At 44.0% G+C, this 127,300-nt stretch overlaps 1 protein-coding gene across 3 annotated transcripts; it reads left to right on the forward strand.

The window, feature by feature from the left end:
* The first annotated feature begins 26,014 nt into the window (after positions 1-26,014).
* LOC147444061 (putative 3,4-dihydroxy-2-butanone kinase) lies at positions 26,015-121,426 on the forward strand. Of its 3 annotated transcripts, none has more exons than XM_086526796.1 (22): positions 26,015-26,313; positions 26,534-26,607; positions 39,722-39,785; positions 39,884-39,996; positions 40,108-40,155; positions 40,232-40,303; positions 40,374-40,463; positions 40,557-40,730; positions 40,884-40,967; positions 41,051-41,106; positions 85,938-86,068; positions 86,251-86,343; positions 86,431-86,492; positions 108,282-108,425; positions 108,509-108,552; positions 108,651-108,734; positions 118,727-118,800; positions 118,903-119,015; positions 119,098-119,193; positions 120,716-120,822; positions 120,905-120,998; positions 121,085-121,426. In XM_086526796.1, exons 1-22 carry the CDS (start codon positions 26,289-26,291, stop codon positions 121,268-121,270), a joined length of 2,028 nt encoding a protein of 675 aa, XP_086382922.1. In that variant the 5' UTR covers positions 26,015-26,288; the 3' UTR covers positions 121,271-121,426. The 3 variants fall into 3 exon arrangements, 2 of the variants coding, with proteins under 2 accessions (XP_086382922.1, XP_086382921.1); XR_015190012.1 differs by adding an exon at positions 41,388-41,519 and having other exon boundaries at positions 26,018-26,313; positions 120,716-120,998; positions 121,085-121,221; XM_086526795.1 differs by adding an exon at positions 41,388-41,519 and having other exon boundaries at positions 26,018-26,313; positions 120,716-121,226.
* Positions 121,427-127,300: the final 5,874 nt, after the last annotated feature.

Raw genomic sequence — 127,300 nt, forward strand, 5'->3', positions numbered from 1 at the left:
CTCTACCCATCTCTCATTCTCTCTATCTCTCCCTATCTCTCTCTATCTCCCACTCCTTCAATCTCTCTCTCTCTCTCTCTCTCTCTCTCTCTCTCTCTCTCTCTCTCTCTCTCTCTCTCTCTCTCTCTCTCTACATGATGCATCAATAGACTCCCAAGCAAATACAGTTTATCTACATCGCCAATGTATTATAAGTTGGGAAGAATGGGGTGGGTCATGGTTGATACATTACACCATCCATACTTTCCCCAACTAGAGGCAAGGAGGGGTAGTGTGTACAATTCAAAAAGGATTCGAAGAATTTGTATCAATTGTGAAAGTTGACAAGCACAAATGTTATGTATGGTAAAAATTATGACACCAAAAAGACCACCCATTTTTGTAGCAGATCGCTACATTCCTCATCATGATTCCCCCTTTTATGCTTGCATGGATAGAGATCGATCATTTTTTTATTTCGAGAAGGACATTGCATATTCCAAAAGGCAAGGGTCATGTAATTATCTTTGGGGATATGAATGTTCACACAAAAACATTGCAACATCATACTCAACAATTTGATATGACATACATTTCAAGGGAGTTGGAGGAAGTTCACTTGGCAAACCACTATGGAAAGTTACTTTTACACATGTGCAATAGCACAGGTAAGATCATTTCCAATGGTGTATCTTTGTGGAGTGGAACCGATGGATTTAAATGTAGAAAACACAATGGGGATAGTGTGATTGACTATACGCTACTCTCTGAAGCCATCATGTATCGCATAAAGAGTTTTACACTTGGCCAATGGACCTCAGAATCAGACCATCGGACCTTATGTATTGACCTTACATGTGGAGAAACAACTAAGCATGATAATCTCAGCCAAGGGGAAGAGAAGTTATCTCTTTGTATGGATTTCAAATGGGCACCAATGTATATTGAAATGGTTGAGTAGGAGTTATGGATGACAAAGCTTCAATATAATGCACCATTGGAAACTATATGGGAAGCTTTCAAGAAAATTATTTGTTCTGACGCCAAAGAATGCTTTCCATAAAGCATGTCCATGGAAGATAGATCACAAAAAAGATGGTTTGATAAAGGATGTCAAGATGCTCAAAAGTCCTAATTAATAAAGCTAGATGCAAGTTGCATCATGCAACTATGGACAAAGACAAATATCAAAGTCATTTGCATACATACAAGGCATTGATTCAAAAGAAGAGAACAACATGGGAAGTCAAGCATCAATTTTTTCATGTCCAAGAAAAGTTATGTGCATGTGGAAGATTTTGGAGAAACTTGAGGGGCAAGCAGGTTGAGAATTTTTGTAACTTGAGTCTTATGGATATGTACACACATTGTAGGGAATATATGAGCAACCAAATGCTGGAAAGATGTTGTTTTATGCTTCACTTCCATGTATGCCCTCTTCTTTTACTACTGAGGATATGTGCGACGAGCTCAAACAGTTGGACACTTGCAAAGCGGGCAATCTTCAAGGTATCAAGCTGAAAATGAATAAATGCTTTGGAGATTTTACACATGAATGGATGTGTGATATGTCCAGCCTTGTGATTGAAGCACTAATTGGCTCAAGCCTTTGCATAAAGAAGAGAATGTAATAATGTAAATAACTACCCGACTATAATGATTGGGTCTCTGATGGCAAAGTTGTTTGAGTGCATACTGGAGATTAATTTAAGTGATTGAGCTTATGAGAATGGCAAGTGTGTAAAAGGACAAGTGGGTTTTCATTGACACCATAGCACCATCAATCATCTTGTCACTCTTTGTGTTCTCATGGACGAAAGTCGAATGAAATGCAAGCGATTGTAGTGTTGCTTTGTGGAATTTAAGAAAGCCTTTTATATGATTCCATGTAGTAATTTTTGGAGAAGCATGGAAGTGAGTTTGTACTTGCGGTTTCTCGAATCTATGAGAAGGTGATATGTCAATTGTGCATGGGAAGAGGAATTTCAGAAAATTTTGCAAGCACTATTGGGGTTAAACAAGGATGTCCATTGTCAAAAAAGATTATGCTTGTGAAAAACAACGATAAGGAGAAGCCATGCATTGTGCAGAGCAATGAGACACTTAAAGTTGTTGAGAGCTTTATAAGTACCTTGGCCTTAAGGTTCCAGCCAATCACAAGTGGCATGAATGTGCTATGCATCATTTGGAAGCCAAGGACAGAGCATACTACGCATTTGAGAACATGTGTAATGTGGGAAATATCAAATGTTGGGTTCTCAAGAAGTACACATTGGTGACATGGATTCTTCTTTATGGAGTTGAAGTGTGGGGTGAGAGCATCTTAAATTCTACTTGAAAAGAGTTTAAGAATGTCCAAAAGCGTTTTCTTACAAACTTTCTCCAAGTTAAAACACAAATTCCATTTATGCACTTATTTCTTAAGTCAGATACTCGTTCAATTGAATTTATAGGCATGGAAAGGGTTGTGGAGTACATGATAAAGATGTGTCAAATCCCCTCACCTCGACGTCCGATTATTGCATAGGAAGCAAGAAAAAAGTTGAAAAGAAAAAGCAAGATCTTGAGTAGGGGATGGATGCAAAACATAAAGAAGGGGTTTGGGAGATGGGATGCATTACACTTGCTACATGATGCCTCAATACACTCCCGAGTGAATGAAGCTTTTCTACATTGTCAATGTATTATGGATTGGGAGGAATATGGTGGGTCACGCTTCATACATTACACCACTCATATTGCCCCCAACTACATAACCATGTTCTTTGTAGAAAGACGGAACCTTTCTCACCCTTATATGCTTGAGCCTATCCCCTTGTCATCGATATGTACTATCGCAACCATTTGGATTAGCTCTCACTCCCTTTGATGTGAGACATGGTGTTGGGGCAATAGACAAGAGTCAAATTATTGTTGCACATTATGCTCACCCCAAGTTTAAGAGTTTGAGTACCACACATTACTAGAATGCTCAGCTTTTGGTCACATCCAAACTTGCTTCCCTCACATTTTTAGCCATGACTTAAACCTGCACACTTTTCTCTCCCAGTCACAGTGTGGGCTCTCCATTGCAACTCTCATCACCACTATTTTGGACCATCAAGAATCACTCTTCAAGCACACACATACTACATCGCATGTAACTTTGGTTCCATAGGTCATATTTGACCTCCGAGGACAATAATAAAATATCTCTCTCTCTCTCTCTCTCTCTCTCTCTCTCTCTCTCTCTCTCTCCTCTTAGCACCCACCTCTCCTTGTGCTTGAAGGAGAGAGAGAGAGAGAGAGAGAGAGAGAGAGAGATTTCATTATCATCCTCAGCTACAAGATGAAAGTTACATGTGATATAGTATGTCTGTAGATAACGAGTGATTCTTGATGCTCCATGATGAGAGTCACAATAGAGAGCCCACACTATGGCTGGGAGATGAAAGTGTGTAGGTCTAAGCCATGGCTAAAAATGTGAGGGAAGTTGAGCACTCTAGTAGTGTGTGGTACTCAGACTCTTGAACTTGCATTCAACATAATGTGCACAATCGATTTGACTCTTCTCTATTGCCCAAACCCCTTTCTTGCATCAAAGGGAGTGGGAGCTAATCTGTATGGCTGCAATAGTGCATATCACTGACAAGGGGATAGGCTCAAGCATATAAGGGTGAGTACAGTTTCCTCTTTCAATGAAGAACATGGTGTAATTGGAAGCAATATGGGTGGTGTAATGTATAAAGCATGCATGACCCACTGGATTCCCCGCAAGCCGTAGTACATTAGAGTTTTATAAAAACTTCATTCACTTGGGAGTCTATTGAGGCATCATGTAGCAAGTGTAATGCATCCCATCTCCCAAACCACACTTCTTTATCCATGGTCAAGATCTTGCATTTACGTGTCATTTGAACTTTTTTGCTTGCTTCCCATGCAATGGCAATTGTAGGAAGCCAATGTGAGCGGTTTTGATGCATCTTTATCATGTACTCCACAACTCTTTCCATGGCCATAACCTTGATTGGCAATTGTAGGAAGCCAATGTGAGCGGTTTTGATGCATCTTTATCATGTACTCCACAACTCTTTCCATGGCCATAACGTTGATTAGAATCGATCTCGACTCAAGAAGTAGTAGCATATATGGTGTTTGTGTCATAACTTTGAGAAAGTTTGTAAGAAAACGCTTTTCCAAGGACATTCTCAAACTCTTTCCAAGTAGATTTTGAGATGCTCCTATCCCACACTTCAACTCATAAAGAAGAACCGATGTCATCAATGTGTCAAAAAGGTACTTCTTGCGAACCTAACATTTGATATTTCCAGCATTACACACGTTTTCAAATACACAAAATGCTCTCTTCTGGCTTCCAAATGACGCATAGCACATTCATGCCACTTGTGATTGGCTAGAGTCTCAAGGCCAAGGTACTTTAAACTCTCAAATTTTTAAAAGTGTCTCATTGTTGTACACGATTCTCTTTATGTTTGGTTTTCACAAGCATAACCTTTGATTTGGATTCATTCCCAATCAACCCACTATGCAAGCAAAAGTTCTCGAGGACAACCATAAGCTTTTTTGCATCCTCTAAAGTGTGTACTAGAAGCACTACATCATCCACATACAACAGAAGCATGATTACCGTATTGCAAATAGTGACCTCTTCAATGCCTTCTTCTTGCATAAAATCAAGTATCATTTGTTCCAATTAATTGATGCATAGACCCAAGAGAGTCAGTGATGATAATGGACATCCTTGTTTAACCCCAATAGTGCTTGCAATTTTTTTTGAAATTCCTCTTCCCATGCGCAATTGACACATCACCTTTTCATAGATTTGAGAAAACGCAAGCACAAACTTAGCTGGCACTTGGAGTTCTTCCATCCTTCTCCACAAATTGTTACATGGAATCATAACAAAGGCTTTCTTAAAGTCCACAAAGCAACAATACATCGCTTTCGTTTCAATCGACTTTCCTCTATGAGAACACAAAGAGTGACAAATTGATCAATGGTGTTATGGCATCGACAAAAATATATTTGTCCTTTTGACTTTGCCATAAGAGAACTGTACGCTTTGTTGTACTTGTCAAAGCTGGGAACTTGCTTGTGCACTATGTGTGAGCCTCGAAAGGCTGCAAACACACAACTAGAAGATCATAGCAAGCTCAAAGGGGCAGGGGTGTGTCACTCACTGCTCAATGCTTCCATCGTGAAGGATCTTGTGCTGCGAAGAAGAAGAAGCCGTCGTTGATGTCGCGCTCAACCGCCTCGCCGCCGCCCATGCCGCTGCATGCTCTCTCTCTCTCTCTCTCTCTCTCTCTCTCTCTCTCTCTCTCTCTCTCTCTCTCTCTCAAGCATACACACACACACACACACACACACACCCCTGTGAGCACACGAAGGAGAAGAAGATAAAGATGGAGCAAGAGCAATTCTTAGCTTACACCTCCAAGAATGAGGATTTTTAGGTCAAATGGACCTTTTATAAGAGTTTAACCCATTCACACATGGGTACCCACAACGGCCAGTCCTTGCAAAACTATTGTCAAAATAAGATAAGTGGTGCGCCTCTCATTGGCGATCACCTATTGGACCGACAAGCCCGGTTCATGACTCAATCAAATACATAATATGCGTTCGTCTAGGTGATAGGATGTCTGTGAGGGTTAATATGCCCCACTTCCTGATGTAGATTCCGTCCTCGGAAGCTATTGAGATGAAGCCCGTTCATCGCGAGATGGAAGAGCATCCGAGATTGAATGTCCTTACCCTTCTTCAATCACTACAAAATCAACCAAAATTAGCACAATAACTGCATTATCATATACAATCAAAAAGCGTATGCAGTTATCGGCACACAAATTGATTGGTAACAGAATATTAAACAATTTGCCAGCAGTAAACATTAAACTGTAATATAATCAAACGCATAAACAATTGTAAAGGTCAAAAAACTAAATAAGTCCGGAGTCACTAATTTAACGATCGAAAGGCACTATAGGTCAATTGTTAATAGCATGTGCAAGCTTCTCAATTTTCTCTGGTTAATTAAGATGTTTAATCGCGAGAGCGAAGTATTTCATTTTCGAGGGCTGACTAGAGACTATACCTAGAAGACCTTGTAGTTAAGCTACGATAAAAGGAATTGCTCATGAAATCATCGACTGACTTGTTCCCTTTTCTTTGACCCCCCAAAGTCCTTTCACATTGATTCAATTTTGATATGTGTGCTTATTTTGTATGCCTGGGGTTTTTTTCTTTTCAAGAAAAAACGCCCACACTGGGAACCTCTAGGGCTCTAGTACCATAAGCGATACATGTGAGTGAAGTACCAAGTGAAGCTGGAATTTCTCTTCTAGCTTAAGATTTTACATTGTGGCACTTTTGATTTTTTTGTTTGTTCGTTTTTAGCATTTTAATTTTGTAACTTTGGGGGGTCATATAACACTGTTACCCTCCCTATGCTCATCACACTAGTAAATTCCCTTTATAATACTTAAGCTAAAGATCAATAGGGACTAAGCCCACAAGAAAGCCCTAGTACATTTCACACTATGCTGCCTAAATTGGATTAAGAGCCTAAAGAAACCATTGATTATTAGAAAGGCATTCCCCATGATATTAAAAGAAGATCTCTAACTCCTAACAACTTGTTCAAACTAGCTTAGTCAGACTGCTTGATTCTTTAACCTAAACAAGGGATTATGACAGAAATTTATATAGAATCTAATGTTTAATCTAAGCAAATATGCGGAATATTATGCTACCGATCACATTCAAAGCAGCCAAACATGGATGCAAAAACAAAGACAAGGGGTAATGCTAATGGTCAAGAAACACATGTTTGTGTTGATAATTGCGCTTGATTTGAAGGGTGAACAAGAGAAAGATTCCATGAAGTTTCAACTCCTAAAAACAGCAACACGTTCCTGTACACACTAGAAAACACGAGGAATACCTCTAGGGGGCACATCAGTGGAAGGAGGCACCAACCTTTATTGAACACAATCAAACAACATAAGAAGCCCTAACCTAATTATTTGCACTCTCCCTAGAGAGTCAAGGGAACATGATATTGTAGAGATGGAGAGGTAACCCTAAGACTAAACCCCTATCCTCATCATCGTCGAGAAAAACAAAGTCATCATCCATGAGACCATACGTGCCATCCGTGTAATCATGTAAATCTTCTTCATTATTAGAGGCACTAGTGTCACTAGACGTCTATAGTCATCTTAGTCAAAAGGATAGCCTTGTGCAATGGGAGAGACGCTCTCTACTAAGTATGGATCAGTCGTGGTCAAGAGACGTATTAGCCATTCTAACTCCTCAAAACTCCTCTCACATGCTAGCATACCTACCAAATCCCATTCACGGGCAAGCATCGAAAAGACTATGTGAAACACTTGTGAAAAGTAAAGAGGGTACCTCTCACCCAAAGTAAAACTGGATGACTCTAGCGTACTAGCCATATATATACACACAGATAGATGATGGTTAGAGTGCAAATATTATAAGGGTCGTGTCAAAAGGTCATGTCCTTGTGCATAATGTGTTTTTATGATTTTGTGTCATATATAGGACTTGTAAGTTTCCAGATTATTGTTTGGTGGATCTTGCTCTTTTACTTTTTTATCTTGTTTTTGTGAGTATAAGGATTTATATATACATTCCCTAAGATTGGGAGATTAAGAGGCTAGGGAAAAAGGTTAAGAGGGGAGTGAGTGAATGATGAATGTCAGCAAACACTCCCCCCTTCCTTGGGTAGATCATACCTTTTGGAATGATGTTTTCACCTTTTGAAACCAATTGTTCCAAGTTGTCTTGGGTAAAGACTTTGACCAATAGTTTTTGACCGCCCTAGGCATCTCATCTAATTTCAAGGGTGGTAAGATACTCTCCTATGATTTTATTTGCAACATTGTTGTAGGTGGTGAACTTACAACAAGAAGTGAAAACTCTTTCTTGTTTGTATGGATATGTACAATGGTAGGTGGAGGTTGTGTTGAAGCTTCTATTTCCGTATATGAACTACATGAAGAGCAAGAAACTTCATTTTTTTTTTTCTATGGTTGAGTTGAGTGAAACAAGCCTTGCTCACTTGGGAACCCATACTAGCTCTGATCCCGTGTATAGTGTTCTGTGGATTTTCCTTTCCCACGATCTTCCATTGGCTTTGTCGTCACAGGATTTGACTCACATGGGCCAAGTGACAGGTAAGAACACAATTTGCGTTTTGGCACCCAGATTTGATCATTTCCTTGATAGTAGCCTTGGGCTTCCAATAGTCATTTAGGAATCCAACACAATGTTTTCTTACATTTCTGGGAGCGAGTGGGGCGTTTGTTACAAGGCTCCTATTTTTTTAGCATCAACCACTTAGGGACCCAGTTGTATATTTTCTTAGTTATATTGCGATGGGCCTTGTGTGTCTCAAGCTTTGTTTCACCTACAGAAGTTGAAGCTCTAGGGAGTTGGGCTATAGGGACATATGGTTCAACCTCCTAGACATACATTGTTTTGGGTTTTATATCCTCGGAAGGTAATAGCTCAGGGACTATGGCTTGAGTGGCAAGGCTAAGAGTTGGTTTCTATGTTGTGGCACTCCTAGTCTCCCAATCAAAAGTGCATTTGGTCGTTATCATCCACGTGCATCCTAGATTTATATTGTCTTTTATAGTTCCAGCAGGCATGACCAAAAAGTCTTGAGCTACAACCCTGTTGTCATAACTGACAGAAGTGTGCAAGATATCAAAAACCGTGATTTTTTTTTGGTTGACACCCTTGAATTGGATAGTACTCAAAGATAGGGATGGCTTTCCTAACTGACACCACACCACATATGATAGCAGATTATACTTAGCACCTGTGTCCAATAAGGCGTTATATAGCACTTTTCCATAGGTGCTATTTAGCTCAATAGGGTATCGTAGAGGTGTGTCAGAGTCCAACCAATCGTCCTCTGTTTCAACGTGAAGTGCATGTGTGACTCCAAGGTTGGCCTCTCGTTGGCGCCTTATACGTTGTTGTTGATCCCTAGCCTCAGCTTGAGCTTGTATCTTTTTTAACTCTGCTTGTGCCTTGGCTGCCTTTTCTTTGATGGATGGCACATAGCTCCTCTTGGCTTAAAGGATCATAGTATCTTTTATATTTGCTCCCATTGAAGAATGCAATGGTTTCAACTCCATCAATAGTCTCCACACGAATGGTACCTTGTAGGGTGATTTCACATACTCTATATGGTCCTTTTCCCGCATATTTCAACTTTTTCTTCTCGTTTTGCACTCCATGCATAAGGACTTTATCACCAACATTGATATCTTTGTTCTTTAGATGACAGTCAAACCATTTCGTCCTTCTATCTTTCTCCACAAGTACATTTTGCACAGCCAATTGTCTTTCTTCATCTAACCTCTCAAGGATATATATAAGCGCTCAACTAAAGGGTTACCATCCCAATCTTCTTGTGAAGCTATGTGCAGACTAGGAATTACAAACTCCCATAGCATAACTGCTTCTTGGCCATATACCATTTTAAATAGTGTACAATTAATAGCCACTTTGTAAGAAGTACCATAAGCCCATAGAGTTGATGTCAGCTTCAAATCTCAATCTGTGCGATGAGCTTCCACTGTTTTGGTCAAGATAGAAATTAAGGTCTTGTTAGTGCTCTCAGCTTGGCCATTTGCTTTTGGATAATACGGTGTAGACTTATGGTGAGCTATCATGAAGTTTGTTGTGAGTTCCATTATCACTCCATTTATAAAATGAGTACCATTGTCACTCACAATTTCAAAGGGACAACCAAATCTTGTAATAATGTTCTCAAAGTGAAACTTGGTAGTTGACCTTGAATCAACTTTACGTGTCGCCCTGGCTTCTGCCCACTTCGTCAGATAGTCAGTTGCAATGATAATATATCGAGATTGAGTGTTACGAGCTACAGGACTAATTGGGCCTACAAAGTCCAAACCCCATTTTTCAAATGGTTGAGTCACTTTAATAGGATGTAAGGGCAACGTATCCTTTCGTTGTTTGATCTTGTAATGTTGGCATTCATCACATCCTTTTGCAAAAAGTGATACATCCTTTAATAAGGTAGGCCATTAATAGCATGATTGCAACACCTTTCTAGCATTTCCCCTAAGGAATGTCCTCCGGCTATGCCCATGTGGGCTCCTTGCAGTATGTATAAATACTCATCCTCACGAGCACAACATCTAAGAATATCGTTCTTCCTTAGCTTGTAGAGAGTTCCTACAATGAGAGAATAAGGTTCTCATCTTTTAACATTTTTTGAGCTATATCCTTACGAAGCTCCTTGGGTGGAAAACCATTAACTAGAAAGTCCACAATCTTCTCACTCCATTCGGGCATGGTCTCGACTAGGAATAGGGAAGTATTGGGCAATTCATCATCGACTCCAGTAGGGGCTTCACCATTGGGTATGCGAGACAAATGATCCGCCATGACATGTCTTTTACCAGGTCTCACCACAATGATAAAATCAAACTCAAAAAGGAATAACAACCATCATGTAATTCTTCCAGTGGAACAAGGTTTATTTAATAGATACAACAAGGCTTGATGATCCACATAGAAAACAAACTTGTTGACAAGGAGATAGTAGCAAAATTTCTTTACTGCATAAATCATAGCTAAACCTTCCTGCTCTGTAGTGGTGTAGTTTCTCTCAGCATCATTCAATTGATGACTTGCAAAGCTAATGGGGTAGTCCAATTTATGTTCTCCTAGTTGAGCTAGAACACACCCAATAGCAAAGTTTGATGCATCAATATGCACATGGAAAATTACATTCCAATCGGGTACTTGTAGAATGGGAGCACTTGTCAAGGTCTTTTTCAATGACTCATAAGTATGGTCACATTCCACGGTCCAGCAGAACTCAATAAGAAGCTTGTACAAAGGACGAGCTATCTCGACAAAGTTTAAAATAAACCGTCGATAATAACCAACATGATCCATGAACCTTTGAACTCCTTTATAGTTTGTAGGTGGTGGCAAATCAACAATAGCTTTAATATTGCTCTCATATGTGAAAATTTGATTTTTGGACACTATATGCCCTAAAATGACTCCATGTTCAAAATAAAATTGGCATTTACAAGGGTTTAAGGAGATGCGATACAATTCTGCACTTCTCAAACACTTTTCGTAAACATGATAGATGTTCTTTCCAACCAGAATAAACACAAAAGTCATCTAAGAAAGCTTCGCAAAACTCCCTTAAATATTCTCTAAAAGCAGTGTTTATTAATCTTTGGAAGGTAGCAGGAGCATTGGTTAAGCCAGAAGCCATAACACGAAATGCAAACACTCCGAATTCGGTTATAAAAGTTGTTTTAGCTTGGTTCTCTAGTGCAATTGTGAGTACCCATGTAAAAAGTTATAAGCTTCCTTTCCTGCAACTCATTCAAGCACATGTTCTGAATATGGCAAGGGGTAATGGTCCCTCCTAGTGGCGGTATTGACCTTCTTGAGATTCACGCACACTCTGAGTTTCCCATTATTTTTTGGCACAATAACAATTGAAGACACCCATTCTGAGTGCTCAATAGGGTATATGAATCCACATTTGACAAGATTTTCAATCTCTTCTTGAACAATCTTGCATCTTAGGATTCATTGGGTAGGGTCGTTGCTAGACTGGTTTAGCCATGCTATTCATGAGAATCGTGTGTTGGACCACGGAAGGTGGAACACCTTTCATATCATGATATGTCCAAGCAAATACATCCTTGAATTCCTTGAGAAGTTCTTTAAGTACATACTCCTCAGCCTCTGTCAGATCTTGGGCAATAAAAATAGGTTTGGACTCTTCTCCTGGTTCTACTAACTCTATCTCCTTAACTATCGCTAGACCTTCATAGACTCCATTGCTTTCATCGATAGGTTTTCTTTGTACCTTTGTATACACAACCTTACGTTCCTCTGTGGTGTAGGATTTGAAATGTTCAGGTTGTGCAGGATGTAAGTCTAGGGGTCTTGTTGTTCTATGGGCAGTGATTTCTCTTCCGCTTCCTTTTGTTGTTGAGCTATTGTTGTTGAGCTAACTCTTGATTTTGTCGTCTCCTTACGGTACGGCTCTTTGGATTCTCTGTAGCCTCTAGCTGTGCGATGTCAATGGGTTGTGGACTACACCACATAACGCTTTAAAGGTATTCACCCCAGTTATCTACCAACTTCCGATGAGCATCACATGCCTATATAGTTAAGCTATTTTGCGACAGATTTCTTTTCAGTTACTCTAGCACGCACATTTGCTTGATATCGTCGTCTCTTATATTGCTTACTCTTCTTGTCTAATTTTTTATTACGGTTGATCTCTAGTGAAGAGTCACTAGATGAATTTCTACTTGTGTCTTTTGCTCCCCTGGATAGATTGTCATCTAGGGTACCACTGGGCCCTGAATGGTTTGTCCCCACATTTACATTGAGATTTAACTCAAATTCTTCGTCCTCATAGTTGATTTCAATTGATGATAGATATATGCATTGCTCCTATCATATTTAAGGGTACGAGTGGTAGCACTTCACCCCCCTCAGGTGTTACTAGGTTGTCCCCCTATTTTCCCAAGTGTCTATGGTTGCTGCTAGGTGGACCCAATCCACATTTTTAGACTCAGTCATCCCAAGTAGAACATCCATATAAGAAGAATCTTCCCCAACATCATTGTCCACTTTACACGTGTAACAATACTGCAATGGGGCCAAGTGAATTGTGGTGTCTGATCAATGACCAATTATAAATCTGTTTCTTAGAGGATGTGCTCAACTAGTTACAAGATCTACTCGAATAACAAAGTCTTAGAACTGCAAGTAGACATGGTTTTTAGACCAATCATGCACCATTTTTGCTTCCCTCATGAAAGGACGACCTAAGATCATCTCAGATGACATAGTGTGCTTGGAGGAATCCATAACAATGAAGGTATTCCTTATTTTGTGTCCAAAGACCTTGATCTTGAGATCTACTAGCATCCCTATAGGCTTAACAATAGTCCCATTGGCCATCTTTACCACTATGTTTGTGGTCCCAAATTGAGGTCTTCCCATAGTTTCCTAGCAATTTTTAGTCACAATGCTAACCCCAGCGCCATCATCAAGGATTCCCTTCACAATTAATCCCTTGGTAGTGATTGGTATGGTCGCATTGGATTCATCATCTTCAAAGTATTGTCCTAACTTTTTAATAGGTATTTCAACAACACAATTCTCATCTAAGTTGGGTAGGGAACATTGTGTCTATAATTTGGATATGCCTAAGTGTTGGCTCTAGATCCCTTTGGGTCTCTTCTATCAAACTCCTTAATTGCTTGACTCGCTTGATCTCCTCTGTAGGGTTTGGGTAAGTTCATATCTTCTTCTTGGGTCCTAGCCATTGTGGCTCATGACGATCTTCCTTGTTGGTTTCTTTCCTAGTGATCGTTTTGGTCTCCATAGTTTCACGTGAATCAGAATCCTCTTCAGCGTCGTTTTTGAACTGGGGTCTGGCTTTGCTGCTTTTTGCGATCTCTTCCTTCATGTTTTCTTCTTCTTCTGAGATTGGGCAATTGATGTTATGTCTCTTTCTTCAAGAATATAATTTTGTTTTTGGAGCATCGATCATGTTAGTACATTTACTGGAACCACAGGGGTACTTTGTGTTGGCTCCTCGGTAACCTCAATCAAGTTTAATGGCGTGATCTTCAGCACATTTGGATTATTCAAACATTGGGCAATCAAATGATCTATGCCACATCAGTTACACATGAGTATCGGCCTTGTAGATGTGCTCACTTAATTGGATTGCATTAGTGTAGCATTATTTTGTAGCCTAATAGGACACTCGGCTACACGATGCGGACCCCCACAATCATAGCATTGAAGAGGTGGTCTCTTGGCAGTGTAATTGCTGCAAGAGCAGCTACTTGATAGACAGGTTTGACTTTTTCCCAATAGTCCCCCATGTAATATTGTGTACTTTCTTCAAGTGCATCAATTCCATAGGCAATATTAGGGTCTATATCTTCCTCACAACCTTCCAAACCAGCAATAGATGGATCACAACCCACTTGATTGATAGAAGTGATTTCTCAGATGCGGTGGTTGCGGTCCTAGCATTGGAGGTGGTGAGGGTGTTGTTTGAACAACATTTTGGGTCCTAAAGACCATGTGCTGTGATATTTGTTCAAGAGGTGGGGCTGGCATCAATGCAGGAACTCGAGTGTGTCTATCCATGCTAAGGTTGGTCTATTAGCCATCGCACACTTAAATACTATGCAATCCTTAGCTTGATGACCATACCTCCCACAAGCATTGAAATTCCCATTAAATTTTACTCTAAAAGTAGGGCATTCACTGGTACTATGCGGACCATAGCAAACTGAGCACCATTGTTGCTCCCTTCTTGGATACATATGATTGTTTTGTAGAGCACGGTTGTCTCAGACTCTCTTGAATGGCCTTGGTGAGGTATGTTAAATTCATCTCATATATCTTTGGCTCCTTAGCAATAGGCTTTAGGGTCATTGACTGATGCCCCGATGCTTGCGAGCTAGTAGATTTAGGCTCGAGACACTCTTTCCCCTTGAACCATTAAATTATCCTCCAAATTGGATCGCATTGGTGGTGACTGCTTCCCAAGTGGTGATAAATCTTCTAATGACTAGGCCATTGTAGATATCCTCATGTCGTAATCCTCTAATGAATCTATCAAGCAATTGGTTATTATTGAAACATTCCTCGTAAAAGTCAGATTGTAATGTCAAAATGGCCCAATCCTATTTTTTAATTTTGTAATCTTTAAAGTCCACTTTTATTTTGTGATTTACAATGTCCACTTTCATTTTGTGAAGTTATGTCCCATGGTAATGAAACTCAATGCCAATTTTGAGTAAACCTAGGGATAAAGGACATTTGTGTGAAAGTGAGAGGGTTCTTTTCCAAAAGAAGATAGCATTGTTTGACAAAGAGGTCTTCTTGTTGCAAGCTTGCAATTAAAATATTTCTTCCACATGTAATCAAAATCAAGTTCAAACTATTGCCTCTTGCTCGTATGCATTGTCAATTTTGTTCAAGTTTGTGATTATGTTGTGTGATCGTACACTCAGTATTTTGATGCTATAATCAAGTGTAAATACTGATTTTTTTATGGAAGAATAGTCGTGGTCCATAGGAGAGGTTTTTAGACCACTTTTGTTTGTGTTTTGCATATCTAAAAATCCATGAATCGCGATTTAAGTACCTTTTCGAAATGAGTTTACAGATTCTAGATAGGTTCTTTTAGTCCTTGACTACAATCTCCTCAAGTTTCAAAGCTTTCTGACCTCATTTGGTTGAGTACAACATCAATTTTGATGGTAGGAGCGAAGATTGAGCGAAGGTCGGTAGACTATTTGACGTGATTCAGTTTTGTTGGTAGGAGCGAAGATTGCGTGTAGGTAGTTGCAAACTATCTAACGTGACTGTATGATTGCACTTTAGTGCTCTTTCAGTCACAATAACTCCGTTGAGTTTGACAAGCTCAATGTGTCTCTATGTCCCACCCTAGTCGCTTCCTTGAGTATTGACATAGAATGCATTAGTACCAAATAGCTATGCCATGGTTAGGCAACTTGAGTTGATAAGCCATGTCATTAATTGGCTTCAAGATTTGAAAACGACCATAGTATCTTTTTGCTAATTTAGCATAATACTTTTGATGGGCCCTGTAGGATTTTTTCTCGTCGTTTGCCTTAATCGAGCCTTGAGAAACTTAAGTAAGACCCAATCATTTTCTTTGAATATTAAGGCCCTTTTGTGCTTGTCAACAACAGGTTTTTTCCCTTTTTGAGAGATGGATATAGCCTCCTTAACCTTTTGAAAAGATTCTTGTAGGTCACGGCTATACTCATCAACAACGAAGATCTTCCCATGTACTTTAAGTAGCAAAGGACTTTTAGATCTTCTCTCTAAACGTGCTTTTCTTCCTGTAGTAGTATGGACAGTATTATTGTATGCTTACTCTACAAAGGATAAGTACTTATCCCCTTGTGATCGTTGATCTACTTCTATAACATAAGTCTTTAGTAGATCGAGTATCGTAAGATTGGCTATCTCACTTTGGCCATTCGTTTATGGGTGGTAGGACGAAGAGAAATTCAACCTTGTATCTAGATTTTCAAAGAGACCTTTTGAAAAATTAATGGTCATTCTAGGATCTCTATCTGACACGATAGATGTTGGTAATCCATGGCGTTTGAAAATCTGAGATATGAAGATGGTTGCCATTGGTGTGCCTTAATAGTATTTTTGACAGGAATAAAGTGTGCTTTCTTGCTAAACCTGTCGACTATTGTCCATATTCTCATATTCCCATGGATAGACTTGGATAAGAATCCATGGATATACTCTCCCATGGTGAATTAGGGATGGGCAATGGCAGGAGTAATCCAGGTTTCTTCCCTCTATCATACTTAGTCTTTTGGCATACCACACATTTTGAAACATGCTCTTGTATGTCTACTTTCATAGTAGGCCAATAGAAATACGTCTCTATTCCTCAAAGAGTAGGTTGAATGTCTCTATGCCTCGCATAGGGAGGGGCATGGGATTCATACATAACTTTCTCACGAAGGGAGTGGGTAACACATAGCCTATTGCCATGGAGAAGATAACCATCCTGCAAGGTGAATGGTTCCTCTTTCTTCCCCAAAGCAAGTGTTGACATTATGTCTTTAAACTCAGGGTCAATAGCATACTCATCTATCATAGAAGATAGATCATTGTGAGTTGCTATAGACACAACATTAACTTTTGGTCGTCGTGATAGTGCATCGGCCACTTGATTGTGCTTACCAGCAACGTGAGCAATATAAAAATTAAATTGCAAAAGAAAATTTGCCCACCTTGTTTGTTTGTCGGAAAACTTTGTTTGCGTCATGAAATACTTGAGACTTTGATGGTATGTTCGTAAAATGAATGGAGTCCCCAATAAATAGTGCTTCCATGTGTCTATGGCATGTAGAACATCTAAAATCTCTTTCTCATAAATGTCCAAGACCTATTCATCCGTATTGAGCCTTCGGCTCTCTTATGCTATGGCATGCCCTTTTTGAAGCAAGAATGCTCCAAGGCAATCACCATAAGCATCACATTGGGCCTCAAATGGCTTTGAGAGATCCGGAAGCATGAGGACTGGTTGAGAGGTAAGCTTCTCTTTGAGCTTGTCAAAAGCTTTTTGCTCCTTAGCAATCCATGAATACTTAACGTTCTTCTTTGTTAAGTCATGTAATGGTCCTACTATTTGAGAAAATTTTGCTATGAAGCGTCTATAGTATGCACACATAATAATAAATCTTCTTACCTCATGTAGATTCCTTGGATTAGGCCATGCTTTTATTACCTCTAACTTCGATGGATCCATACGGATACCATCTTGAGAGATAATATGACCTAAGTATTGAATCTCTTGAAGGAAAAATTCGCTTTTCTTTTGGTTGAGAAAAAGCTTGTTCTCCATCAATGCTTGAAAAATCACTTGGAGATGTTGCTTGTGTTCCTCCAAGGACTCGGAGTAGATGATAATATCATCAAAGAACACTCCAATGAACTTGTGGTAGGGTCTATATATTTTCTCCATCAAATGATTGAATGTGGCAGGTGCATTGGTCAGCCCAAAAGGCATGACTAGATATTCATAAAGACCAAACGTTGTACAAAACACGGTCTTTAGGATATCTTCCTTCACTATCCTTATTTGATGATAGCCACTTTTAGGTCAATCATACTGATGTAGGTACAGCCTCGTAGCTTATCAATAAGATCTTCTACCCGAGGTACGGGAAATCTGTTTTTGATAGTGATATGGTTTAGTGCGCAATAGTCCACACACATGCGGTATGTACCATCTTTCTTTTACACTAAAAGGACTGGAGAACAAAAGGGAGAGGATCTAGGCCTCACCATCCCTTTGTCTATCAATTCTTGTACTTTCCTCATAATCTCCTCTTATTGAGCTTGGGAAACTCGATAAGGAGGCTTGTTAGGCGGTGAGCTTCCTGATAAGAGCTCAATTTGATGGTCATCATCCCCTCGTTTTGGAGGTAAGTCCATAGGGATATCATCAATGAACACATCTTGGAATCCTTTAAGAAAGTTAGACAAGTCTAACTCTTCTTGATTCCTACCATTTTTATTTAATAAACCAGCGTCATTAGTGGATTCTTTGACAAAAATCATGTACGCAGAAATCGAGCGTTTCATTGACTTATCAAAAGCTGGCGTATTTACAAGTGGTATAGTACGACCAGACTCATTAGCATCTAAATACATGTTCTTTCCCCTATAGGTGAAGTAGATTCTCCTTCCTGGGAACTTCATGTTGACATCCATGCGATCAAACCATGGCGCCCCTAGGATAGCATCCTCATGTTGGAGAGGAGAGATGAAAAAGTCTTCTTTGTCGACATAGCTTTGGACATGAAGCCTCAACTTCCCAATCAAGGGAGTAATGGAGGCTTGATGTCTCTTGAAAGCCGTGTCAGTCGTTACAATATCTCCCATCTCGAAAGCTTGAATGCCCAACTTGGTGGCCAACTCTGTTGATATGAAGTTGTGAGTAGAGCCAGGGTCAAACAAGATGAAGGCATCATGCTCCCTTACCTTTCCCCAAGCATAGGAGAGAGATGATCCTTTGCAATGAGCATCCTCTTTTGGAGCTTCGATGGTGGAAGCCCTAGGAGTCTCATTGCAAGCATTTTTCTTAGGGCAAGAACGATAGCAATATCCTTGCTCTTGCAAAAAGCTTCAAGCTCTTCATGAGAGAGTTTGTTTTTACCTTTGTAAACTCCCTTCTCCTTGGACCTATTGTTGTTGTTGTAGGAAGTGCCTTGGGAAGAATTTTTGGGCATTGGTTTTCCCCTTTGCATCATTTTTGTCTTTGTTTTCCATGGGTTTGACATTCCATCCAGCCTCTGGTTGGAAATTGATGCGGGAAGCAACCATGGTGTGGTGGATTACTTCGGTGATAGAACCAAGCCATTGGGAGTTGACATACTCGGCCATTTCTTCGGGTAATCCCGCACAGAATTATTGCTTTTGCTCGGTGAAGTTTATCTTTTGGAAGATAGTAGCCTTGAGATGTAAATCCAAAAACTTGTCCACATATTTGTGAATAGACTCATGTGAGAGAAGCTTCAAACCGCGCCATTTGGTAAGTACTTTGTCCTTTGCATCGCTTGCAAGGAATTGCTTCATGATGGAAACTCGTAGAGTTTTACACGTCTTTGGGGCTTCACCGTTGCCACGAAGGCTAGCCCATCATTGACGAGTCGATTTTTGGAAGTGCATAGCTACATGGCATAGCTTGGAGGACTCCATGAAGCCCTCGTCTCCAAAGGCCACATCTAATTATTGGATGAAGGCCAATACTTCGTCGGTGGCACCAAAGGTGTCGTCATAGGTGAGAGAAGAGATACTCTTTCCTCCCTCTTTGAACTTCTTGAGCTTTTGTGATCTTCGCTATGTAGGGTATGATTTGTGATGTCCTCCCCTCTTGTATTCTCTAGGAGAATAGCCATAGCTTTCGTGGGGAGAGGAGGAAGGTGAAGAAGAAGGAGAAGAGGGTGACCTCTTTCTTGACCTTTTCTTCCTTTGTTTCCTCTCTTCCCTTTCGGAGTGACGAGGAGAAGGACTATGTGTTGACCGTTTCCTCTTGGGAGAAGTTGGCGATCGTCTAGACCGCTATCTTCATGGAGCTACATCTTCAGAGGAACTTAAGGATTCATTACTTCCTTGTTATTTGGATTCCTCCTCTCGTATGGGAGAGAGTCTTCTTTTGGGGGTCTCATCAAGAGGCCTCCTAAGCTCTCTCTCCTCTTGGAGAGGAAGGGAAATCCCATAAGCACGAAGTTGTTGAGTAACTTCGGCTTGCAAAGTAGGGTTGCCCATAGCTTGATGCAACCTGGTAACAAGATAATTGATAAACATGGGGGCATCATCATTAGCACCTTCATGTGCAAAATCAAAGTTATCAATGTTCATTCTACTCTTTTGGTTATTATCAGCCATGCTAATTATAATTATGTGTTTACTTAGTGTATTCTTTGGCAACTCAAAACCTTAGGTGCTACTCCTCTTAGCCTTTGAAAATAAGCACTTAAGTATCTACAGCCACGGCTCGAATTGGTTAATTATAGAGAGTAGTGGGGTGGGTCTAACATAACAAAATTGCCGAGAGATAGCTCCTTTCGGACTTCTTATGGCTCAATAATGGTAAAGCCGTAGGCAAGTCTAAAAAGACCCCATTATTAAGACCAAAGCTCGCGAGGTGTGCACCATATCGCACATAGTGGACTCAACCAAATCGATAATAGATCTCGGCCCCACTTACCCTAATATAATTAACAAAATCAACCATTAATAGGCTACTTAAGGACCTCTCTTCTTAAAGAAGAAAAGAGAAACCAAATGCTCTAATACCATTGTAATGGAAATGGTCTATGAACTTTGAGAATAGCGGAATTAAGTGAATTAGAGTGAACATTTTTGTGAAATTACTTTGAGAACATAGAGGGTGAACTTAATTGATGGTAGCAACATAAACATAGTACTTAATTAACTTGGCATGAACAATACTTTTGCAAGAGAGAGAGAGTATTAGAGAACATGACAATAGTTGAGGACCGGATTCACTTGGAGACGGTCCCCCCTCCAAAAGACGTTTGTATTATAGATTCTCCCATCAAGAGAGACTTGTTACAATACAATCTTTGTGTTCCTTGTGACCTTGGTGATGCTATGAAGATGGAAAGCTTCATGCATCACGAGCTTAACATAAACTTTGCAAAAAACATTAACTATCCTAAGCCTCAGTCCCAAGGCCTCAAACACCTTCGAAGGTGGAGAGAGCTAGTGGGGAATGAGGGTAGGAAAGAGGAAGAAGAATCATCCGTAGGAGAAAGAAATAGTTCCTCACTTATCATCACTCTTCTTGCTTAGCATAGCATAATAGCATAGTAATGAAGATGAAGAAGATGGCAAGCTTAAGCATTGAAGCATGGCTCTTGGTTGGATTTGCATTCCATAGCCAAGAGTGTTGGTGTAGGCTCTCCACTTCTCAACAAGCTTGGAGAAGGAGATGGACCTCGTGCAACTTGCACTCCACACAATGAGAGAATGTGTGTGTGTATGTGGGAGAGTATACCCCCCCTCTCATGCTTGGTCCACATCTCTCTCTCTTTCTCTCTCTCTCTCTCTCTCTCTTATTATTTTATTATTTCATTTGGACACGTGTCTTCTTTTTCCTCTTTGAGAGAAAGAACTTAATTATTTATTTTTATGTATCTAAATTCTCATTGGACCCCTTTAAAACCTATCCAATAGCATTTAAACACATCATGAGGGCCACATGTGGAGGATCATTTGAACATGCGTCTTTTATGCTTATTAAGTCATTTGGTTGAATTGAATACTTCAAGGACTTAGGGCATGGTCACGTGAGGCTTAGTTATCTGTAAGCCTCGACATGGCTGACAATGGCAGGTCAGAAGGCGACGGGCAAATGCGTGTAAGTGAGAGAGAGGGTGAGACGCAACGAGGAGAGAGAAACAAGGGGCTGACCGGCAAGAGACGGGCTTAGTTTTCCAACTATGCTGAAAAAGGCATAGTTAGCCTACGAAGCCGATGGACTCCTGCAAAAAGCTGTTTCGCGTTAGTGGTTGTCGGCTCAGCCTACTGAAAACTAAGCCTTGCGTGACCATAGCCTTAGTCAATCAAACATGGAAACTTTCATGCCTCTTGATAGTTATCTTTGAATTGAATACTTCAAGAACTATAATCATTTAAGCATGTGAGAGAAACACCTCAAGCTTTTGGGTAAGGTTCCCACTAACGCTTAGTAAGCCAACAAGCACCTCATGCTTGGGTAGGATTCCCACCTTAAGGTCAACCCTAGCTTGCCTAAGGTCAAAGAACTTTTGAACACTAACTTTTGGAGGTCTTTAATGAAGCTAACCCTACGGTCTTGAAACTCCATTAGGTAGCATTGCTCTTTAACATACCATCTTTTATTTGGACCCCTTTTAACCTTGGCCTGTGTTGAGACAGATCCATAAACACATGTCTATATTCTAACCCTTGTTCCTGTTTATTCTCGCACATCAAATGATCAGTTTATTATGAGAAAATCATTTGGGGTGGTTAGATATTAGATTTTATGACAAGGAATGAGCATTAAGCCGTCTTCGACAAAGCTGTAGTGTTTGATGCTTGTATCTAGCACCCACTATCACATGCTCACCTCACTTTCATCCACTTTGCATTCATTTATGTATTCCACCTCAGATCAGAAAAGAGAGATATGTTTCGCACCACAACATTTGTATTAGAACAATGCAAGAATCTAATGTTAACTATTTAAGCTTGATCATAGTTGTAAATGGCTACTTTACTGGAAACAATTTGACTTGAAGAAATCCATGAGAAAGGGATGCACCATTTCTCCTATACTTGTTGCATTAGGGATTGAGGCATCAGTGGATTTCTTATTGCAAAAAAGCACTCTAAGAGGACTAAGGCTGGTTACTAGTTCAAGCTTATGCACTCAATTTCTTGATGATCATTATATCATTGAAGCAAAAATGGAGAATATTCAAATGCATATGATGTCTATGATGGGTTCTCTCGAGTATCACATGTATCATCAGCCAACACGAAATTGTATGCATGTTTGTACGTATAGTTTATAATGTGATGGGGATGTTGTATCATTCACCACAATAGTTCTTACCCAGGAATATTGTGCGCTAAATGTGTATTTGCAACGAGCTACTACAAAGCAGCATCGTCAATGGTTCGTGTGATCTTTGGCTCATCCAATTCTTGATCTCAGGGCACACTGAATTGACGCACCAATCATGCCACACTTTGGGCGCTTGTGAGAGTTGAGATAGTTGCCCTTTTTCCACCATGGACCTTTGCAAGGGTGGCAGCTTGCTTGCTGATTGGTATGCAAAATAAGTGGAGAAATGGATGCAACATAAGCCTAGAGGCAGCCCTTGCTATGTACATTGCCCCCGTGATTTACCATTATGTCACTGGCAGCACAACCTGCATCTTAATGTAGAACCTGAGCACATCTTTTCCTTGAGGGCAAGACCATCCCATAACATGCTTAGCAGATTTTGGGCTGGTGCTAGCATACCTCTTTCAAGGAGTTGCTCAAACTGCCTGTCAGCCGAGCTCAACAATGCTTGAGCCCAATAATGCTTGACCACTGGTACAAACTGTTTTGGTATGTTGATTTTATAAGGGTATACACGAGCAAAATGTGCATAGGATGTTAGAACTAAGTCAAATTGCCCTCCAAAGGTTAAAGTGTTGGGCCACATAATGGGTCCGCGAGGTAGCCAACCCTCCTGAGGATGCTTAGTGCAAAAGAGTAAAAGTCACAAAAGTGACTACCCTTTTGCTGAAACGCACTTCGACCCTTTGGTTTAGGACATTACAACTCAGTCAAACCGTCCCCCAAAGGTTAGGGGTTCGAAGTAGACCAACCACAAAATAGTTAAGGAGGTAGCTAGCCCTCTCGACAATGCTTAGTAGGTGGGAAGGGTAAAAGTCACAAAAGTGACTGCCCTTTGGCCGAAACGTACTTCGACCCTTTGGTTTAGGACATTAGAACTAAGTCAAACATCCCCCCAAAATGTGCATAAGAATCAATCTTGAGCCAAGCCCTCTTCTTCACTTGGTTGGACCCTTCTAATAACAAATTCATATAAAAATTTCACCTTCATAAGACAAAAAAATGTCCTAAGAGGGGTAGATGGGCACTAAATTTTAATGCATCTTGTGCTTGCTTTCATTTACAGTGATAATGGAGGGCATATACGTAGCTTTGCAAGGTGATTCTATCACGCTTCTTAAAATCTCTTCTATTTCAGGGCAGTGGTGCATGTTTTACGTTGTAGCTTTCTACCCTAGCTATTGCTTGGACAAACCGAGACATGTCATAGCAACTTTGCACACTATAAAGCAATTAATTTTTTGCACTGTACAAATCGGTAACAAGGTGTCTTCTTACACTAACAAATACATGTGAAATCGGTATACCCGTAACCAAACAAATTTGACTATAACACTCCCTTTAGCATGCCATCATGAACCTTCACCTTGTTTTGTTATATAGACTTTGCAGGCTAAGATTTTCACAAAACATATACTAATAAGCTCTTTAATCAGTCAGTTATCATTTAAAAGGAAACTGACTATGCGAGCCTTAAGTATCTATGAAGAAGAATGGAAGCTTCTGAATTGAACTATAATTAGATAAATAATAATGGAATTGGCTTGTTGTGTATTGGCCTTGTAATGATAGTATATAATAAGCTATGCTACAAAGGTCATAATTGACTCTTTTCTTCTTTTTGTTAAGGCTAGGCTAGTCCCTTGCATGAGCATCCCAATCCATGAAAGGAGTGGTAGTGAGCTAGCAAGAATGAAGGAAAGTGAGCCATATGGTCTTGTCACTCATTGTAACTCATATTAAGTTTCTTTCTTCTTCTTTGACGTTTGGGGTTCGATAAACCCATGTATGGCATTTCATGGATATGAGGCTGATCCCCACTAATATCCGCCCAATGGCTACTATTTCTCTTTTGGGCCATTTTAGTCTCGTAATAGCTTGCTAGGACTTCCAAAAAAAAGATAGTGCCTTCTGAATGTCCCACGACCGTTAACATCTTGAAGTTGCGGCTTCACCATTCCCTCTAGATATAGCTCAATTAGAGGCATTTTTGAGCATCCTCTTTGTTTAGACAAGAGAGAGTAAATTATTGTTTTGACTTTTTTTTTTGCATTCTAACTTCATATTTGACATGGAATGAAATCAAAATGAAAAATTAGAGCTCGTGGGACTATGTTTTTTCATATAATCATGATGATATAAATAAAGAGGATAAGTGTATAGAACATCATGACCGTCTCTCTCTCTCTCTCTCTTATGGATATGAGCGTGCTTCTTGAACTTGATCCAAGTGTTCACTTTACCACTTATATGAACAATTGAGGAAGCTATTTGTTAATTAAACTATTCTATAATTGCTCCACACAATTGAATACAAGTTGTTTCAAAGACTTTATTGGCAATAACAATGTTCATATGAGAGAGAGAGAGAGAGAGAGAGAGAGAGAGAGAGAGGTGTCACATATCAGTTTGTGAAGCAGCATCTTAAAGTGGACGTAACAGGTGAGAAGATAATATATAGAAAAATTATGAGAAACATAGTTACTACATGTTGCAAAAAGTACTTGGAAAAATTAAGACAAAACAACCAATTGAAAGGCTAAGACAAAACAATAAAAAATAAAGACAAAACTCCCTTTCTTTTAATCTAACACTTCTGTTTGCTTAAAAACAAAAGCGAGGCTAAAATCATAAGTAGGACATTCAATTCCTAGAGTTAAGTTTATTTTTGAGTTTTGAAAATCCATGTTAGTTTTTTTTTTTTGAGAGCTGCCCACAACTTTGAAATTACAACCAACACATACACCCAACCTCCCTAATTAGAGGCAGCCCAACTCTCAAGGTAGAGTCCTCGTGGTTGGATAGTCCAGTTGGAAGAGTCATAGCCCATGAGTTCAAAGATGGTGGGTTCAACACCTCTTGATTGCCCGAAGACATGTTCTAACCCTTAAGAGCATTTCCCATGTTAGCATTATTTTAGAGCGGATTGGACCTTGTAGAAGTTCTGCAATGTATAATTGGCCCCTACATAAATTCTTCTTTTAGTCAAATAACTTTTGTTATGTAAGAACCCTTTCATGGTAGGTTGAACAATTCAAACATAATGCAGGCACACACAATCTTCGACTCACGACACATACGGTCCACTACATCGAATTACACGACAAATCATCGTGGTGGCCCATGGATTTCATTTCTATATCTACCCACAGAATATAGTTTGGATAAAGCCAAATGATTTAAGCTTACATGGCATATGTATGACGATCATAATAAGGCCAAAAGCCTAGGCACTCCTCTCTCTCGCTCCCTCTCCCTGGCTCCCATTTCGTCAAAAAAAAAACATCAGGGGCCTAGTTCGGCTGCATCGTCGTCGTCATCATCATCATCTATCACACCTCACCCTCGTGCGCACTGCCGCGCTTACCTACCATTTTGCATCTTCAGCTTAACCTCGACCCCCCTTCTGTCTCTCTCTCTCTCTCTCTCTCTCTCTCTCTCTCTCTCTCTCTCTCGCGCGCGCACACACGCACGCACGCACGCACGCACATCTCGCAGGCTCCTTTCTCCCTCTCTGCGTTTACGCCTGGCTGGTATGAAGCTCATCAATGATCCTAGCGGTATTCACTCTATCTTTCTCTCTGTGCATCCTTGCAGGTCTTCCCGATCCCTCGTTTTCATCTTTCCATCTTCCCCGACAAGAAATGTGGCTCGTTTCTTTGATGAAGAAGCTCGTTTTGATGCATCTAGAGAGAGAGAGAGAGAGAGAGAGAGAGAGAGAGAGAGAGAGAGAGAGAGGATATTTTGTACTCAAAAAATTATCTATTTCATTGTCTACAGATGTGGTCACAGAGCTTATTGAAGGCATGGTGGAGACTTATCCCAATCTTCAGTACCTGAATGGTTTCCCAGAGGTACCAAGTGTTGATACAGTAAAAATCTTCGTGGAGGTTGTGTAAGTTTTATCGAACAAAAGACTGATGTATAGGCTCAAAGGGACTGTGGAAATGAGAACTCTGAAGAGATGCAGATTTTTCCAGTTCTTTGATTTCTTTGAAACCATAAATAATTGTAGACTTTGCCCACCTTGATCATGAATGCACACACCGTAGTAGCTATAAATTGATATGACAAGTACTGGTTTAGCTGTGCTAATCACACAGTATGAGGAGAGTTTACCTTCTTTTGGATCATAAATTGATGTATATGTTAGGAATTCTTAGAGACTTTCTTCTATCGATATATACATATTGGCTACTTTCAACTTTTATTACCCTAGAATCTCCACAGATTCCCTACGTTCCTTGCCTTGCTGTATAAGCAGAAGCAAAACTGCAAGCTTGAGCAAGCACATGAGGAAAACCATAGGCAGGAGTGAAAGCATCTAGAAGGTGAACATAAAACTCTTCCCCCCTCCCTCCTTCCCTTAAAAACAATAACAGATGTTGAGAGGTAGATACGAGAGGCTTGATAAATCGGGAGAATTAAAATGAGGGCCAAGCCAAAACGATGAATTGTCTTGCGCCAAGGGAAGATCACCATAGGGGAGGTTCCACTGATCAAATCGAACATGGAAGTGGAAAATAATGGCTAAAATACGGAACAAGTTGTGGAAGAGGATGAAATGGAAGTGCCAAAGATGAGTGTATCATAGCCCGTTGGCTAATGGTGAAGTAGCGGGGAGAGATGCTAACCGACAATCAAGCGCCCAAGTGCACGCGAGGAAAGTCATAAGCAAGAGTATGTCGGACACATTTTGAAAAAGAAAGTATGACGCGAATCTTAGGAGATGCCTGTTGTAAAGACAAAGGATGGGGCTGACAGAAGGAAGGGCGTGGAGTCGTCTACTGTAGCACGTTGGCACGAGCAGGAGCTTGGGGTTTGCGGCAGACAATCATTGACGACAGCGTGGCCAAGCGTTTTTTTTGGGGGGGGGGGGGGGTTTGGTTATATTTTTTTATTGATGTGCTGCGCTGAGTCGCGCAGCATATGCAGCCTCCTTGCTTGGTTAGCTCAGTCAACTACAGGACGTTCGCGTGGAGCAGCGAGAGTTCGAGTCCAGCATGCTAAGTTTTTGGTTGGACAACTAGCAAGGGCTAATGCTGCAGCCGATGAAATCTCGGCAAGATTCTAGCAAATATAATAATGAACCCATGAGCAAGAGTGAAAGCATCTAGAAGGTGAACATAAAGCTCTAACGTCCCCCTCTACGAGAGATGTTGAGAGGAAGATATCGAAATCTTGATAAAGCTCGAGAATGAGAATGAGCGCCAAGCTAGAAACAATGAACTATCCAACGCCAAGTGAAGATGACCATAGTGGAGGTCGCACCGATCAAGTCAAACATGGAAGCTGAAAATAATGGCCAAAAAAGGAACAAGTCGTAGTAGAAGATGAAATGGAAATGCCAAAGATGAACATATCATATCCCATTGGCTAATGATGAAGCAATGGAGAGAGGTGGAGAAGTGGTACCCCGTCAAGTAGAACACTCTTGACCAAAAAAGGAGAAAGGTTGTCGAGGTTGAGAAGAAACGAGCAACAATACAAGTCCAAAGGAATTGGCATCGGGGTGGGGCAAAGGGGCAAATGAAAAGGAATGCTGGCAACCGATATCTCGGCTGAGGCATTAGGAGCTGCAGGGGTAGGAGCTAATCTGATTCTAGGTGAACCACATTACTGTGTGTATCGCTTTAAGTGGCAAGCCAATGGTACTAAGTGTGTGCGTCCGCCAGCATAGTCCACCAAGCTTCAAAAGCTTGTGTCAGAGGTTCTGAAGTCTGCTTATGCCGTACACGCTAGAGCTCCACGCCTGTACACCATGCCGTGTATGCATGTCATCAACGACTATAGGTTATAGGAAAAGCTAGAGATTGGCAACACCTCCTCCAAGAACTAGTTGAGCCATCCTACTTCAAAGTCCCAACATTGCAATTTGCAGGTACTACTGTGGTCGGCCATACTGTGGCTGATGTGGGAACGTAATGCAATTGACTTTTTGGGCTGACCTATTTTTAGCAGTGTTTTTGGAGGCACCCAATTTTTTGTATCAGCTGCTTTCGGCTTTTGGCTTCACTACATTCAAATATGAAGCCTTGGGAGCCACTCGGCATATAAGTTCATGGTTACACGTTTGCACAATGACTCCCTTGAAGTTGTACTCTATGATTTTATGGATATAAAAAGAAGTATTGAAAGGGGCGCCAAACTTTGGGGCCAGTGCATCTCGAAGCAGAACTCCTCTGCCACCTTGTGTCCCTAACGGTTGTTTCCTTATTGTTAGGGAGATCCGAGAGACAAGCTCTCATTCCAATTCCTTTTCCGCCTATACTCAAAGCATAAAGCTCTGCAGACTGTTTCGGATTCCGTTTTCGGAATCCCAAAGCATAGGCGGAGGCCTCCTTGCTCCTTCTCCGTGATGGAGTACTTGCAAAAAGCTCAAATACAAAAGCAACAACTTGTAGAGCGTATTCACAAACTTCACTTGTCACTCCTTGTACGGAAAAGTGACCTCCGTACTCTGACGATGCCGTTTTCCTCTGTCTCGTTATGGCTGCCTAATTCTTGAGAGGTCTTGCTATGCCGTTGGCTGACTCGCTAGATGTGTTTGATCAAGAATATACTGATGACAATATGCTCTTTGTTTGCCCACCTTGGACAGTCTACAGGATGCTCTTGCTACCTTTTGCATGGTGAGTGGTGCTCTCATAAAGTGGCACAAGTCTTTTGGCTTTCTAGTAAGAGTAGATGAAGATAATTTCACTTGGCTACTTAGAGGGCAGACTTGTAGATATTTGGGTTTCCATTATCCGTTGAGCAGTAGTTTGGGCCTGTGTTACAGTGCATCAGGAAGAAACTTTGCCATTGGTCATTCTTGCACCTATCTTTGGCTGGAAGAGCTCTGGTGGTGAATCAGGTTCCTGCAACAACTTGGTTTATTACATTCTGCTTGACTCTTCACTAAGGCATCATGACACGTTTAAGGCGCCTTGTACGCAACTTTTTGTGAGGCATGGATGACTCTACTGACACTAGACCATGAGTCCATTGAAACACATTCATTTTGCCTAGAGGTGAGAGAGGATTGGGGATTATTGATACAGAGCAAGCACTTCTTGTGAAGCTCTAGATTATTTCGAAGGGCAGAGCCTTGGAAACAGTTTTTGCATCATGCTTTGTTACATACCTCTCCTGATTTTGGATCTCTAGATGTTGCTGGTGTCGCGCCAGACCATCAGATTCATCTTCATAGATGCACCCTTGGATACGTCCTACTTGTCACCATTTATGTGTTGCTTAATGTGGATTTGGAAGGACTTTCGTCTTGCTATGATCTGGCACCAACCTCCTTTTGTCGAGGAGGTAGCGAGTGAGGATTATTGGTGCTAATCCTATATTTAAGACTAAAACTTCATACTTAAGATCAAATTGAGACTCAAGAGACTGAGTGTGTGTTTGCTTGATTGAAAACTGAGTACAATAGGCTCCTTATATAGGAGACGAAGAGACACAAATGAAAAGACACATCTCATGGTAAAGAGACGCGACTTTAGATGTAAAGACACATCCTTTCGGCGAAAAGCTGCAACCATTGGACGAAGAGTCGCAATCGTAGAGCGAAGGGGCGTGACTAGTCGTCGAAGGAGTGTGGCTTTTGGTCAAGAGGCATGTCTCTTGAGCGAAGGGTCGTGACCATCCAAGCGTAGGGGTTCTCCTTGGCTTGGCACTTTGCGTATCTGCAACTAGGAGTAGATATAATATTGTAACATAGTCAAAATCGTGATGTTCCCTCCCATTTAAAATGAGAGCCCGTGTCAAAGAAATGACTTTTGATGTTGATAGAACTCTGGAAAAGCATTGATTCTCCGAAAATCTTCAATCTTTGAGTTATCTGAAACCTTTGTCTTGAACCTTTTCTTCTTGCGAAAACTTTTTGCTTTGATTGCTAAATCCCATGTCACTGCATTATTCAAAGGCTTTTTAGAGGAATCTGGCATAATCAGGTTGATTGCAACGAAAGATTGATCTTCAAAATCCGTAGTGTGATGTAAGACTTTTGACTTAAAATCTTCAGATGGGATAACTTTAACTTTAGTAATCGCTGAAGAGGATTTTGGCTTGAGAGTGTAATCATCTTCTAATAATGAATCCCAAAATTCTTCAGAATCATCATGTCACGTGACACATCCCAACCCTGTGTCCGTGGACAAGCTACACCACAGCAGGGTTCAGTCAAGTCTAGATTAGCAATGATCTGGCACTTTTGTGAGTCTATTCGTAGATCGTGCATGCCCAGTCACTTAGCATAGATGCATATCCTCCGGTTGCACACAACATGATCATCGGAATTCCCATCAGAATCCTTTAGCATCAGTTAGGGGAATTTTCCAGTGCATTTAGCCTATTTTCCTAGCGTTTTTGCATTTGCAGAACCCCGGCGACAGAAGGACCAATTTCAGCCCTTGGCGTTTTTGGATTTCAGCAGCAAATTAAGACCGGCATCATTCACCTGAAGTGTAGCAGATTCAGCCCATAAAGACCATCAGTTTTCAGCCCTAAGAAACCTCAGTTTTCAGCCAAGAAAACGCAGCCAAAACAGCCACCAAAACAGTTCCGAAATTCAGCGATTAGAAGATCTCAGATTTCAGCCATTGTTGTCATCGTCATCGTCGTCGTCATCGTCGTCATCGGCATAGACCAAGTTGCATAGTCCATTGCATACGCATTGTACACCTTTGTGCAATCAAAGAATAGACCACTCTCGCCGACCAGAGTGCGGCCTTCGGAGGAGGGTTTTACAACCTCTCGGGTGTCGTATCTCTTCTCTCTCCTTCTCTCAGTCTCATTCACTTGCACGCACAATCCATTCACTTTGTTCGTGATCATAGCACTCTCCATAAGACGGAAAGCTCTCTCTTTCCCTAAGAACTAAAAGGAACCTTGAGCAATAAAGATCACTAATCTTGAGAAAATACAACATTCATTCCGCTGCACCTAACAAATCATCAGATAATGTCACTTCATGACTTGCAATTGGCATATCCTCATCCAACAAAGAATCAAAGAAAGCATAGTCGTCTTCAGACTCGGAATCTGCAACTATATCCTTATCATTATCCGGTAACGAAGTATCACTTGGAAAAACCTCTTGCTTGAAATCATCTTTGTCTTCAACAATTGATTCAGGAGAAGTTAATGATTTAAAAAATTCATCAATTATAATTTCTGCATCTGCATCGGAAATCATGTTCGTTTCATAATCCACTGTATCATTCTATTTGACTTGTACACGTTAGGCTTGAATCACTCGTTCTGCATGATAAAGCCCGTGTAAAATTAGTTCACGTCTATCTTTGAACAAATTGATAGTATGTCCTCGAAAGCTAATTGTGGGATCGTATTGAAATAACCAATGCTGACCAAGAATCATGTCGCACTAAGATAAAGGCATGACTTCGAAATCCAATTGATCTGCATAGGTTTGAATCTTGAACTGCAACTGTCGAACTGTCTGATCACAAGTCAAAATTGATCCATCTGCTAACTCCACATCATATAATGAGATGTCTTCTGAGTTGGTAAGCCAAGCTGTTGAACTATTTGAGTGCTGACGGAAGTATTAGAGCATCCGCTGTCCACCAAAACGTTGATGGAGCGACTATTGAGAGTTCCAAGAAGGCTCAGAACTTGCTTTTAAAGAGGCTCCAAAACTGAAGAATTGCATTGAGCATGCTTCATAAGAATAGTCGTATCCGCCGAGACATGAATTGTATTGACCACATATTTTCCTTTATCTTGAGCAGAATCTGGTTGTGAGCATTTGATGATGTTTTCCGTGTTGGAATTTCTTTTCAAATCAGACGGATTTGGTCTCTTTGGACATTGATACCACCTATGGTCACCACCGCAAATTGTACATAATCCTTCCTTCTTTGAAGTCGAAGATGTATTTGACGAAGAGTCTTGTTGAGTATTGGAATGCAGATCTTGAGAAAAATCACATCCTTTACCACGATCAAGTAGAGCATTTGAAGAAGATCTGCTTTTAGATTGTTTATCTTGAGAATAGAACCTTGAAGTTGAATAAGGTGTTGTGGCTTGCTGTTTGAACCGAGATTGATGTTGCTGACTTTGGCTATAGCTATCTCTCCGATCGCGTTGTGAAAAGCGAGCGCTATTTGAAGATCTGTCACTAGGGAGAAAATTCCGTGTAGGGCACCGATTATTGCCAAGACGCTCCAGTTAGGCAATTGTAGCATCCAAGGTGATAGGGTTGTATTTGTGCACATCGTCCTTCAAGTTGGGTTCGAGTCCGTTGATAAAGCTGTGAAGTTTATTAGAGGGACTAAAGGTCTCTATCTTCAGAGTTAGCCTTTGGAACCCTGTGATGTACGTGGCGAAGGAACTTGTCTGGCTCCGGTGGCGAAGAGAGGACCGGACATGAAAATCCGCATTGGCAGGCTCGAACGCCTTGCGAATAGCACGCCGGAATTTATCCCAAGAAGGTGTGTTTACCATCAGCAACCCGTCGTTGCCACCAAAGAAATGTTGTGTCCTTGAGCAGAGAACTAGCAAGTGCAACTTTTTCTTTGGTAGCAACCCGTCGTTGCCACCAAAGAAATGCTGTGTCCTTGAGCAGAGAACTAGCAAGTGCTACTTTTTTATTCTCGACCAAATATGTGTTTGATAAGTAAAGTTTAAACCTCCATTTTGAACAGTCGTTGGTCCATCACGTGCTTGTTGCGGCGACCATTATACGGTTCCGACAGTTTAACATCAAGCTTCTTCTTTTGTGCAACATTAAAATTTTTATAAAGTAATTGAAGTTCGCGATTGTCTACCTCATCAGTTGGATCTGGTTCGTTTGGCTCGTCCACTGAAGCTTCAGAAGAAGGTAGTAGAGAAGCAGCATTAGTTGTTCGAGAAGCAGTAGGACGATTTCGAGAAGTGTTTTGCGTCTACATCTCATCCAAGCAAGTGTGTAGTGATGCGAGGCTTGTGGAAAGTGTGGCCATCTGCTCCTTGATAAGAGTAAGGGCATCGTCAAACTGACCACCTCTGTCCTGAGAATTCGGCATGGTTAGGCCTCAAAGGGAACTCACGAACAGGTACAGGTTTTGGTTCGAGAACAGATTCTGGGACGGGTACAACTTCTGGGACGGGAGCACCTATGAGAACTGGAGCGCCCTCCGGGACTTGTTTTGGCTCCGGCGAATTGGGAAATGATAATTTCGGGTTCAAGAGTGTCCGGAATCACGATCACCTCGCGTTGAGGAGGATTTTCGGGTAAGAGTTCCTCCGGAATTGCGTCTATGTACGAGATGAAGGGAATAGGCACATAATCCCCGTTGGCCATCGCAGAGAGGGTTGAATTCTGCCAGCGTTGAAGGATGGTTGAGAGATCGCAGCGTTGGGAAAATGCAAGCGCTGATTGCTCGTCATACTGGTTGCGCGAGTTTTTGTTTTTTTTAAATGTATTGAAAGGGCACTTTCACACTACCTTTTAATTAATGGGTTGGCCGGTGTTACGTGCACATCTAACCCTATGTGCATGTAGACAAGCTACTTCATGACAAGGGTTCAGTTCAGCTTAGGAAGCGTTCTGGCACCTTTGTGAGTCTGTTCGCAGGCTGTGCATGTCTAGGCACGTAGAGTAGTTGCATTTCCTCTGGTTGCACACAGCATGATCCGACGAATTGGGAATTATGATAATTTTGGGTTCGAGAGTGTTCGGAATCACGATCACCTTGCGCTGAGGAGGATTTTCGGGTAAGAGTTCCTCCGGAATTGCATCTATGTGCGAGATGAAGGGAATAGGCACATAATCCCCGTCGGCCATCGCAGAGAGGGCTGAATTTTACCAGCGCTGAAGGATGTAGAGAGATCGCAGTGTTGGGAAAATGCAAGCGTTGACTGGTCGTCATACTGGTTGAGCAAGTTTTTGTTTTTTTTTAATGTATTGAAAGGGCACTTTCACTCTTACCTTTTAATTAATGGGTTGGCTGGTATCATGTGCCATCTAACCCTATGTGCATGTGGACACACTACTTCATGACAAAGGTTCAATTCAGCTTAGGAAGCGTTCTGGCACCTTTGTGAGTCTGTTCGTAGGCCGTGCATGTCCAGGCACTTAGTAGTTGCATTTCCTCTGGTTGCACACAACATGATCATCAGATTACAGTCGGTACCCATCAGGAGCATTTTACAGTGCACAAAACCTATTTTCCCTATTTTAGCCATTTTTCACTTATTATTAATAAGTGACTGTTGGAAAACTGGGTAGGGCAACTTTGGCAAGTTAATATATAAGAAAGCTAGCGCTAGCACTTTTTGGCATAAGAGGCAGCAGGAGTCCACAAAATTACAGGCACCTTCTCAGCAAGACCGGAAGGAGGCCTAGCGTTTCCAGCCAACAACAGATCAAGACCAGCGTTTTGGCATCAGATTGAGCCTAGCGTTTTCAACAGATGCAGATCAGCCCTGGCGTTTTACAGACAGTAGATCAGCCCTGGTGCAAGCATAAGATCAGGCCTAGCGTTTTTGCAAGTTGCAATTCATGCTAGCGTTTTGCAGATTTCTGGCGACAAGACCATCCCTAGCATCAGCGTTTTCAGTTTTCAGCAGTCAGACTCTGCACCGCAGCCCCAAAACCTCGCAGATCTCACCTTCTCGCAGCAGATCCTCGCCGCATGGTCAGGTCAGCGAGAGTTCGCAGATTTTGCCCGCTATTCGCAGATTTCAGCATCTGCGTTTTCAGCGCATCGTTGTCGCCTCGTCGTCATCGCCGTCGTCACCGACATAGAGTCAGAATTCAGCAGATACAAGATTTGCAGATTTCAGCCCCTAACATTTTTAGTTTTCAGCCCGTCTTGTTGTCGTCATCATCGTCGTCGACATCGTCGGCAAGTCCATTGCATTTAGACCATTGTACAAGGATCGTGCAATCAATAGCATAGACCTCTCTCGCCATAGAGAGTGGGGCTCTTGGAGGAGGGTTGACAACTTTTTGGAGTCGTATTCTTCTCTCTCTATCTCTCAGTCTCAACACCTTTATTCACAGTGTTTATCCACTTTGTTTGTGATCATTTGCACTCTCTCACTAAAGGAGTGGAAGGCTCTCCCTTCCGTAAGTAAAAGGAACCCTTGAGCACAGTTCAGAGCACTCATCTTGAGCAAAGTTCAACATTCACTTCCGCTGCACCCTACAGCCGGCCACTTGGGACATTAAAAGGGATAATTTAAAAACCTCGCGCTGCTATTGTTGTGCGTAAATAAACTCCAACGAAGAGGTGTTTTAATCGTTCAGCGAAAGGACAGCCAGCAGAGCATGCGCCAGTGAGCAGCAAGCAAAGAGGCACTTTCAGCGAAGAGGCGCGCAAAGGGAAAGGACATGCCTTTGGGAAGGGATGCGAGCACGCACACACACATCTAGTTCTGGTATGCCTTCATTCACGTTGTTGACTCCATATTCTTTTATGTGCTCTATGTATATATTACAGATAGTGTAGGATAAGAGTTACCTCATAGGATGCTGAAATAAGGACGCCACCGTTCTTCTGCTGCCGTACAACTCTGGGAAGGGTTAGCGCGTAGCGACGAGGGTGAGAGGCTCACAACCTTCGGGTCCCGGAATTTTTTTTGCTCTGATACCATTGTGAGGATTAGTGGTGCTAATTCTATATTTAAGACTAAAACTTCATACTTAAGATCAAAGTGAGACTCAAGAGATTGAATGTGTGTTTGATTGATTGCTTGAAAACTGAGTATAATAGGCTCCTTATATAGGAGACGAAGAGACACAAATGAAAAGACACATCTCATGGTGAAGAGACGCAACTTTAGACGTAAAGACATTCTTTCGGCGAAGAGCTGCAACCATTGGACGAAGAGTCCAACCGTAGAGCGAAGGGGTGTGACCAGTCTTTGAAGGAGTTTGGCTTTTGGTAAAGAGGCATGTCTCTTGAGCGAAGGGTCATGACCATCCAAGCGTAGGGGTTCTCCTTGGCATGGCACTTTGTGTATTTGCAACTAGGAGTAGATATAATACTGTAACATAGTCGCACCGTGACAGCGAGGCAACCACTTGTATGGAATGCATATGTGACAGATGCAGACGACCTTCAGCTAGGTGAGAGGACTCACATTGATTGGGCTAGATGGAATGACGGACCGACAAGCTTTTTATGTCGTTGGTCAAATGCTTCCTTGGTTGGGACACAAGTTATTGGAGCAACCTACGAGATTTGCAGAGGGGTTACTGCCTGTATGTGAGAGATTGATGAGGCCACTCGACTTGATTGGCATGCCTTGATCGAGGGGCAGAGTGCTTTTCCTTCCCATCAAGGATGGTGGGTGTACTTCGATCCCATCTCCGGAGACCCGATTGTTACTTAGCAGGGACTCTAGTCTTTAGCATCGCTGCGACTGGCCATCATGGACGTCACATCAGATTGGACTTTTAGGGTGAGGTTTCACCTGATCAGTCGCTGATTGCCCATTGGCATCCTATTAGAATGGTTGGGTGTTTCCAGAGGAGATCATGTGGCGACCCTGTTTTCATTGTTGAGGAGGCTCTACTTTGGAAACTATGGATTTGGCAGGGCAAGCCCCTTGTTCAGCTGGAGTGGGATCCGAGAGAGTGGCACTGGCCTTCATTGAGCGATGATGATGGCCCTCTATCCTTTTTTGAGTACACGGTCTTCCTTAGGAGGAGGTTTCTTTTGCGCAACCGGCATCCACCTCCTTGACCACACCAGTCTGAGGTGTGGCAAGATCAACGCATCCTCCCAACTTTTTAGCGACAATTTTGGTCCTGCATCAAGACCCTCCGGATCAGCCGCAGGATATGTTTTTTCATGTGGATGATAGCACATGCTGGATTGGCTGTAGGTACTTGGTCATCAGTCATTGCTCGTTATCCGATTTGTCAGAGATATACTTTGGAGCCTTTGGGTTTGTCCATATGCGTAACCAGTGTGGATGGCAGTTTGTTGTTTGTTGACTAGAGTGGGCATCCATGATGGGTTTGTATCGTGAGGGGCAGTTGCATGGCTTTTGCAATTTCCGGGGTCACACACCTTTTTTCAGGGCTTGCTGATAGATGTGGTCTTCTTGCTTACTCCCTTAGGATATCGGCCAGGTACTCTACAGATGATACGAGATGCAGGTCATGAGTTGGATTTTTGCCACGACAATGCAATTTTAACCACGATATGCAACATTACGCTTTGGTCCATGTGGAAGGCTCGCTGTGCCCACATTCTGGGTTGTTAGTCCTCCCCTACATCCACCGTTTCGGCAGCCATTTGGACAGAGTTGCTGCATACTCTTGGCGGTTAGTGAGATTTTTCAACAGGCTCCTCTAGGGCAGCGGAGCAGCGTCGATGCGCCTTTCTTCACAGATGGGCGAGATCATTTGTTCTTTTCCGTCGAGATCATGGCCACATCACGTGGCATTATGCACCCCCACAATGGTTACTTTTACATTCATCATATAGGCCACCTTGATGTATATATAGTTCACACCTTGTTAGCCCACGTTTGTACTTTCTTTGGGTGATAGGCCATTGTGCATCTCCAGAGCTCTCTTATGTACACATAATACAGCCCCCTTTCTGAGAGAGAGAGATTTTATTGTCGTCCTCGGAGGTCAAATATGACCAATGGGACCAAAGTAACATGTGATGTAGTATGTGTATGGCTGATGAGAGAGAGAGAGATGTTAGACTTACACCACTTTGCTACTTCACAGGTCTAGTGCATACTTGTATGGCTAGTAATAAGTATGTCTCTGGGCTGGCCACCCATAGTCTAGGTTGTACCTGGTCCGGCCGCCCGAGTTTGGGGCCGGCCGCCCACTTTGTCCGGGCGCCCTCATATAGTTCCATATATCATTTTTTTGTTGGGTCGTGGGGATTTTTATCAGGCCTTGCCCTACCTCCCCTTGGGCACCTACTTATAGGGGCAGGGGGGTACCCACTTCCATATCTCATCTCACAGGGATCACACATTTGATTGTATTGGGTCTTTTGCTCTGGTAGTCAGTGGGGGGCTGATCGCCCCCTCTTCACCATCTCTGGCGTTTGTGTCTACTCTCTCTCTCTCTCTCTCTCTCTCTCTCTCTCTCTCTCTCTCTCTCTCTTCCGCACGCGCACTCACATGGTATGAGAGCCCAACACACATGGTATCAGCAGCTTAGGCTTTCCATGGCCTGGGACAGCGCATCTCTGCATCAAGTTCTCCTCCCAAGATCAGCATAACCAGCGTTTTCATGAAAAATCTGCCAGCGTTTTGCAAACAACGAGACACACAATTGTTGTCTAACATGCTACTCCAAATGGACGTCAAAATTTAAAGGGCGTTTCAGGACCTAGACTTACGGAAGGATAGGCCTCTTGTATGATTTATTAGTCAGCACCGGTTGCCCCAACTTTCTAGGTAGAGCTTGGAGGATCTACTGTCTAGTCTTTCGAGGATGGTATGGTGGATGAGGCAAAGGTTGTTGCATTAGTCATAAGAAATAAAATCCAGAGCCTTCAAATGCCAAATTACACTTCGAAGAGTCGACAATCAGTGTTAGGTACTTGTATGCACTTACACATGAGCATATGCTTATGAGTTCATAGACCACACGTCAACTCACATTCATTTGCTGCTGGTTTGCTATTCTGTTTCAATTTTGTGGAATCTGGTGTTACAACATCTATAGAAGGTCCCAAAAACAGTTGTCATGTTTGGTCAGCTCCAAATGGGGAGGAGGAATGGAAAAGGAACTTATGAACTCTATAGGCTCCAAGATTGTAGTCCTTAGCAGTTTAAACAGGAGGTGGTAGAATCGGGACTCAAAATTTGAGAGTAACTCGTTTCTTTTTAAAATGCTCATTCCATGTATTCTAGAACATATGAAAGCATCACTAGAAGCTAGGAACTAGAACAATCATTTGTCAGCGATTGTTAACAAGCCTGTGGCTCTTGGATTGCTTTCCTTTCTTATGCTTGTCGTGGTGCGATGATGGTGATGAATGGCAGGTGAAGGTTGTGCTTCGAGCTGATGTCTATAAAGGAACTTTTGATAAAGTGGCCATAATTTCAGGTGGGACTGGTTGAATAAATACTTCCATTCCTAGATCAATAAGCTACAATATTTAATTCAAGTACTAAATCATTATTAGTTACTTAACAAACTTGCAGGTGGGGGTAGTGGTCATGAGCCTGCCCATGCTGGATTTGTTGGAGTTGGAATGCTCACGGCAGCTGTTTGTGGCGATATTTTCACCTCGCCTTCAGTAAATGCAGTTCTGGCTGTAAGAATTTGTTGTTTCATGGAATGAAATCTATTGCGGATATTAATGAAGCAGTTCCATAATCTGCCTTTCTGGGCAAGTCTTTGTTTAAAGCTACAATTTTTCCTTTAGGCAATAAGAGCTGTTACTGGTCCACCTGGATGTCTTCTGATTGTGAAGGTAATATATCAAATTTTTGAGTGCTCTGTGAATTGATCCTACTGCCTAAGGTTAATCAGATTATAGAAATCTGTAGAATTATACTGGGGATCGCTTAAATTTTGGTCTAGCGGCTGAACAGGCTAAAGCAGAGGGCTTCAAAGTTGAGGTAGGTATTCATTTAAGAAACCATATAATTTTCAGCATTTTTTCTTTTGTAATTTTTAGATTTCCGTTAGATGGTGATCGTGGGTGATGATTGTGCCCTACCTCCTCCAAGAGGAGTTGCTGGGCGTAGGGGGCTTGCTGGCACACTTTTTGTACATAAGGTTAGCCTGGTTTTTAAACCGTAAAGTGGAAATACTTTCTAATTTTTATGAAATTTTGATTCACTGTTCTTTTTAACTATGGAAGCTGATCAGGTTGCTGGATCAGCTGCTGATGTGGGGCTGAGTCTTTCTGAGGTGACAGCTGAAGCTGCAAGAGTGGCAGAATTGGTAGGCACCATGGGTGTTGCTCTTTCTGTATGCACAATCCCAGGTCAGGTTACATCGGACAGGCTAGACTTTGGAAAAATGGAGCTTGGACTGGGCATCGTGAGTGAGCTCAATCAACTTTTGTTTACTTTTTTTATGTCCGATATAGAATGTTTGGTTTGGTATTTAGCTAACTACGAACACGAATGTACTCCATTTTTTTGAGTAGTCGTCATCTCATTTTATTTACATTTAGTTTTTATTATTATGCAGCATGGAGAGCCTGGTGCTGTAGTTGCTGATATACAGCCTGTTGATGTAATCGTTACACATGTCTTGAAGCAAATTCTTTCACTGGTACTACAAATCATTGTGATAGACGGGTCTCATTTAAATAGTTTCCAATTCTTGCTGATGTGCATGTTTTATTTTTGGTGAAGGACACGCAATATGTGCCCATCACGCGAGGAAGCCGGGTGGCCCTAATGGTGAATGGGTGAGTGCAATGGCATGTGGTCAGTTGAGCTTCAAAAGAACAATAAATAAAAACAAAAAGTTGGAATCATCAAACTATATGTATGGGCAACAACATCAATAAAATGCATATTTTCCTCAAGGGCCAGCAGCTAGTTTTCAGCTTGGTGGTGCATTTATATTTATCTTTGTAGCTTACCTGCTGTGACAATTTTTCTTAAGAGCCAGCATCTAGTTTTCAGCTTGGTGGTGCATTTTTATTTATATTTGTAGCTTACCTGCTGTGACAATTTTTGTAATTAGGTTGAAACATTGGATGAATCATGAAGTTCGTTTAGAGTTGTGGGCTTACCCATCTTTAATAGGGCCAATGGAAAAGAGAGAAAGGAGAACCCGGGGGGCGGGGGTTTACAACCTCCATGTAAACATATTAAGGTGTATTTTGATCCTTGAATTATGATCTGTGCAAGGTCTTTAACTATTTTAGGTATAACCTCTATATAATGATTAAGGTGCATTATGAAACAAGTAATTTTTTTTTATCGATCTAGCCCACACTGAAGGGATATGCAAGGAAGACCCTTGCATGGCATCCATTGGGTTAAATTGTGTACTATCATATTCTAACCCATGATGTGGGTTCAATAGTCTTGTGGCCACTCACCAATAGTCTCCTCAACAAGATCGTTTGGTGAGACACATACCACGACATCCCCACTAATGTCATCAGTGCCCGATAATGGGTGGCTGGATCCTACAAACGATCCTACAAACAAGATCGCACTGTAGCCAACTACACACGCGTCTTTGCCTCCAAAGCAAATGTAGAACTCTTTTGTATCATTCAAAATATCTCATCGCCCTTTCAGTGCCTCCCAATGCTTCTTGCGAGGATTCTTCACAAATCTGCTCACGATTCCCACTGCAAATGCATGAGTTGGAAGTGCCAATCATGGTGTACATCAAAGAACCAAACGCAGATAGAGGAACAATGCTAAGAGTGACTATGTAGGGGGTGTTTAAAAACTGAAGAGAGGAAAAGGGGAGGGCTACTTGTATAGGGGACTTATGGCTGCGAGATCCGGTGACCAACTGCCATCTAGTAAGTGAGTACCCATCCAGTAAGTACAATTTACACATTGTACACATAGAGTATTTGACATTGTTCTTGTTGTATCATATAAATGGTGATGCTTTTGACTTGGGAATTGGACAAACACGTTTCTCCAGCCTTAATCTATATGCTCGTGTTGCCGGTTGCTCACTGAATTGTAACAACTGTCAAACACGTGTACAAACTATTTATGCAAGAGGACTCCAAAGGTGGAAAACCTAATCTAATGGACTTCTCTAGACATGCACGACATGCGAACTAGCTCATAAAATTGTCGATACAAAATCTTCTAGGCTCTAAAACAGTGCTATGTACAAGATTGGCTCTAGAAGTCGATGTAGCACGGCCACGTTGCACATAGAGCCATGTGCACGTCACATCCACCCCTACTTATGGTTTGGTAAAGGTATTGAGCTTTTTTTAATGAGGCTATTTGACCAGGATAGTCGACAATAAATTCTTCGTCCAAGCAGCTTTATGTGTTCCTCGATCATTGAACTTTAGGAAGTATTACTTCTCTTGCTTCATACTGTGCTTTTTATCAATGCGAGAGGACCTGTTTTGCCTCCATAAAATAGGCTTCGCCAACTATCCCTTGTTGTTTCTTGTTGGGAGTGCTCCGTGGAGCTTCACCCTTGAAACAATTTTAGCTGAGAATTATGAAATATGTTATGCATTGTCTAAGAAGGTGACAATGTAATTGCATGGAAACATCATGTAATGTGCAACGGAAGTGATTGATGGTGAATGCTCAGGATGAGTTCTCAGTGTGTACTCAAGGTTCCTTTTACTTCGTGAGAGATGTGCAAAGACTAGAAAGAGAAGAGGATATTGAATGATGGTTCTGTGAGTGATAGAGAGAGAAGAAGACTAACACCCGGTGGGGTCCCAAACTCCCCTCCAAGGGCTCCCCTCTCTATCGCTAGAGAGGTATTTGCTTCTTCTTCTTCTTCTCCTCTATCGCTAGAGAGGTATTTGCTTTAGATTGCACAAATGCTGATACGATGGTCCTAAATGTTGAGATGCTGATGGGATCTTGCTGTAGTGCTTGGTTTTGGGAGGCTAAGTACTAAATGCAAAAACTCTAGAAGACCAAATGGAATCTGCATGTAACGACGAGGCTATGGACTAATCTGCTGTGGCTAATGTCGAGGGTGCTGATGACGATGGCGGAAATGGGCTGAAAATTGAAAATGTTCACTTGATTTGAGGCTGATTTGAAAACGCTAGATGGTAGGGGCTGAAATCTGCAACTTCATCGCAATGGGTGCTGAGATCTTGTCACGTGCGCACTTCACTTACGTTATGTGGACATGCTTTTGCTATAGTCTAGCATGAGTCTTAGCTTAGGATTGAGCGTGGCACCTTTTTTAGCCTCTAGCAGGACGTGCATGCCCAGGCCGGTCATAGTTGCATACCCTCTCGTCATAGTTGCATACCCTCTCTTGCTCAATACAACATTTCAGCACGCAAGCATTTTACCGCGTGAACCAGCCCTTAGGGCCTTATTATTTGGCCTTATTATTTGACAAGTCAATTTCAGCCAATTAATTCCCTGGTCGTGGGCTGGCCCTTCTGACTGCTCGACCCAGCAAATTGCCCATTTATATGCAGCCAGAGGCAGCGCTTGAGAACCAGGAAGCAAGAAGAGGAAGAAGTCAGCGTTTCCTTAGATTCCCTCAGCGTTTTCCAAGCAGCATAACCAGCGTTTCAGCCCTGTTTGGCCAGTGTTTCCAGCAAGGTCTATCAGCGTTTGCAGTAAGAACAGCCAGGGATCTCAGTCCTTTGATCTTTGCAGATTTCAGCCCTTAGCCTTGCGAGAACACGCAACATTGGTTGCAGATCCTCGCCGTATGAGCCTAGCACAAACCAGCAGTGTTTTGCAGATTCAACACAACCCAGCCAGCGTTTTTGCTTTTCAGCCTCAGCATGACCTTGTCGATGACATCCTCGTCTTCGACATAGTATTCGGAGGACCAGCATGACCTTGTTGTCGACCTCCCCGTCTTCGACATAGAACCCACAGTACCTTGCACGACCTTGTCGTCGACATCATCGTCGCCGACATAGACCTCGTCGTGGACATAGACCATCAGTACCTCGTCGTCGACTTCACCGTCTTCGACATAGACCTGCCGAACCTCGTCGTCGACTTCACCGTCTTCGACATAGACCCGCCGAACCTCGTCTTCGACTTCACCGTCTTCGACATAGTCTCCATCAGTAACATGTCGGCGACATCATCGTCATCGACATAGATCTCAGTAGCCAGTACCCATTAGCATGAGCATCTCAGCATCTAGTCATTGTATGAGCATTTGTTTGAGAGTAAAGAAAGTACTTGCTCTGGCAACAGAGCAAGGGGGTCCTTGAGGGTTGGGACCTGACATCCCTATGTCGTCTCTTTTTTCTCTCTCGTCTCTCTCTTTCTTTCAGTTCAGTTCTTTCAAGTGAAGTAAAGTATCCCTTGTGACTTTATAAGTTGGGAAGGGTTAGGAAACTGAACCATAAGGGGCATAGTGGACACATGGCCGAAGGAGAGTCGCCTGTTAGCCAACTCACCACTCCAGAAGCTGAGGGGCGCCCGAAAGAGGGAAGGGGCCGAGTTTTTCATTTGTGAGTGTATTTTCAGGCCTTGGAGCTTTAATGGAAATCTTGCCTTCTCCCTTGTCTCATGTACTGCGGCGATTCTACTCTCGTGCATCTCTCTCCCCCTTACACATATGGTAATGCCCCACTAGTTGGGCTCCTCAGATGACTATGTAGAGTCTTGTGGGTTTTATGCACGTTTGCCAAGGCAAGAGCCTTTTGAATAGGAACCAAATTAGCTAATTGCTAATTCCCCACACCTACGCATAGTTCCATCGCGATAGATTGCGAAACAGTAGAGTTTCATTGCGTGAAAAACCGTCCAAATCAAAGGGGAAGTGTCTCGTTGTGTGTCGGAGCTCTTGAGACACTTATAGACGCGTTTGCTCCGCGCAAAATGATTCAAAACAGAGAATTACAGCTTGCTACGTTTATTTGCAGGTTTAAGGTTTTGCACCTAAATTGCAAGATAACACCAGGGAAGCCTTGGAGTGGTTACACAGGAGTTTGGGCACTTGTCAGTGAACAAAACAGAAAATTAGAGCACGTTGAAACTCACTTGCAGCTCACCGGAAAGCTTCTAAAATGCAAGGGAAACCGTCGTAAACTTACAGGGATTTTGTTGGTGTTATGTTGCCAAAATTGGGTCGAAAACCTGCAATTTTAGAACTTGACAAGTTTGGATAGCTTGGTGAGAGTTTTGTCCAAGTGTTTGGATCGTCTCTTACCAATTGAATAAAGAAATACCAAAAGGGACGCTAGTCTTTGGGGCCTATAGGGTGTCAGTCTTTGTGAGCGCAGTGACAATCTAGTTGCTGTGAACGCATTTGTGTTCTCTTTTCTTCTGAATCCTCTATATGAAATTAAGAGGTAATTGAATTAGTACCGCCTTCCTTCAAAAAGATCGTCCGAAACGAGGATACTGGCAAAAAGGTATCCCAAAACCTTTGGCAATAGTCATCCAAAGTGTCTTCCTTCTTCATTCTCAAAAGATACCAAGCTATGGTGACATCTTCTTCTTCATCACCAAGTTGTGATGACATCTTCTTCATATTCTTCTTTTAACCATGGTGAAGTAAAAATTCTCTTGAATTTTATCCACTTCTTAGGTTCTTCCCTATGCAACAATATCCGCCCTGTCTGTGCGTTTCCTTTCAGATAAGATGCCGCCCTTCGTATCTTGGAGCGTTCTGAAAAACGACCTCTCGAAAAGGCGATCTCAAACTGCTGTATGAATTCAAGGGCTCGATGGGTGTTGTGGTAGCCCGAAAATGTGTGAAACTTGATTGCCTGACCCCCATCCTTGAACTCCTTGGTTTTCTTATTCTTTTTCTCACTGACTGAACTATCAGAAGAAGACTAACATCTTTTCTTTTGGTCTGCTAGATTGCTTTCTGTGCTTTCTAGACTTTGTCCTAGATCTGCTTTTCTTGCTTTTCCGCTTTTTTCCATCCTCTATGGAACTAGAAGACGATGAATATCTGAACTCTCTGAAGATGAAGAAAAATTTGGGTCATCCTCAGCAAACACGCTTCTTGGATTTGCTAGCCAACTCGAAAGTCGATCTCCATTTCAAATATCCGAGGTAATCCATTGATTTTCTCCTCTTCCAAGCGTGCTTCATGCTTTTCACAACTTGGTTTGTCTTCTTTTCAAGAGCTTCATCAAACTCTTTTTCTGAGTACAGGTTTTACTTTTTTGCACTCGGCTTAACTTTCTGCTTCATTAACGACTTGAAAGGAGAATGGATGGCCTCGCGCAATCTGGAGTGAACCTCCTCAAGCGAGTAATCCTTTAGGTGATTCACATATTTCGGGTCCTTGAAGTACTTGATCAATCTTTTCATGCATGTGTCAAGTTGCAGTTGACGTTTGTGCTCCGCTTTGTTGAGAGTCCTTGTCGAAAATTTGCCAAAATCTCTCGACTCCTCAGAAACAAACTTATGCCTTTTAAAATCGCCGTTGATTTTCTCTGTGTGCAACGAGATGGCACCACGTGCCAATAGAAAAGAACGAACTGAACAGACTTTAGACGTTTCAAAACAAGTGAACTGAAAGAGAGATACTTCATACAAGACACGGAGTGGTGTAGTTTCACCCTCGGAGTGCACTTGCTGCAAACTGTGTCGCCCCTTTCGGTATTTCTTTATATTGCTTCAACGAGATACAACACTGGCGGCTCTGCTCTGCATCTCCCGCGGGTAGAATGCCAGAGGGTGTCCTTAGTACATTTTTAAAGGCCCTTGGTCTATCCAAAAGTATCTCACATGAAAAGCGTTAGTTCTAAAGGCATTTGGTCGAAAAGGAAGCACCGTGCTTTAGTTTAGGGTTTACGTCCCTCCGTCCGATTGCAGGTTGGCTAGGGTTAGTAGGCTCAAGGAGTCCTAACCCTCTTGGTGTTCAGTGGTTGACATGTCAGGTGCAGCGGAAGAGAATAAGGATTTGCTCGGATCTAGTACTTTGCACACAAACACAAGGGACACTTTACTTCTCTTGAAAGAACTGAACTGAACTGAAAGAAAGAGAGACAAGATAGAGAAAAGAGACGACACAGGGATGTCGGGTCTCAACCCTCAAGAGCCCCCTTGCTCTGTTGCCAGAGCAAGTACTTTCTTTATTCTTGCACAATGCTACTACAATGATGTTGATGCTAATGGGTACTGATGCTATTGATGATGGGTATTGATGCTATTGATGATGGGTATTGAATTGATGCTACTGGTGCTTGGAGCTATTGGGTATTGATGGGTACTGAGGAACTGAGAGGTTATATGCCAACGACGGTGATGTCGATGACGAGGTACTGATGGGTTTGTGTCGATGACGATGACATTGACGACGGGTACTGCGGGTTCTATGTCGAAGACGGGGAGGTTGATGATGAGGTCTATGTCAAAGACGATGAAGTCGACGATGAGGTACTAGGGTCTTTGTCGACGACGATGAAGTCGAGGATAGTTCTGTGTCGAAGACGGTTCTGTGTCGGCGACGATGAAGTCAGCGACAAGGCTATGGCTGGAACACTGCGGTAGATGCGGGACTGCTGTCGAGGGTACGACGAGGTACTAATGGCTGAAATCTGAACACAAACGCTGGCTGGCTGATGTGCTGCAAGGCGGTGCGGAGGTATTGTGATCAACTCTCTGCAAAAATGCTGGAGCACCAGACGGTGATGGGGTGAGAGCTGTCTATTTGGAAACGCTGGCTGGCTGCTGGAAAATGCTGGTTCTACTGTGCTGAATTCTGAAAACTCTGGTGATGCTACTGGCTGAAAACGCTGAGAGGCTGGCTGCAGCGCCGAGAGAGAGGGCTCCCCAAAACGCTGGCTGATGTTGGCGCTCACTCCTCTGCTCTTTCTGGCTGAGATCGCTGTCCCCTTTATAGGTGGCGCAGGCTGGGTAGAGCAGGCTTAGGAGAAGTCCACGATTCAATTAAATTACCCCTAAGTTCACTTAATAAATTAAATGTCCACTTAAGCATGGGTTCACCCGGTCAAACGCCTACATGCTGAAATTGCTTTACTGTGCAAGAGAGGGTAATGCAACTACGACCGTCATGGACATGCACGTCCTACTAGAGGCTCACAAAGTGCCAAGCTCAGTCCTACGCTAAGACTGACGCTAGACCATGGCAAAAGCGTGCCCACGCGGCGCCAATGAAGTGCGCACGTGACATGACACGTCAGCAGTTTGTGGCATCCCCCCTTCTTGAAAGAAGAGTAATCGTTTGCGATTGTATCTACAAAACAATTCAAGTTAGATAAAAAATATTCGAGGGTCAATCCCGAGGGTCATTCAATTTTTTCATTCCATATCGGAGATCTTGATATTCTGGCATAGCAAAATTAGACATCATACCCAAATCTCATTGATTTTTAGAGGGGTGTCTCAATGTACTAAAGTTACATACTCGGGCAATCTCACCCAACTAGGAATATTTAGTGGTTGACACATCACAATGCAACAAGATGATTACAGATGCATGTTACAGAACTTTGAAACATGCAGTCGCCGTTGACTAGATCGTCGTATGATGGAAGCTCTAGATGGATCCTTGTCTCTACAACAAATATGGTTGCGAATGTAGGCTCACAATGTGTGCACTCCCGCGGTGGTTGCCTCGGATTGGAACCCTTTGGCTCTGGATTGATGGTCACCGATTGCTAAGAAGATGCAGATGGTGTGGACCTGATGTGTTGCCAAAGATGTGTAGAGATCGATGGCAATGCAATGGCTCTTCTAGAATGATGGAATTCTCCAAGGAGATGGGAGAGACGGTTGTGCTAACAATGCAAAGACTCTAAAGCTGATAGGCTGATCGGGATGGCACCTTTCTTTCTCCTCATAGGCAATCTTCATACTCTCAATCAACATCTTCATGTTTCTGTGCATGTCTTCACTGATGCGATCTATCATGTCGAAGAATTTATGACCGCAAATATCTATGCAAGGATATCTTTATGTCTAGGTGATTGAGTGCGCACACCAAGGCAACTACTCTCTCACAAGTGCACCACGACTGTAACCCCCCGGTATACAATGTTTGCATTTCTTACGCTCAAGAATTTATGACTGCAAATATCCATGCTAGGATATCTTGATTTCGAGGTGATCGAGCGCATAACGACGGTGGCAAAGGCGGTTGCACTGGATCAAGGTCAAACGTTTGTACCATGTTCCTTAAAACCCTCCCAATTGGAACAGAAGGCTAAGTAGGTTGTTGGGCTCTTGTACTTTCTGGTGCCGGAGGAGGTGGTATTGCCTGAGGCATCAAAGGGGGCAACATGTAATTCACGAACTGTTGAAAACTTTACAGAATTGGGAGATTTTGTTGAGGAGGGCACAAAAAAGTGTGTCACGGAGCTCGTCAAGGAGAAACTACAGGTACTTTGTAGACTCCAGAAACGCCATCTTGCTTTGTCTTTTCTTGGAAGGACCAGTATGCTTTCAGAAAATCACCTGATTGAAGCTTTGATACCACTATAACGAGATGGCACCACATGCCAACGGAAAAGAAAAGACTGAGCAGACTTTAGACGCCTCAAAACAATTGAGCTGAAAGAGAGGCACTTCACGAGACACAGAGTGGTGTAGTTCCATCCCCAGAGTGCATTGGCTCCAGACTGTGGCGCCCTTTTCGGTATTTCTTTATATTGCTTTAACGAGGCACAACATTGGCGGCTCTGTTTTGCATCTCCCGCGGGTAGAATGTCAAAGAGTGAGCCCTTAGTACATATTTACAGGCCTTTGGCCTATCCAAAAGCATTTGACATTTCTTTATATTGCTTTAACGAGGTACAACATTGGCGGCTCTGTTTTGCATCTCCCGCGTGTAGAATGTCAAAGAGTGAGCCTTAGTACATATTTACAGGCCTTTGGCCTATCCAAAAGCATCTGACATGAAAAGTGTTAGTTCTAAAAGCATCTGGTCAAGCTAGCATCCTGCTTTATTTTAGGGCTCAGGCCCCTCGGCCGGGAACTGCAAGTTGGCTCAAGGAGTCCTAGTCCTCTTGGTGGTCTTCAGTGGTTGATTCCTCAGCAGTTTGTGACACTGTTTCTCTACTGGGATTTTGCTTTTTTTCATCTCCCGCAGACAAGTAGTCAGAGGGGTGTCGTCTCCGTCGGATTTTTTGCGAGAACCCACGTGTGCTGTAGAAAGATTGGATCCTCCGTAGAAGAAGATAGAGAGAGAAGAGGAGAATCGATAGGGAACAACGAAGTTCCGTCCCCAGATGCATTTGCCCCAAAAACTGGTGCCCCTTTCCGGTTTTTCTTTATTATTTCTTTGCAAAGGTACGACCCCTTGAGGGTCGAGCTCTCTCCGAGATTGCCTCCAGATGCTCTACGGAAGAGTGGCTGTCAGGACACTTTAAACAATACAAGGGATGCCCAAAAGCAGAGCCCCAAAAGCTCTAGTCCAGAAGCACTTGCACCAAAAGCATCTGCTCCCAATCTTGCGCTGAGAATTGCCAAAACCAGCCAACGTGAATTATAGAACTCCGTATAGTAGTGCCACGTCAACAATCAGTGCAATTTTCAAAAATTTGGGCTAGTTTTTACGCTTCGCCTTTTTTAGGTGCTCTTCAAGCTGGTAGGGGTTAGGTTTTTTAAACTCAATCCCCTAGGCCAAATATTTTGATCCATGTATCTTCTCGGTTAGAGTTTTTAACTCTAATCCCTTGTCCTCTCTACTAGTCCTTCCAGTTGGGCGTGCCATGTTACAAAGTTGTGACAAGGACTTCTTAGATTCTCTTCAATTTTGAGCTCTACCTTTAGGCTTTTGGATCTTTAGCAGTGTCTATTCCTGAAGTGTATTTTGAATCAGCGGGTTGAATCTAGTGCGGTTCGTGTTTCACGAGAGGGGAGCCACTCCTTACCTTTGTCACATATTACCTAGAGTGTATTAAGTCATCAATTTCTCTCTGAGATATTAGGGGTATTGATAGGCTTACTGTACTCTGTGGAATGACTTTATGAAAAGATGTACACTAAATTGGAAATTTCCTAGATTGAATTTGTGTACATGTGCTCTCTTTCATGTGTGTATTGTTAAAGTATATGTTGGAAAGATGAAATGTTTGTAGCATTTCGTTTGATGAATGATGCGATGAATTTAGTGCATTTAGACATCCGTTAGAGATCGGTGAGATATGGATGTTGTCACAAATTGCTGACGTGTCAAGCCATTGAAGAATGGAGCCAACTTGTACATCTCGGCCGAGCGTGCTTTCGCTTTGAGCTGAATGTCTCGAGAGGGACAACCCTACTTGAGGACGCCACTTCTGGTCCAGACCGCTTGTTTAGCAGCAGTCCCCCGTGGGCTCACCAGTTTTGATATTGGCAGACGATGGGATTTCTTCGACTATAACTTAACCCGCTTCCTCGATGACCCTTCTCTGGGCCTTGAGGCCGCTTGCTTTTGGGTTCATGTCCTCTTTCTAGCAGCTCGAGGCACGGAGGCTCTAGATACAATGGTAGGTTTCTCCTTTGCGTTGTGCGGTAGAGATCACACAAAGTGGACCTTGCACATAGTTCTTGATTGGCTCCAGGTCTAGGCTGTTGAGTTCTCTCACCACACAGGGAACTTGGGGGTGAGAGATTTGGTATAGAGACTTTGGCCTCTAGCCATGTTCAGCGTGACGCCATCGGATGCAGCAGGATGTAGACACCTTGTGGTGCACTTGTTTACTGACACTCAGAGCCCCCCTTGCTATGTATTTGTACATGAGGACCCTATGGACTACACGCTCTGCTTGGGCCTGGGTGGGGCAATCACTTCAGATGCGCTTGTCTAGAGGTCGCTTGGATGCGGATTACTCCCCATCCAAACCAGCCTCGAAGATAGCAAGATTGGCTGCTGTTGCAGCATCGGTCTCCTCGCACTGATCCCATGAGGATTGTCTCATGGAATGTACAGGGTTTACGTGGGCCCCAATTTCAGCGTTAGAGGGGCCGCTTATGCCAAGAGATTCAGAGATGCCTTGTGAGTGTACAATTGATATTTAGGAGCATCATCTTTGTGAGTGTTTCGGCGATGTGGTCAAATTCTGTATGGACGTTATGAGACTTTTTGGTCAATTGCTTTTGGGCCTAGAGGCATTCAGGGAGGGGTATGTATGACTTGCGGATTCATGGCAGCAAGCCATTGTGGGCAGAGGTATTATTGTGCCAGGTAGGGCCCAATGGATGAGTATGCAGGTTCATGGTTGCCTCATGGGCTTCCTAAACATTTATGTGCACAATGTGGCAAGTGCACAAGCTGAGTTTTGGTCAAATATTGTAGAGTCTTTGCTGCATGCAGAGCAGTGGTGTGTTGGGAGAGACTTCAATGTGTTGGAGGACCCCTCAGACAGGATTGGAGGTGGTCATCTACTGTGCACGGGGCTGAGTTAGCAGCTTGGGAGCGGTTATGTATGACCTTGAGGATTTGTGATATATGGCAGCATGCAGGTTTTACGCGACCTCCGGACAGCCTATCTTTCTCTCGCTCTGACTGTAGAGTAGGAGGAGTGAATCTATCTTGGATAGATCGCTTCTAGGCGAGTGACCGTCTCTATGACATGGGAGGATCCGTGATCATTCTCGTGGGGACTTCTTTTTCACATCATGCGCCAATGATTCTTACTGTTACCGACAAACAACAGAGGAGTGGGAGTGTGATGCTGCACATCCTGAGAGGATCTTGCAGATACAGAGCTCAAAGAGCGAGTGGCAGCACTTTGGATAGAGAGCTTGGGCACTAGGGCACTCCTGCTAGTAGATTGGCCACCGGACTATTGAGCTTAGCCGCTTCTTCCTCCAGGAGTCTACATCTCAAATGCAGCAGGCTCGACACTAGCTGATCACCATTGAGGAGAGGCGCCATGAGTTTGCCTTTCTCTGAAAGACATCTCAATGGAACCAAGGTGTTCGACAGAGTTATTGGTGAGTTCTTTGAGACTGTGGGGCCTCGCCATGGGCGCACCAGTGTTAGCCAGTTGAGGAGATTTGATGGGTCAGCTGTTTGAGAGCTTGAGAATATGCGGGCAGCTGGTACTGACTTTTACCATGAGTTACTTTCAGTTGAGCCTCAGTCAGAGCGTCAGGGAGCATGCAAAGAGCAGGTTTGGGCACAGATGCCTTGCCTAGTTACTGAGGAGATGCGTCAGAGACTAGAGATGCCTCTCGAGCTAAAGGAGCTCCGTGAGGGCACTTCCCCAAGGTAGCTGCTCAGGGGAGGATGGTTTGACTCCCAGTTTTTTCTTAGAGTTCTGGTAGTTGCTTGGTTCCAATCTATGTAGCCCCTATCAGCACATCTTGCACTTGGGAGAGATGCTATACAGCTTGAGTGAGGATCTGATTTACTTGATTTCCGAGGAGGGATGTTCCTTGAATGGGATTCGACAGTGGTGACCCATCATTATTTTCAACTCAGCCTACAAAATCCTAGCGATGTCTCTGAGATTGAGAATTCAGCCACTACTTGAGAGCATTATACATAAGACTCAAAACATGTTTTGTCAAGGAGCGCATTATTCTTTACACCATCTTTACCTTCTGGGAGGCGTCGGCCCTCGCCCATCTCTGAGGAGAGAATCTTGTGATACTCCTCGACTTTGAGAAGGCTTATGACAGAGTTGACAGGGATTTCCTGGAGGGCACTCTATGCAAGATGGGCTTCTCAGATGCTTGGATCAAAGGGATGTCAGCTCTCTACAGATGTGTGCATAGTCAGGTGCTCTTGGCAGGGGGAAGAGGGGAACGCTTGCGCATTCGTTAGACAGGGTTACCCTCTTGCCCCCTTTCTTTTTCTCTTTTATGCTGAGGTGATGAGCAGATTTTAGACTTCATAGGACGTTGGTTTGTGTGGTCTAGAGCTCCCTATTAGGGGAGATGAGTTGCTTGACGCTGAGTTTGTTGACGACTCAAGCTTGTACTTGGAGGGCCATGAGGCCAATCTGCATAGGTGTGAGCATGAGGTGTTTTGCTATGCGTTAGGGGCACTGATCAACTGGAGGAAGACTGTGGCTTTGTGGGTCGGCAGTGCTCATACGCCTGATTGGTCGCCGGGCGAGGGCTTCAAGTGGCTCCCCCCAGGGACTTTTGTACAATATCTGGGCTGTCATTAGAAGGAAGTTGCTACATTGGAGTTCTGCACGGCTCTCTTTGGTTGGTAGAGTGGTAGTGGCCAACCAGGTGCTGTTGCCTACTATGTGGTACATCATGTCTTGTTGGATCTTCTCGAGTTCTTGTATCAGCCAACTGGAGAGGCTGATCAGGAATTTCTTGTGGTTAGGGCGCGATACCGAGTCAGCCAAGGCCAAAGTGTCCTTGAAATGTGGGCTTGGAAACTCCTTCTACACCTAGTGCAAGCTTTGAAGTGACATAATATATGTGTGTTTGGCTACTTTGAAAGACACCTGGAGATGAGGGCTGCTGGACTTTGGCTGTCCAACCTTTTGTATATATACCCCTCCTTTTTGTATATGCGTTATGCTATGTTGTAAAGGTATTGCAATGTACATTTTTGTATATTGAGTACTAGAAAGTGTGAAACTCTCACTCTCTCTCTCTCTCTCTCTCTCTCTCTCTACTTTGTGTAGCCATGGCTATTCAACAATTCAAGCCTCCATTAGAGCTCTCTCTCTCTCTCTCCCACAAGCCCAACAATTGGTATCAAAACCTACGGCCATTAGATTAGCAATTCCGAGCCCATCACTAACAACCCCTAATTACCCAAGTTTCATCCAGTTTGTACGAAGTTTAGCGCTTCTAATTGGCTTGCTTAATCAACAAAATTTGCAAGCTCTACTGCAAATTGATCCAATCGGGCTTCACGGATGCAGTCACAACGTCGAATAACCCTTCTCTGGGCACTCTATTTTCAGCCAAAACATAATTTCTTCATTGTTCTTTCATGAACGGCTGAAAATCGACTCTCCAATCTATCGACTCGGGCACCCTCAACTTGATCAGAGCCTGCGGATGCATTCCCCAGGCATGAGCGACCTCCCATACACTATCCACTAATTAAAAGGTGGGCATAGGAACTCCTTTTACACCTAGTGCAAGGTTTGAAGTGACACATAATATATATGTGTCTTTGGCTACTTTAAAAGACATGTGGAGATGAGAACTGCCGGACTTTGGCTGTCAAACCTTTTGTATATATACCCCTACTTTTTGTCTAAGAGTTATGCTATGCTGTAAGGTATTGCATTGTACATTTTTGTATATTGAGTATTGGAAAGTGTGAAACTCTCTCTCTCTCTCTACTGCGTGTAGCCATGGCTAATCAACAATTCAAGCCTCCATGAGAGCTCTTTCTCTCTCCCACAAGCCCAACAATTGGTATCGAAGCCTATGACCATTAGATTATCAATTCCGAGCCAATCACTAACAACCCCTAATTGCCCAAGTTTCAGTGAGTTTGTAGGAAGATTAGCGCCTCTAATTGACTTGCTTAATCATCAAAATTTGCAAGCTCTCTTGTAAATTGATCGAATCGGGCTTCACAGATGCATTCGCAACGTCAAATTACTCTTCTCTCGGCACTCTATTTTCAGCCAAAACAGAATTTCTTCATTGTTCTTTCATGAAGGGCTGAAAATCAACTCTCCAATCTCTCGACTTGATCGGAGCCTACCAATGCATTTCCCATGCTTGGGCGACAAAAGGTTTGACAGCCAATATCCGACAGCTCTCATCTCCAGGTGTCTTTCAAAGTAGCCAAACACACACATATATTATGTGTCACTTCAAAGCTTGCACCAGGTGTAGAAAGAGTTTCGATGTCCACCTTGGAAGGTTTGAAGTGACACATAATATATATGTGTGTTTGGCTACTTTGAAAGACACCTGGAGATGAGTGCTGTTGGATATTGGGTGTCAAACCTTTTGTATATATATACCCCTCCTTTTTGTATATGAGTTATGCTATTGTAAAGGTATTGCTTTGTACTTTTTTGTATATTGAGTATTGGAAAGTGTGAAAATCTCTCTCTCTCTCTCTCTCTCTCTCTCTCTCTCTCTCTCTATTGTGTGTAGACATGGCTATTCAACAATTCAAAACTCTATGAGAGCTCTTTCTCTCTTCCACAAGCCCAACAACTGGTATCAGATTAGCAATTCCGAGCCCATCACTAACAACCCCTAATTGCCCAAATTTCACTGAGTTTGTAGGAAGTTTAGCGCTTGTAATTGGCTTGCTTAATCAGTGAAATTTGCAAGCTCTATTGCAAATTGATCCAATCGGCCTTCTCGGATGCACACGCAACTTCGAATTACCCTTCTCTCGGTACTCTATTTTCAGCCAAAACAGAAATTTTTCATTGTTCTTTCATGAAATGGCTGAAAATCGACTCTCCAATCTCTCGACTCGGGCATCCTCAACTCGATCGGAACGTGCACATTCCCCAAGCCTGGGCGACCTGCCACACACTCCCTACTTCTCAAATTAGCCCCCCCATCATTTGACGACCCTTGTTGATACTGAAATTTTTCGACATCTTCTCAGAAAAAAACAGTTTTCAGCTAACAAGCTTGAGCGGCCAAGTAGTTCGAATGTCTCAAAGTGATCAAAGACGACCTAGCTTTGAGCTTCATAACTTCAAAAGACCAAGCTTTCGAGCTACTCAATTTCAAAGCGTCTTTAAGAATCCTTCGAGCTTCATACCTCTTTCTGACCTCACAAATTCCAAGCATTCCAAGGAAACGTCAAAGTCTTGTGACCAATCGAAGTTTGTAAGGCGAATTTCAAACTACGGCTAAACATCAAATCAAGGTAATTTTTTTCTTTTGAAATTGCCTCTTGTAAAAGGTCTTTCACAAAGTTTTTCGTGAAGAGTGACTTTACAATCGAAATTATGAAGGTCGCACCTGCACTATTTTCTTTGTAAAGTTGGGTAAGACACTGCCATAGAGAGAGTCTCTCTATCGATAAGACCAAGTCCCTGGCATTTTTTACGAGCACTTGCATTCAGGAAGAAAAAGGAATTTTAAAAGTTAATGGGGAGGGCTTCTATGCCTGGCAAACTAAGCTGAGGGATGTAATGAAGAAAACATTATGAGGCGTAATAAAAGCACCTCTTAGTGATCATGAAGGCACACAAACCAAGCCATCTATTGCACTCAATCAAGAAGCAGATGAACAGGCACTTGGCATCATAATTACTGCACTCCATGAAAATTATGTACGTTTTATAGATGAGTGTACACATGCGTACGAGGCTTGGCAAGTTGTGGAGAAGAATTTCGGAGCTAGAGCCAAACGGACTAAGGTTAACGTAGTAAGGCAACTTTATAAACTCACCATGCTCGGGGGAAGACATAGCTAGTTTGGTCAACAGACTTAAAAGCATGATCACACAATTGACCTACATCCAATGCAAAGTTGAAGAAGATGACAAAGTTATAGTCCTCCTTAGTGCACTTCCTTCCAACTATGACCATATTGTCACTATTCTTGAAGAAAAGGAGTCAACTCCAGCACTTCAAGATGTGGTAAGCTCGCTTCAGGCAGTGGAAAAGAAACAAAAAATTTCATCTACACCGAGAAGCGGAGCTTTTTTTTGGCAAGGAGAGGCGAATCATCCATAGATTTTACATCATCTTTCGACGTTCGAAAGTGCTACGACTGTGGTAGAATGGGACATGTAGCTAAGGATTGTTATATGAATAAATTTTGTAGCAATTGCAGTAAGAAGGGGCATCCTCCTTCGAGGTGCTATTCAAAGGATCAAGGTAGCAGTCCTACGAGGTGCTATTCAATGGATCAAGGTAGCAGCAACATCAACAATAAATGCAAGAAGCCAATGAATGGAGTAGTTCAGGTAGTCGAAGAAGAAGAAGCAGGGGAAGAAAGGGAGGTTTGTTTTGTTACAAATATACTTTGAAGATCCATTTCTACCTTCTCTAGTTCAAGGGGAGGTATTATTTGTCATCCTGTGTGGATAGTTCTTGTCATCCTTAGTGAATAGCGTCATCCTGTTTGGGTAAATGGGTTTTTCATTATGTATTACATGCCCAAGGGGAGGATTGAAAGGTAGGCATGGGAACTCCTACACCGAGTGCAAGCTTTGAAGTGACACATAATATATATGTGTGTTTGGCTACTTTGAAAGACACCTTGAGATTAGAGCTACCGGACTTTGGTTGTTAGACCTTTTGTATATATACCCCCCAGTTTTGTATATGAGTTATGCTATGTTGTAAAGGTATTGCATCGTACATTTTTGTATATTGAGTATTGGAAGTGTGAAACTCTCTCTCTCTCTCTCTCTCTCTCTCTCTCTCTCTCTCTCTCTCTATTGTGTGTAGCCATGGCTATTCAACAATTCAAGGCTCCATGAGAGCTCTTTCTCTCTCCCACAAGCCCAACAATCCTGGCAGGTCATCGCCTTACTATGTTCTCAGGGAGGGCTAGGGATCATCGATCCAACACGGCAGAGCAAAGCGCTCCTTGGGAAGTTGGTGGTGAAGGGGCTTCTTCCAGGTGAGTAGCACTTGAAGGAGGTGTTGCTACATCGGATTTGTGCACGAGTCTCGCATATCGGTGGTCGTTGGAGCCCGCCCATCAGGTGGATTTTTACAGAGATGCACCGAGTCTGCCTGAGCAGGAGTTGGGAGGACCGCTTTGCTGCGAGTCTGCTCAGGTTCTACCCACTTGCATGGAGGAGCGCTTGCGACAACCTCTAGTTTGGAACCCCATGGTTAGCACTGAGAGGGGTCACTTGGTTGGCAGCAGGTCTTAAGTTTCTTGGGGTCCCACGGTAGAGGGTCGAGCCTGCATGTTCGGTGATTGGCTACAGTGTGTAGACCTTCCTGAGGAGGTTCAAAGCATCCAGCTACGAGGCATGAGGGGGGTACAGAGCATGTGTCAGGATATTACAGAGGATACCAGCTAAGTGGCATACCCCTCTTTAGGTAGCAACTCCTAGATGGATGGCGGCCTTCACACGCTTGGAGGTCCTCATTGCCGTTAGGGCTTGCTCGGAGACAGTGCCCCCCATGTTTTTCAAGATTCAGGGGGAGTGTCGGCTTCACAGAGTCTTCGTAGAGGTACCACATGTTGCAGCGTGCTGTATTCAAAGGATTTGAGTTGTGGGAATCTGTGGGAGGACTTCTGTCATCGATCTTGATCCAACAGATCTTGAGTCGGGACTCTGGCGGCTTTGAGCTTGGGAGAGCCGCCCTATGGTATGAGTGTAGAGGGACTCATGAGAGTGGTTTTGGTCGGATCCTTTGTCTTCAACTGATCACCTAGGGATCCCTTTTTCCCAGCAGCTCGTTGCGGCGACACATATTGAGAGCACAGAGAGAGGCTGTCCTAGCTGCAACTCTTTCGCTGGCAAGAGGAGGGTCTCACAACTGAGTTTTTGTCAGGTTTTTGGGAGCGATTGTGGGACAGCAGGCAGGCGAGGAGAGTCACTATGTTTCAATGGTTGGTAGCGCACATGGCTACAACAGTTGGGAGCTGGTTGGTACACAACGGCTTCTCAACAACATGTGCAGCCTATGACCATCCTTTGGAGAGTAAGCGACATTGTTTGTGGGACTGGCCCATGGCACTGCAGGTTTGGCTTCGGGTTTTCAGGCTGATACCAACCCTTTCTACAACTTGACAGTACACTTCGGGTGTTGTAGCTTGGTTCACTCTCACGGGCCCAATCCTCCACTTCGAGTTGGCTTCCACCAACAGGATGATTGTGATCTAGGAGGGTCGACCTTCTCTACAACTTGCCACAGATCCCATCCCTCGGGAGTGGTGTAGCGACGAAGAGTCGTTTTGGGAGCTCACTCGCACTCTGGTTCATTTGGCGGGCCTGTAGCTTTCGCATCTTTGAGGCTCGGCGTGTTCCGCTGGCAGAGACTGTTAGGAAAATTTGGTTGGAGCTGATACACACACTCAAGGGTCAGTTTGAGAGACTTTAGGTGGGAGCCCGAGAGGCTTTCTTTGTCACAAACTATTGACGTGTCAAATAAGTAAAGAGTAGAGCCAACCTTCAGATCACGGCTGAGGGGCCTAAACCCTAAGAAGAACAAGTATCAAAAGAAGAAGTCCTACCAACTTATGGGGACCCCGTCCGATGGGGCCCTAGTGACATAAAGAAATTAAAATAAAGCAGGATCCACCAATACATAGCCCGGATTTTCCGCCGATTGTTGACGTGGTAGAACTTTACGGATTTCCGCGTTTCACGCAGACAGTGTTGACGTGGCTGATTTTCGCAAAATGTGTTGACAGTGCTGACGTGGCAGTTTTACGGATTTTTGCAAATCGCGTTGACAGATTTTGGGGCTTTTTGGACCAGTTGCTTTTGAGTTTGAAGCTTTTCACTGTAACTGCTTTTCAGGCCAAGGGCCTTTAAATATGAGATTAGGCTCATTCTCTGGCATGCTTCCTGGAGAAGGTGCAGAGCTTGGAGTACCAGCTTGTACTATGTTGATGCAATATAAAGAAATACCGAAAGGGGCGCCAAGGTTGGGGCCAATACTCTTTGGGGTGGAATTGCGCCACTCTGTGTCGCGTGTTGTCTATCTCTTTCTCAGTTCAATTGTTATTGAAGTGCTAAAAGTCTGTTCAGTCTGTTCTTTTCTATTGGCACGTGGTGCCTGCCTTGTGACATCTTGCGACTATGGTGCCGAGGGCCTTTCTTCACCATGGTTCAGGGTGCACCCAAATGGAACTACCGGCCACCAATGTGGCTTTCCCCCTCCCATCTTGTGATTTAGCCCCATTGTACATATTTTTTCTCATTGGGAGTCCCCCCATGTTTCCGCTGTAGTCCTCTCTTGTAGAGGTGATTTGTAGCCTTTGGGCCGTTATCATTAACTAATCGAAGGATCTTTTTCTTGCAAAAAAAAAAAATTCAAAACCTAAAAAGTCTCAAATCAGCATCATGGAATTTATGGATATGTGCCACCGTTGGAGATGTGATTGAAGAAGCCACAGGGGAAGTTGGAGGATCTTTTGGTCGTTTTTTTGATGTTTAGAGAATTCCATACTGCTACAAGTCTTGACCATGCAAGGATCCCCTTGTGCAAAATGAGTATTGCAAACTTACCATTGGGGCAACTTTCTACCCCCTTGTCGGTGCACACGCATGTGATGTCTGGTATACAATTGTTTGCTTTTTCCGACGCTCAAGGTGCAAAATTCCATGCGTAATAGAAGGCTGCAGTTCCATCAGTGGGAGGAGTGCTCCAAACATTACAAAGCACAACCTCAAACACAAGAGAGAGAAAACCTTTTGTTGCGGAGCACCTGCTTTGATACCAATGTTAGATGCAACGGAATTGAGAGAGAAGGTAGAATCAAGCAAGCACTCTTTCATTGTCCTTTGTTTTTTCCTTGCCTTAATGAATGTAACCTTGTGTTATTGATGGTTCCTTTTAGATGCGAGAGAGAGAGAGAGAGAGAGAGAGAGAGAGAGAGAGAGAGAGAGAGAGAGAGAGAGAGAGAGAGAGAGATGTTTTTAAATGTGGATGATAGGACATGCGGGATTGCCTGTTGGTATTTGGTTGGCAGTCACTGGTCATGACCCAACTCTTCAGCGTTGTACTTCAGAGCCTGAGTCTTTGAGGCATTGTCCTTTTGCACAGCCAGCGTGAATGGTAGTTTGTTGTTTGTTGATCAAAGTGGGCATCCACGATGGTTTCGTGACGTGGGGAGCAATTGCATGGCTTTTGAAATTTCCGGGGTGACACACCTTTTATTAGGGCTTGCGGATAGATCTGGTCTTCCTGCTTGCTACCTTGGGCTATAGATTGGGCACTCTATAGATGATCCCAAATGTAAGTCACCAACTGGATTTTTGCCAGCGAGACTATATATTCACCATCACGCATTGGATGATGTGGAAGGCTCGATGTGCCAAAATGATTTATAAGACCAAGCCGTTACAAACCAGTGAATCAGATACCATGTCTGGGACCTGGGTTGAAACTAGAAGTGCTACTAGCTGGAATTGTGTGGGGTATGCGTGATCAATGAATCCATCTTCTTGTGTACTCTGGATGTCGAGACAATATGGCCTGAATCCTCTGATGTAGTCTCCATTGATGCTGTGAAGCTCCCCTTCTTAGTCGTGGGTGTGTCGATCTCCCTATGAAGGTATATACAGATACCATGTCTGGGACCTGGGTTGAAACTAGAAGTGCTACTAGTTGGAATTGTGTGGGGTATGCGTGATCAATGAATCCATCCTCTTGTGTACTCTGGATGTCGAGACAATATGGCCCGAATCCTTTGATGTAGTCTCCATTGATGCTATGAAGCTCCCCTTCTTAGTCGTGGGTGTGTCGATCTTCCTAACTCCAATGCTCAATCAATGAGTACTGCAATTGTGGTTGCTCCTCTATTTGTCCAGTGTTTGGTGTGAAGAAATCAATAATCTGTCTTTGGGATTGTCTCTCTCCAAATCTCTTTAGTAAACTGTCTTTGTGTCTGTGTAACTCAAGCAAATAGATTCCAAGACATCTTTGGTCCTTACAGCTCATGATTGTGGAGAAAGGTCCGAAGCCTTCTCTGATTAGATAGTGGAAGCGATCCCGTATCTTGTAAAACACTGTGCATTGACATATATATAATGCATCTCCGTTTGTGGCTATGTGTGGCATAGATATCCCTGTGAATCTACCAGTCTCAGTCTCGAGCTGCTATGAAGATATTCGTATCTGACCAATGGCACACCGTAACCCATGAGATAGGTGTGTGTTCATATAGCTAGGTCGAATCATTCAAGTCCTTGTGAATGAGTCTACAATGGTGCATTAATGGTGTATTGAAAGGGCGGCAAGCTGTCCATGTTGAAGCCATGTATCTGGAACCGTGTTGACATCTGTGCATACCTGCATGACGTGTCCTCCTGTGAAGCTAATTTTCTGGAGGACTCAAAGGCCAATATGGCATATATGTCTCTCGTAGTATCTGTCACGAGGACGTGGCAGTTATTAACCATGTCACAGAGATGTGGCAACTGCTAACCTTGGTTGTTGGTTTCTTTCCAATGGGGTTTATTTTATTTGTTTTGAGACCCTCTTTTTGAAGTAGCAAACGGTTGGACATTGTATGGCCAATGTGAACAGTAGATTCACCCGCAGACGGGAAGTGGTCGGCACTGGAATTCGTATGGTAAGAGGATGTTTAGGCTCAGAGCAAGATCATATAGGTCCCCCCGTCGCACTTAGCAAGTTGGTGGATACTAGGAAGTGAACTCAATTAAGGCGTAAAGTCAAGGTGGGACTACCAACAAAAAGTATCCGACAGTTGGGCCACATTGCAATTTTGGATGCGGTCTCAATGAGGATAGATGGTCAGAGGACCAGTGGGAGCCCAACGGAAGCATCTCCTAAAATTTAGGGAACTGCTATTTTGGGTCGTGAAATGTGTTCGCGTCATTACCTCCGGTATGACTAGGGGAACATTTTACAACTCTGCCGCGAAGTCAACTGGGCAACCGGTTAGGATATTTTTAAGCGGCAAGCCCGAAATGGGCAAATGCTTGTAAATGCGCCAAGTGTCAACTTTTCATGCACTTTCCTCTTGCAGAAGAATTGGTGCTGAATTTAGAGAAGGGAGAGGCTTCATTTGCAACCTGTCACAGGTTAAGAGCTATGGAGTGCTTTCTTTCCCTCTCATGTACAGTGTGGTGCTAGGAGTGATGCCCTGCACACTACACACTGCTCTCTCTTTCCCCTACGTGCAACTATGTGATGCCCCACAAGAGGGCTACTCATTTGACTGATGTACAGTTGTGTGGGTTCATGCTTTTGTGCTGAGGCAAGAGCCTCCTTGAGCAGGAACAGGGGTAGCTAGCTGCTGCTCCAAAGCAGGCACTGGTGAGGGTCATAACCTCACCGTATAGGTGCAAAATCAGCGCTGTGTATGCGCTGTAATTTCACTGTTTTTCAGCCATACGGACGCCAGGACCATTGGGAATCGTGCCCCACTGGCAAAGGACAGCTAGGGGACTGTTTGGGGCTGAAAACAGGGCAAAAACCATTAAATACAGCGTGCTGAATTTACTGTTTTTGGACAGGAATCAGAGGGTATACGACAGTGCAAGTGAGTTCCAGCAGGGGAATTGGTTTTGCGCAAGTTTTGGGGCTGTTATGCTACCGAAATTTGGCCAAATCAAATGGTATCTAGGTGGATACACGTGAAGGATTCCCAGGACCTTACCTTGTAATTTACCCTCCTAAAGAATAAAGAAATACCGAAAGGGGCGCCAATTTTGGGGTCTACAGGTTGTCGGCGTTTGCTCGGAGCATTCTTGCTCCGAGCCGTGTGTGTATTCAAGTGTTAACTCCCGTCGTAGGTTTTCTTTGCAAAGTGCTGTGTGTGTGTGTATAAAGTAAAGAATTTCGGGTGAAAGCCAACGCCTACCGCCCTACGGGCCGGTTTCAGTATCCCATAGGTTGTGCACAAAGGAGAATGATCTGGTAAGCACCTCTATCTCCATAGGGGGGTTGCTAACTCTGCTCTAATGATGGGTGGAGAGGCCCTTGGTATCTATGATCTCCCGATTGATTAGAGCTAAGGCCTTCGTGCCACACGAGATGAGTACTTAGACCTACACACTTTCCTTTATCAGCCACAGTGTGGGCTCTCCATTGCGACTCTCACCACCACAATTCTCCATCGAGAATCACTTATCAGCCCCATACTACTATTGTCCCCTACTCTATTTGGTATAAATATAGATGAGGTTTTGGATTACATTGAGAGGGCGACAAAGGTGGCCAACAAGCAAGGACATGGATTCCATTGTTGTTATATGCTGATGTTATTGGGTTGATCTTTGACTCACCAAAGGGTATGCAACGACATTTGGATGTATTACATAGCTTTGTGGAGGATAGTGGACTGTCTATAAACCTTGGTAAAACCAAGGTTATGGTGTTTAAAACCACACCGCAATGGATCTAGAGATCAACACCTACATTTAATTATGGTTAAGAGATCGTGGAGTACACAGATGCGTACACCTATCTTGGGGTAGTCTTCACTAGGCCAAGGTTTTCTTTGAAGAGAGCAACAGAGACTAGACTGACCAGAGCGTATGTGGCCTTGGGAGGATTGGAGAGGATGTGTTCACAAGTTCAGTTCCAGGAACCCCGAATAAAACTTTGATTCTTTGATACCTTGGTAGTTCAACTATGCTCTATGGAGTACAGGTTTGGGGACCCTTTCTGGGTTAGGGAAGCAAGTTTGGATGTGACCAAAAGCTGAGCACTCTAGTGGGAAGCGAACTCAATAAAGGCATAGTGCCAAGGTGGGGTCACCGAGGGAAAGTATCCGACAGCTGGGCCACATTGTATTTTTGGATGCGGTCCCAGTGGGGATAGATCGTCAGATGATCAGTGGGATTCCAACGGAAGCATCCCCTAAAATTTAGGGAACTGCTATTTTGGACCATAAAATCTGTTCGCATCATTACCTCCGGAATGACAAGGGGAACATTTTAGAACTCTACTGCGAAGTCAACTGGGCAACCATTTGGGAGATTTTTAAACGGGAAGCCCAAAGAGGGAAATTGCTTATAAATGTGCCAAGGGGCATACCATGGTGCACTTTCCTCATGCAGAAGAAGAGGGCGCTCGATTTCTAGCTGGGAAGGCCTCATTTGCAAGCTTGTCACAGGTTAAGAGCTATTGGCTGCAAGCTTTCCCTCTCATGTACAGTGTAGTGCAAGAAGTCATGTCTTGCACACTTTACACTGCTCTCTCTCTCTCTCCCCTACGTGCAGTAATGTGATGCCCTTCAAGAGGGCTGTTCATTTGACTCATGTACAGCTGTGTGGTCATATGCGTTTTTGTTGAGGCAAGAGCGTCTCTGAGCAGGAACAGGAGTAGCTAACTGCTGCTCCAAAAGCAGACACCGGTGAGGGTGATAACCTCACCGTACAGGTGTGTTTTCAGCGGTTATGTGCTGAATTTGGACTGTTTTTCAGCCATACGGATGCCTGCGAGAACCAGTGGGAACAATGCCCCATTGCTAGAGGACAGTTCAGGGACTGTTTAGGGCTGAAAACAGGGCAAAAGCCAGTAAATGCATTTGTAGGAAGTCGATGTGAGGGGTTTTGGGGCATCTTATCATGTACTCCACAACCGTTTCCATGCCCATAACTTAATTAGAAGAGATCCCGAGTTAAGAAGTAGGAGCATATATGGTGTTTGTGTATCAACTTGGAGAAAGTTTATAAGAAAACGTTTTTGAACCGCATACAACAAAAGCATGATCACCGCATTGCAAATAGTAACCTCTTCGATGCCTTCTTCTTACAATAAGTCAAGTAACCTCTGTAACCACTTCAATGCCTTGTTCTTGCATAAAGTCAAGTAGCATTCGTTCCAATTGATCGATGCATAGACCAAAGAGAGTTGGTGACAACGGACATCCTTATTTAACCCCAATAGTGCTTCCAAAAATTTCTGAAATTCCTCTTCTCATGCACAATTGACATATCAACTTCTCATAGATTCGAGAAACCGCAAGCATAAACTCACTTGGCACTTGGAGTTCTTCTATCCTTCTCCACAAATTGTTACGTGAAATCATATGAAAGGCTTTCTTGAAGTCCACAAAGCAACAATACATTGGCTTACCTTACATTCGTTCAACAGACTTTCCTCCATGAGAATCCTAGAAGTTGTGGTGTAAAAAGAGTTGAGCCGCTGGCTCAATTCTAGTCGCATCAATGGAGGGGGGGGGGGGGGGGGTGGTGGGGGAGGCTCCGCACACACCGCATCACACACCAACTTCACCTTAACAGGCCAGTGGTCCGAAACATCCACCGATCTCTGGACACTGGCATGGCCGAGGAACTAAAGGGCCAGATCATTGGCCAAAAAGAAGTCAATGTCTGATCGTCCTTTACCACGGGAAGAGTGATACGAGAGTCCAGAGCCTCTCGTTTGGACAATCTTAAAATCAAGGTCTTCACTCCCCAGCCATCTCTTCATCGGGCGTCGTCTAAGATTCCAATCCCCTCCGATCAGGAGAGGAAGGCCCTTTCTGCCCAACCTACGAAGCTTCGAAGCTAACGCGCTTAAGACGTCTACTCGTTCATCCACTAACTGACTCCACGGAACAGTCAACGCTTGTGGAAGGGTGGGTGCGCCGTGAAACGGGAGACGGGTGAGGTGAGGCGCCGAGTTCCCCTGACCCATCCCATTTCACGGAACACCCTCTACTTCGAGCCAAAATCATGGACCCTCGGGCTTGGTGATCCACCCGCAAGTGTACCAACTACGTGATGAGTTACAGTAGGGTGTGGATTCCAAAGTCTTGCTAAACACGGGACCGTTATGGACCACACCCAGATCAAGGACCCGCTTGTCCCTCGGTCTCGCCCACCGATTGAGAAGCAAAACGTTGTGCGGATTGTACCGATACTTCATGTGAATCCACGAATTTAGAGGATGGAGTTGATTCGTCAACACGTTGGCAGTTGTGACCATGAAATCTTACATGCAGGATAACCATAGTCCGGAAAGTGGGTTGTCGATCCCCCGGGAACGACATACCTAACCTGGACCCCTCCAAATTAAAGGTGAACAACCTGTTCATTAAGTATAGTCGTGCATTTTCTATGAATTCACAACCATATTATATAAACGATCCAAGAGCACCAGTTAAGGGTACCTGGGCTGACGTGGAAGAGGGCTGCTACCAGGTACCCTCGGGGAGGCGGGCACTGGGAGCTTCCCCGAGTACTGCGAGCGACAGCACCCCAGAAAATGGGGAGCGGGGCCTCGCTGGTCGCTGCTACGGTGAACCCGAACTCACAGAAACCGGGAAGGACGGGATGAACCAGTGCGTAGCGGGGCAGCAAAACTCACTAGCTATGGCTGAGACTGGACGCCTCACAGTTAACTCGGAAGGGCAACCATCTAAGGAGCTGAAGGGCGGGGGCATAGACCAAGATGGAACGAACTCAACAAGGGAAGTACGGTACATTGAGGTCATGAATGCCGATCAACTTCAAAACAACAGGCTAAGATCCTTGTCGATACCCGAGATTGACCCGGTCGCCGCCCCAAGCAGACCGGCTAGAGAGGAACGGGTAATGATGAGAGGCAGGCTTGGGAGGGGTGTTTCAGAAGGGACGGTTGGCAAGCTGTGCATTTGGGGCGCTAATGAACACACCGAAGTGTCATTCAGCAAGGCCTTGAGACGCGCACTAAGATCAACCTCCCTGTTTGCAAGTATTGAGCTTTTGGATCGATTCCTTAACAATCGGACGGGGAGCACCCGCTTGGATGTTTTCACTTCTAGTAAACAAGCAGCCCTAGATGTCCTCCAGGTCATCCAATTGGAGAGTAGGCTTAGGTGGTTTGCTAAGATCTCGCTTCCTTTCGCTAGGAGAGATAGGAACCGTTTGAGGCCGGCGATGGAAGTGTTGAAATCGCCGATCTTTGCCACGCTTAACATTAATGGACTCCGGTCGAAGCGGGGGGAGTTGGAGTACATAATGTTACAAAAGACTTGGAATGTGGTGGGTCTCCAAGAGACTCGACTATTTCAGGGTGCATGGCCCCTTAGAATGGCGGGGTATTCGACATTCCAAGTGCGAGGGTCTGATAAACCAGGGGCCAGGGGACTTGTGACCCTGGTCTCCCAGGAACTCAGAGCCTTTGAGTTGGGAATGTCGGACGTAAACTCCTTGTTTGTTCAACTCTTTCCTTTAAATATGAAGGATGGTTGGATTTATGGAAATGTTTATGTCCCGCAGAGGCAGTTAGTGGATGAACGAGCAGACGTCTTAAGCGCGTTAGCTTCGAAGCTTCGTAGGTTGGGCAGAAAGGGCCTTCCTCTCCTGATCGGAGGGGATTGGAATCTTAGACGGCGCCCGATGAAGAGATGGCTGGGGAGTGAAGACCTTGATTTTAAGATTGTCCAAACGAGAGGCTCTGGACTCTCGTATCACTCTTCCCGTGGTAAAGGACGATCAGACATTGACTTCTTTTTGGCCAATGATCTGGTCCTTCAGTTCCTCGGCCATGCCAGTGTCCAGAGATCGGTGGATGTTTCGGACCACTGGCCTGTTAAGGTGAAGTTGGTGTGTGATGCGGTGTGTGCGGAGCCTCCCCCCCCCCCCCCCCCCCCCCCCCCCCTCCATTGATGCGACTAGAATTGAGCCAGCGGCTCAACTCTTTTTACACCACAACTTCTGGGATTCCCTACCAGAAGCAGCGGAGGAGGGGGAAATCACGCAGGCGGCGGTGAACCGTCAGTCGAAGAGCTTTGAGGAGGCAGCTGAAAGAGTCTCTCGAGATGTTGGTGCGTTCTCCGTAAGGCCCCCCAAGAGGCCTAATAGGGGCTTTAGGCTAGACCCGAGAGCCCGGAGATCCATCAACCGAAGACGGGAAGCTTGGAAGTCTCTGCGGGATGCAGAGAGTGATTCCTCTAGTGAAGATAGGGCGTGGAGGAAGTTTGCTGAATGCCGAAAAGAGGCGCGAGCTGAAACGAAGAGAAGCGAGAGAGAGGCTCTCAAACGATTCATGCTCAAGAGCGTCGAATTGGCAAGACGCAAGGAATGGTATGCTTGGTGGAAGCATATGAAAGCCGTTCTAGGGGGGAGCAGAAAAGGAGGGCCCGCTCAACCCCTAAGAGACCAGAACGGCGAGCTGCAGGCGGACGAAGAGAAGATCCGAGACATTTGGAAGGATCATGCTTCTCGCGTCTTCGCCGATCCCTCCGGGCACAGCAAGGACCCAGAACACTGGCAAAACCATGCTGTGCGACTTAGGCCTAAAATAGAGGACATCAATGACTCTATTAGATGGACTGAAGTTCGAGAGGTATGCCGCAAGATCAAGCGGCATAAAGCAGCTGGGATAGATGGCATTCCCCCTGAATTTTTCAAGATCCTTATGCAAGACAAGGGAACTAGATCGGATCGATTTAAACCAAATACAGACATGGGAAGAGCAGTCTTCAAACTGCTATGTACTTGGTTTGATTCAGGGAAGTTGCCGGAGGCATCATCTACCTCGGTAGTGGTGTATATCCCGAAGAAGGGTGATCTTTCTAATCCGGACAACTACAGAGGGATTTCTCTTATTCCAATCTCTCTGAAGCTCTTGACCTCACTCGTGATCAATAGGATCTCAGTGAAACTTGAGGAAAGAAACTTCTTCTTGCGTGGTCAAGCCGGATTTCGGACTCAGGAGGAATGTGTGGCACAAGTGATTGCCTTGAAAGAGATTGTGCTCAGACGAAAGGTTGCTAAGAAACCGACGTTTGCGGCATATATTGACTTTGAAAAGGCGTACGATACAGTGCCACACGAGGCGCTCTTTTTAAAGATGGAAGCCATAGGGATTGGAGGTCGTTGCTTGAATTTCTTTCGAGCCTTGTACCAATCTTCCAAGGTCAGAGTGCGGGTGGGAGCGAAGTTGAGTGAGGAGGTCCAAATCGCCCGTGGCGTGCGTCAAGGGTGTCCCGCGTCGCCTACTCTCTTTAATATATTCATTAATGACATCTTGGATGAGAGTGCGATTGACCTTGGGGTGGCTATTCCAGGCCTACTCCTGAAGATCCAGGGCCTGCTTTTTGCAGATGATTTAGTTTTATTTGCGGAGTCTAAGGAGGAGTTGCAGGCTAGTTTAGATAGATTGCATAGTTGGGCGGAGAAGTGGGGGATGAAGTTCGGCATAAAGAAATGCCAGGCGACCGTGTTCAACGGGGACCTTGAGGAACTTATTGCCTTCAAACCCCACATCGGACCTGAGGAGATTCAGGTAGCTTCGGAGTATAGGTACTTGTGCATCTTAATAGACAGCGAAGTCTCGATCGATACTATCCTTAAGGATAGGATTGAAAGTGCACGTAAGTCTTTATATGCCCATAAACATCTTCTATGCTCTAAGAAAATTCCGATGTGGTCAAGGTTGGCCTTTCTCAAGGCGTGCGTCTTCCCAGTGGCGACTTATGGAGCGGAGATTATGGGCTCACATGACATGAGGAAGTTGAACCCATTAGAGACGCTTATAGCAACTGGAATGAGGTGGGTAGTCGGTAAGGCCGCGAAGTCGAGTTCTGTGGCAGCAGCAACTCTTCACCGGGAGTTAGGGCTCCCCCCCGTACCAGCTTACTGTGCAAGACAGAGGGTACGAGCTTTTACCAAGTACGCAGGTCTAAAGACTTGGATTGCAGATTTGGTTAACAATATACCAGAATGGAACCAATTCAAGAAGTGGACCTGGTGTAAAAGGACAAAGTTTTGGGGGCAGAGGTATATCAACGGCGCTTCTGTTGAAACCGCAAGACAGGAGAGCTGGAAGCTCTGGGAACACTCACATCAATGTGTCTCCCTTGATCCTTATATCGAGAGGAAGTATGAGGACACGCGTGGATACCTCTATAGGCAGAGCATTGGGAAGAACCCCGGTGGGATGGAGGAGAAAGCCTTGTTACTAGCAAGAGTGGATGGCTTAAGGCTTAAGGATAAGATTGAACGGGCACAGTCGAGGACTTGCCCGTTATGCGGAATGGAAGAAGGTTCAATGTCACTTACGCACCTGTTGGTACAGTGCCCTGAACTGGACAATCTCAGAAGCTCAATACGACCCTGTTTGGAACATGCTAGACGGCTGTTAAACAATCCGAGCGGTGAAGATACCGAAGTGTTACTCCTGGGAGGGGAGATTAGCGGAAAGCGATTGCCAGGTTGGGTTGTCCCCCGTGGGGCCCATAATGGTCGTCGTGGACCGCAGCTGAGGAGTGCCTATGCGGATAACGTTGCAGCATTCCTCTGCGGGGCCGTACCGCGATACTACAATGCTCTGGCCCGTGAGGGTGTTTGAAGCTCGTAGGGCTTGTAGTTATTGCGTACGGTGCGGTCTCGCCTAACATGGTCCTGGGGCTTTTCGAGCGGGCCTTGGTGACCATGGTTGGCCGGATCGGGATGCCTCCTTTGAGCCGACGCCCACCTTGGGTATGGCAGTCCTATCGGACATCCGCTGGACGGGGGCCTTTTTCTACCAGGCGAAAATCCTGGAGTACCTGGGCAAGATTCAATACGGTCTGTGAGTTACAAGGGTTTGTCCCTCTCTCTCAGCCTTGGTCCTTAAATGCATCACTGAATTCGTTTGGTGATTTCCCGACGTTACCCTCGGGTGGCGTGACTAACAAGGGAACATGGACTGACTAACATGGCATGAAAAGACTTTTTACTTCCTCGAGGGGGAAACTTGCTTCCATTCCCCGTTGACATGCCACGATACGGCATGGAAGCGCTTTTCCCTTTGTCGGCAAGTCCGCAAGGTAATTCGTCTTTGACTCGTTTGCGTGAACGCGAAGCAAAGGCAGTTCCTTGCTGGCTTGTCGGCTCTAGCCCAAAAAAGTAAAAAGTAAAAAAGAACACGAAGAATGACAAGATGGCCAATGGTGCTATGGCGTCTACAGAAACTTGCTTGCCCTTATGCACGCTTGCCATTCTCTTTAGTGTAATCACTCAAGTTTATCGCCATTATGCACTCAAATAACTTTGTCATAAGAGACCCAATCATTATAGTCCGGTAGTTATTTACATTCTTTACATCCCCTCCTTTATGCAAAGGCTTGACTCAATTAGTGCTCCAATCACAAGGCATATCATGTTGAAGTGCAAGGTTGAACATGTCACACATCCAATCATGTGTGAAATCTCCCATCCATTTAATCATTTCCGGCTTGATACCTTAAAGATCTTCTGCTTTGCAAGTGGCCAACTTTTTGAGCCTGCCGCACACATCCTTAATAGTGAAAAAAGAGGGCATACATAGGAGTGAACCATAAAATGGCATCTTTCAAGCATTTGGTTGCTCATATAGTTGTTTATAATGCGTGTACATATCCCTCAAGTTACCAAAAGTCTCAATCCGCTTTCTCTTCAAGTTTCTTCAAAATCTTCCACATGCGCGTGTCTTATCTTGGACTTGAAAAATTTGATGCTTTACTTCCCATATTCTTCTCTTCTTTTGAATCAATGCCTTGTATACATGTAAATCACTTCGATAGTTATTTTTGTCCATACTTGCATCTAGCTTTATCAAGGACTTTCAAGCATTTTGACATTCTTTATCAAACCACCTTTTGCGTGAACTATATTTGTTGATACTATGGGTATGCTTTATGGCAAAGCATTCTTCGACACAATAAAAAATAACTTTCTTGAAAGCTTTCCATTTATTTTCCAATGGTGCGTTATATTGAAGCTTTGTCATCTTTAACTTTTGCTCAACCGTTTTAGTATACATTGGTGCCTGTTTGAAATCCATAGAGAGAGATAACTTCTCTTCCCTTTGGCTGAGATTTTCATGCTCAGGTGTTTCTCTACATGTAAGGTCAATATATAAGGTTTGAAACTTTGATGGCTTGATTCCGAGGTCCATTAGCCAAGCGTAAAACTCTTTATTCGATACATGATGGCTTTTGAGAGTAGCATATATTCAGTGACACTATCCCTATTGTGCTATCTACATGTAAATATAATCAGTTCATTTCCATAAAGATACACCATTGGCAATGAGCATACCGGTGTAAAAGTAACTTTCCATAGTGATACTGCTCTTTCTCATTCATTGAAGTACAAGCAGACAAGTGAACTTCCTCCAATTCCCTTGAAATGTATGGTATATCATTGTTAAGTATCATGGTTTTGTGCGGGCATTCATATCCCCAAAAACAATAACATCACCTTTGCCTTTAAAGTAAGCAATGTGCTCCTCTAAATCAACAAATGACTGATCTCTATCCATGCAAGCATGAAAGGGGAAATCATGATGAAGAATGTAGCAACCGGTTACAAAAATGGGTGCTCTTTTTGATGTTATAATTTTCAGCAATACATAATGCTTGTGCTCGTCATCTTTCACAATTGATATAAAATCTCTCAGCCCTTTCTTAATTATACATGCTACCTCTCCTTGCCCTCTTCGTTGCTTGAGATTCTTTGACCACATCAATGAATGTACATTGTAATTCTCCAACTCGTTAATCCTTTGTGCTTCATGCTCCCAAGTTTCAACAAGAAGTACAACATTAGCTTTGCTTGTTAGTTCATCTATGCCAATCCCCACATTCCATGGGTATCGATTGCAATTCCAAAAGCATACTTCCAATTGTAATTCAGTCTCTTAGATCGTACGTTCCTAGTTTCTCGAGAAACATGTTCTTCTTGGGCAGAAATTTGGACCATTTCTTGATTGGCCATGCTAATTTTTTGTGTATCGCTTCAATTTTGAGAGAGAGAGAGAGAGAGAGAGAGAGAGAGAGAGAGAGAGAGAGAGAGAGAGAGAGAGAGAGAGAGAGAGAGAGAGAGATGAAATGAAATGTTATAGTAACGTCTTCTAAGGCCAAAATGACCTATGAGACCAAAGAGTTACATCATGGTCAATCGAGAAATTAACTAAACTGAAACACTACTAGAGCTTTAAAAGTTGGGTATCAAGAGCTTGAGGGATATACAAAACGTTAGTGTGTTGCAGAGAACATATTCAAAATGGTGGGTATAGGTGTATCAAAATTTGGAGATGGCTCGCATCGGCCGGTGCTTGATCGTGTCGATGCCCTCCATGGTGAGAGTTTGCACAAGGCATCTCCCATGTCTCGCTAATATAGATCTGATCCTCTACTGCAACTTCTTCGGTCGATGGGAGCATCCCCTCATCTTGGGCCTATTGGATCTCCCTAGTCTGTTGCTTGATCATTCAGTATACCTTTGCAAGTGATATATCTTATATCTCTCCTCTTTGGCTGGTCTCGCCTTTGCTCAATCTCTGGATGGAAGAACACTGTGAGTTTGTCTCTAGGTGTGTCTCCTGGTCTGTGAGCCTCTCTCCTTGAGCAACCTTGTTGGATGTCGTTGAATCTTCAGTATATCGACAGAGTCCAAGACATCTCTGATCCTAGTAGAGGCCCAAAACCCTCGTTGAAGAGGCAGTGACATCGGCCACTATCACCTAGTATGCTGTATAGTGACCTATATAGTGGAGCTTTGTCTTTGGCTCTCTCTGACTAAGCTGGCACAATGTGTCCTTAGCTGGAATGGGTGTGATGATGTCCGAATCTATCCAATAGCACATCGTAAGCCGTGGGACAAGTGACTGTCCATATAGGCAAGCCTAGATAAGAACCCATCCCCGTGTTGGCGAGTGCCATGACGACTCAAGAGCTAGTAGAGCATAACGATCTTGTGGGAGCTCCCACAAGTTGTGTACGAATGTCAATGATCTTGGAAGAGTCTCAACCATGAGAGGAGGGGTAGCCAGCTCTGCTGGATGATCGCATGGGGAACCGAGGCCTTAGCCTTGATCATCATGAAGATAAGTGGCCTCTCCATGTCTCGCCACCCATTTGTACGTCTATGGTGAGGACTATGATGATCTTCTGAGGGTCCCCATATCTGCACTCCGTATAGCATAGCTGACGCAACCAAAGTATCAAAAAGCCATAGCTTGGTGCGAGGCTCCTAGAAGTGAGCTTGTGAACACATTCTCTCCAAACCTCCCAAAGCTGCGTATGCTCTATTCAATCTAATCTCTACCGCTCTCCTCATGGAGAAAATTGGGCCATTAAAAACTGCCCCTAGGTAAGTGTACATATCGGTAAACTCCACTTAGTCCTGTCCATAAGTGAAACTGGGTATTGATGGCCTGATCCATTGCGCTTTAGTGTTGAATACCAAAGCCTTGGTCTTCCCAAGGTTAACAAACATACCAATATCTTGTGCAAATGAGTGTAAAGCATCAAGATGGTGTTGCATCCTCTTAAGTGAATCTGCAATAAGAACAATACTATCTGCATACAACAATAGGGGTGTCCATGTCCTTGCCAATTGTGCTCCTCTGTCACCCTCCCTCTCTATGTAGTCTGAAGCCTCATCCACATACATGCCAAAAAGAGTGGGGGATAGTGGGCAGCCCTGTTTCACCCCAATGGTGGAGGGAATAATCTTTGACATCCCCTAGGACGTATGCGCTCGTCTTGTAACTGTCTTGCACAAGGCCATGATCCCCCATATGAGCTCTACAGGCCTCCGAGCTTATCCATCTGCTCCCCGAAACTGTATCAAAAACTTTGCAAAAATCCCTCCTCCCATGAAATTTGCCCTCCTCAATAATAGCTTGTAGTATGGGAATGTGATCTAGGGTAGAAAAACCCCTCCTAAAACCAACCTTGCCTAGCACTCGGATGCCCCCTCTTTTTGCCCATATGCTTAGCTCATGCTCAATGATGGATTTGTATAATCTGGCTAGTGTGTGTCCAATCATGATAGTGCGATAATTCTCAGGCAAACTAGGGTCCCCAGTTTTGGAAAAAGTTACAATCGTCGACATGCTCCAAGTATCACACATAGCTCTGGTAAACATCAATGCAAGAAGATCAGCCAAATGATCCTTTGCATGTATAAAATGCTCAGCTACATGATCATATCCTCTCCTTGTCTTCATCCTATCGATAGCCTTCTTTACCATCTCCGCAGTAAAGAAAGCACAAGTGTGTGGCCATACCTCTGGTGGATTCGGCAATGACTGTTGGTCGGGGGCCATGTAGAGAGAAGTAGCATATTCACCCCATATGTCTATAGATGTAATAGCTGGTGCTGGGGAATGCTCACAAAACAATCTCCAAGCCTCACTTGAGTCCTTGCTCAAGAATAACTAGTGTAATAGGGAACGGGCGGAATGCACCCTTAACGTTTCGAAATGGTGTTCCGGACGGAGTTGGGAACGGAACGTTGTTCCGCAATGGTGGTCCGGAACTGGGGGGGGGGGGGGGGGGGGGACGGCGCGAAATAGGGAACGGGGGGTGGAACAGGCAAATGGGGATGTTTGGGGGCATATTTGGGGTTGTTTGGGGGTAGATTTGGGGCTGTTGTGGGGGCAGATTTGTGTTTAAGGGTAGATTTGGGGGAAGATTTGGAGGCAGTTCGGCGTTGTTTGGGAGTTGATTTGGGGCTAAGCGATTCAAGTGTTTCTTTTGTCGATTGTTCCGGCCTCCCCTCCTCCCCCCCCCCCCCCCCCCCCCCCCCCGTTCCCGTCCCGTTTCGACCCTTCCGTTCTTGTTCTCCGTTCCCTTTTCGGGTAACTTTGTATAAATCTCTCTCGAGCTGGGCTAAGTAAGCTCCCTTCTTTTGTTGCACAAGGTGCCGGAAGGTAATCCGCGACTGTGAGTGACGACGTCCGTGAGCACCTCCCTCTGCAGTCCGACTCGTCTCTCTACATTCCTCATCATACCAACTGTTATGGGGCATCTTCCCAGAACGGGGTCTCTTTGGGAAGGCCTGTGATATTGCATCATGTAGTGTCTTTGTCAGAACTTGTGTGAGCTCATGAAGAGGGCGCCCTTGTTCCTCCACGTAGAGGCGCATGCATATCTCATCAATATATACAAAGTTCGCCTCCCTCGTAAATGTATAGCGAGTGGGCGTGGTTGCCTGCGATGGTGCAGTTATACTGTAAGAGAACAAAAGTGAAAATGTTTGGACAACGTGATCCACTACCACCCCAATCGGCCTATGGCCCACCACAAAATCATCAATACATGGAATGAAACTAGGTGTAGTCATGATATAATCCATTGTACTAGTTCTATGACGATTGGGGAAACAAGTGAAGTAGTTCGACTCTGGGAATCGTCGGATATCATTCAAAATCTCCCAAAAGTTATGATATCACCATCTCTGGAAAACTCCCATATATCCTCATTCAAAATAGTAAATGGTGATTTCCCTTTGGGCGTCGCATAAGCTGACCTACTGGGGGGGTGTGTGTGTGTGTATGTAGAGAGAGAGAGAGAGAGAGAGAGAGAGAGAGAGAGAGAGAGAGAGAGAGAGGGGGGGGGGGGTGCACCGATTGGGTGCCAACGAATCCAGTCAAGGTTTCCCCACACCGTTCTCGATGTGGTATTTGCTTAAGATTGCGTAAATGGAATGTATTGAGATGCAATACATCAATACAAAACTCTGTTGGACTCGATAGATGATGTAGCCGAGGGAATGAAAGTTGAAACACCTCCGGGGTCAATTTGATGCATTCTTCTTGTTGTGTCATGAGCATAGCAAGAGGAATCTCATCTCTATTTGAACTAATGTATCACAACAACATCCCAAGGAGCCTTAGCAAGCTCTGGAGAAGCATTTGATATAGCTGCTAAAGTAGAGGAAGTGTAAGAGGAAGATCATGCAGAGGAGGAGTCAGGACCCCTGCGTTTGGAGACTTGTAGCACCTAAGTTACCTCTGTGTGCTGTCGCCTACTTCTTTCTTTGCTTCCCTCCTAGCTCTCATTGCATCTGATCTTCTAGAACGTGTAGATACTTGAGCATGCCTCTCCTAACCATCCTCTACTGTCTATGCTCTGCACCCTCTACTCTGCAAGTGTATCTAGCTGCCAAATGTCCTGAATTAGGAGGATTCCTCGTGTCGCAGAAGGAACGCGTATACACCTTTGGACAGGATACCACCCTCACTCAATACATTCCCCGGACTACTACCAATCTCTGAGATATGTGGCTGAAACTCTGGTAGAAGGCCTAGAAATCTAGCAGTAACAATAAGAACCTCCCCCAGGCTAGCAATATCTATCCCCTGTCTCTATCTGTATCTAACAATAAGATCTGATTCTGTCATTTTCCTTTCTGTGGGTGTGTTTTTATCATTTTGTCATCATTGTTTTGCAACTTTTTTTTTTTCTGAGAAAAAGATCCTTCTATTAGTTAATGAAACTGCCCATGGGGCTACAACCTCCTCTACAAGAGAGGACTCCAATAATCATGCTGTGGAGACTCTCCCAATGAAAAAACAACATATTTACAATGAGGCTAGATGAAGGGATGGGAGGAGGGAAGAGCAACACAGGTGGACGGTAGTGCCATTTGAGCACACCCTGGACCATGGTGGAAAATGGCCTAGGATGCCAAAGTCGAAGGAAAGCCTCTCTACGCTCCCTCATGTGGTCGGAACTACCCTGGAGGCTCTCAAACTGTCCTCTGAGAGTATGGACCAGCTCAAGCCAAAGGTCCCGAACAGTCTCTGCTGGTGGTACAGGGCGAGCCTCGAAGATGTGGAAGCAACGGACCCGCCAGATGAACCAGAGTGTCAGGCCACTGATGAGCTCCCAACACACCTCTCTCTCATTGCACCACTCCTGTGGCGTAATCTCTGTGGCAGGCTGGAGTGTAGGTCGCCCCCCCTGCATCACTATCATCCTGCTGGTGGATGATAGCTCAAACTGAAGTGCCGGGCCCATGAGAGTGGACCAAGCAGCTGCCCCCCGAGCCGTGGAAAGAGCGGGCATCAGCCGAAGAACACGCAGCCACACTTGCTGTGCCGAGGGACATTCCCAAAGACAGTGACGTTGACTCTCCACAAGATGGTCACAAGCTGTGCATGCGGACGAGAGACCACTATGCACAAGCCAGCTCCCAACCGCTGTAGCTCTGTGTGCGACCAGCCACTGAAACAAAGTGACTCGCCTCGGCAGTCTGGAGTCCCACAACCTCTCCCAAAAAGCTGCCAAGAACTCAGATGTGAGACCCTCCTCCTGCCAATGAGGTGCTGTAGTAGGGTGAGCCTCTCTCTGTGCTACCAGTATGTGACGTCCCAGTCGAACAGTGTACTGAAAGAAAGGGACACTTGGATGGTCTGCAGAAGAGACGGGGTCCCTCCAAAGCCACTCTCCAAGATTCCACTGTACCTGTGCTAGTGGATAGCACTCCCAAGCCCACAGTCTCCAATGTCCATTCTCAAGAGCAGTTGGGTCAGGATCGATGACACAAGTCCTCCCACTGATGCCCACCACTCGGATCCTCTGAAAACAACACTCTCCCACCTACGGGGCCTCTATTGCAACTCGTTGTAAGCGTCTCTCACCCTGTAGCTCGAAAAACAGGGAAGGAACAGTCTTTGAGAAAGCCCGAACAGAGACGAGAACCTCCAGTCGCGCGAAGGCTCCCATCCATCTGGGCGCTGCTGACTCGAGAGGCGTGAGCCACTCAGCTGGTACTGCCTTTGAGATGTCCTGGCACATGCTCTACACCCCTCTCATCCCCTGTAGTTGAAAGCCCTGTAGCTCCTCTCACAAGCATGAAAACTGTAACCAGTCAACTTAAGAGCGTGCTGGACCCGCTGCCATGGAACCCCAGGAAACATGAGGCCGACTACCAACCAAGTGACCTCTCTGAGTGCAAACCATGGGGTTCCAAACAAGGGGCTATCGCAGGCACTCCTCCGTGCAAGTAGGCTGATGCTGCTCCAGGCCTCGCCGCAAGTGCTCCCAAGATCGAAGCAACCCCAAAGCGAAGCGATCCTCCAGACTCCCGCTCAAACCAACTCTGTGCATCTCTGTGAAGATCCATCGTCGAAGGTTTCCAGGGGCCTCCTGCGTGAGGCACCCTAGCACGGAGCCGCTGTAACAAGAACTCCTTTCAGGGCTCCTCATCTGGAAGAAGACCTCGGACGATGAACTTCCCGAGAAGGGCTGTGCTGTGCTGTGCTGGGTCTATGATCCCTAGCCCTCCCTGTGAACAAGGAAGAGTGATGACCTGCCAAGCCACTTTGGCCTGGGCCGTCAGAGTGTCGCGCCTTGACCAAAGGAATTTCCTGATCAGCCGCTCTATCTCGCTGATACAAGAACTCGAGAAGATCCAGCAAGAAGTGATGTACCACATAGTAGCCAACAGCACCTGGTTGGCCACTACAACTCTGCCAGCCAAAGAAAGTCGTGCGGAGCTCCAATGTAACAACTTCCTCCTGATAGACAGGAGGAGGGGAGCAATCTGTTGCTTGGGAGACGAGTCCAAACCAACCTGACAACCCAAGTACCGGACTGCAGTCCCTGGGGGGATCCACTTGAATCCCTCACCTGGCATCCAATCGGGCATAGGAGCACTACCAACCGAGAAAGCCATTGTCTTTCTCCAGTTGATCAGTGCGCCAGATGCACAACAGAAGGTCTCAAGAGCTTGCTCACACCTGTGTAGGTTGGCCTCCTGGCCATCCGAGTACAAGGCTGAGTCGTCAGCAAACTCAGCGTCCAGTAGCTCATCCCCCCGAATAGGGAGTGCTAAGCCCCGTAAACCAACCTGCTGCGAACCCATAAACCTGCTCATCACCTCAGCATAGAAGAAAGAGGAAGGGGGCAAGAGGGCAGCCCTGTCTGACCGAACGTGTGAGCATGAAATGATCACCTCTACCTCCTGACAAAAGTACTTGACTGTGTACCCATCTGTACAAAGCTGACACCCCTCTGATCCAAGCATCTGAGAAGCCCATCCTGCGTAGAGTGCCCTCTAGAAAGTCCCAGTCATCTCTATCGTAGGCCTTCTCAAAATCGAGAAGAAGAATCACTTGATCCTCACCGCGAAGCCCCGCTAAGGCAGAAGCCTCCCAAAAAGTAAAGATGTTGTCAAGGATACTGCGCTCCTTGACAAAACCTGTCTGAGTCCCATGTATAAGGCTCTCTAGAAGTGGCTGGATCCTCATACTCCGAGCCTTGGCAAGAATTTTGTAGGCTGAGTTGAGGATGGTGATGGGGCGCCACTGTCGAATCTCATCCAAGGAGCCACCCTCCTGGAATGAGGTAGATCATACCCTCACTCAAGCTGTCAGGCATCTCTCCTGTGTGCAAGATGTACTGGAAAGCACTACAAAGATCTGGGCCAAGCAAGTCCAGTACTCCAAGAAAAAACTGGGGGTCAAGCCATCCTCACCTGGACAGCTACCACGGGGGAGTGCACTAAGAGCCGTGTGCAACTCCTCAAGTTAAGTGGCAGCTCAAGCCTCTGACGCATCTCCTCAGTCACAAGGCAAGGCATTTGTGCCCACACCTCCTCCCTGCATGCATCTTGACGCTCTGACTGAGGCTCTGCAGACAGTAACTCACGATAAAAGTCAGTAGCAACTGCACGCATGTCCTCTGGCTCAGAAGCAACTGACCCTTCGGGCGTCCTCAACTGACTGACTTGGGATGCGTATGTCGAGGTCCCACTGACTTGAAGAAAGCATCAGTCACTCTGTCACCTACCTGTGTCCACTGAGAATCCTGTCGATGGATAGCAAACTCATAGCGCCGCTCCTCTGTGCTAACAAGCTCTTGGCGAGCCTGCTGTAACTGCTCCTCCAACCAAGGACTGTCTGGATGCTGCTCCTGCATCCTCTGCAAGGAAACAACGCCCCGTCTGAGATGCTGCTGCTCCTCTCTCGATGCAACTAGGCGAGCCAAAGACTCCTGGAGAAAGAAACGACTAATCTGAGCTAGTCCTGAGGCCACTCTGTCAGTAGGAGTATCGTGCATGTCCAAGCTCTCTATCCAGAGAGCCTCTACTCGCTCTGTCGAGTGCAGAGTCCAACAAGACCCTCTCAGGGATGCGAAGCATCGTTCTCCCCCTCCTCTGCCTGTCTGCCACTGTGAGGATCACTGGTGCATGGTCCGAGAAGGAAGTCCTTGCCAGAAATGCCAACTGTCCCACCCAAGTCACGGAAATGGTCACTAGTGTAGAAGCGATCTATCCGCGATAGACTCACTCCTCCCACTCTGCGGTCCAAACGAGAGAAGGCAAGGCTGTCTGGGGGCCTCACAAAACTAGAGTGCTGCCACACATCCGAGACCCTCAGAGTCATACAAAACCTCTCCCAAGCTGCCAACTCAACTCTATGCACAGTAGCATGGCTACCACCAATCTTGTCAGAAGGGTCCTCGAACATGTTGAAGTCACCCCCTATGCACCATTGCTCTGCCTACGGCAGAGACTCAACAATCTGTGACCAAAACGCTGCTCGTGCACTCGCCACATTGGGCGCATATATGTTCAGGAAGCCCACAAGGCAACCTTGAACTTGCATAGTGATCCACTGAACCCTGCCTGGCACAATAATCCCTCTGCCCACAATGGCCTGCTGCAAAGAATCCACAATAGTCATACATACCCCACCCTGGATGCCTCTAGGTCCAAAAGCAGCTGACCAAAAAGTATCATATCGTCCACGCAAGAGCTGACCACAACGTCTAATGCGGCTCTCACACAGATGATGCTCCTGTAGCATAAGGATATCAATCTCTCCTCCCACAAGGCAACGCTGAAGCTCCTGACGTAGTTGGCCCCTCTGACGCTGAAACTGGGGCCCACCAAGTCCTTGCACGTTCCATGAGACGATCCTCATGGGGAGTGAGAGAGAACATTGGATGGGGAGTAATCCGCATCCGAGCGTCCTCTAGATAGGCGTGACTGCAACGAGTGCTTGGCCCAAGCCCAAGTAGATCGAGCCGTACGTAAAGCAACCTCCTTTGTCGAGGAGTTCTCATGAATGTGTACATAGCATGGCAAGCACTACGTATTAGCAAAGAAGTGAACCACAATGTGTCTACATCCTGCTGTATCTGGAGGGGTCACTGCAAACTTGGCCAATGGCCACAAAGTCTGAAGCATGTCTGTAACTCCTAGGTCTCCCATGTGGTGAGAGAACTCTAGGACCTGTGTATGCAACCACTCCAACATTGAGTCGAGAGTCCACTCAGTCTGGTCCCTGCCGCAAAGGGGAAAAGAGAAGCCAACCCCTGAGTCCAAGGCCTCTATCCCCCTAGCTGCAAGGAACAAAACATGAACCTTGAAGCAGGTTGCCTCGTGGTCTGCTGAGGGGTCACCAAGAATCGCGTCAGACCACGAGGGATTGCTGCAAAGGGAGACGTCTGTACCTGTAGAGGGGTTCGCAAGAAAGGTTGTCCCTCTCTCGCCGAGCGACTCGTGGCAAAGACACTGTCGAGAGATCTCCTAGCAGCCGTTGATATCTGTCCCCTGGGTCGACTGTGGAACTGGAGCGGGGGGGGGGGGGAGGAGCAGTCGGAAGAGGGGGAGAAAAGGGGCGGGGGGAGCGGCGGAGGTAGAGGGGCGAGGGAAAGAGGCGGCGGGGGGGAGGATGATGAGGAGGGGGGGAGGAGGGGCTGTCGAGGGTGAAGCTGAGGTGGGGGCTGGAGCAAGGACCTCATCCTGCTCAAGAGGACCGAAACGGTTCCCCGTGGGAACCCACTTCTGTTGGGCAGGCGCCTGAGGACCACTTTGAGTACCAGGTTGTCGCTGTGGCCCCTGCCGTGGTCGACCACGAACCTGCTGCCATCCCTCCTCCACTTGAGCCCCAGGCTCGGAGGGTGACTCTGCATGTGTGCTCTATGTCTCTACCTGTGGCTGCTGGCCAGCCCTTGCAGGCTGGGGCTGAGTCTGTGGTGTAGGTCGAGGCCTCCTCCGTGGACAGGCCTTTGCAAGATGGGCCATCTGTCGACAAATGAAGCACTGGTTCGGAAGGCCCGAATACTCCACGCTCTGTCTAAACCAACCCCCACTCACCCGAGGCAGGAGGATGACCTTCGGGAGAGTGTGAGTGTCCCTAACCAGAACGCGAACTGAGGGAATGCCGGCCGCCTTGGCAGCTACTGAAGCTGCCGTGGGAGGTGTCTCTTGGACAATCCCAATCGTTGAGCCTATCCTGGACAAAAGTGGTAGGTACTCCCTCCGTAAACCAGGAAAGCAAACAAAGATGGGGATGTCTGCCTCCTCTACCAGAACATCTGAAGCAGGGCCAAAACCATGTCTCCACTGTCGAAAGTGGGCTCGAGCTGCTTGGATGGTCAATGGACTCATGGCGATGACCTTGGACGCCATCTCGGAGGTCTCGAACTCGATCTTGTAGTAGCCTCGTCCGAGGATTTGAACATCCAAGATCTTGCCCACCTCTGCTAGAAGGCGGGCCTGGAGAAGATCACGCAGCTCTCCTCTGTTGGGTTTGGTGCCGAGAATCTTGCAGATGACAAAAGTCGCCTGTAGGCGCTCTATCTCTGCGGCTGGGGTCGCTTGCTCTGTCGGTGAAAGAGCAAGTCGGATAGTGGGCTTAGTGGGGTCGGACGAGGGGGCTTCATTGGAGTCCCTCTGCGGTGGAGCTTGAGCCTCCATCTGTGTCTGCTGATGTGAAGAAGAAACGAGGGGGGGAGGCTTCCGCTAGACTAAACACGCCAACGAGATTAGCGAGGCTCGACAAGCAGGGAAGGCTAAAAACTAAAAATGCAGGCGGGGGGGGAAAGGGCAAAAAAAGCTGTGGGCAGGAAGGAGGGCGGGCAAAAGGATGGCGGCGGGACAGGGCAGCGGCAGGGTGGGCTGGGCGGGCAGGCTGAGCGGGCGGCGGGGTTGGTAGAGCGGGCAGGCTGAGCGGGAGGGGCAGGCAACGGGTGACGGGCAGCAGTGTGGTAGCGGGCAGGGTGCAGCGCACAAGGGGCGGGCAGGTGGGCTGCGTGCAGGGGGAAGAGCTACGCGAGGGCAAGAGGGGGGGGGGGGGGGGGGGTTGGGGGGGTGCGGGCAGCAGCAGCAAGCACCCAATTTTTACCAGCTACAATCATGACTTTATTGTTTTGCAACTTGCATCTCTGTTGCCTTTCAATCCTTAAGATATTGAATGAAAATCTCAAAAGGTCTCTGATCACATTGTTGCATATGAAGGGCTACATCGCATATGTAAGTACCGATTTTCACTTATCATTATGTGCAGAACCTGTTTTTATTATATGGTCCTGGAAGATTTTAATTGCTTTGCAAATGCTGAGATGAGAAGACAGAGCTGCTAATAGTAGACTGAGTTTGTGCCTGATGAAAGATTGAATGCCAGTTCTGTGTCCATGATATGCCTTTGCTAACCACAGATTAGGCGCAACCCCTCTCATGGAGTTGATGATAGTAGCTGGGAAAGCAGTAGCACAGCTCCAGTTAGATTATGGTCTAGCTGTTGAGCGAGTTTACACAGGCAGCTTCATGACCTCCCTGGACATGAAGGGTAAGGTTATTTGATGTTTTGGATGTTTAGTTTATTGCTACCCTTTCTGTATCAACTTTTTAGGACTGAAAACACAAGAATCAACATTTTTAGGTTTAAACTTCTTTGGACTGGACTATACAAGTTACAGTTTCTCTGACAATAATCGTTTTAAAAACTTAAGTAAGACTTGTTGTGTTCAGGGTTTTCACTTTCTGTATTGAAAGTGGATGACTCCATATTGTCAAGGCTGGATTCACCAACACGGGCTCCGGCATGGCCTGTTGCTGTTGATGGTATTGGTCTATTGTTCACGTTTCTGTCTTCAGTGATTCTTAGCTGAAATATTTGAGGAGTTGAGATGTTAACCTTTTTTCTTGTAGGACCTCGGCCACAAACCACTATCCCTGTAGATTTGCCTCAAGGGCCCTCTTCTCTAGATCGGGTAATCACCAATCTTAATTGTTAAGTTTCTCAGAAAATTGTGTCAATGATAACCTGGTGGAGAGTAATCAATTTCTCAACTCTGGTAATTGCAATGTGGTGGGTTTGAATCTTCATGCCGACTAGGATCAAGTGTATACTTTAATGTGTACTACTTAAAAGGAGGCACTGCCTGTTTAAGAATATATAAAGGCTTCATGAAGCATTCAAAGTCTGCGATGGTTTTGGTCTACTATTTTACTTCGTTAATGCTCAGCTTATCGGCAGGGAGGTTTTTTTGACTGAGCTACTTATCCAAGCGAAAAGGGGGAAGAAGAAGAGGGGGGGACACTGGGTGCTTTGAGAAGTCTTTCTTTTAACTAGGTCAAATGTGTATGGTGGAATTCTTACTACCGAAGGATTTTTAAAGGCAGGCTGTTTCAAGACCTGACAGTTGCATAGTTTGGTTGAGTCAATCCCATTTGTGACATTGAACGAAATTTTTATTCAATTTTCAATCATGCTTTCTGTTGATGGATCAAAATCAATAAGAATAATTTGACATTGGAAGCGTTTTCTTTTCTGGGTTTTTTTGGTCAAGTATAACTGTTAAACCTCTCAATAAAATTGCCATTCTTTGAAGCCTAATATTTCTATAATTCATTTGGGTTCTTAAGGATAACTTTCTTTAAGTACTTCGTGTTTATGCCGTTTTTAGTTATATTTAACAAAAAGACTAAAGACAAAAGAATTTAAAAATTTCTTTGGCCTCTCTATAGGTACACGAGTTTAGTGTTTTATATAACTCAAGAGGATTAAGCTGCCTGGACAAACATCAAATATTAAATGTTTCAAGGGGACTTAGGGTAAAGGTCCCAATAAGAGGACATCCCCAAAACAAGGACACCTTTTGTTTGACTCTACTCTAATTAAAAAAATATTCAAGTGTCATGATGGGGTTAGCATGGAATATGATAAAGGCTTCCTTTTCATATCAATTTCACTCAAAATCATTACTTGAACTTAAAGATTGAGTTACCCGAGTTTGAATTTCCCTCTACTGGCCCCTATGTTTTGAGCATCCTCAACTTGGCTGCTTTACCCTAAGTCATACACATAGAATACGATTCTTGACACTACGGAGACCGAAACTGATTAGGGGTGGGTTGTTTTGCATAATAACTGGTTCAGTTGTGACACAATGAATGGACGGCAAGATTGTCAAAATAAAGAGCATGCATGTTACGTTCCCAGACGTAAGGATGGGCACGTGTAGTATGCCCGGCCAGTGTGAACCTAGCCCTTTGGTTATGAAGTTCTATGAATAGGACTCGGGTCTCATTTGTGAGACATCTTGTGGGATCACCACTCTTGGACTCTTGGCCCTTGGCAGCTCTACCCGCACACTCGTATAGGTGTGGGCTTGGTGGTATGGGACACTAGCCCTTGTGGCAGAGGCTAGCTTGTTTGGTTGCAGGCTCCCAAGCTCTGGGGTGAGCCCGTATTGGCTCTATGTCTGGGAGGTGAGCCTGATGTTTGCTCACTACCGGCGAGGGACCAACATTGGTATTAGAGCTCCTTCCTGCTTGTATGCACTACATGGCGATGGCACAAAACCACTAGAGCTCATGGGGCCGTGATGGCCCAGCCTAATCACGGCCCAGCCTAACAGGCTCTCCCAACTCTCGTATAGGGTGGTATGGGGCGCTACTAGTGAGAGAGGAGGGCAAGGGGAATCTGATGAGTTCTTTTTCATGGATTCTCGTGTGTGGAATGTTGATTGCCAGTGGCAGTCACATGGATGCTTGGTATGTCTTTGTCTTGCCTCTCCGTTACCGATTATTGCATGAGGGTGTCCTTGAGAGCTACCACTGTGAGGACATGATAGCCCCTCTGTATGCAATCGGTGAGAGGAATTGATCGATTGGAGTATGTTTTGCAGTGAGGAAAGAGAGGAGCAAGGCAAGTAATGGTCGCAGTCTACAGGAAAACTAGCATACATGGCGCGGTTGTGTTATGTACATGCGACGCGTGAGGCGGGTGGTTCCGTAGTGGTGGCGCTGCATAACAGCAAGACGGCTATTTTAGTCGGTACTTGGGACAGTGTCCTTTGCTGTAGTGCGCACAGACAGAACAGTACACTCTGCTGCAGCGCACAGAAACAGCGTGCACAGCGCTTCAACGTATGCAGAGGTGGGATTCCCACGCAGAGCGATGGCCTGAGAGTCCAGGGCGGTGACCAGGGGCGGCAAGCTCACGCGTAGGGAAGCAAGCAGGTCGGTGGCACTCGTTTTTTTTACAAGCCTGTAATGTTTTGAGCTAAGGATTTTGCTCTACAGATTTAAAAAAAAAAACTGAAAGTCCCTTACAATAAAAGTGACCGCCCAACCTTTTAAGTGACTGGAATTTTAAATAGGTTTGAAACAGCCTCTTTTAACTTATTCATCACTTAACAGGCTGCCCACATCAGAAACCTGAAAATCACTTCTTAGGTGAGTAAAATCACTAGAAAATTGCCCCGCTCAAGGTGGCTAGTTCTCTCTCCATACTTGCTCCTGCTTCACGTTCCTCCCTTCTTCTCCATCGCCATCACAAGAGGCACCAAGTAGGCTTCTTCTTCACCTCCCCCACATGTGGTATCAGAGCCTAGGGTTTCCCAGAAGAGCCATCTCGCGAGCACATATCAGAATTTTGATTTTGCTCGCTGCACGCAGGGATTTCTGCCAATTTGCCTCAAACTTGTCGCGAAGGAGTCTCCTCATCGTGTAGAACAGACCCATGGTGACCTTTCCACGAAATTAGGGTTCCGAAAACTGGGGAACAGCAGTCAATTTTCGCTGAAATTGACCAAATTCGACTTCAATTCGATACAAATTCAGTAGTGTGAGTCTCACAGCTCATTCTTACATGCATTTCCACTAGTACCGGTCTGAAAATTCAGCAAAACAAGTGTTTACAGGTCTGAATTTTTCCCTAAAACAGTGAATTTCAACAAGCAATAGATGTATTACACCTTGTGGAAATCTTTGGTAAGGGTTTGGCAGTGAATGTAAGCCGTTGTGGATTGATTTTGAGTGAAAATCGGTTGCTGTTTTTTTGGTGCAGCAGGCTGTTTTCGGCCTATTTGAGCACATTTGGGCGTGTTTAAGTCGCCAAATTAGGGTTTTAGCATTTGCACTCACTTGGGATGGCTTCAAGCAGTGAAAGTGGCAATCTTTTGTACATTCGGAAGCTTGAAGGGGCCCAAAACTTTGCGATATGGAAGAAGCGATGTTATAATGTGATGCTACAAAAGAAACAGGTAAAACCGATTAAAGTGCATGGACAGAAACCTATTGACATGTTGGTAGAGGAATGGGAGGAAGTGGACGAGTTAGCTCGTTCCACGATTATGCTTTCAGTGTCTGACAGCTTATTGTTCAATATTGAGAACCAAAAGTCAGCTTGGGGCATGTGGAAGAGATTGGATGATTTGTATGCACAATAGAGTGCGGCTAGTAAGGTTTACTGGCTTAAGAAGCTTATGGATCTCCATATGACGGAGGGCACGCAAATGTCGGTGCACCTAAATGAGTTCAACTCAATTTTCAGCCAACTCTCAAGTCTGAAATTTGAGATTGACGACGAGTTTAAAGCCACTTTTCTGCTATGCTCATTGCCCGAGAGTTGGGATATTTTTTGGACAGCTCTCAGTAGCTCGAGTGCAACACTTACATATACGGATGTAGAGAGTTCTCTCCTCATGGAAGAGATGAATAGGAAGAACACCACTGGAGGTTCTTCTAATGCATTGCACTTGAGGGGTAGGTCCCAGCAGAGGGAGAAGTTTGACCATAAAGGCAAGGCACGCAGCAAATCTCGTAGGAAAGATGTTGAGTGCCACCATTGCGGTAAGAAAGTGCATTATAAACGCGAATGTTTCGAGTGGAAGAAAGAGAAAAACAAAGGTGCTGAAACAGATGCAAAGGACAAGGGAAATGCAAAGAAGAGCAATGTTTTGATTGAGGAAATAAACGTTGCAAGTAGTTGTGAGAGTGACAGCAGCAATGATGTACTCAATGCCTCTTCTTTCGATGCACATACCTTTGCTATGGGTTCTAGTGAGGACATGCATACTTGGATCCTTGATTCAGGTGCTTCTTTTCATGTGACACCTCACAGGGATTGGTTTTCTCACTACACAGGTGAGGTGCAGGGCACTGTCTAGCTGGGGGATAATTATGCATGTGATATAGTTGGAATTGGCAGTGTGCAGTTCTCTTTTGCAGATGGTATGACCTTTGTTTTGCATACAGTGCGTCATGTTCCACAACTCAAGAAGAGTTTGTTCAGTTTAGGGTAGCTGGATGATGCAGGCTATAACACCACTTTTGGTGATAGCAAGTGGAAGATATGTGAAGGGTCACGGATTGTAGTAAAGGGCTGCAAAGTGGACACCTTATATCCTTTGTACATATCTAGTGTGTGTGACCATGTTGTCGCCGTAATTGAGCAGCCGAGTGTTTCTTTGTTTCATGGCCGGTTGGGACACATGAGTAAAAGAGGAATGGAAACTCTGTCTCGTTGTGGTTATTTGCCGTGTTTGAGGTATGCTGATTTTTCTCATTGTGAGCACTGTATTTATGGTAAGCACACTCAAACACCGCACAAGAGATCTCTTTCTTTAAAGTCTGATAGGTTAGACTTAATCCATTTAGATGTATGTGAAATGCCCCAATTGTCCTTAGGGGGGAAGAAGTATTTTGTCTCGTTTATCGATGATGCCACACATAAGGTGTGGGTGTATGCAATACGTGCTAAAAGTGATGTTTTGGATACTTTTAAGAAGTTTCTTGCGTTTGTTGAGAATCATACTGGCAAGAAGCTTAAGTCTTTGCGCTCAGATAATGGTGGAGAGTATGTATCAAAAGCATTTATTGACTTTTGTGTTGCTAAAGGCATTAAAAGAGAGCTCATTGCTCCTTTTAATCCCTCCCAAAGTGGAGTTGCAGAGAGGGTAAACCGGACTATCTAGGAGAAAGTTCGGAGTATGCTGTCACATGCTGCATTACCTCATGGTTTTTGGGTAGAAGCTGTGCAAACAGCTATTCACTTGATTAATCCCTCACCGAGTAAGACTTTGGGTGGAAAGGTGCCTGAGGAGGTGTGGTCCGGCAAGCCACCCTCATATGCACATTTGCGAGTGTTCCGGAGTGAACTGCACACCAAACTTGAACCCAAGTCTAGTAAATGTATTTTCCTAGGATATGGTGATGATGGTGAAATGGGGTATAGATTATGGGATCCCACATTGCGGAAAATCATATGCAGCAATGATGTCATCTTCAATGAAAATTGCATGCATAAATAGCCCATAAGAGTCGAGGAAGTGCGGCGGTTTGTTTTTCGTGAAGATGTGACTTATGGACAGCCAAGAAGGCCCAATTTTCAACAGAAAATGCATGCTGAAAATGGTGCTGAAAATCAGCCAATAGGTGCTGAAAATCAGCCCCAAGAAGTTTCCATTGATGCATCACAGGTTGGGGAACAGGTTGATGGCTATAGGCAGCCCGTTGATGTGATACAACCAGCTGAACAGCCTGCTGTTTTTGATGACTTACAGGCTGAAAATCCACCTGAAAATCCACCTGTTATGGATCATTGGGTGCGTAGGTCTACTCGGGTGACAAGGCCTCCCGATAGATATGAACCGTCTTTGGACTATGTCATGCTTATTGATTGTGGTGAGCCGTTTTGTTATAAAGACGCTATGCAACGTGATGACAGTAAGAAATGGTTCAAAGCAATGGTTTCGGAAATGCGGTCTTTGGAGAAGAACCATACATGGGATTTGGTTGATTTGCCTAAAGGGCATAAGGCTCTGCCATGTAAATGGGTTTACAAGACAAAGGTCACATTTGATGCTTCTTCTAAGTACCAGGCACAATTGGTTGCTAAAGGGTACAAGCAAACGCTTGTGTTGATTTTGATGAGATTCTCTCTCCTGTCGTGAAGCTTGTCACATTACGCCTTGTTTTGGGTCTGATTGCTTCTCAAGATATGGAATTAAAGCAAATGGATGTAAAAACAGCGTTTTTGCATGGTGATTTGCTTGAGATAATCTATATGATGTAGCCCGGAGGTTTTCTGTCAAAGGGACAAGAGAAAAAAGTTTGTAGACTCTTGAAGAGCCTGTATGGTTTGAAACAGTCTCCAGGTGCATGGTATCACAAGTTTGATACATTCATGAGGTCTCAAGGGTACAGAAGATGCATTTCCGATCATTGTTTGTATACCAAAAAGGCCAGTGATGGAAGTCTCCTACTGCTGATTTTGTATGTTGAGGACATGCTTATTGCGGGTAGAAATGTCACTGAGTTGAATGCATTACAGCAAAGCTTACGGAAAAGCTTTGACATGAAGGATCTCGGTAATGCTAATAATATTTTGGGCATGCGTATCTCTCGAGACAGACCCAACAGGCATCTGTTCTATCTCAGCGAGATTACATTGATAAGGTGTTGCATCGTTTTCATATGGAAGGGGGAAAGGCAATTGGTACTCCGTTGCCTCCGTATGTAAAACTTGCTGCACAGGATCGCCCAAAGATAGATGATATGCGGGCTGAAATGGCCAAGATTCCTTATGCATGCCGTTGGCAATGTAATGTACGCTATGGTTGCCCCACGTCCTGACATTGCATTTGCGGTGGGAGTGGTGAGCAGGTACATGAGTAACCCTGGCAAAAAGCATTGGGAAGCAGTGAAATGTATCTTGAGATACTTGAAAGGCACTAAAGACTTATGCATTTGTTTTGGGAAGAGGGAGACATCTGTGCATGTCTTTACAAATGCAGACTTTGCTGGACATCCAGATTGCAGAAAGTCTACCTTTGGATATGTCTTTACTTTCACAGGAGGTGCAGTTTCTTGGATTTCTAGACTGCAAAAATGTGTTGCTTTGTCTACCACTGAGGCTGAATATGTGGCTGCCACTGAGGCAAGCAAAGAAGCTTTATGGCTCATGCGTTTGGTAGAAGAGCTTGGCATCAAGTCACAGGTTCCTGTGCTACATTGTGATAGTCAGAGTGCTATTATGCTTGCAAGGAATCTTGTTTTTCATGCCAAGACAAAGCACATAGAGGTGAAGTATCACTTTATCAGGAGTGTGCTTGAAGACAAAGCTATCACCCTTGTCAAAGTGCATACAGATGAAAATCTTGCAGATCTTCTGACCAAGAGTCTCCGAGCAGAGAGGTTTGCATATTGCCGCCAGATGATGGGGGTTGGATGAGTAAGTGTATAATCAGCTGATGTACCATAGTTAGCTGATTCTTTTATCTCCCAATGCACATTGCCTTTAGGTGGGAGGTTGTTAGGGAATAATGTTTATAAAGGCATTTTAAGCCTTGAGTCCAAGGGCCCAAATGTGAATGGCCCTTGGACCCTTAGGTCACTTACTCATAATAAAGAGAAATCCCCAAACTCAACATACGGGCTCTTCTCCCAAAATCGTACGCTACTCTCTCTCTCTCTCTCTCTCTCTCTCTCTCTCTCTCTCTCTCTCTCTCTCTCTCTCTCTCTCTCCATGCCTGGTCTTGCTTCACCCTCCTCCCTTCTTCTCCATTGCCATCACAAGAGGCACCTAGTAGGCTTCTTCTTCACCTCCCCCACAGAGAATGGCATCGCTAGCACACATCAACCCATGGAGCAGGCGCCTCTTTCTCCTCCCAATTCCACACACATGCATGGACTTCGTGCCGAGAGTTCCTTTTTCTTGCCGTCCATCTCTGACACCTCTCTCAATACTATGTTGCAGCAATAGTTAGCAAAGATGTAGAGGCAACTCGTGGAGCTACGCTCTGCAGAGATCCCGTTTTCGCCCGTCACCTTGGGCACCTTGCCTCTTCATCTCTATCCCGACTCCTTCAAAGGGGAAATGAAAAAGTGCAAAGAGACCGCTATAACTTGTGGTTGGCGAAATGGACCTCCTTCTTTGATCTGCATCATTTTACGGACGCTCAACGTCTTGGGTAGCTTCCATTGATGCTAAAGGGAAAGGCCTACGCTCAGTCCGCTAGAACTTGGGCAGAGTTCTAGCCAATCTTTCGAGCCTGTTTTGTGCATGTCGATAGGATTGAATGCTTTAAGAAGCTTTTTCGTTGCGAGATGGGAAAGCAAACTCTAGACGGACGCTTACTCACATGCCTTCAAGTATCTTCTCCACAAAACGAAGGCTCTTGATGATCCCAAGGCCATCGTGTAGATGTTGTACCTTTTCGGATTTCCGCCAGCATATCAAGATGAAGTATTACGCAATCCGATAACATCTATTGAGGACTTTTATAAGTTTGCCAAGAACTATGACAATACCTTGGTGGCTTGTGGAGGTGGCCCGACGAATGGGGAGACTCCTTGTCATGGTTCCTCCACGTGAAAATTCAAGTGCTCGAACGCTTTGTCAGCCACAAGTCAGTCATCGGACCCTCCGCAGAAAAATTCCAAGAATGATGGCAAATCAAAGGCCGCTCGTTTTGAGGATTAGAAGAAAAACTGTTGTTTCGACTACCATCAAACTGGCCATATTTGTAGTGACAAGGCGTGTCCTAAGAAAAAGAGGAAGCTGTCTACCTCCGCAACGTCTGCTACTTCGGTAAACGTCGTAGACAATTCAAATACTTTGTCTTTTTCTGATTCAAAGATTTTTCATGTCAATGCACGTAGCTGCCTGGGTTGTCGCATTAATAAGGCTGTATTTGGCCCACATAATCTTCTTCGCATTAGAGGAGAAATCAATGGCCACGCTGTGACAGTCTTATTCGACAACGGCTCTACTCATAATTTTATTTTTTCTCGTGTGATACATGCTCTTAGGCTCAACGCGTCACCCGCAGACCATGTAGTCCACTATGTGGAATGTAGGAGCTATCAATGGACAGAGGCTGTGCCGCGACTCGACCTCCAAATCCAGTGTTACCACGAAGTCTTGGACTTTCACAACATGTAGATGTTATTTTAGGCATGCCATGGTTTTACAATCAAATAGCTTCTCTGTCTATCGATTATGTATCGCATACAGTTTTCTTTGAGCTTGATGGTGTGTACCATGTGGTCGAGGGATCTTCTTCTTCTCTAACCGCCCATTATGATGTAAATCGGCTTTCAGCTAATGAATTCAATGCATTGTTTCATGATTCAAGTGTATAATTTGCAGTTTGATGGGTTAAAAATTATGTTGTTAATTTTCCGTCTCAGTGTCATTCTCTTTTTTTGAAAAGTGATGTTACTACATTGGAACCTCTTGAATCTTTGTCTGATCGTGATGTAACTGCTAAGCGTTATTTGGTTCCGTTTTGGCTGGATTTGTGGACGTTTTTTTGCCAGATTTACCAATGGGCTTCCACCATTATGTGGGTTTGACCTTGATCATAAGATAGAGCTTTTTGCCTAGTAGCCATCTCGTCTCTCAATAACCTTATAGGTTCAGCCTGAAAGAGGCATACAAGATAGCTAGGCAGTTTCAAGCCTATCTTGCCAAGGTTTTAACAAACCAAGTAAGTCTCCGTGGGGTGCTCTGGTTCTTCTCGCCAAAAAGGACTGGGGAATGCGCTTCTGCGTGGATTACAAAGGCCTCAATAAGGTCACCGCCAAGAATAAGTATTCGTTGCCTCGCATAAGCGACCTTATGGATCGACTTTCAAGTGCTCGTTATTTCACCAAGATCGATCTACGTTCTAGGTACCATCAGATATGTATACATCCGCATGATGTCCCGAAATCGTGTTTCGAACACGGTATGGACATTACCAATTTTCGGTTTTACCCTTGCTTCGCTATTGGTTAACCCAAAGGGTAAAACAAAGTGCAGCTTTTTCGTATGGAATTATTGTATGTGAGTCATGTCATCTCGGCTGATGGCATTCACATTGATCTCGAGAAGATATGTGCTGTGCTGGATTGGCCAATTCTTCGCACGATCAGGCAAGTAAAATCCTTTTTGGGTTTTACGGGCTTTTTTCGGAAATTTATCAAAGATTTCAATCGTATTGCTGAACCCTTTACTCTTCTGCTAAAGTGCGTCCAAAGCAAAAAGCGTAGTGTCAGTCCGTCAATTCGGTGGACCGATAAGCTCGATCAATGTTTCCAAACATTGAAGCGGCTTGTTACTAGTGCACCGATGTTGCAGATTGTGGATCCGAACAAACTTTAGTGATGAAGAAGAGAGGCAGCTGGAAAAACAAAAGCATCAATAAATCGAGTCTCATAAAACTGGAAGGCGCTACGACAATTTAAACGAAGAGGATATTCAAAGGGAGGTAGAGCGCCAAGTGAGCAAGAGTTTGGGACACTCGACGAGACGTGAGAAACATAAGTCAAAGTCCAAGTCTATTAGGGCAAAAAACCCACGTTTTCGGACCTAGCAAAGAAGGGTCCAAGAAGAAAACACCGGCAATATACTCGCTTTGAGGACGAGGACTCTAGTTCTGAGTTCTAGTGATGAAGAAGAGTGGCGGCTGCGAAAATGAAAGCATCAACAAATCGGGTCTCATAGAACTCGAAGGTGCGCTATGACAATTCAAACGAAGAGGATGACTTAGATGAAAAATTCTCTATGTGGCTCTACCTTTGGTAGAAAACGGAGCAACATACTTTGGCCAATCAAGGATGATAATTTGGAGCCCAGCTAAGGCAAGAAAGAATTCAAGGATGCGGACCAAAGTGTCAAGTTTGGTACTTTGGCCGGATTCAAGGATATGATAAAGGCAACATCTTTTATATAGCAGTTTGATATTGCTTTTCTGGAGGCAGTCGCTGAAGCTTTGGACGTTAGGAAAGTAGAATCTCATGTTATGGGGAATGCATAGACATGGTGCTTGACTCTTTTATTGCACAAAAAGGCACCTCGCAATTAAGTGGGGTTTAAGAGATTGTTTTTGTCTTTTTGGTCAACACCACAATACGAAGCAGAAATTTTGATGGCATGGAATCATTTGAGGATAAAGGGAGAAAGATACCCTTTCCACCCGAGTCAGAGATTTTGGGATACTTCTCTACTAGTAGCTTCTTTGGTGAAGGTTTCCCATAGATGGAGCGATACTATTGCAATCTGCCTAAAGAACTTGAGATATTGTTTAAAGGAGAGGTCTTCCAGTATTCAACAACTTAAGACAATGCTTTGGATGGCTGTTCAATGTTTATAGACTCCTTGACATTTGCCTTGGATACACTTGTGTCCAAATCTTCTGATAAAGAAACTTCCAAGGGAAGAAGTCCACAATTCCATAAATATCTTTTGAACAAAAGGCATACATTATAAGGGGCTTAAGTATCTATACATAAGTGCATTGGGGGTCACTTTTACCAAATCAATGCATGGTCGCACATCTGCAAATTGACTCCTCAACTATTGTACTCTGTGGATTATTTACTATAAAAAAAAGTTGTAACAAACTTGGGCCACCCAAGTCTAGATTTTGTCGCGACATGAGAGAGATTCACTTAAAATACTTCACAACTTTAAAATCACAGTTCAATTTGGTAGACACGCCCCGGTGTAGTTCCGTGCCCAGAGAGATTGGCCCCAAAGACTAGCGCCCTTTTCGGTATTTCTTTTATATTAATCTTTGAGCAAAGTACAACTCTCGCAGGGTCCTTCGCTCTCAGATTCTACGTCCAGATGCCCTGGGAAGTGAGGTCCTTAGGACTCTTTTATTCTTACAAGGGATGCCCAAAAGCAGAGCCCCAAAAGCAGTTTAACTCAAAAGGAAACTGTTCCAAAAGCTAGCAGAAAAAGCATCAGCGTAATTTGCGAAAATCCGTACAGACTGCCACGTCATCACCGTCAGCGCAAATTGCGGAATGTTGTACTGTCTGCCACGTCAGCCGCCGTATTGCCACATCAACACGTGTGTGTGTGCGTGTGTATTTGTCAGGATGGCTCTGCCACATCACCAATTTTTGACATACCCCCCTCTAGAAAGAATTGTAATTGCCCTCGATTGCGCTTGCAAAAACAGATAGAGGCCATAAATTGTCTTAATAGACACTGACTATTAGTATTGACGCACTAGACACGACGCATCTAGCACTTGTACAAAGACGATGTCACGAGGACGTCGCAATTGCTAACTATGTCACGAGGATGTGGCAATTGCTAACCTTAGTTGTTGGTTTCTTTCCAATGATTTTTGTTTAATTTTTGAGACCCTCTTTTTGAAGTTGCAAATGGTTGAACATTGTACGGCCAATGTGAACGGTTGTTTCACCTGCAAACGGGAAGTTGGTCGGCATTGGAACTCGTACAGTAAGAGGATGTTTAGGCTCAGTTCAAGATCATGTAGGTCCCCCTGTCGTACTTAGCAAGTTGGTGGATATTAGGAAGTGAACTCAATAAAGACATAGTGCCACGGTGGGGTCATCGAGGGAAAGTACCCGATAGTTGGGCCACATTGCATTTTTGGATACGGTGCCTGTGGGGATAGATGGTCAGATGACCAGTGGGAGTCCAACAGAAGCATCCCCTAAAATTTAGGGAACTGCTATTTTGGACCATAAAATCTTTTCGCGTCATTACCTCCAGAATGACAAGGGGAACATTTTAGAACTATGCTGCAAAGTCAACTAGGCAACCAATCGAGAGATTTTTAAGTGGGAAGCCCAAAAGAGGAAATTGCATGTAAATGTGCCAATTGGCACACTGTGCACTTTTCTCATGCAGAAGAAGAGGGCCCTCGATTTCTAGCCGGGAAGGCCTCATTTGCAAGCTTGTCACAGGTTAAGAGCTATTGACTGCAAGCTTTTCCTCTCATATACAATGTACTACAAGAAGTCATGTCCTGCACACCTTGCACTGCTCTCTCTCCCCTACGTGCAGTAACGTGATGCCCCACAAGAGGGCTCTTCATTTGACTCATGTACAACTGTGTGGTCATATGTGTTTTTGCTGAGGCAAGAGCCTCTTTGAGCAGGAACAGGAGTAGCTGATTGCTGCTCCAAAAGTAGGCACTGGTGAGGGTGATAACCTCACCGTACAGGTGCGTTTTCAGCGTTGGTTATGCACTGAATTTGGACTGTTTTTCAGCCATACGGATGCCAAAACATTGGGAACAGTGCCCCACTGTTAGAGGACTGTCCTCTAACAGTTTAGGGCTGAAAACAGGGCAAAAACAAGTAAATACAGCGTGCTGAATTTTTTTTTTTGGGCAGAAATCATAGGGTTTATGTCAGTGGAAGCGAGTTCCATCAGGGGAATTGGTTTTGGGCTAGTTTTGGGGCTGTTATGTTACCGAAGTTTCACCAGAACAAGTGGTATCTAGCTGGATATAGGTAAAGAATTCCCAGGACTCTTGTTGTAATTTACCCTCTTAAAGTATAAAGAAATACCGAAAGGGGCGCTAAGTTTGGGGCCTACAGGTTGTCGGCGTTTGCTCGGAGCATTCTAGCTTCCGAGTCGTATGTGTGCTTTAAGTGTTAATTCCCATCGCAGGTTACCTTTCCAAAGTTCTCTGTGTGTGTGTGTCTAAAGTAAAGAATTTCCGGTGTATAGCCAAAGTCTACCGCCCTACGGGCCGGTTTCATGGTTCCATTGCTGGGATATAAATCACTTTTTCCTCAATAAGTGAGCCTCGGTTGTTTTGGGTAAAGACACAGAGTACAGGAACGTAGGATTACACTATGGCCGACAAAGGGAAAAGGCATTATGGAAGAGGGTTCCTCTCCGTAGGACAGCCATGAAATTCCTATGGTGTTTGAGGTTGGCGAGAGTTTACGGCCACCCCTCTCTGCACCTTTTCCTAATGAGAATGCTCCTCCAGTACAGGGCTTTATGACTGGGCAACTCGAGGATGATGCATTCAAGACTCAGTTAGTTGCTACTGTGAATGTGTTTTCGCAACTGGTGCAGAACCCAAGGTTTATGGAGTTCTTGCAAGCGCCACCAGTGCCACAACAAAATAGGCAACCTACACCGCGAACAGAGCTTGTTGAGACTCAAGCCCAAGTACTTCATGCGTCCCAGTAGGATAGGGACTCGCATGTTGCGGAGTCGGGGGCTCCAAAACAGTTTCCTCCCATCCTTGAACAGGGTGGTTAGGACGCCTATTCCACAGGCTATGCCAGTTCAGCCTGCCACCTTTTAGAGCCCGCATGTTGTCTTGAATGGATAGGGAATTGGTTACGAGGCAATGCATCCAGTTTTTCCCCTCCACAATACATCCTGGGTATTTGGAGGGTGGATCTATGTTCCAGAGTATGGCCGGTTATGCGCCTGGAAGCCAGCCGTACATGCCAGGAACAATGTTTGGGGGTATGTAAGGTATGTTCCCAAACTCCATGTATGGTAGCATCGGCATGCAGCAAGGCTTTCAGAGCAACCAGGGCCAGTTTGGGGTGGCACAGGGTCATTTTGGCATGGCTGGTTTTTCTAGACAGTAGCCAGATATGGCACCTATGACGCAAAATGTCAAAGGCCAAGACGTGCTGATGATCCCTACTACAATGTCCATGTTGCAGACAATTCCTTATGACAATTTGGGGGCACTGGAAAAGCCGAAAGCTTACAAAGAAGGTGGTGCAGTTGTAAAGTTTAGCACTTTCAGCAGCTTCGAGGATAAGGCAAAGGTTCTTAACAGTTTGATGCAGCTTATGCAGGAGGGAATTTTACAGAGGCCTCTAAGGTCAGGAAAGCTGCACTTTTCTTGAAAGACAATGCGCTTATATGGTGGACGACATTGCCAATGCAAGGACAGGGACCAGCCACATGGGTCTACTTCAAGCAAATGTTTGCATCTGCTTGGCTGTCAAATGAATTTGAAGCCGACGTCATGACAGATTAGCACGGGCTTACTTCGGCTACTTGTAAGAGCTTACTAGAGTACAATCGGAGGTTTTGTAAAGCGCTACTCTCAGTGACCTCCTACAGATTTGTGCCATTGACAGAGAAGATAGAGAAGTACTGTTGTGGGCTGCCGAAAGGGCTTCGGGACTAATGTACCAAGAACAGAGTGGCTACCCTCACCCAGCTCATGGAAGTTGCTAACACTGGTCTTGCCTTGTTGAAAGGAGAGGACAGTGGACTTGTGAGCAACGAAAAAGGAGAGCAGCAAAAAAAAAATTCAGCGAAGAAGCCTATGTATCTGCTTCGGCTATCTCTTCTGTAATGAAGAATCATCTTTTTGCACGTGATGTCTCAGATAATTGTCAGTCAAATTTATTTGTGTAGATAAAGAAAGGTCAGCATTTTTGTGAGACTTTAGTGACTATTTTTCTGATTCATCACCGTCGCAATTGCCGCCAGAGAGACCCAAGGACCATCGGATAGATTTGGTGCGAGGGTGTAGCCCACCAAATAGACCTCCCTACAGAGTTAGTGCGGCGCAGCAGAAAGAGATTATGGGCCAAGTTGAGGAGTTATTAGAGAAGGGGTTGATCCAACCTCAGTGCTCCTATTATAGAAAAAGGATGGCTCATGGCGCATGTGTATTGATGACCGTGCGTTGAATAAGAATACCATCAAGAATAGGTTTCCTATTCCAAGGATCGATGATATTCTCAATCGTTTAGAGGGTGTTGCAATTTTCAGCAGGACAGAACTTAAGAGTGGGTATCATCAGATTCGTGTAAGGCGAGAGGATGTGCACAAGATTGCGTTTAGAACGATATTTGGTCTATGAGTTTCTAGTGATGCCGTTTGGTCTAACAAATGCTCCTGCCACGTTCAACTGAATGATGGACCGGATTTTCCGCTTGCATCAACAGTTTGTTGAGACATTCTTCAATGACATGATAGTCTATTCGAAGAATGAAGAGAGGCATAGGCGTCAATTGACCATTGTGTTCGAAGAGCTACGCAGGTTACTTGTCAATCCTAAGAAAAGTGAATTCTTCCTGGAAGAGATCCACTCTCTTGGCCACAGTGTCAAAGGATGGTGTTAGAATGGATCCCGCAAAGGTCGAAGCTATTAAGACATGGCCAGACTTGAAGACTGTGCACGATGTCAGAAACTTCTTGGGATTGTGTTCCTACTATAAAAGGTTTATCACAAACTTTGCAAAGATAGCATCACCTCTTCACGCATTGCAAAAGAAAGAGGTCACTTTCAGATGGACCCAAAAAGAGATTTCAGCTTTTAGTCTCTTAAAGGAAAAGTTGACTTCAGATCCAGTAATTTCTAATGCAAGATGGACGGGTAGTAGCTTATGAAAGCCGAAATTTACAAGGGCCAGAGAAGACTATGCAAGTCTATGAGAAAGAGCTCTTGGCTGTGATTCATGTGCTTTCTAGCTGGAAGCACTACCTCTTAGGTGTTGATTTTGTTGTGCAAACAGACCATCAGACCTTGCGATACTTCATGACACAGTTAAAGTTATCCGAAAAGCATATGCGATGGGCAAACATTCTTTCTATGTTCCACTTCCAGATTATGCATGTGGAAGATAAGAAGAATGTTGTGGCTGATGCGTTATCAAGGAAGCCACAAATTTCAGCCGTGTCAATTTCTTATCATCATGAGCTGGATGACATTAAGGAACAATATGCTACTGATGAAGATTTTGCAAGGATTTTTGAATAGTTGCAAGAAGAGCAACATTATAAGCACTACCTCCTCAAAAATGATTTTATCATGATGCATGGCAGACTTTGTGTCACTAGGCCATTGCAACATAAGTTCACGGTAGAATGTCATGTCCCATCGTATGCAGGGCATCGTGGTATTGATGCGACAGTTGAAGTGGTAGAGACATTCTTCTATTGGCCTACCTTGAGGAGAGATGCGGATGCCTTTATGTGAGCATGCGTGATTTGCCAAAAGGTCAAGTTTGACAGGCAAAGGCACCAGGTTTGTTACAACCACTACCGATTCCGGATAAGCCATGGGAAAGCATTGCTATGGATTTTATCTTTGATCTTCTAAGAACCCCAACAGGCAATGATGGTATATGGACCATTATCTGCAGGTTCGTGTACAATGTGTTAAGTACCATGATATGCCACAATCGATTGTCAGTGATCGTGATCCTTGAATGCCATCGCATGACAAGTTTGTTTTGGAGAGGATTGTTTGAGAACATGGGCACTACGCTCAAGTTCTCGTCTTCGTTTCATCCACAAACTGATTGACAGTCAGAAGAGGCTAATTCTATTGTCTTGGATATGTTGAAATGCTATGTGTCAGATAACAAGGGCAAATGGGAACAATATTTGACTATGCTCAAGTATGCGTACAACAATACGGTGCATTCGTCGAGTGGCAAGGCACCTGTTGAGATTGTTGAAGGCGGCAAAAAGGTTCCTCCCATTTTGCATACAAAGGACAAGATCTTTGAGGCAGATCGATATGTTGAGAACATGGATGAAATGTACAAGAAAATTAAAGTTGCCTTGGAGAAGACTCAGGCAAAGCAGAAAAAGGTCGCTGACCGTTACCGTCGTGAATTGTTGTTGTCACCTAGTGATTGGGTTCTGTTAAGGTTTGAGAAGGCAAGGTTAAAGAAGATGAAGGGCAAGGAACCGTTGTTTCCTAAGCTCAGCATGTGTTACTATGCGCCTTTTCAAGTGCTTGATAAGATCAGCGATGTGGCTTACAAGCTGAAATTGCTTGATGTGTGGAAGATTCATAATGCTTTTCACGTGAGTCTTCTAAGACCCTTCGTGGGTGATGTGCCAGAAGATATGCTAGATAAGGATCGGCCAGAAGTTGAGGAACTTGATGAGATCCTGGTACTTGAGCAAGTTTTGGCACATAAGGACAGAAAAGTTAAAGGACAGGTAGGAAAGTGCACCACAGTGTGTCACTTGGCACATTTACAAGCAATTTCCTGTTTTGGGCTTCCGGATTAAGAATCTCCCGACTGGTTGCCCAGTTGACTTTGCAACAGAGTTTTAAAATGTTCCACTATTAGAGGACAATTCAGGAACTGTTTAGGGCTGAAAACAGGGCAAAAACTAGTAAATATAGCATGCTGAATTTACTGTTTTTGGCAGAAATCGGAGGGTTTATGTCAGTGGAAGCAAGTTTCAGCAAGGAAATTGGTTTTGGGCAAGTTTTGGGGCTGTTATGCTATCGAAATTTCGCTAGAACAAGTGATGTCTAGCTAGATACAGGTAAAGAATTCCCAGGACTCTTCTTGTAATTTACCCTCTTAAAGTATAAAGAAATACCGAAAGGGGCGCCAATTTTGAGGCCTGCAGGTTGTCGGTGTCTGCTTGGAGCATTCTAACTCCTGAGCCGTGTGTGTGCTTTAAGTGTTAATTCCCGTCGCAGGTTACCTTTCCAAAGTTCTCTCTGTGTGTGTCTGAAGTAAATTTTTTTTGGTGAAAGCCAAAGTCTACTGTCCTACGGGCCAGTTTCAGAGGACAGGCACATCACTGCACATGACATCACAGGACATCACATGACAATCAATAACAGAAACATTCATTCCAAATCTCAGACCATGACTCCCAGCAACGTATTTAGTAACCACATGTGGATCCATTCCGGACCTCACTAATGTAATCCCATATTGTGATAATGTCTATAGAGATTTTCGACTCAAGCACTGTCGTGTGCAAGTAATCATTCGCCTCAAGCATTGTCATGTGTGAGAATCATTCGCCTCAAGAACTATCGTGTGCGATAATCATTCACCTCAAGCATTGTCGTGTGCAAGAATTCTTTTCCGAGGATCCCAATCCATCACTAAGTTCATAATGAACAGAGTGGTTAGTCATTCATTCCATTGAATCGGTCGTGATTCATTTTTCGTTATCAGGTTCATTCGAGAGCTGTTATTGCTCCAAAATCATCATCATCTCATTCTTAATCATGTTATCTGTTCACAAATACCAAGTTCCATTAGTTTCACTGAAAATTCATGATACTTATCGTTGACGGGTTCATTCTGGAGCGGTCATTGCTCCGAATTCGTCATCTATTATCATCGATTTTACCTGTTATTTGCACACATCTAGCAAGTTCTTCTAGAGAACATTAATCTCATACGTAAATCAAACTCATGTTCGAAAATTCCTATTTCAAAATTCTTCATTCACACACTTCATACTGAACACAGTATTTCAATCATCTAGTCATCTCATCCGTCGAGAAGTCATGATGTACCTAGATCCCCGTGTAGCCATCTCATCCCTCAAGAACTCTTGGTGCACTCACCAATGTCTACCAAATTGAACTGTGATTTACAGTTGTGAAGTATTTTATGTGAATCTCTCTCGTGTCACGATAGAATCTAGACTTGGGTGGCCCAAGTTTGTTACAATGGTATCAGAGAGATTGGCCTCAAAGACTGGCGTCCCTTTCGGTGTTTCTTTTATATTAATCCTTGAGCAAAGTACAACTCCTGTAGGGTCCTTCGCTCTCAGACTCTGCGTCCAGATGTCCTAAGAAGTGAGGCCCTTAGGGCTCTTATATTCTTACAAGGGATGCCCAAAAGCAGAGCCCCGAAAGCAATTAAACTCAAAAGTAAACTGTTCCAAGAGCTGGCAGAAAAAGCATTAGCGCAGCTTGGGGAAATCCGTACAGGCTGCCACGTCATCACCTGTCAATGCAAATTGCGGAATGCTGTACTGTCTGCCTCGTCAGCCGCCGTACTTCCACGTCAGCACGTGTATTTGTCCGAGTGGCTCTGCCATGTCACTAGTTTGTGACAGAAGTACCAAAAGGGGCGCTAGATTGTGCGGCCAGCTCATTGGGTAGAGAATTTTGCTCTATCGTGTCTTGATTCAAGTTGTTTTGAAGCTCAAGTATTATGAGTGTCTCTCAGGTTCCGACGTGTGTCTATTGTTGATTCACCGCCTTGTTAGTTTCTCCTAGTTACTCTGTATATGAACCTATGATGCCATATCTAAATATTGGCACAGGGCCATATCATCTGCATCAGTTACATCATGAACATGATGTATATCTATAATAGAGAGATAATAGGCTTTCCTAGGCAAGCCCAATGCAAGTGAGCCCTACTTCAATGAATGCCCTCCAAGCAGAGTGAATTGCCCAAGAGTGGAGGGTCCCCATAACAATGAAGATAACATAGTATCTGTTGTCAAGTTGAAAGCAAGGAAGTGGCATATGGGCAACCAAGTATGTGATGAGCATGCCCAAAGATGATAGGTATAATCTAATGCTTGGTGACCATAAGCATGAACATGTTGTCACATGCGCATTGCACTGAAGCCACGTGGGCAAGCTACTGCTCTACAGGTGAGCATTGGTCTTAGCTAGCTTATGACCTAGCCTGGCACCTTTTGAGCCTCTAGAAGGACGTGCATGATCAGGCAGGTAATAGTTGCATACCCTCACTTGCACAATATAGTCACTTAAGCATATAGACACACGAACAGTCACTTAATACATTTATTAATAAGTGACTTGACATGACAATTATTAAAAGTAGGTCGGACAAATGGCTAAAAAACTTATAAAAGAGTCACTTGGCCTTCAAAACAAGTACCCGCAGTACAAGCACCTATCACCATTTCCATCGCCAACACCTTCATCATTGTTAGTATCTTCAGCACGTGCACCTCACCACCAGCGTTTTGCATCAAATTCAGCCCCATCGTTTTTGTAGCAAATCAGCCAACGTTTTTACATCAGATTCAGACCAGCATTTTTGCAGCAGATCAGCCTAGCGATTTGCATCAGCATTCAGCTTCAACGATTTTGCACCAGATCAGCGTTTTCAGCTTATAGCATCAGATCGGCCCTAGCTTTTTCACAAGACATCAACATCGTCATCATTATTTAGTATTTAGCATTTTTATAAGCATTGTGCAAGTAATTAAAGCAAGTACTTGCTCTTGCAACAGAGCAAGGGGGTTGCCAGAGCAAGGGGGCCCTTGAGGGTGGTTGGAACTCGACATGCGGTGTCATCTCTCTCTTTGCCTCTCTTCTTTCATTGTCTTCAGTTCTTTTTTTATCAAATGAAGTAAAGTAGCCTTGTGTGTGTGCGAAGTATTAGATCTGAGTTAAAATCCTTCAACCCTTCCGTTGCACCTGACATTGGTATTAGAGCTCTGGACGTGCTTCGGCTTCTTGAACTCAAGGGAAGAACCAAGGACCCAAAGAACCTCTCTCAGTTTTTTCTCTCAAAGAAGGCTCGCGGGCTTGCCCCGGACTTATTAGCCACTTCCACCTTGGCACTCCTCTCCCATCACAACTGTGGTTTTTTGTTGTTGTTGTTGTTGTTGTTGGGGGGGGGAGAGTGGAAAATTGCATACATCACAACTGGCACTCCCCCATTAGAAGAAAATAAGAGTGTAGCTCCCCCCCCCCCCCCCCCCCCCCCCCCAACAACAACAACAACAACAACAAAAAACCACCCTCCTCTCCCTCTTTCGTTCTCCTGGTAGATGTAAACTGCCGCTACTTTTTCAGGATGCAAGCTGATCAAGCGTGCTCCTTGTTCACAACCAGTAGCCTTACCACCAAGTTGAACCTGATTCGCACAGGCATTCTAAAAGTGATATTCTAAAATGTTACCATCGCCTCTTGTGAACTCGACGAGTGGAGGTAGCAGAAATCGATTGTGCTGCCAGCTCCCTCGTCTGAACCCAGCCATACATACATATGTATGCATGTATGTATGTTCATGCCATACTTTGTGTATGTAAGTATGTAGCACACGTATGCACGTACATACCGTAGTTTGTGTGTGGAAGCATTTCATAGATACACACAGACATATGTGTGCATGCATACATAAATTACATGCACAAACAAAACATGTTTATGCACGCGTGTGCACACACACTAGTGCGCGCACGCACCTACCACCCTCCCATCCACACACGCATGTATCCTCAACATCTTCATGTTAGCTTCTTTTCTGCCCAGATACCATGTCGACCAGAGGAGCTAAGTCCACAAGGGCAGGTTCTACAGATTGCCATTCAAGTTGGAGCAGAGGCTGTCATGAAGCTCAAAGATGCATTAAATGATTGGGATAGCAAAGTGGGTGATGCAGATTGTGGAACAACGGTAAGATGTCAGTTGGTGTTAGCGTATTAGGAACTGACAGTTTTCTGCACCAAAAAAACTCATATTTGGACTTGTTCGCTCAGATGTATAAAGGGGCGGTGGCAGTACTTGAAGATTTAAAGAAACAGTAAGTTTCCTGCTTGAAGCTAAGTATCATTGATTCTTTTATCAAAATGGGTCTGTGTGACTTTGTGAGGAGATATGTAAGTTCAAGGTGTTTCGCAGCTATCCTCTCAATGATGCAGCAGAAACAGTCAATGAAATAGGTGTATCCATACGACGAGTCATGGGTGGAACAAGTGGGGTATTGTGAGTTGCTACTGTCTTTTGCTTAATTCCAAGCCTTATAAAAGGTGTTCTATTGTATGGTTAAGCTGATCAAGGTTTGTTACTGACTGTATCACATAGTCTAATGTTTTATGTTTTTGGAAATGTGTATTGCTTCCATTGCTAACATGTACCACTTGTTTCTTGATATTTTTTGATAAATTTGTTTTTGGGGCGGTTTGCAAGTAATCTGGTTGTTTTATGCATATGTTCATTTATCTAGTTATATAACCAGATGCGATCTTATTGATTGTTTTCATTTGTTCTTGCTTTGTGGGATCACGGTAATTTTTTTATTTTTATTTTTATTTTATTTTATTTTTTGCCCCCGGGGGGGGGGGGGGGGGGGGGGGGGGGGGGGGCTGGGGAGGGTTGTCATTGAAGACCTATTTTTGTCTTCATTTTTCTTTTTCTGGAGGTCTTTTGTGTAAGACCAACTATTTTGAACTAATTAGCGGTAAGACTATTGTGAGTTCTGTCAGTGTGTCTTAAGAGCATTCTTTATTCTTTTGAAAATATGCAAGAAATTATATTAGAAAGAGCAAAAGATTTACATATTCATGAGAAAGAGCTCTGTCAAATGGAGGTGGGTACATACACAGAGCCTCATGCACCTCCAAAAATAGATACATTTCAGAAAAACTGGTTGTCTCAAAACATAGGACCTTAGATACATTTTAAATCTGGTCCGCGCAGACACTCTCAAACAGCTGATCATAAGCATCGGCCACTTTTGCATGGTCCACCATTTCATCTGCACACTGCTTCCGCTTGTGAAGGATAAGCCATAGCAAAGCAAATTTTCGGTTCCACTGTTGGCTGTCTTGATAAAGACCCCACCTTTTGTTAAGTTTACCATGTAAAGATACTGAAGTGAGCCAGTGTAGCCTGGAAATTTTATTGAAGAAGAAGAAGAAGAAGAGGATTTTAACGTCGTAGGATTTTATTGAGAGGCTGCCAACCTGTCCACCGTAATTGTTGTAAATTTAGGACCCCCCACAATCAATCTTCCAGCTATGGCCTTCAAGAAAGAGCAAGATGCTCCTGTAGAGGAAGCTGGCTTCATTGATTGAAAGGCCATAATTAGAAATTATTTCTTCTTCTAAGAAGAATCTACTTTTTCCTGTGTCACACATCTTGCCAAATACAAATACCCTTTTTAAAAAGCTCGTGAGCTTTACGAGCATCCCGAGAATCGATATTTAGTGCAGACCACCAAATGCAATCAAATTTAACGTTATCTTAGTTAGATTTATCATTCATATCTAAGATGAGGAGTGGTTTCTATCTATTCCAGGTCTCCCACATTCCTTTAACTAAATCCGAATCTGTGCATTTAATGGGGAGGGAAGATATTCAATACAGGAAGATGTTTTAAAAACAAGGCTTGGACAAAGGAATATTGCTTGATATTCCTGTGAATAAGCTGTAGCCAATCACTGTGTGGAGAAAAAAAAAGGACTCATGACCCATTTTTCCATGAGTGTATTTGTTGCTGCTTAGATGTCGATAATAACCAGGCCACCTTGATCTTTAGGTTGTATACAAAATTCCCAGCTAACTTTGGCCATGCCTTTTTTAGATGGTTCACCATTCCATAGAAAATTCTTGCATATTGTAATGGGAGGGCACCACATGCCAACGGAAAAGAACAAGTGACAGAATTCCACCCCAAGAGAGCATCGGCCCTAAACCCTGGCACCCCTTCCGGTATCTCTTTATATTGTTTGAAATCAGTATAACGCTGGTACTCTGTCCTCTGCACCTTCATGCAGAAGCATCCCATAGAATGAGCCCATGGCACACATATAAAGGCCCTCGGCCCATGAAAAGCAGTATACATGAAAAGCATAGAGTCTAAAAACATCTAGTTCAAAAGCTAACACCCAAGAGCTGCCACCACGATTTGCGGGAATCCGTACAGCTGCCACATCATCAATCACGCAAAACGCGGGTCGTCCATACAGCTGCCACATCTACAAACCTACGATGAAGTTTTCGTCCGAGTTTGATTTTATGGAGCATCTTGTCCTTGCTAACACTTGCCTAATATATTTGCACAAGTTATGCAATGTAAGACGCTTTGTAGATGATCTTTTTGTCCTTGATGTTCCTTCTTTTCAAGATTTTATGTACTTGAATTCGAGTTCTGTAGGCGGACGAATTTATCCCAAGGAGTTTTGTGAACTTACTGTACCACAAATAGTGATTGTTGTGCCTTTTTAGACCTTAAGATTTTTCAGACTCCCTTGGGATTAGAAGTAGATATCTATGATAAGCGCCTTGAACCAAAATATGCCAATCTAAAAATCATCCGTATGCCTCACATTTCTTCGAACATTTCTCTTTTAGCTAAGTACGATGTCATTTGCTCTCAAGTATTTAGATTTTCTCGTCTTTGTTCTAGTAAATCTACTTTTGTTGTTCAATCTTGCCATCTTATTTCTTTACTAGTTGAAAAAGGATACTCATTCAAAAGAATCATGAAAAACGTTCGTTCATTTTTGCATCGTAGTAAGTTTATTTTTAATGTTTCTTCCTTTGGAATGTTCAAGATAATCAGTAGTAAATTTAATAAAAGTGGGGAGTTAAAAAGCCCACTTATTGTTTGACTTAATAACACCTTATGTTGTTGTTTTAATCTTTAGCGCTTCTAGTATTTTTACAATAGCTTGACAAATGCTAGCCTTTATCATGGTTGAGTATGCCCATCACCTCCGGAGGGTGATAGAAACTCAGCTCGTTGGTTTAGTAGAGTACGTTCAAAGCATGAATGACCTCTATATAAACCTGCACCTACTCTTGGGCACTGACGACGTGAGTAGGGATGTCATAGCTGTTGTCGAAGCTATGCATGATAAAGGTGATAATCTTATTCTTCCTGTTTGGACAAGCAACGAAGTTGAGATCAAATATTGTCAAGTTTGGTTCTTTGCTCATCGTAGGTTTGTAGTAGTATTCATTTTTCGAATACTACTACAAACCTACGATGAAGTTTTCGTCCGAGTTACGACCAGTTGATATTCTGCTAATCCTTTCTATCTTTTGTGGTGCGTATGCCCTATCAACTACCTCATTTGTGCTATTTTTTTCGATTTCATGCTTCTTTTAGTGCTAGGCTTCATTATGGCTGAGTCTGCCCTTGATCTCCGGAGTCATGACAGAATCTTAGTACGCTGAACTTTGTGTTGATGTATGCTCATGTGTGTGTGCCTGTGCTGTGTGTTGTGTTGGGGAGCATATGTTAGTACCTAGTTCTACACCCACTATTGGGCACTGACGACGTTAGTGGGGATGTCGTGGTATTTAGTCAATACTATGCATGATGGAGCTGATGGTTATATCGTCTTGTGGGTGACTACCATGGGTCTATACCTTGCACTTTCCTTCAAGGGTGAATCTGGGCTTATCCTGGATTCATCTAGGTATATTTTTTAGTCGTATAGCGGACATGCAAACTTCACATTGTGAAGTTTTCGTCCGAGTTACGACCAGTTGATATTGTGCTAATTCTTTCTATCTTTTGTGGTGCGTATGCCCTATCAACTACCTCATTTGTGCTAATTTTTTCGATTTCATGCTTCTTTAGTTCTAGGCTTCATTATGGCTGAGTCTGCCCTTGATCTCCGGAGCTCAGTACGCTGAACTTTGTGTTGATGTATGCTGGATTCATCTAAGTATATTCATTTTTCGATTTCGTATTTAGCTTACCCAAGGACTTAAGAATGTGTTCCGTTAGTTGTTATGTGAAGTTTGATTTCTAGGATTAAGTTTTTAAGATGTCTTATCCTTTTTTTGCTTAAAGTTGAGTACTCGTTTTAAGCCAAGTAAGTTGCGTCAACTTATTTTACACATGCCTTTTCTAAAAACATTTTTAAGTTAATAATGTTTTGTTTTATCTAGTTTTGTTTTGTAGCAAACAAAGTGGTTTAGTTTGTTTGTTTGTTTGTTTTTGTTTTTCTTTTCTTTTCTTGCGTCCTTTGCTTTTATAGTTTTATGAGTGCTTTATTCCCTCTTATAATTCGTGAGTTCAAACTATTCTGAACTTATGAAGGTATATATCATAGTAAACCTCAATTGGTTTCTGCAAGTCTGGCAAAACAAACAGTAGACCACTTGTCAACTTTTCTTTTCGAGTTTTGAAGGCTGGAATCTCAGATGGTCCCCACGTGAAAGAAACCCCTTGGTGCTTCAAAACATGTAAAGGAGAAACAATCTCCACAAATTTTTGAATGAGCCGCCGATAGCAAGAACACAAATCCAAAAAGCTTCAAACTTAGTGAACATTCTTCAAATGTAGCCAATCTCGAATGGTCTCAACCTTAGTTGGGTCCATTTTGACACCCTTCGCAGAGACGATGTGTCCCAAAAAGTGGATCTCTGGCAAGAAAAACTCGCTCTTTTTCCCATTAACCACCAATCTATTCGCCGCAATGCCTGAAAAACCTATAACAGATGGTGTCGATGCTTTGCCTCAGTCTTGGAGAATACAATGATGTCGTTGAAAAAGGTGGCCAAAAATGACCCATACTCTGGAAAAATCATGTCCAATCTTGATATGATGATAGCCACTTTTCAAATCGATTCTACAGAAACATGTAGAACCTTGTAGCCTGTCTCTAGGGTATTGGAAGCCTGTTCTTGATGGTGATTTTTTTGAGAGCCCTGTAGTCAATGCAAATTCTCTAAAACTAACACTGGCAAACAGTAATGTGATGTACTAGGTTGAATCAGACCCTTCTCTAGAAGCTCTTTCACTTGGTTCATAATTTCATTCGTTTTGGGCTCTGCTAACTCTGTAAGGTGGCCGGTTCGGTGGTTCACTACCTGGAATCAAATCAATGGTGTGATCTTCAGGACGCTAAGGAGGTAACTCTCCTGGTAAGCCTTTAGAGAAGCAATCAACCTGAGCTTGCAAAAAGTCTTGTCGTTCCTTCTCAAGGTCTGACAAATTTGACATTTTCTTGTCATGTAACTCATGTAAGTAGATTGAGTAAACAAACAAACTGAATTTCATTTTGATATTTTTTTTTGCAAGAAAAAAATCCTTCCATTAGTTCATAAAATTGCGCCAAGGGCACAACCGACCTTTGCTACAGAGGGCTACATCAGAAACATGGGGAGACTCTCCCGGTGAAAAGACAAAGTATGTACAATGAGGGCTAAATCACGAGATGGAAGGGGGAAACAACCACATTGGTGGCCGGTAATGCCATCTAGGCACGCCCTGAACCATGGTGAATAAAGGCCCTAGGTGCCAAAGTCCCAAGAAAGCCTCTCGGCGTTCCCGCATGCAGTCAGAGCTGCCCCGAAGTCTCTTAAACTGGCCCTTGAGTGTATGGATCAGCTCCACCAAATGTCACAAACAATCTCTGCTCGTGGGACAGGACGAGCCTCGAAGATGCAAAAGCAGCAAGCCTGCAGAGTGTCAGGCCGCAGATGAGCTCCCAACACCACTCTCTATCACTACACCACTAGTGGGGGATGAGCTCTGTGGCTGGCTGGAGTGTAGGTGGACCCCTTGAATCATTATCATCCTGTTGGTGAAAGCCATCTAAACAGAGGGCAGGGCCCGTGAGTGTGGACCATAGGCTGCAGCACCCCAAGTGTACTGTCGGGCTGTGGAAAGTGCTGGCATCAGTCGAAGAATCTGAAGCCAAACCTATTGTGCCACGGGGCAATCTCACAGACGGTGACACCGACTCTCCAATGGGTGGCCACAGGCTGCACATGTTGCTAAGAAGCCATTGTGTACCAACCAACTCCCAACTGCATTAGCTTTATGCGCAACTAGCCACTGAAACATGGTAACTCTCCCCGGCCATTTGGTGTCCCACAACCGCTCCCAAAGCCCTAACAAGAACTCGACTGCTGTGAGACCCTCCTCCTGCCAGTGAAGTGTTGCAGCAACGCGAGCCTCGCTCTGTGCTGCCAATATGTGGCACCCCAAACGAGCTGTGTACTGGAAGAAAGGGGTCCCTGGGTGATTGTTTGAAGAGAAAAGATCTCGCCATAACCACTCTCTCGGGTCCCAGTGCACTCGTACCAAAGGGAAGCTCTCCCGAGCCCAAAGCCACGAGTGTTCTCCTGACTCAAGATCTGCTGGGTCAGTATGTATGACACAAGTCCTCCCACAAAAGCCCACAACTCGGATCCTTGAAAACAACACTCTGTAACCTGTGGTGCCTCTACTGAGACCTTGTGAAGACGACCCTCTCCTTGAACCTCGAAAAACATGTAGGATCTTGACTCTGTGCAAGCCCTAACTGCAATGAGGACCGCCAATTGCGTAAAGGCCCCCAATGGGGAGCTGTTGTCTCAAGAGGGATATGCCACTCAGCAGGTATAGCCTCGATAATATCTTGACACATGCTCTGTACCCCCCTCTTGCCTCAAAACTGGAAGCTATGAATCTCCTCGAGAAGGCTTGCAAACTAAAGCCAGTCTCTGAAAGTGCGGGCTGGACCCTCTGCCATGGAACCATGGGGTTCCAAACAAGAGGCTACCTTAAGCGTTCCTCAATGCATGTGGGATGGTGCTGCACGAGGCCACGCCTTAGCTACTCCCAAGACCTAAGCAGGCTCATAGCAAAGCGGTCCTTCCAACTCTTGCTCAGGCCACCTATGCGCATCTTTGTGAAAATCAACCTCTGTGAAGTCAAAAATGTGCTCATCGCCTTAGAGTAGAAGAGAAAAAGGAAGGGCCAAGAGGGCAACGTGTCTAACCGAACGCGTGAGCATGAAGCGTACCCCTTTTCCCCCTACCAAGAGCTTCTGATTGTGCGCACATCTGTAGAGAGGTGACACTCCTCTGATCCAAGCATCTGAAAACCCCATCTTGTGCAAAGTGCCCTCAAGGAAATCCAAGTCAACTCTGTTGTATGCCTTCTCGAAATGGAGGAGTATCACAAGATTCTCCCTCAGAGACGCACGAGGGTAGATGCCTCTGAGAAGGTAAAGATGTTGTCAAGGATATTGCACTCCTTGACAAAACCTGTCTTGGTCTCATTTATAATGCTCTCAAGTAGCAGCTGAATTCTCAAACTCGGAGCCTTTGCTAAGATTTTGTCGGCTGAGTTGAGAATGGTAATGGGCCGCCACTGTCGAATCTCATCCAAGCAGCCTCCCTCCTTGAGGGTAAGGTATATCAGTCATGCTGTCAGGCATCTCACCAATGTACAAAATGTATTGGTAAGCGCTACAAAGATCCGGACCAAGCAGCTCCCAGTACTCCAAGAAGAAGCTAGGAGTCAAACCATCCTCCCCTGGGCAGCTACCCCGTAGGAGTGCCCTGAGGGCCTCGTGGAGCTCCTCCAATTGGAGAGGCATCTCTAGTCTCTGACATAGCAACTACGGTACGAGACGGGACATTTAATACAAGGTGTACAATACATACACTAGACGTATTTTTTAGAATCAAAAATAAAATATGTCAACTTTTTTAGATATGATACTTTAATAAGGACAAATGAAGCGCGTCATGCACCTCCTCAATGACTCTTTAATGGTTAATCATAGCATACATAAACAAGCACCATGAAGCTCTAAACACACTTTATCAACTGACAAAAGACATTAGAATAGAATATGTTTTGAGCAAAAAAACGCTAGAATAGAAAACGTTGTGAGACGTACTGTACGTTTCAATACGGGACGTCCCGTATTCTAAATAAAGTACGCGTATTATAATTGTTATGGTCTGTGACGCATCGCCTCATTAACTAGGCAAGGTATCTGCGCCCAAACCTGCTCTCTGCATCCATCCTGGCGCTCTTGACTATGGCTCAGCTGAGAGCAGCTCACGATAGAAGTCGGTAGCAACTGCATGTATATCCCTAGGCTCTGTAGCAATTGACCCATCAGGTCTCCTCAACTAACAAACATTGGTGCCACATGGCGAGGACCCACAGTCTCAAGGAACTGACAAGTAACTCTGTCGCCCACTTGGGTCCACTGAGATGCCTGATGGTGGAAGGCAAACTCATGACGACGCTCCTCAATGGTGGTCAGCTCCTCTCGAGCCTGCTACATTTGTTCCTCCAACCAAGGACTGTCAGGGTGGCGTTGCTCATCCGCTCCTATAAGGAAGCAATTCCCCATTGGAGACGCTTCTCCTCCTCCTTGCTGCAGCCAGTCGAGCTGCAGACTCCTGGAGGAAGAAGCGACTAAGTTCAACAAGTCCAGTGGCCACTCTACTAGCAGGGGTGCCCCGAGTGCCCACACTCTGTCCAAAGCGTCACCACCCGCTCTCTGAGCTCTGTATCCAGTAGAATCCTCTAGAGGATGCGCAACATGGCACTCCCACAGTCCCACTCCTATATCTGTCTTTCAAAGTAAGAATCACTGCCAAAATGCATACAATGTCACAGATGCTGGTAGTGGCGTAGCAGCGACCTATCCGAGATAGATTCACGCCCCCCACTCTATGGTTACTTCGAGAGAAGTGTAGGCTGTCTGGGGGTCACACAAAGCCTACATGCTACCAAACATCTGAAATCCTCAAGGTCATACATAAGCGCTCCCAAGCTGCCAACTCAGCCCCGCACACAGTAGCATGGCTGCCTCCAATCTTGTCTGAGGGGTCCTCCAACATGTTGAAGTCCCCCCAACACACCATTGCTGGGAATGAGGCAAAGACTCCACAATGTGTGACCAAAACTCAGCTCGTGCACTCGCATGGTTGGGAGCATAGATGTTCAGGAAGCCCGTGAGGTTACCGTGAACCTACATAGTAACCCACTGGGCCCTCTGCCCACAATGGCCTGCTGTCATGAGTCCGCAATAGTCATACGTACACCTCCCTGGATGCCTCCAGGCCCAAAAACAGCTGACCAAAGGGTCTCATAACGGCCACGTAGAATCTGACCACAATGCCGAATGCGGCTCTCACAAAGATGGTGCTCCTGAAGCATTAAGTATATCAATCATACCACCCACAATGCATCTTTGAAGCTCCTGACGCAAGCGACCCCTCTTGCGCTGAAACTGGGCTCCACCTAAACCCTCCACATTCCATGACATTGCTTGTACATATGGCATCTTGAACCTTGGCTTGTTGGTTTTCCTTCACAAGCTTCTTCTCTAGGGCATCTCTATCGAAAAAAGCTAGTGTATTAAAACCAAGTAATATGTGAAGCATAGAAGAAATATGATAGATGTGTAGGGTTCATGAGGAACTTTCAAAGGAGTCATTGATCACTTGACCTTAGCAACTAGCGCAAGTTATGGTGGTTTTTGTGGAGGCCTGTCCAAACTACTCAAGTGTGACTCACTTCTTGCTTCTGCAAAAAAAAAACTCTTCCTCCAATGTGTCCAAGATGATGCTTCAATGTGAGAATTCAATACAGGTGCATGTTTACAGACACACAGCAGTTGTAACATCTTGGCTCAAATTATCTCTATTTATTGCATTCTTCCTGTATATTCTGGTGGGCACCAACATGATACATACAGCAAATCTGAATGATTTACATCTAGGAGATGAATCTAAACTCCTTGAAGAGTTTGTAGGAAAGTAGCTACTTATCTAGCATTGCTAACCAATTGGTTTGTTGATGTAAAAGGTTTTAGGAATATGATTAGTCGTGCAAGTTGTTTTCATGTGGTCATCAATAGCAAAGTTCGCATCATAATAAATGACTGAATTACATGTGCACTTGGCTCTTGGGAGGAATGTACCTGGTCCATTGTCCTTGACTGAATAGAAAAAGCTTTACATTCAAGTACGGTGAATATTTGAGAGATTCCACTTGCAACGAACTCCATGTCCCAGTTAGCAAATGCCCACGGTGTGAAGCATTTTGGGCATGTCAAGAGTGGCTGTTGGGTTAGAAGTTTTACTATAAGCTAGAAGGTTTTGTTTTGCATTAAGAGCTAAGATTTTTCATTTCCCTTTATGTTCCCGAGTTGCAGCTGGTGTAGCTCTTGCAAAATTACACAACTCAGATTCCTTGTGCTTTCATCTTCCTTTCTCAGATATGATATTTTTTGCAAAGCTGCTTATGCGTCCTTGAAGGAAAAGTCTTCTTCTATTGTTTCTGCCAAAAATTGTAAGGTTAATTTTTTTTTTTAGAAAAGCTCTTTCTGTCCTCTCTTTAGAGGCTCAAGAATATGTAATGTCTACATTTAACTTGGACTTGTGTCTTTATTAGGGGCCGATGCCCTAGATGCAGCTGTTTCTGCTGTGAGTAAATACGGTGGTGCTTCAATGGGCTATCGAACTATGCTAGATGCATTGATTCCGGCAGCAGTGTGCCTTCAAGAAGTGAGCTTTAATGGGTTGCCCTCATTACAATTCTTTTTTAATATTATGTTTCATTAGTCAAGTTTGCATTGTTGTTTCTCAGAAGCTCAGTCTAGGGGAGGATGCTGCAAGAGCCTTTCTCTCTGCAGCTGAGGCTGCCTACAAAGGTGCTGAATCAACAGTTACAATGCAAGCACAGGTACGTTTGATTTTCAAAAGTTGAGTGCAAATAACAGTAACACACTATCGATATCTTAAACTTCTCCCTCAAATGCCCATCTGCCTAGAATAAAGCAGCGCAAAGCAAAGGGCAATAGTTCTTATAACGGCATAATACTGCGAGAGCAACCTTACCCTGGCATTAAAATTCATAAGCCTTTCCACAAGTTTTTGACCAAGGGAATGATCTCAGAAAGTAACAACGAAAACTTGCTATGTCAACAACCTTGGTCTTACCGAGTCGCTGGATATTTGCTTCTCAGTTAGGCTATTATTTTTATTGTTTTTTGCATCAAAGATGCTCATCCCTAGATGATATAAACATGATAAATCGAAAAGGTCAGATCCTTCAGTACAGAACATAAAGGGGTTGATTTTATTATGAAAATTGTGTTGGGACACATGAAGCAGCTGCATTTTTTGTAACAGAAAGCAGTGTATATTATAAAGGGCACACCGAAATAGGCAATTAGGTTCAATTAGGTTCAGACAGGGGAGATCAGATAGATGAAATAATAGGATTTAGGCTTTTTGAGTGAATAGAAAATGACTTATATGCCCCTGTCAGAGCATAACAAGGGTCTTTGATCGGAAGTCGGTATCTCAATTTAGAGCAGTTTGCAGTTTGTGGCCCTTTTATATTATATATTGTCCTGCCCTTAGTTTACAGCAATTACGACATGGGATACTCATAGCATGCTTAAGGAGGTGTTTCTGAAGAGAGCGTTTTCAGTTGACTATTGTAATGTGTAAACAGAGGTGATTGATACAGCATTGCATGCGCTGAAGACAGTAGAGAGCATGGAGATTTTTATCTGTGAGACATACAACATGATTTAGAAGCAGTCCTGCTGCATTGCGTCACAAGCAAATTTTTGTCCCTTTTGTGCAGGGTAAATATGTTAATCAAAAAGGGATTTTTTATGGCCAAGATGATTAGCTGTGTATGATTTATTATTGTGTGGGTGCTATTGATTTTATGGTTTACTTTATTATGAAACCAGTGTTAGAAATTGCTTTTTGGACCCGAGTGTACAAGGAGATTTTACTATCGCCCTCGGGGGGTTCACTATATGTAGACCTTCCATATCACAGGCATTCAATACTTAATTTAAAAATTTCACATTTGTAGATTTTTCATGAATATAACACCCATTTCGAGGACATTTTTTGTATGTACCCTTTGATTGGTACCCTTTTGTATTTAAAAAATGTGTAAAAAATTGGGGCTTAATAAACCCTTCTATTGAGCTCACGTGCTATGTGTACATATTTGTGCAACTGATCCCCCCCCCCCCCCCCCCCCCCCCTCTCCGCCAGAGGATAACAATGCGTGGGTGGCTAATTTGGGAGTCTGCCTTAAAGCCAATATATATACATGTCACAGTCATGCGCCCCCTCTCTCTGTGATACCATATAGACACGCATGCATGCTTATGGATTGCACAGGCTTTTATGCCTCAATAGCTAGCTATACTTATGCATCTTTGTCTTCTTTTCAGGCTGGGAGATCAAGCTATATTGCACCAGAAATTCTTTTGACCGTTCCTGACCCGGGTGCTATGGCTGCTGCCACTTGGTTTCGAGAGGCTGCCACTGCAGTCGCCAAGTACCATCACATTTTGTAGTACCGGCACACACATTAGCCATTGCAGTTGAAGATTAAGGAGAAGCTGCGAAATTTGCGTCAGTAGGATAACTAACAACATTACTTTTTATGCGGAAGGAGAGGCTCTTCGTGTACATCTGAATAAGCGAATTTCCTGCATTTATCGAAGTTTTCAGGTACCCGTCCATTCTTGACCCCCTCTGCATTTTCATTCAAGCAGAGAGAGCGTTAACAGAATGGGTTCTTTTTGAACAACGGTCAGCATTTTACAAGAGTGTATTTAAAGCACCGGCTCAATTGCGATTCGCAGTCTTTGAGAATGAGGACAGTTTCCATTTGTCGGAAGATTATTCTGTTTTATGGTCAACGTTTGCCAGATATGCTATGGCTGTACATTCAGTGCTTTGCATTAAAGAAGTGCAAGTATTCGAACATGCACACCAGCTAATATGGAGAGACCCCTTGATCTTTTGCAAAGCATGTATCACTAAAATGGGCTACTCTTCCTTGTATTTTCAGAATGCCCACTCCTGAGTAAGCAAGCTCTATTGAGGCTGTTAAGTCAGATGGTCCATTTGTTTAATTATATCTTTTGTTTTCTGTAGGTCCAATGCATGACAAATCTCTCTCTCTCTCTCTCTCTCTCTCTCTCTCTCTCTCTCAAGTGTGGTAGATTGGTTCGGCCATTTCCCACTTGAATAACAAGTCTTGAGTTCAACTCCTCGTTGGATTAATCTTTAAGGTCTCTTGGAATAGTTTCCTACAACGTTAAAATTCTCCTCTCTCTGTGGATAGTTTCCAACAACGTTAAAATTCTCTTCTTCCATGTGCATCCATGATTTGCATCTATTGATGATATATATTGCGTTATAATGCACATTCAAAGGACAAATAGAACCGCATTGGACAACAGTAAAGCACCTCAACTCAAGCCCTAAAGATTGAAAGTCATGTAGAGCACAATTCTTGAGTTTGATGGGGAAACTCAAAATTGGCCATCATATGGACAAATGATCAATAACTCTAAAAGGAATATAGATCATATGTAATCAAGCATCTAAAGAATGTCAAGAGCATTAGAGCAAGTCATAGTGTTGGAGGTCAAACCATTGCAAACATGCATCTTTTAATAAAAACAAATAATTCACTTCCATGTGACACCTTTTGAAGTGTGATGTGAAGCCAAACACTCCGTGCTAAGTCTAGCAAAGACACTACATGTAATGCTGAAATCTAATTCATGGAGCCTGAACCTTTAAGATCATGTGGTTCATGATGTCCTTTGGAAAGTGATATTTACATGATACAACTTGTTTATCAACCGTCGTGCAAAAAAATGATTTAGCATCTCAAACATTCTTAGGCCAATCTTGCAGTCAAGATATCTCTCTTTGAACCTTTGCAAAACCTCAATCTGTATTGGGACCATTTCAAGATATTTGTAACCAAAAGAGCAACATCTTATGTGGTCTGCGCAAATCTTTGAATACTATGCTAATTGAGAAACTTAGGTAGTAATTAGAATGCACCAATAAGTTAACTAGAATCCTTGGAGAACTGGCTACCATATCAATGATGCAATTGAGCATATCAAGTTCCAACTATGTTAGCAATTCAACAATGCTACCAGGGTACGTAAACTATGTTATCTAGCATTTCTAGTGTGGTTTGCATATGCAATATGTTTATTGAACTATGTATATGATAACTAGCATAGCTAGATATACTAACATATTAACAATGCTAATTAGGATATGCAATAAAATTAATTAGTAGATGCATCATAAAGATTCGCAAATTCATATTATCAACTCATGCAATTGTGTGATTTAACATGGCTAAAATTAAATGTTTGTGTAATTAGCACATACAATATGTTAACTAGGATTCTACATTATAACTAGCAATCAACTATGCTAACTAAAATATACAATAAAATGCTTAGCACATCAACAGGATAAGTATCATGTTCAAGTTTTTTAATCTAGTGTAATCAATATTTTTCTTGAACTTGTGTATGATACTTAGCATATTCATAGGAGAGTAGAATATACAATATGGTTTGTAAATGCAATATGATCACTAGTTTATTCGATAGAATAGGTTGCATTTCTAGTTTAGTAGCTAGCTTGTCCAAAGTAACTATAAGCATCTTCAGTTTGCACACTTGTGCACACAATATGATATTGACACGTCTAGTTTGTTGATGTACATAGGCACCACCATGTCTGACTATAAAGTAAATGCTTTTAAATATAAAGTAAATGCTTGGAACAACAATCAGATAAATTACTTTTGCTTCTAGTAATTGCTAGAGATTGACTACTAGAGGCTTGTTATGAAGATGAACAGGGTGCCATGTAGAAACCTTTCTCCTGATCCTCTTATGAAAGGCATCGTTTTAGGTAAAAGCGACACATCTCATCTCTCTAAGATGTGTTAACCAACTCTTTCATTTCATCTACAATTGGGCTATGATTGCGTTTCTTAGGTAAGTTTTAATATACAAAAGATTTACACCTTTTGTTGCAAACAAAGTTTGACTTGCCAAAAATAGAAAATTTTCATAAACTTTAGGAGTGAAATCCTTCGTGTTCTAATGTTTATAAAATACATGTTAGCACAAGTAGAGTCTCCAGATTTCTTTTATAGATGTTAATCCTCGTTTCTAAAAACTATACCTTCATAAGATTTGGGGTTCAAACCATGTCTCCTCATCGACAATGCCCACTAGGTGACAATTTATGATTCACCAAAATCACTATCATAAGAAAAAACTTCATGATCTTCTTCTTTTCCTTCCTCCGCTCTTTGCTACTTCTTGTTGACAATGTTATTGTTGCTACTCTTTAACTTGTTTTTCAAGTAGCATCTTGTAGGTAGATTTCCCTTCTTTTGACAGTGAGTACCACTATTATGGGAGTAGCAATGCTTATCTAAGAATCCAATCTTGCCACAAGTGTAACATTTGGAAGACTTTTACAAAGAAGTTGTTATACTGCATCTTTTCTTCAAGTTGATTGTCATTTCTTCTTTTGATTTTATTTCTTCTTCTTGGTTGATCACATCTTGGATTTTTTATGCTCTTTTTCTTCAAAAACTATTACATGATTGTTATATTGTTTTGGTAAAGCAATTAGATGCACAACAACTTCATCATCTCTTGGAACATCATACACGTAGCTTTGAGTCAATTGACTAGGGTTGCAATTCCTTTAATTTATAAAGTCGGTTCTTTAAACTTTATCTTGCTTTTTTAATCTTTTGCCCCAAATTTCTTTTCAAGCACTAAATGCATTGGTGCTCCGATTTACAAAGTATACATAGCTGCCATGGAGTGCAGTGACTATTATGACTAATTCATGCTCATACCTTGTACAGTTAAATGCTTTGCAGATCGCTTATCATGTTGATAAGTTCGCAATGCGTACTTGAGGTTCGCGCAATGTCTCCACGGGTAGAGATAGTTCTCTTTGGCACTACCTGAGCCATCTGGGGCCATCGATTCTTAGAGTTGCTCACACAGAGTTCTTCAAGAATGGTTCTGCAGAGCTGCTAAAGTATTAAGCATTAATGGCATACTCGCTAAAGATTCTCTCACCTTAAACGCTCACAAATGTATATTGGTGGACCGAGAGGCAGCATTGTATGCCTTTATAGGCAAACACCCAGGCTCGGTCCTCTCCCACTGCGCCTTGAGCTTAGGTCAAGGATTGACAAACCTAGAGGAAACTGTAAAATCCTTGGTGTCAAGTCAGTCATTTGCCCATTACCCAAAGATGTAATTCGTAGAAAAACCAATCGACCATGATGTAATATTCGAATCAATAAAGAATAAATGTTTTTGTCAATGATTTTTGTCACCATTAAGTACTTGTTTTTTTATTCATATTGTTCAATAATTTCCATTTTCGCCCGCCGAGGCACACGTACACAGAACCTCGAATATGCAACCACTGGGTGACCGGGGGAGCGTCTCGGAGATAGTTTTTCGAAACGAGACAACGAGGGAGGCGTACGGGGTCAAGAAGGACATGTGACGCATCAGCAGCGCTGGGCGGGATCGGACGGTGCAAAAACCCAATGTGACCCTGTACGCCTCCCCATCGTCGCGTTTCGCAAAATTATCTCTGAGACGCTTCCCTCGGCCGCTCGGTGGTTGCATGTTCGAGGTTCTGTTCACGTGTGCCTCAACGGGCGAAAATGGAGCCATGGTGGTAAACTAGGTGCACTTCATTGCTGCTTGCACATCCACCTCGATTCTCCTTTTGGTTGCTACGATCAAGACAGTCTGGCTTAGGCCATTCCAAACTCTCCAAGGTAGGCGAGTGCACCGGAGATAGATTACCATATCCATTGTGCCTAGGTGTGACATAAGTATGATCATTAAAAAAAATGTCACGTGAGGCAAGCTCAAAGGACTGACAACCAGCATAGAGCAATTTGCCAAGCTCAATGTGGATGGCCTCAAAAAGTTCCACTGAAGGACTCTATTGGCTACCACTCCACAAAATCGGATGAAAAAACATCTATAAACATGAACAAAAAGCAATGGAAATCTTACAGTCATCAAAAGCAACACACAAAGCAGAAATATTAAATAGATAATCGAAAAACTTGCAAGAAACCTCGATGGAGCCACTGCTATCTCTAGCTTCAGTTGTGAAGCAACATACACATGCTACACCTTTGCGAGCCTCCTGTTGTCTTGTGTTTGTTTGAACTCCATAATTCTTCCCGTCCAATGGTGTTTGCTTGAACTCCATGATTCTTCCCGTCCAATGGTGTGCTTGAAAAGCCATGTGTCTCCTTGAGACCTTGTGTGCACCTCTTGAGCTGGGCTCCATTGTCACCCACACCACTCATTTTAACTTCATCGTCACCCAATATCCATTGTTGTCTTATACAGTGCTGCATGAAATGGAGTCATTGACACTCCTAGGTCGTCGAGTAACTGATAATGCCATGGAAAATAATGGCACAACTTGCGACATTGCACATCCATGTTCTTAGCTGTATAAAGAGCAAGATCTTGATGGTACACAAAGGTGAAGGATGCTACTTACTGCTATACTACTCCACCTGCTTGTTGACTTAATGTGAAAGAAATGTTGCAAAGCTTGAGAGGGAAGTAGATCCTCTAGAGAGCTTAATGGAGATGTTGAGGAAAGAAAGAGGGATGATGTAGCAGAAAGATATGTTGTATACTTCAGATTTAGCTAGAGATGTTTAGTGAAGCCCATGGAGTAATGGAAAACTTCAGTTTGAGAAGAATACAACCCTCAAGAATGCAATAAGCTTGAGGAGGGAAAGGAGGTTCAAACTTCTGCTCCAGAGCTTTTGGGAAGGAAAATTGAAAGGAAGGAAAGAGAAACAAGGTAAAGTGAAGAGAAGTGAGAGATGGTACAATAGAGAGAGGGAGAGAATGATCAGCACGTTTTTGGAGGGGACTCCTAGGAGAGAGGGGGGGAGAATCTAATAGCTAATTGAGAGAGAAAGGATTGGTTTTTACTCAACTATTTAAAAAAAAGTTCATTTTTTGTGTAGTCTTTTACAATCATTGACATTTGGATCGCCCTAGCTTGATCGCTCGGTCGATCAACGTGCTTCTAGTGCAAGGAGAATGTAGGCTCTACTGTGGTAGTAGCTCCTCCGGGTGTCCAATGTCTGCTTTAAAGAAGTCTACGATTCGTGTGTGTGTGTGTGTGTGTGTGTGAGAGAGAGAGAGAGAGAGAGAGAGAGAGAGAGAGAGAGAAGAAAACTTTTACGTTGCAAGAACAATTTCTAGAGAATTCACACACACAAGGGAAATAGAGGGAGAGGTAGAGCAAAACAAAAAATGAGAGAGATATAGAGGTATGATAGAGAAACAAAGCGTGGGAGATAAAAATAGATGAAGATAGCAAAGAGAGAGAGAGAGAGAGAGAGAGAGAGAGAGAGGGCTACCCAATCTACCATGCCTAAAGGCTGAGTAAATTCGAGTGAGGCCACTATGTGTGCGGACTGAAAAACGCAAGGGTTGATATGATTGCACCCTCTATGATGGTGAATGCCTCCTTGGTAGGCACCAAGGCTAAAGTGTAAGCCCCGAAGGATAGGTGATCACAAGGGGAACTCTCCAAGAGCGAGATAATGAGAGGGAAAGGGATTAGATATATACCGACCCCAACTTGGGGGAAAGACGGGCAAAAGACAAAAAATCTACCAAAATAAAGGGGCACCCAACGTAAGGCATGAATTAAACTGTCGCAGACCCGCCGAATGTGGGGAACCCTAAAAATCAGCACGATATAGCAAAATGCAATGGAATAGGTGGCCCTGCAAGTATGCTATACCAACATGACTCTTACGACTACTTGGGTGAATCACAACTGAGATCCCACCATAATCCCTCAGTTGCCCACAGCACGCATTACATCACATGATCATGGGAGATGCATAAGCAAGGTTCTTGCCCCTTAATATATGGCCCTGGCCA

The sequence above is a fragment of the Adiantum capillus-veneris genome, chromosome 13, assembly GCF_014529385.1.
Source record: "Adiantum capillus-veneris isolate H3 chromosome 13, ASM1452938v2, whole genome shotgun sequence".
NCBI classification, from domain to species: domain Eukaryota; kingdom Viridiplantae; phylum Streptophyta; class Polypodiopsida; order Polypodiales; family Pteridaceae; genus Adiantum; species Adiantum capillus-veneris.

Coding starts and splice junctions, on each gene's coding strand:
- LOC147444061 (XM_086526796.1), top strand. CDS start 26,289: ATGAAGCTCATCAATGATCCTAGCG. Junction 39,786..39,883: donor TAAAGTGGCCATAATTTCAG/GTGGGACTGGTT, acceptor ACAAACTTGCAG/GTGGGGGTAGTGGTCATGAG. Junction 119,016..119,097: donor CAGCAGTGTGCCTTCAAGAA/GTGAGCTTTAAT, acceptor GTTGTTTCTCAG/AAGCTCAGTCTAGGGGAGGA.